Source organism: Callithrix jacchus, chromosome 5, assembly GCF_049354715.1.
Source record: "Callithrix jacchus isolate 240 chromosome 5, calJac240_pri, whole genome shotgun sequence".
Taxonomy (NCBI): Eukaryota; Metazoa; Chordata; class Mammalia; order Primates; family Cebidae; genus Callithrix; species Callithrix jacchus.
In genome coordinates, this window is record NC_133506.1 from 7,599,360 (window position 1) to 7,728,089 (window position 128,730).

At 48.7% G+C, this 128,730-nt stretch overlaps 4 protein-coding genes, 1 long non-coding RNA gene and 2 other non-coding genes across 20 annotated transcripts; 1 reads left to right on the plus strand and 6 right to left on the minus strand.

Moving 5' to 3' along the window:
- Positions 1-18,142: 18,142 nt before the first annotated feature.
- LOC144582439 (uncharacterized) lies at positions 18,143-19,122 on the minus strand. Its single transcript, XR_013535063.1, has 2 exons — positions 18,991-19,122; positions 18,143-18,528 (listed from the first exon to the last, which is right to left on the minus strand). It is a non-coding gene; the product is annotated as an uncharacterized LOC144582439 (long non-coding RNA).
- On the minus strand, positions 18,153-18,256 carry LOC118154299 (U6 spliceosomal RNA). Its single transcript, XR_004744174.1, has one exon. It is a non-coding gene; the product is annotated as a U6 spliceosomal RNA (small nuclear RNA).
- Positions 19,123-27,677: 8,555 nt separating the features above from the next.
- Positions 27,678-81,699, minus strand: HM13 (histocompatibility minor 13). Of its 14 annotated transcripts, none has more exons than XR_013535060.1 (14): positions 81,417-81,699; positions 67,627-67,725; positions 67,162-67,290; positions 58,944-59,026; positions 51,356-51,444; positions 47,564-47,649; positions 47,346-47,471; positions 46,522-46,579; positions 41,964-42,047; positions 37,813-37,849; positions 35,732-35,834; positions 31,201-31,286; positions 28,935-29,137; positions 27,678-28,112 (listed from the first exon to the last, which is right to left on the minus strand). XR_013535060.1 is itself a non-coding variant. In XM_017971863.4 (14 exons), exons 1-14 carry the CDS (start codon positions 81,597-81,599, stop codon positions 28,013-28,015), a joined length of 1,410 nt encoding a protein of 469 aa, XP_017827352.1. In that variant the 5' UTR covers positions 81,600-81,699; the 3' UTR covers positions 27,678-28,012. The 14 variants fall into 14 exon arrangements, 11 of the variants coding, with proteins under 11 accessions (XP_017827352.1, XP_002747414.1, XP_017827353.1 ...); XM_017971863.4 differs by having other exon boundaries at positions 28,991-29,137; XR_013535062.1 differs by lacking the exon at positions 67,162-67,290.
- On the minus strand, positions 47,666-49,275 carry MCTS2 (MCTS family member 2). Its single transcript, XM_008995583.5, has one exon. It carries the CDS (start codon positions 49,163-49,165, stop codon positions 48,620-48,622), a length of 546 nt encoding a protein of 181 aa, XP_008993831.1. The 5' UTR covers positions 49,166-49,275; the 3' UTR covers positions 47,666-48,619.
- Positions 74,617-74,755, minus strand: LOC118154138 (U4 spliceosomal RNA). The gene has a single exon (XR_004744036.1). It is a non-coding gene; the product is annotated as a U4 spliceosomal RNA (small nuclear RNA).
- A 25,063-nt stretch (positions 81,700-106,762) lies between the features above and the next one.
- Positions 106,763-119,297, minus strand: REM1 (RRAD and GEM like GTPase 1). The gene is made up of 5 exons (XM_003732798.6): positions 119,205-119,297; positions 117,809-118,367; positions 116,332-116,414; positions 111,009-111,210; positions 106,763-109,371 (listed from the first exon to the last, which is right to left on the minus strand). Exons 2-5 carry the CDS (start codon positions 118,146-118,148, stop codon positions 109,100-109,102), a joined length of 897 nt encoding a protein of 298 aa, XP_003732846.4. The 5' UTR covers positions 118,149-118,367; positions 119,205-119,297; the 3' UTR covers positions 106,763-109,099.
- Positions 119,298-121,996: 2,699 nt separating this feature from the next.
- DEFB124 (defensin beta 124) lies at positions 121,997-125,041 on the plus strand. The gene is made up of 2 exons (XM_017971866.4): positions 121,997-122,114; positions 124,849-125,041. Exons 1-2 carry the CDS (start codon positions 122,057-122,059, stop codon positions 125,004-125,006), a joined length of 216 nt encoding a protein of 71 aa, XP_017827355.4. The 5' UTR covers positions 121,997-122,056; the 3' UTR covers positions 125,007-125,041.
- The last annotated feature ends 3,689 nt before the right edge of the window (positions 125,042-128,730 follow it).

Genomic DNA, 128,730 nt, shown 5'->3' on the forward strand with positions numbered 1-128,730 from the left:
TGAGTAGCTGGGATTACAGGTGCACGCCCCCATGCCTGGCTAATTTTTGTGTTTTTAGTAGGATGGGGTTTTACCTTATTGGCCAGGCCGGTCTCAAACTCCTGAACTGTTGTCTGCCTTCCTCAGCCTCCCAAAGTGCTGGGATTACAGGTGTGAGTCAGCACGCCCGGCCCAACATAGCCTTTCTAGAGTACACAGTCTCCTTACTCTCCAGACATACACAATTCAGAATCCTGCATAAAGGCCTGGCGTAATGGCTCACACCTGTAATCCCGGCACTTTCGGAGGCCAAGGCAGGCAGATCACATGAGGGTGGAAGTTTTAGAGCAGCCTGGCTCACGTGGGTGAAGCACCCTCTCTACTAAAAATACGAAAATTAGCCGGGCGTGGTGGTGCATGCCTGTAATTCCAGCTACTTGGGAGGCTGAGGCAGGAGAATTGCTTGAACCCAGGAGATGAAGTTTGTAGTGAACCGAGATAGCGCCACTGCACCTTAGCCTGGGCGACAGAGCCAGATTCTGTCTCAAAAAAAAAAGGCCGGGCAAGGTGGCTTTTGCTTGTAATCCCAGCACTTTGGAAGGTCGAGTTGGGCAGATCACCTAAGATCAGGAGTTCCAGACCAGCCTGACCAACATGGAGACACCCCATCTCTAGTAAAAATACAAAAATTAGCCGGGCGCGGTGGCTCAAGCCTGTGATCCCAGCACTTTGGGAGGCCGAGGCGAGTGAATCACGAGGTAAAGAGATCGAGACCATCCTGGTCAACATGGTGAAACCCCGTTTCTACTAAAAATACAAAAAAAAAATTATCTGGGCATGGTGGCTTGTACCTGTAATCCCAGCTACTCAGGAGGCTGAGGAAGGAGAATTGCCTGAACCCAGGAGGCGGAGGTGGTGGTGAGCTGAGATTGCGCCATTGCACTCCAGCCTGGGTAACAAGAGCAAAACTCCTTCTAAAAAAAAAAAAATTAGCTGGGCATGGTGGTGCATGCCTGTACCTTGGGAGGACAAGGCAGCTCAGGAGTTCAAGACCAGCCTGGCCAACATAGTGTAATTCCATCTCTACTAAAAATACAAAAAAGGCCAGGTGTGATGGTTCATGCCTGTAATCCCAGCACTTTGGGAGGCTGAGGCGGGCGGATCATGAGGTCAAGAGATCGAGACCATCCTGGTCAACATGGTGAAACCCCATCTCTACTAAAAATACAAAAAATTAGCTGGGCATGGTGGCGCATGCCTATAATCCCAGCTATTCAGGAGGCTGAGGCAGGAGAATTGCCTGAACCCAGGAGGCAGAGGTTGCAGTGAGCCGAGATAGCGCCATTGCACTCCAGCCTGGGTAACAAGAGTGAAACTCCATCTCAAAAAAGAAATAAATAAATAAAACAAAAATTAGCCGGGCTTGGTGGTGAGCACCTATAGTCCCAGCTACTTGGGAGGCTGAGGCAGGAGAATTGCTTGAACCCAGGAGGCGAAGGTTGCAGTGAGCCAACATTGCACCACTGCACTGCAGCCTGGCACCTGGTGACAGAGCAAGACTCTACCTCCAAAAAAAAAAAAAAAAAAGAAAAGAAAATATTAGCTGGGCATGGTGGTGTGTGCCTGTAGTTCCAGCTGCTCAAGAGGGTGAGGCAGGAGAATTGCTTGAAACCTGGGAGGCGGAGGTTGCAGTGAGCCAAGGTCAAGCCATTGCACTCCAGTCTGTGCAACAAGAGCAAAACTCCATCACAAAAAAAAAAAAAAATCTCTATAAGCCCTAAGGACACACAACTGACCCACCTAGGCTCCAGGCCTCTTGCACCCATGCATGCAGGTCTGAGCCCTGCCCAGGGTGGAGGAGAGGGAGCTGACCTGATCCTGGCAGTGGCATCCTGGGAGTGCCCTAAGGCCAACTGGGGCAAAGCTCAGCAGAGACCACTGCCCTAGCTGCAAGGACCTCTGAAGTGAGAGTAGGGAGACTGGGCAAGAGGCCTCTGGGCCTTGGTGATGTCCCCATATGCCCAATGGGTGATGGACAGAAGGCCCTAGAGGGCCCCTCCCAGAAGCAGTGCCCCTCCTCTCTGGCACCCAGCCTGACACTCCTTTGACTCACCTGCCTCCCATATAACTGGCTTCCCTTACTGCTCCAGGGCCGGGAACCCAGGAACCAGCAGAGGTGGAGCGTCTCAGGACCCCGCCCAGTTCCCTGCCCCCTTCATAGACCCTGGGGCAACCACCACCCTCCTGGCTCAACCCAGTCCCAAGTACCCAGTCACCAGTGGGTGGTGCCTCCAGCTGCACCCTCACCTCAGGCCACTTCAGAGCTGTACTCCTCACATACTATGACTCATGATAATCTAAGTTTTCTTTTATTTTTTTCGGCTGAGGAAAAATCAGCAATGTGCTTTTTTTTTTTGAGACGGAGTTTCGCTCTTGTTACCCAGGCTGGAGTGCAATGGCGCGATCTCGGCTCACCGCAACCTCTGCCTCCTGGGTTCAGGCAATTCTCCTGCCTCAGCCTCCTGAGTAGCTGGGATTACAGGCACACGCCACCATGCCCAGCTAATTTTTTGTATTTTTAGTAGAGACGGGGTTTCACCATGTTGACCAGGATGGTCTCGATCTCTTGACCTCGTGATCCACCCGCCTTGGCCTCCCAAAGTGCTGGGATTACAGGCTTGCGCCACTGCGCCCGGCAGCAATGTGCTCTTTAAAAGAAAGCTAGGCTGTGCACGGTGGCTCACACCTGTAATCCCAGCACTTTGGGAGGCCGAGGCGGGTGGATCAGGAGGTCAAGAGATTGAGACCATCCTGGTCAACATGGTGAAACCTCGTCTCTACTAAAAATACAAAAAATTAGCTGGGCATGGTGGTGCGTGCCTGTAGTCCCAGCTCCTCGGGAGTCTGAGGCAGAATTGCTTGAACCCAGGAGGCGGAGGTTGTGGTGAGCTGAGATCGTGCCATTGCGCTCCAGCCTAGACAACAAGAGCAAAACTCTGTCTCAAAAAAAAAAAAGGAAGCTAAAGGCCGGGCACAGTGTCTCACGCTTGTAATCCCAGCACTTTGGGAGGCTGTGGCAGGATTTGAAGTTAGGAGTTCAAAGTTCGAGACCAGCTTGGGCAACATGGTATAACTCCATCTCTACTAAAAACACACACGCACACACAAAGACACACACACACAAGGCCGGGCTAGGTGGCTTATGCCTGTGATCCCAGCACTTTGGGAGGCTGAGTTGAGTGGATCACCTCAGGTCGGCAGTTCAAGACCAGCCTGACCAATATGAAGAAACCCCATCTCTACTAAAAATACAAAAAATTAGCCTGATATGGTAGCGCAAACAACAAGCGTAAAACTCCATCTCAAAAAAAAAAAAAAAAATTAGCTGGGTATGGTGGTGCGAGCCTGTATTTCCAGCTACTGGGGAGGCTGAAGCAGGAGAATTGCTTGAACCAGGAAGGTGGAGGTTGCGGTGAGCCAAGATTGCACCACTGCACTCCTGCCTGGGCGACAGAGTAAGACTCAGTCTCAAAAAAGAGTTTATGTGATTTAAGTCTAAGTGAAATGGCTGATGCCTGTAATATCAACACTTGAATAGGCTGAGGTGGGAGGATGATTTGAAGCTAGGAATTCAAGACCAGCCTGGGCAACATAGCAAGACCTCTTCATAAATAAATAAATAAGTAAAAATTTTAAAAATATTATCTGAGCCTGGCATGTGCCTGTAGTGCTAGCTATTGGAGAGGTTGAGATGGGAGGGTCCCTTAAGCCCAGAAATTTGACACTGCAGTGAACCTCCATCCTTCCATTGTACTCCTGCCTGGGCAACAGAGGGAGACCCTATCTCTAAAAAAATAAATAAATAAAGGAGCTGGGTGAGGTGACTCACACCTGTAATTTCAGCTCTTTGGGAAGCCAAGGCAGGAGAATCACTTGAGGCCAGGAGTTCAAGACCAGCCTGGGCAACACAGTAAGACCCTATTTCCTTATTTCCTTTTCTTTTTTTCCTTGAGACAGAGTTTTGCTCTTGTTGCCCAGGCTGAAGTGCAGCGGCGTGATCTTGGCTCACTGCAACCTCTGCCTCCCGGGTTCCAGTGATTCTCCTGCCTCAGTCTCCTGTGTAGCTGGGATTACAGGCATGTGCCACCATGCCCAGCTAATTTTGTATTTTTAGTAGAGACGGGGTTTCTCCATGTTGGTCATCCTGGTCTCGAACTCCTGACCTCAGGTGATCTGCCCACCTTGGCCTCCCAAAGTGCTAGAATTACAGGTGTGAGCCACTGTGCCTAGTGGGACCCTACCTCTACAAAAATTTTTAAAAATAGCTGGGGCTGGGGGCAGTAGCTTCCGCCTCTAATCCCAACACTTTGGTAGGCTGATTTTTATATTTTTAGTAGAGACAGGGTTCCTCCATGTTGGTCAGGCTTGAACTCCCAACCTCAGGTGATCTGCCTGCCTCGACCTCCCAAAGTGCTGACATTACAGGCGTGAGCCACCGCTCCCTGCCAGACACTAATTATTATTACAGTGACTATAATACCTCTCCCAGGCCGGGCGCGGTGGCTCACGCCTATAATCCCAGCACTTTGGGAGGCCAAGGCGGGTGGATCGTGAGGTCAAGAGATCGAGACCATCCTGGTCAACAAGGTGAAACCCCGTCTCTACTAAAAATACAAAAATTAGCTGGGCATGGTGGTGAGCCCTGTAGTCCCAGTTACTCGGGAGGCTGAGGCGGGAGAATTGCCTGAACCCAGGAGGCGGAGGTTGCGGTGAGCCGAGATCGCGCCATTGCACCCCAGTCTGGGTAACAACAGCGAAACTCCGTCTCAAAAAAAAAAAAATCTCCTAGAGCCAAACCCTGTGTTAAACAATTAAGTATGTGCTCCACCACTGAATTTCAGCGCTTTAGAATAATGAAATAATAAATGATTAGTGTGCACTTGCTTTGTGCTAGGCAAAGCCTGGGAAGAACATGACCCAGGCTCATGTCTTCAGAGCTATATTTAGTTGAAGGTACTGAAATGGGAATAAACACCACCAGTTATGTGACTGGTTCCTTGCTGCTGTATTCATGTGTTGAGGACACAGAGGTGCGGTGGGTGGGGGAGCTACTGCCATCCCAAGGGAGTACTTTGTAGGAATTAGAAAATGGAGCCCTTACTACAAGTAGATGGAGCCTTCCACAGAAGCAGTATTTGTAGCACCTTTGTGCCCCTTTCAGCCTGTTCAGTGGCCCTGCAAATGTGACCTCTTCCTGTGGAGCTCACAGTCTGGTGGGGAAGACAGACCATAATGAGGCAGTCACCCCTCCAGTTCCCAGTACTGTGATGGGAAAGCACAAGAGGGTACAGGAAGCTGCCAGTCAGCTAAGGGAGATCTTCCTGCAGGAGGAAGTGATATTCTAGCTGAGATAGAACATCTCAAAGTGAGGAAGAGTTAGGCAGATGCTCCTGAACCCCAGCATTTGCACATCTGGGATGTCAGCAGGAAACAATTGCCATGTCACTGCAAAAAAAATTCAAGTCTGACCTGGCACAGTCAGGTGGCTTGCACCTCTAATTGCAGAACTTGGCCGGGCGTGGTGGCTCACGCCTATAATGCCACTGCTTTGGGAGGCTGAGATGGGTAGATCACCTGAGGTCAGGAGTTCGAGGCCAGGCTGGCCAACATGGTGACACCACATCTCTATTTAAAAAAAAAGGAAAGAAAAGAAAAATAATTGCAGAACTTTGGGAGGCCAAGGTAGAAGGATGGCTTGAACTCAGGATTTTGAGACCAGCCTGGGCAATATAGCAAGATCCCATCTCCAGAAAAAAAAAATTTTTTTTTGAGACAGAGTCTCACTTTGTTGCCCAGGCTGGAGTACAGTGGCGCAGCTCACCGCAACTTCTGCTTCCCAGGTTCAAGCGATTCTCATGCCTCAGCGTCCCCTAGTAGCTGGGACTACAGGCTCGTGCTACCATGCCCAGCTAATTTTTGTATTTTTAGTAGAGACGGGGTTTCACCATTTTGGCAAGGATGGTCTCCATCTTCTGACCTGGTGATCCACCTGCCTTGGCCTCCCAAAGTGCTGGGATTACAGGCATAAGCCACCACGCCTGGCTTCTAGAAAAAAAAAAAAAATTTTTTTTTTTTTTTTTTTTTGAGATGGAATCTCACTCTGTAGCCCAGGCTGGAGTGCAGTGGTATGATCTAGGCTCACTACAACCTCTGCCTCCTGGGTCCCAGTTCAAGCAATTTTCCTACCTCAGCCTCCCAAGTAGCTGGGATTACAGGCATGAGTCACCATGCCCAGCTAATTTTTGTATTTTTAGTAGAGACTGAGTTATACCATGTTGGCCAGTCTGGTCTTGAACTCCTGACCTCATGAACTGCCCACCTCCGCCTCTCAAAGTGCTAGGATTACAGGCCTGAACCACCACACCTGGCCTGAACAAATTTTAAAGAAATAATTAGCCAGGCCTGGAGTGGTGGCTCACGCCCGTAATCCAAGCACTTTGGAGGCCAAGGCAGGCGGATCACCTGAGGTTGGGAGTTCAAGACCAGCTTGACCAACATGGTGAAACCCTGTCTTTAAAAAAAAAAAAAAAGAAAAGAAAAGAAATAATTAGCCAGGCATGATGGCACATGTCTGTAGTCCCAGTTACTGGGGAGGCTGAGGCAGGAGAATGACTTGAGCCTGCGAGGTTAAGGCTGCAGTGAGCGGAGATGCTAACCACTGCACTTTAGCCTGGTGACAACGCAACATCCTGTCTCAAAAAATAAAATAGCCTGTAATCCTAGCACTTTGGGAGGCTGAGGTGGGTGGATCACCTGAGGTCAGGAGTTCAAGACCAGCCTGGCCATCAGGTGAAACCCCATCTTTATAAACATAAAAAAAAAAAAAATAAATAAAATGAAGGCCTGTCTTCAAAAAGAAAAAAATTAATAAAATAAACTGTTAAAGTCTGATAACAGAAAATGTTGGCCGGGGACCGGGCGCGGTGGCTCATGCCTGTAATCCCAGCACTTTGGGAGGCCAAGGCGGGTGGATCACGAGTTCAAGAGATCAAGACCATCCTGGTCAACATGGTGAAACCCTGTCTCTACTAAAAATACAAAAAATTAGCTGGGCATGGTGGTGCGCGCCTGTAGTCCCAGCTACTCGGGAGGCTGAGGCAGGAGAATTGCTTGAACCCAGGAGGCGGAGGTTGCGGTGAGCAGAGATCGTGCCATTGCACTTCAGTCTGGGTAACAAGAGCGAAACGCCGTCTCAAAGAAAAAAAAGAAAATGTTGGTGAGCATGTGGGAAAATAACTTAGCTCATCCAGTGCTGGCGGGTGTGTAAACTGGTATGACCACTTGGGAACTCAATTTAGCAATATCCACTAAAAGCGAACATTTGAAAACACCCTGTGAGCCAGGGATTCATTCCCATGGACATACCCTGGGAGTCCTGCACACAAGAAAGCAGATGTGGGCAAGAATGTGACAGCCACTTCTACAATAACAACAAATTGAAAACTAGGCTGGGTGCAAGTGGCTCATGCCTGTAAAACCAGCATTTTGGCCGGGCACGGTGGCTCAAGCCTGTAATCCCAGCACTTTGGGAGGCCGAGGCGGGTGGATCACGAGGTCAACAGATCGAGACCATCCTGGTCAGCATGGTGAAACCCCGTCTCTACTAAAAATGCAAAAAAAATTAGCTGGGCATGGTGGCGCGTGCCTATAATCCCAGCTGCTCAGGAGGCTGAGGCAGGAGAATTGCCTGAACCCAGGAGGCGGAGGTTGCAGTGAACCGAGATCGTGCCATTGCACTCCAGCCTGGGTAACAAGAGCGAAACTCCGTCTCAAAAAAAAAAAAAAAAAAAAAAAAAACCAGCATTTTGGGAGGCCCAGATGGGAGGATCACTTGAGGCCAGGAGTTCAAGACCAGCCAGGTTAACACAGTGAGACCCTATGCCTTATTTTTTTTTTTTTTTTTTGAGATGGAGTTTCGCTCTTGTTACCCAGGCTGGAGTGCAATGGCACGATCTCGGCTCACTGCAACCTCCGCCTCCTGGGTTCAGGCAATTCTCCTGCCTCCGCCTCCTGAGTAGCTGGGATTACAGGCACGCGCCACCGTGCCCAGCTAATTTTTTGTATTTTTAGTAGAGACGGGGTTTCACCATGTTGACCAGGATGGTCTCAATCTCTTAACCTGGTGATCCGCCCGCCTCGGCCTCCCAAAGGGCTAGGATTACAGGCGTGAGCCACCGCGCCTGGCCCCGCCTATTTTAATAAAAAAAAAAAATTGGGCGGGTCACGGTGGCTCACGCTTGTAATCCTAGCCCTTTGGGAGGCCGAGGTGGGTGGATCACCTGAGGTCAGGAGTTCAAGACCAGCCTGGCCATCAGGGTGAAACCCCATCTCTTTTTAAAAAAAAGAAAAATTGAAAACTGCTTACTTGTCCAATGACAAGAAAACAGGAAAATCAGATGGCAATGAAATCATACCCGGTGTTGAACAAGAATGAGCTACCTCTGTGTGTAGTCTGCTAGATACCTACGTAATAAAATGTTGGTTAGGGAAAATGGAGAATGATTTTTTTAGAAGTATACATTTTTTAAATAACACAATGTTAATATATTTATGTGTAGTAAAAGTATAAAGAAACAACCTGGAAGAAAACATATCCGCTGGGCGCGGTGGCTCACTCCTGTAATCCCAGCACTTTGGGAGGCTGAGGGGGGTGGATCAGCTGAGGTCAGGAGTTCTGGACCAGCCTGGCCAACCTGGTGTAATCCCATTACAAAAATTAGCCGGGCGTGGTTATTCCAGGCTTGGTGGGTGCCTGTAGTCCCAGCTACTTGGAAGGCTAAGCCAAGAGAATTGCTTGAACCTGGGAGGCAGAGGTTGCAGTGAGCCAAGATAGCACCATTGCACTCCAACTTGGGTGACAAGAGTAAAACTCTGTCTCAAAAAAAAAAACAAAAAAAAAAGAAAAGAAAACATACCGAAGTTATTATATTAGTATTAATTGGGGGATGGGTGGGTGGGGTGGCAAATAGTCTTAGAAAAAAGGGAAGAGAGCTCTGGTTAAAAGAAGGCTAGTGGCTCGGTTTGGTGGCTCACGCCTGTAATCCCAGCACTTTGAGAGGCCAAGGTGGGAGGATCACTTGAGCCCCACAGTTCCAGACCAGCCTGGGCAACATAGTGAGAACTGTCTCTCCAAAAAAAAAAAAAAGAGCCGATCCTGGTGGTGGGTACCTCTAGTCCCAGCTACTAAGGAGGCTGCAGTGGGCAGATCCCTTGAGCCCTGGAGTTCAAGGCTGCAGTGAGCTGTGACCACGCCACTGTATCTATCACTCCAGCCTGGGTGACAGAGGCTCTGTCTCAAACAAACAAAAAGTACAAAAAGATGGGAGCACTATCTGTAAAGTTTTGTTCTTTGGAGAAGGACAAACCGGCGCAAGTACAGCTGGCAGTTGTCAGTCCTTGGGGGGGAAGTGGTATCAGTAACACAAATCGCTATAATACTCGGTAAATTTTGCATTTAACAAAATCAACAGTTAAGCAGGCCATGAGAACAAGAAGTTTCCAGGCTGAGGGGCAGCGCGGTTTGGAGTTTTTATTTTCTCACGTCCTCACCAGCATTTTGTATTATCAGACTTTAGCGTTTTTTGCGGGATGAGTGGCAGTTGTCTACTGTACTTTGGAGGTTTGGGGCTCAGGATGGAGAGGACGCGTCAGGGAGACCCAAGTGTTTTGTGCGGGAGGAAGAGGGTGTGAGGGGCGGTGGGCACGCGGGCCCTTCCAGGGAGAGGCGGGAGGGGCGGCGGCCGCCCTTGGCCCCAGCAGCCCCGGGCAGCGACTTTGGGTCCAGCGCATGGGGAGAGGCCGTGCACCCCAGCTTTGCTCAGGGTGCACGCTCCAGAAAGGCATTCCTGGGCGCCGTGTCCCGCCCCTTGGGGACGCCTGGGGGCTGGACCCGCCGCTCAGCGCAGCAGCCCGCGGCAGATGGGCCGCCCCGGCTTCCCGCACTCAGACCGTGGGAACCAGCCCGGCGGGCGGGGGCGAGGGCGCCGGGAACCGCCCCGGGGGAGCCGCGCGCAGATGGGGCAGGGGCCGGGGCGGCGGCAGATGGGTGCGAGGCCGGCCTGGGGCTGCGCGACAAAGGCGAAGGGCAGATGTTCGCGGCCAGATGTTCCGGGAGCGGGGGGAGCCTGGGAAAAACCAGCTTGCCTTCCCTCCGTCCTTCCCAGCAGCTGCTGTGGGCGGGCGGGGGGAAGGTGCGGCTGGCGTGGCCACCGCCCTGGGCCACTAGGAAGGTGTAAGCCGAAGTTAGGGTCTAAGGACTTCTCAGGTGGAAGCTTGTACCTCCAGCCTCCTCCGCCACTCCAGTTGTCCCACCTTCTTGCTAGAGAGTACTAAAAACGACATCTCAGGAATCTGGTCTGAACGCCCCTTCCCTATGTGACCGCCTTACCCCCACCCCTCTTCTGCCAAACCACGGTCAGCATAGAAGCAGCAGTGCTAGCTGATATGATAAAGCTCTTATCAGAGCTTTAAAGCATTGTGGTTTTTTTTTTTTTTAAGAGACCGGGTTTCACTGTGTTTGTCAGGCTGGTCTTGAACTCCTGACCTCGTGATCCACCTGCTTCAGTTCCCAAGTGCCGGGATTACAGGCATCAACCACCGCACCCAGCCCTAAAGCGTTATCTTATTTAATTCTTACAGCCACTCTGTGTAGAAGGTCCCCTCCATTCTGATTCAAGCAGCCAAGACAGAATGAAAAAGTTAAAAAAAAAAAAATTCCTTTCAGGTGAGGGACCATGAGCAGAGAACTCCTGAGTGATGAGTAACTTGTCCACGACGGCCGGGCGCGGTGGCTCACACCTGTAATCCCAGCACTTTGGGAGGCCGAGGCGGTGGATCACGAGGTCAGGAGATGGAGACCACCATCCTGGTCAACATGGTGAAACCCCGTCTCTACTAAAAATACAAAAAATTAGCTGGGCATGGTGGTGCGTGCCTGTAGTCCCAGCTACCCAGGAGGCTGAGGCAGGAGAATTGCCTGAACCCAGGAGGCAGAGGTTGTGGTGAGCCGAGATTGCGCCATTGCACTCCAGCCTGGGGTAACAAGAGCAAAACTCCATCTCAAAAAAAAAGTAAATAAATAAATAAAACTTGTCCACGATGGCAGTGAGTGCCAGGCAGAGCTGGGGTTGGAGTCCAGGATTCTCAAAGCTGTGGAACACCTCCTGCTTGCCAGGCTGTGGGCCAGCTCTGGCATACTACAAATCTTGTTGCACTAATCCAGTATGACTACTGGATTAGTGTGAACCCAAAAGCATCTGAGACAGGTCCCAATCAATTTAGAAAGTTTATTTTGGCCCAGCATGATGGCTCACACCTGTAATAGTAGAATTTGAGGAGGTCATGGCAGACGGATTGCTTGAGCCCAGGAGTTTGAGACCAGCCTGGGCAACACAGTGAGACCCTGTATTGACATTAAAAAAAAAGGGGGGATTCTGTCCCTGGGCTTTGGAGCCCCCACTCCCTCTGTCTCTGTACTCTGTACAGGGGAGCTTATTATTTTTCCCCACCCCCACCCCTCCTTTTTTTTTTTTTTTTTTTGAGACAAAGTCTCAATCCGTCATCAGGCTGGAGTGCAGTGGAGCAATCTCAGCTCACTGCAACCTCCGGCTACTGGGTTCAAGCGATTCTCCTGCCTCAGCCTCCCAAGTAGTTGGGATTACAGGTATGCGCCACCACACCCAGCTAATTTTGTATCTTTAGTAGAGATAGGGTTTCACCATGTTGGTCAGGCTGGTCTTGAACTCCTGACCTCAGGCGATCCACCCATCTCGGCCTCCTCAAGTGCTGGGATTACAGGTGTGAGCCTCTGAGACCTGCCTCTTTCCCTTTCTTTCTTGCTTATTAAACTTTCTGCTCCTTGAAAAAAAAAAGACAACCAGGCGCTGTGGCTCACGCCTATAATCCCAGCACTTCGGAAGATCGAGGTGGGTGGATCACGTGGAATCAGGAGTTTGAGACCAGCCTGGCCAACATGGTGAAACCCCATCTCTACTAAAAATACAAAAATGAGCCAGGCATGGTGGCTCGAGCCTCTCATCTCAGCTACTAAGGAGGCTGAGGCAGGAGAACCCAGGAGGCGGAGGTTGCAGTGAGCCGAGATTTCACCATTGCACTGCAGCCTGGGCGACAAAGGGAGATTCCGTCTCAAAAAAGAAAAAGGACGTTTATTTTGTCAAGGTTAATTATGTGGCCAAGACATAGCGACAGGAGTGTGCCCAAGGTTGTAGAAGGGAGTGTCTGGGTTACAATAAGGGGTTGTGACAACCAAGGTTTTATCATGCAGATGGAACCCCTGATAGCAGGTTTAAGTGAGAACAGATCTTAAATGTTTCCTGTCAGACTTAAGGTGTGTGTTGATGTTAATGCTGGTCAGCTTTTCCTGAATTCCAGAAAGGAGGAGGGTCCCAAATCCAAGGCTTCCCCAACACCCCCCCCCCCATCCCCGCTCCCCCTGCTTCCATCATGGCCTGAACTCATTTCTCAGATTCACTTTGGAATGCTCTTGGCAGAGAGGAGGGGTCCATTCAGATGGTTGGGGACCCTTAGTATTTTATTTTTGGCTTATTTATTTACTTATTTTTTGAGACAGAGTCTTGCTTTGTTGTCCAGGCTGGTGTGCAGTGGTATGATCTCGGCTCACTGCAGCCTCCACCTCCCAGGTTCAAGTGATTCTCCTGCCTCAGCCCCCCGAGTAGCTGGGATGAGTGAGCCACCACGCCTGGCTAATTTTTGAATTTTTAGTAGAGAGAGGTTCTCACCATATTGGCCAGGCTCATCTTGAACTCCCAATTTCGTGATCCACCCGCCTTGATCTCCCAAAGTGCTGGGATTACAGGCGTAAGCCACCTCGCCGGCCTTTATTTTCGGTTTTATATTTGTATATAGTGAACAGAATCGATGGAAGTCTCAGTCTTGTGCAGTTTTCATTCTAGGGGTGGGGAGGACAACAAGGTAAGCACAATATCAATGATCTCATCTGGTGATAAAAACCTAGAGAGGGCCGGTAGAGGTGGCTAGAGCCTGTAATCCCAACACTTTGGGAAACCAAGGCAGGTGGATCACCTGAGGTCAGGAGTTCAAGACCAGCCTGACCAACATGGAAAAACTCCGTCTCTACTAAAAATACAAAATTAGCCAGGCATGGTGGCATATGCCTGTAATCTCAGCTACCTGGAATGTTAAGGCAGGAGAATAGCTTGAACTCAGGAGAGGGAGGTTGCTGTGAGCTGAGATGGCGCCACTGAACTCCAGCCTAGGCAAGAAGAGACGCTGTCTCCAAAAAAAGAAAGAAAAGAAAAAGGCCGGGCGCAGTGGCTCACGCCTGTAATCCCAGCACTTTGGGAGGCCGAGGCGGGTGGATCATGAGTTCAAGAGATCGAGACCATCCTGATCAACGTGGCGAAACCCCGTCTCTACTAAAAATACAAAAAATTAGCTGGGCACGGTGGCGCGTGCCTGTAGTCCCAGCTACTCAGGAGGCTGAGGCAGGAGAATTGCCTGATCCCAGGAGGCGGAGGTTGTGGTGAGCTGAGATTGCGCCATTGCACTCCAGCCTGGGTAACAAAAGCGAAACTCTGTCTCAAAAAAAAAAAAAAAAAGCAATGAGCCAGGCATGGTGGCACGTGCCTTTAGTCCTAGCTACTCAGGAGGCTAAAGCAGGAGAATCGCTTGAATCTGGGAGGCAGAGGTTACAGTGAGCTGAGATCGCACCACTTCACTCCAGCCTGGGTAGCAGAGTAGGACTCTGTCTCGGAAAAAAAAAAAAAAAAAAAAGAAATTAAATTAAAATACAAAGGGGAGAGGTCTGGATCAAGAATGGGTTAAGGAAAAGCCCTATGGCCCTGGGCTGAGATTGTGTGATTTGGAGACATCTGTGAACCACGAGTGTGAGAAACTCACCTGGACCCATGATTGATAAGGTCTAATTGTTCAGTCATAGCCAGCTGGAAGTGGAATGGGAGTGCAGTGGGGAAGGGGTGTGGAAAATGGGAACCTTGGAGACAGTGAATGCCCTGTCGTTGTGCTGGGTGCTCAGAAACAGGAGCATTTCTAGAATTTACCTTTATTTTTCTTCTTGATGGGGTAATTTATTCCCTGCCCCCACCCCCCGGCCTTTTTTGAGATAGAGTCTCACTCTGTCACCCAGGCTGGAGGCATGATCTTGGCTCACTGTAAGCTCTGCCTCCTGGGCTCAAGTGATCCTCCTGCCTCAGCCCCCAAGTAGCATGCCACCATGTCCGGTTAATTTTTGTATAATTTGTATAGATGGGTTTCACCATGTTGCCCAGGCTAGTCTGGAACTCCTGAGGTCAAGGGCTCTACCCCCTCAGCCTCCCAAAATGCTAGGATTACAGGTGTGAGCCACCACATTTGTCCCTTTTCTTTTACTTATCAGTTTTATTGAGAGACGTTTCACATAACATACAATTCATTCATTTAAAGTCTACAACTTGGCCAGGTGCGGTGACTCATGCCTGTAATCCCAGCACTTTGGGAGGCCAAGGTGGGCGGATCACTTGAGGTTAGGAGTTTGAGACCAGCCTGGCCAACTTGGCGAAACCTTGTCTCTACTGAAAATACAAAAATTAGCCAGGAGTTGGGGTGCACGCCTGTAATCCCAGCTACTCAGGAGGCTGATGCAAGAGAATCGCTTCAACCCGGGAGGCAGAGGTTGCAGTGAGCTGAGATCTTGCTACTGCACTCCAACCTGGGAGACAGAGCAAGACCCTGTCTGAAAAAGAAAAAGAAGAGGCAGCCGGGTGCGGTGGCTCACGCCTGTAATCCCAGCACTTTGGGAGGCCGAGGTGGGTGGATCACGAGGTCAAGAGATCAAGACCATCCTGGTCAACATGGTGAAACCCCGTCTCTACTAAAAATACAAAAAATTAGCTGGGCATGGTGGTACATGCCTGTAATCCCAGCTACTCAGGAGGCTGAGGCAGGAGAATTGCCTGAACCCAGGAGGCGAAGGTTGCGGTGAGCTGAGATCACGCCATTGCATTCCAGCCTCGGTAACAAGAGCAAAACTCCATCTCAAACAAAAAAAAAGGAAAAAAAAAAAAGAAAAAAAAAGGGGCAATGATTTTGATTTTCTGATACTTGCTATAATTATCCCAGCCTCCCAGAGGCTTGCTGTGAATGCTCCCACCCACTCCAGCCTCTGTCACTTCTCACAAGGTGGAATAATGTATTTATTTGTAGAGTCATTTATTTCATAAATATTTGGGTTCCTGGTGGATACAAATCAAATATAAATAATAATTCCAGCTGGGCACGGTGGCTCACACCTGTAAACCTCCGTCTCCTGGGTTTTAGCGATTCTCCTGCCAGTCTCCTGAGGAACTGAAATTACAGGTGCCCACCATCAAAATCAGGTAATTTTTTGTATTTTCAGTAGAGAGGGAGTTTTATCATATTGCCCAGGCTGGTCTCGAACCCCTGACCTCAAGTGATCCGCCCGCCTTGGCCTCCCAAAGTGCTGGGATTACAGGCATGAGCCACCGTGACTGGCCTATTATTATTATTATTGAGACAGGGTCTTGTTCTGTCACCCAGCCTGGAGTGCAGTGGGGTGATCATAGCTCACTGTAGCCTAGATCTTCGTGGCTCAGGCAATCCTGCCACCTCAGCCTCTCCAGTAGCTGGTATATTTTTTTTTTTTTGAGACAGAGTTTCCCTCTTGTTACCCAGGCTGGAGTGCAATGGCGTGATCTCGGCTCACCACAACCTCCGCCTCCTGGGTTCAGGCAATTCTCTTGCCTCAGTCTCCTGGGTAGCTGGGATTACAGGCACACACCACCATACCTAGCTAATTTTTTGTATTTTTAGTAGAGACGGGGTTTCACCGTGTTGACCAGGATGGTCTCGATCTCTTGACCTCGTGATCCACCCGCCTTGGCCTCCCAAAGTGCTGGGATTACAGGCTTGAGCCACTGCCCCCGGAGGTAGCTGGGATTTTAAATGTGCACCACCACATCTGACTTAAATTTTTTTTTTTTTAGATGGAGTTTCGCTCGTTACCCAGGCTGGAGTGCAATGGCTCGATCTTGGCTCACCGCAACCTCCACCTCCTGAGTTCAAGCAATTCTCCTGCCTTAGCCTCCCGAGTAGGTGGGACTACAGGCGCCCGCCACCACATCCAGCTAATTTTTGTATTTTTAGTAGAGATGGGGTTTTACCATGTTGACCAGGATGGTCTCGATCTCTTGACCTTGTGATCCACCCTCCTCAGCCTCCCAAAGTGCTGGGATTATAGGTGTAAGCCACCGTGTCTGGCCTTAATTTTTTTTTTTTTTTTAGAGATGGAGTTTTGCTCTTGTTACCCCAGGCTGGAGTGCAATGGCGCAATCTCGGCTCATCGCAACCTCCGCCTCCTGGGTTCAAGCAATTCTCCTGCCTCAGCCTCCTGAGTAGCTGGGACTACAGGCATATGCCACCATGCCCAGCTAATTTTTGTATTTTTAGTAGAGATGGGGTTTCACCTTGTTGACCAGAAGGATCTCTTGACCTCGTGATCCACCCGTCTTGGCCTCCCAAAGTGCTGGGATTATAGGTGTGAGCCACCACACCCGGCCTTAAATTTTATATATTTATTTTTTTGAGATAGGGTCCCACTCTGTCGCCCAGGCTAGGGTGCAGTAGTGCTATCTCTGCTCACTGCAACCTCTGCCTTCCGGTGCAAGTGATTCTCCTGGCTCAGCCTCCTGAATAACTGGGATTAATGGCATCTGCCACTGCACCCAGTTAATTTTTGTATTTTTAGTAGAGAAGGGGTTTCACTATGTTGGCCAGGCTGGTCTTGAGCTACCAACCTCAGGTTATCTGCCTACTGCAGCCTCCCAAAGTGCTGGGATTACAGTCGTGAGCCCCCTCGCCCAGCCAATTTTTAAATTTTTTTAGAGAAAGGTGTCGCCCAGGCTGGTTCCAAGCTACTGAGCTCAAGAAATCCACTTGCTTCCACCTCCCAAAGTTCTGGGTATATAAGTGGCGTAATTGCCCAGCCTTATTATTATTTATAATTATTATTTTTTTACTTCTTGTAGAGAGAGGGATCTAGCTATGTTGTCTAGGTTTGTCTCAGACTCCTGAGTTCAAGCGATTCTCCTGCCTTGGCCTCTCAAAATGTCAGAATTACAGGCATGAGCCTGTTCGTTATTCATTATCAAGTTCATTATTATTGATTGCTCTTTTTTGTTTTTGTTTCTGTTTTCGAGACGGAGTCTTGCTCTGTTGCCAGGCTGGAGTGCAATGGCGTCATCTCGGCTCACTGCACCCTCCGACTCCCGGGTTCAAGCAATTCTCCTGCCTCAACTTCCTGAGTAGCTGGGATTACAGGTGTGTGCCGCCACGCCTGGCTAATTTTTGTATCTTTAGTAGAGACGAGGTTTCTCCACGTTAGTCAGGCTCATCTCGAACTCCTGACTTCATGATCCGTCAGTGTCGGCCTCTGAAAGTGCTGGGATTACAGTCGTGAGCCACCTCGCCTGGTTGATCACTCTCTATTTGTTCGGCATTCCACAGTTACCGAGCGTTTCCTCACCACCATTCCCATCAGAATCCTCCCAACCACACTGCAGTTTGGGGATGAGGAAACAGGGTGTTGAGGATGGACTGGGAGTCCAAGGACATGGGTGCCCTGGCTGACTGACTCTTGCGACCAGGGTGCAAATGGGGCTGGGGGCTGGGAGGAGGCTGGCGGCTCTGGCTCTTCTCCTCCACCCCCTTTCTCCCTTCCCTGGGAAAATCCAACAGGTGGTGGGGCCGTGGCACTGGGGGCCATTGTGTGGGCCCTGGGAGGGTCGGAGGGTCCAGTGTGTGTCTGGGAGAAGATGGATGCCTTCATTACCATGTGAATCCTGGGAAACCACCGCCGAGGCTGGGTGGTGGGTGGGCATGGGCCTAGGGTCGGGGGGCTTGGTGTTCTCAGGCCGGGACCACACAGCGGCTGGGAAGGGGGTCCAGGAGAATCCCGACCGACCCATTAAGAAACAACAACAACAACACCCAAAAAACCAGAACAGATAATGGGACTTCCCCTCTAACTGAATTTCTTATTTGAGGACATTTCTATCCCGTGGGGTTTTAAGAGACACAGATCGGGAAATCTTATTTTATTTTTTATTGAAGGCATCACGAATTTGCCCGTCATTCTTGCTGAGGGGCCTTGCCAATCTCTGTCTAGTTCCAATTTGAGTACATGTGCTGCCCAAGTGAGCACCAAAATCAATTTTATTAAGAAAGTAAAAAGTCTTTTTTTTGTTTTGTTTTTTGCTTTCTCTGCCGCAACTTTCCCACCGATTGTGCTGCACATTTGGGCCTGAGCAGAAAAATCTGAGGCTTTCACGGCATGAGCACAATCAGCATCTCTGCGGAGGCATCTCCCAGCAGCACCCTCCCCAGCGGCTCTTCCGCTCATGTAAATTTGTCCTAGGTCACTCTGGACGGTCAGCAAATAGCTGCGGAGTACATTGGAAGAAGCAGGTTTTAGGCCTGAAAAACAAAGCTGTCATCAGTTTGGCCAGAGCAGAGAGGACAGGCTGGTGTCTGGGAGGGGGGCAGATAGCAGAGAGATAAGAATAATAATCAGAATAATAACAGGAATCACTGAGTGTAATATCCCCATTTTACAGATGAGGAAACAGGCTTTGAATCAGTTGGCTAAATCCACACAGGGAGAGAATGGCACACAATAACAAACCCTGTTTCTCTAATCCCAGAGTCTGTGCTTTTTCTGGGGTTTCTCCATGAGGCCAGAAGAGAGGAAGATGCAGAAAGGCCCATGTAGAAACAGACTGGAGGGGGAGGTCATGCCTGTAATCCCAGCACTTTGGGAGGCAGAGGAAGAAGGATTGCTTGAGGCTAGGAGTTTGAGACCAGCCTGGGCAACACAGTGAGACCCTGTCTCTACAAAAATATTAAAAAATTAGCCTGGCCAGACACAGTGGCTCATACCTTAATCTCAGAACGTTGGGAGGCTGAGGCAGGAGAATCACTTGAACCCAGGAGGCGGAGGTTGCGGTGAGCCGAGATCGTGCACAAGCCTGGGCGACAGAGCGAGACACTATCTCAGAAAAAAGAAGGAAAGAAAAAAAATAAAAACAAAAAACAAAAGAAAGAAAGAAAAAGCCAGGTGTATTCGTGTAGTTCTAGTTACTTGGGAGGCTGAGGTGGGAGGTGTTTGAGCCCAGGAGTCTGAGGCTGCAGTGAGCTGTGATCGCACCACTGGGGGATGACCCCAAAGTGCTGGGATTACAGGCCTAAGCCACCTAGCCCAGCCCATTAGCATTGATTCTCACAAGAGTAGGCGCTCTCAGCCAAAACACCTACCGGCACCCCCCACATTCATAATTGCACAGAGAACCTGTCAAGCAGAAAGGACCCCGGTCAGGCAGAAATAGGCTCAGCTTCTTCCCCAAACTCCACACCCAGGAGTCCTGCCTTCTAGACTCAGCTCCCAGCATTTCCCCTTACCTTTTCTCCATCTGAGTGTTACCAGAGCCTCAACCTCCCCTCCCCACTTCAGAGCCCACCTGGGCTCTGGGGTAGCGAGAGACGGGGTGGGTGCCCAGCTTCTGGCAGCAAAGGAAAGCACCTGCCTGAAGTGAACAGGCCCATGGGGGCCTTGAAGCAGCATCTTTGCTGGGTACCACTCTGGGCTGAATTCGGGGGACCCAGGGCTGGGGCCCTCCATGGCTTTTGGAAGGCAGTTGGGAGGGCCCCTCGAAGACCCCACCAGGCATCCTCTGCAGGGGTCTGCCTTCACATAAAGATAGCCTTGTTTGTCACACCTGTCTGCCTTAAAATGACAAAGGTTGGATGTGTCTGGGTATTAGATGGGATGACAACTGATTGAAATAGGAAGAAGGTTGTTAACTATGGGAAAAAGCCCTCATTTAGATCTGATGTGGGTTAAAAAAATAAGCATAGAAAAAAAATCTGAAAGTAATGTATGAGTGGCTGAATGTGCTGTTTTATTTTCAATTTTTTTTTTTTATAGCTATACTTTTTTTTTTTTTCTGAGACAGGGTCTCACTCTGTCACCCAAGCTGGAGGCAGTGGTGCGATCACAGCTCACCTGCAGCTCAGGTGATCTTCCCATCTCAGCCTCCCAAGTAGCTGGGACTACAGGTGCATGCCACCAAGCCCGGCTAATTTTTTATATTTTAGTAGAGACTGGGTTCGTCATGTTGGCCAGGATGGTCTCAATCTCCTGATCTCCTGATTTCCTGATCTGCCTGTCTCAGCCTCCCAAAGTGTTGGAATTACAGGCATGAGCCACTGCGCCCGGCCAATTTTTGTATTTTTTGTAGTTACAGTTTCGCCATGTTGTCCATGTTAGTCTGTAACTCCTGTGCTCAAGTGATCCATCCACTTGCCATGGCCTCCCAAAGTGCTGAGATTACAGGTATAAGCCATGGTGCCTGGCCTTTTCTTTTTGAGATGGTGTCTTGCTCTGTTGGCCAGGCTGAAGTGCCGTGGCACTATCATGGCTTACGACAGCCTTGACTTCCTAAACTCAAGCAATCCTCCTTGGCTCAAGCAATCCTCCTTGGCTCAAACGATCCTCCTGTCTCTGCCTTGTGAGTAGCTGAGACTACAGGTGTGTGCCATCATTTCTGGCTAATACTTTCATTTTGTAAAGAAGGAGTCTTGTTATGTTGCCCAGGATGATTTCAAGCTCCTGGCCTCAAGCAATCCACACACATTGGCATCCCAAAAAGCTGGGATTAAGTTAAGAGCCACCATGTTCAGCCTAATTAATATATATATATATATTTTTTTAGACGGAGTTTCACTCCGTTGTCCGGGCTGGAGTGCAGTGGCACATTCTAGGCTCACTGAAACCTCTGACTCCCTGGTTCAAGTGATTCTCCTGCCTCAGCCTCCCGAGTAGCTGGGATTACAGGCACGCGCTGCCATGCCCAACTAATTTTTTGTATATTTAGTAGAGACGGGGTTTCACCATATTGACCAGGATGGTCTCAATCTCCTGACCTTGTGACCCACCCGCCTCGGCCTCCCAAAGTGCTGGGATTACAGGAATGAACCACTGTGCCCGGCCAAAGATTTTTAAATTTTTTATTTTTTTATTTTTTTTGGGACAGAGCCTTGCTCTGTTGTCCAGGCTGGAATGCAATGGGGGGATCTTGGTTCACTGCAATCTTTGCCTCCAGGGTTCAAGCGATTCTCCTGCCTCGGTCTCCTGAGTAGCTATTACAGGCATCTGCCAGGCTGGTCTCGAACTCCTGACCTCGTGATCCACCTTCCTCAGCCTCCCAAAGTGCTGGGATTATAGGCATGAGCCACCTCGCCTGGTCCAAAGTTTTAAAAATACAAAATGAGGCCTGGCGCAGTGGCTCAAGCCTGTAATCCAGCACTTTGGGAGGCCGAGGTGGGTGGATCACGAGGTCAAGAGATCGAGATCATCCTGGTCAACATGGTGAAACCTTGTCTCTACTAAAAATACAAAAAAAAAAAATTAGCTGGGCATGGTGACGTGTGCCTGTAATCCCAGCTACTCAGAAGGCTGAGGTAGGAGAATTGCCGGAACCCAGGAGGCGGAGGTTGCGGTGAGCCCAGATCGCGCCATTGCACTCCAGCCTGGGTAATAAGAGGGAAAATATGTCTCAAAAAAAAAAAAGCCAAAAAAACAAAATGAACAGGGTGTGGTAGCAATCGCCTGAGGTCCTAGCTACTCAGGAGGCTGACCTGGGAGGATGGCTGAGCCCAGGAGTTCAAGGTTACATTGAGCTATGATTGTCCCACTGCACTCAAGCCTGGACCACCATGAGACCCTGTCTCAAAAACAAACCAGTGAGCCAGATGTGGTGGCTCATGCCTGTAATCCTAGCACTTTGGAAGGTTGAGGTGGGCAGATCACAAAGTCAGGGGTTCGAGACCAGCCTGATCAACATGGTGAAACCCCCAACTCTAAAAAATAAAAATAAAAAAACAAACAATAAGCAGAATACACACCCACCTACACACCCACACACACCTTAGTTTAAGTATATAGCAGAAATCTTCCAAGCCACCTAACTCCTTTGTATATTCCTTGCCCTCAAATTTACCCAAATAGTATCTCGCCCCGCCTTTTTTTAAACTTCCCCATCTTGGAGATTCTTCCATAAATATCATCTATTGAGGGCACACTATGTGTGATTTCCATGCATTATTTATTTCACTTAATCCTCACAGCCATGAAGCAGATGGGGAAAGTGAAGCTCAGAGATGAAGTCACGTGCCGGAAGCTACAAGTTGGTAAGCATTAGACTCAGGGTAATTTAATAATTTGTGTACCATAGCCAGGCCCTCAGGATTGTCCTAAACCTTTATATTCACTCATACAACAAATAGTGAGTGCCTTCATGTTTCAGGCAATGGGCCAAGTGCTGGGGGTCTGGTGGGGAGGAAAAAAGGCTTAGCCCATGGTTGAGGGGGGTTCAGTTGTTCACCCCATTTTTCAGTTAAGAAAACCAAGGAAGACAAGGGAAAGAAATTGTCCTGGGGTCATACGGGATAAGAAAATAGCTGAGGCGGCCGGGCGCGGTGGCTCAAGCCTGTAACCAGCACTTTGGGAGGCCGAGGCGGGTGAATCACGAGGTCAAGAGATCGAGACCATCCTGGTCAACATGGTGAAACCTTGTCTCTACTAAAAATACAAAAAATTAGCTGGGCGTGGTGGCGCGTGCCTGTAATCCCAGCTACTCAGGAGGCTGAGGCAGGAGAACTGCCTGAACCCAGGAGGTGGAGGTTGCAGTGAGCCGAGATTGCGCCATTGCACTCCAGCCTGGGTAACAAGAGCGAAACTCCGTCTCAAAAAAAAAAAAAGAAAGAAAGGAAAGAAAGAAAAAGAAAGAAAGAAAGAGAAAGAAAGAAAGAAAAAGAAAGAAAGAAAGAGAAAGAAAGAAAGAGAAAGAGAGAAAGAAAGAAAGAAAATAGCTGAGGCTAGGCGCGGTGGCTCACGCGTCAATCCCAGCACTTTGGGGCCGACGTTTGAAGATCGCTTGAGCCGGAGTTGGAGACCAGCCTGAGGAACAGTGAGAACGTAGCCGTCTCTACTAAGAAAAAAAAAAAAAAAAAAAAAAATCAGCCAGGCGTGGTGGGACACAGCTATAGTCCCAGCTGAGGCTAGAGGATCGCCTGAACCTAGAAGGTCGAGGTTGCAGTGAGCCGTGATCGCGGCACTGCACTTCAGCCTGCTGCACAAATCAAAAAGGAAAAAGAGAAAAGAGCGGAGACAGGCAGCCCCACTTTACAAGTAGGGAAACTGAGGCACAGAGAATTAAAGCGACCTGCCCAACGAAACCCAGCTAGGAATTGGCAGGGACGGGGATCGCAGCCTCTTGGAGCGGCGCTCGGCCTCTCCCTCCCCCGGCGGGCGTGGCCAGGCCGGGCCTGCCTCCTCCCTCGCGCGCGTTCCTGGCAGCCCGGCCGGCCGTTTCCTGCCTGCGTAGCTAGGCGGGCGGGCGGCCCATCTGGCGGCCCCCGCGGGGCGGCACGGGGAGGCGGCCCAGACTTGCTGGAGCCAGGCGCCGGCCCGGGCCACCCCCCCCGCCCGCCTGGAGAACCCAGGTGTGGCCGCGGCGGGGGTGGGGGTGGTGCTTTCCTTCCCGCTCGCTCGGCCCTTCCTGACGCACCACAGCAGGATGCAGCCTCCCGCCGCCCCCTCCGCGGCCTCCGCCTCCCGCGCCCTGGGCCGGAATCCTGGAGGGAATCCAAACGCGGGGCGGGGCGGGGCGGTAGGACGGGCCCCTGCGGCCTCGCTCCTGATAGCCACTTGCGACCACCGCCAAGTCTTGCCCGTGTTTTGGGGTGACTCAGCTTCCCTGGTTGTGCAAGAACAGACGAACTCTGATCTCCTGCATGGCAGACTCTTGCTTTGCTCCTCAGGGACCCCAGACACGATCGTCGGAACCGGAGGCACTACTGCCCTAAGCCATAGCGCCTGACAGTACCCATTTATGCAGCCGTTGCAAGTCGCGGCAAGCGGCGTTTTAACCCTTCTGTTCCCTGCCTAGTACTTAACTGGTACCTGGTGCCGGGCTTGATGGAGGCTCTGAAGGCTTTCCTTCAGAAAGCTGGACCCGCCCTAGGAAGCGGCTTGTTCCCCCCCTTCACAGCCGAGCACAGGACAGCGTGAGCAAGACCGTTCCATTCACTGCAGGAGCCCGCCCTGCTGCGAGACTGAGGTTGCCGACCCCCACTCTCTAACGCTGCCCCCGAAAAGGGAACTCCAGTATCCTGATCATGTTCAAACAGCACCACGGTGAATACGAGTCTTGGAAGCCAGGCACTCTGGGTTCATGTGCCCCAGGGCCCTTACGATCTCTGCCTCAGTTTCCCTATTGTAAGAATGATGTAGGTACCTTTTGGGGTTGTTAAAACGATTAAATCCAAGATAAAATTTGAACAACACGAGTTTGCACTGTGCGGGTGCACTTAAACATGGACTTTTTTTTTTTTTAATACCTCTGCCACCGCTGAGGCAGCAAGACCAACCACACCTCTTCCTCAACAAAGACCAGGATGAAAATCTTACGATGATCCACTTTCACTTAATGAATTTTTTTATTTTTTGAGATGGAGTCTCACTCTGTAGCCCAGGCTGGAGTGCAGTGGTGTGATCTTAGCTCACTGCAACCCCCACCCCCCCGGCCCGGGTTCAAGTGATTCTCCTGCCTCAGCCTCACCAGTAGCTGGGACTGCAGGTGCCCGCCACCAGGCCCAGCTAATTTTTGTATTTTTAGTAGAGACAGGGTTTCACCATATTGGCCAGGCTGGTCTTGAACTCCTGACCTTGTGATATGCCTACCTTGGCCTCCCAAAGGGCTGGGATTACAGGCATGAGCCATGGCTCCCAGCCCACTTAATGAATATATTTTTAAAATTTATTTTTGCATTCCCTCTACTACTATGTTTCTCTAATGATTTTTTTTTTAACATTTTCTCTAGCCCACCCTACGGTACAAATACAGTATAGTACATATACAAAATGTTGTATGTAACGTAAGTGTTACATATGTTTATGTTATTAGGTAAGGCTTCTTGTCAACAGTAGGCTATTGCTTTTGGGGACTCAAAAGTTACACAGGCTGATTGCAGTGGCTCACTCTTGTAATCCCAGCACTTTGGGAGGCTGAGGGTGAGTGGCTCACTTGAGGTGGGGAGTTCAAGACCAGTCTGATCAACATGGAGAAACCCCCTCTCTACTAAAAATACAAAATCAGCCAGGCATGGTGGCGCATTCCTGTAATCCCAGCTACTCAGGAGGCCGAGGCGGGAGAATTGCTAGAACCTGGGAGGCGGAGGTTGCAGTGAGCTGAGATCACACCATTGCACTCCAACCTGGGCAACAAGAGGGAAAACTCCATCTCAAAACAAAAAGTTACATAGATTTTCGACTATGACGGGTTGGTGCCCCTAATTCCTGTGTTGTTCAAGGGTCAATTACACCAGCGTGATGCTAGTCACATGTGAAGTACAACTAAAGCGCACAGTGGAGTCTCAGCAGGGCTGGTTTTGTTCTTGCAGCCCTCTCTCCTATCGCAGTCAGGGGAGACTGAGGCACAGAAACAGAACCTAATAAATCAGGGTAGAACTTGGGGAGGGTTCTAGAGCAGTTTCCTAAGAATCCACCCCACCCCGTGGAGGCTGGCATCAAGCCCACTCAGTGTCTTCCCCAACTACCCACACCCCCTCCCCAGCATGCAGGCCCAATCCATGCCCGGACTGGTGCCATTTTTCCATGGGACTCTGGTGGTGGTGGTTCACATCTGGAGTCTAGACTCGCAGGCTCTGCGGGCCGGGCCTACCGCCCGGGCTGGGCCACCACTGCCCGCTGTTTGCTCAGCTGAAGCTGGTTAATTGGAATTAGAGTGGCCTCTGCGGTGCTGGCTGGCCGGGCGGGCCCTGGTCCGCCGCTCCGGAGGTCTGTGGAACATGTGGCTGGGCCAGGACAGTCATTAGGTGGCAGGCGCTTGGCGCCACTGCCACCTCAGCCTCTGCCGGGGGCTGCTGGTGACTCAATAAGGCCTTTGTGGGACCTGGGCTGCAGAGCCAACCATGCTGTATGCCTGGGCCGCCCGCCCCATCTGCCGCCCTCAGAGGGGCCTTGTTCCAGGACCACATGGGCCCAGCTGGAGTGGGTAGAGATTCCAGAAGCCCCTGAAAGGGAACCCCCCTCCCTGAAAGGAAGAAGCCTTTTGAGATTTTCTATCTCTTTTTCTTTCCATAGAATCCTGGACCCAGTAAAGTTGGGTGGCTGGGGCTCAGGGATGCCCAGCACACCAGCCACAGTGACTTGGTCCCAGGGGTCTGGGGAGGAGCTGTTGTCCTTAGGAATTTGGAATTCAGTTTGCCTTGCCTAAGGTCAAATTGGTGTCCATGGGCAAGCTGCCTCAATTCCCTCATCTGCATAATGGAGCTAATAATAGCACCTACAGCCCAAGACTCAGAAGTGAAATCCTCTCTAAAGATGCCTGGTACATGCTAATACCTCATGAGGGTATTACAGTCACACTCCTGAGTCTCTGGTCATGATTGTCTTTTTGCCACTTCCAAAGGAAGCCACTGTTACTTGCTTTTTTTGAGATGGAGTCTTGCTTTGTCACCTAGGCTGGAGTGCAGTGGTGTAATCTTGGCTCACCGCAATCTCTATCTCCCAGGTTCAAGTGATTCTCCTGCCTTGCTTCCTGAGTTGCTGGGATTAAAGGCAACTGCCACCATGCCCGGCTAATTTTTCTATTTTTAGTAGAGATGGGGGTTCACGGCCAGGTTGGTACTGAACTCCTGACCTTGTGATCTGCCCTCCTTGGCCTCCCAAAGTGTTAGCATTACAGGTGTGAACCGCTGCGCTTGGCCACCAGTTATTTTCAGCCTTTGAACCTGAGAGCCCTGGGTCTGTCAGTCCAAGCGAGCAGGTGGGTACCGGCTCCTGTTTCCCCACTCAGTGGCCTCAAGCCAGGTAAGTGGATGAGGGTTATGGCCACTGTTTGCCCGGTTTGGGGTGGGGTCAGTCATCTGCTGGCCAGGGCTTGCTTCAGCAAGCAAACTTCAGGGAAATCAGCCCTGAGATTTCAGCTCCTAGGCCCCAGAAGGCCTCTAAGAATCACTAAGCTCAATCCTTCCTCATCGCAGTCTCTGCAGAGGGCCTAATCCTTGCGCCATGACTGGTCCCACAGTAGTTATTTTGAGAAGAAACCCAGGAATGGGCACAATGGGAGACAAAGCCGTGATCTCCACGGCAACCTTGAGTCCAAGTCTTGCCAGCTGAAGCCATATGGGAACAGGGACCAGGGAAGCTGGCAGGCTCTACAGTTACTGGTTCCCTTGAGTCCGGTTAGCCTTAGTATTCCCCACAGGTCTCACCGCGGTGAGTGGGGGACTCTCATCTGTCCAAAACCCTTGCTGCCCCCAAGTGTTTCCAGGAAGGTGGTGAGAAAAATCTGATCCTTGACGAGGGGAGGGCTCATGGGCCCCCTCTACTGGCTAGGTGTTTTTTGGGGCTGGGCTGGCCAGGTGCTCAGGTGGGCACCCTCAAGGGGCTTGCAGAAAAGATTCTGGGTGGGCAGGTGAGACCTAGAAAATCCAGTGCAAGACACTGGGTGCTTACGCAGAGAACCCTTCCAGGAGCACAGTGGCCTGCCCCCGCCATGGGATGAGTTTTTAATGTGACGCAAAATCAGTCCACAATACAAAATCTAAAAATCACACCCACTTTTCCCACCGGGCTCCCAGGGATGGGGGAAGCTGGGGGGTTTCTTTTGCCTGCAGGGTGTGGGGAGAAGCAGAGGAGGGCCAGGAGAGGGAGAGGGAAACAGAGGCCACAGAGGCCTGGCTGGAGGTATCCTGCTGTCCCCTGGCCTGTTTTGGAGCTGCCCTCGGCTTCCTGTGCCCTCTGCCCGTGCACGCCTGTATGGGCCTGGCCCCCATCTGTCTGGTCTGGCCCTGAGAGGCTCGGGCACCAGTCGCATCATTTCTCTTTCTTCTCCAGCCCCTTCGACGCTGATGCCTCTGTTCCCTCTTTGGATTCTGTCACTGCTGCTGGATCCTTTGGATTTGACTCCTCATAACTGACCAAAAAACAAAACAATAAAAATTCGTTTAGAGGAGAGCGTCAGCAGAACCTTGGTGGTTCCCTTCCCCCACTCCCATCCTAGGAAAGTGCCTGGTATCATGTGGAGTGCCAGCCCTGTGTCCACTGCCCAGCACCTAACAGCACCTGGCCCCAGCCCCACTGCATGCCCTCCTCAGACAGGCTGCTCTGCTTTCTCTGTGCCCGGGGGTGCCAGGACGCAGCAAGGGCAGCAGCCAATGGAAGAGAGGCTGGGCCTGGGCTTGTGTGGGCCGACTTCAAGCTTCCTGAACCTTCTGCTGTAGCGTGGAAAAAGGCGTGGCCATGACCAGGCCACAAGAGATGGAGATCGTCTGCCTCCCAGGGCACAAGGCAGCAATCAAATAGCTCAGCCCCAGAGGTGAGGGTACTGCTGTATTGGTAAGTGGCAAGATGCTGCTTTGAAGACAGACACCCGGCTTAGCGCCTTCTATGGGCTTCACTTATGAAGCAACTGAGTTCATGCCAAGGACAATACACACATTTCCTCACCAGATCAACCCCGGGAGGCAGGAATGTGCCCACTTACAGATGAAGAAAGAGAGACTTGCCTAAGGTCACATATATACCTTGAATAGTAACATTATCTGCGACTATATGACATGGGCCATTTCTATCCACTCTGATATGGGCCCCGTGTTACTGGTGAGGACATGAAGCATCGGGGTTGTCTATGGCTGGGTGCAGCCACTGCCTGGTGGCTGTGGAGGAGCTGCCTCTTGCGGCCTACCCCTGGCAATGGTCCCTGCCCTGTACACTGGAGCTGCAGTGTCTGCCCTACCTTGGGCCCTGGGGCAGTAGGGGGAAGCGGGCGGGTGAGCACCCGCTGGGCATTACATGGCGCTGGGATTCTGCGGGCGCCGGCGGCGAGGGCCAGCTAGCTTCTGCTGCATGGAGTCGGCCAGGCTGGCTGGGGAGCCCGAGACTGTGGGGAAGTGGGTGAGCCTCGGGGTATGAGGCAGGATTTCCGCCGAGGACTCGTAGCTGTGTGAGAGACAGAGAAGAGACAGAAAAAAAGAGATGGATAGGGAAGACTAAGGGAGGAGAGAGACTTCCTTCCACGGAGCAGACAGCAGAACCGTCTTGTTTTTACCTATACTTCCAGATTTTAAGGAAAGAAGCTGGTATTATTTGGAGAGTGAAAAAAGATGCACCTAGACAAAGGCACATCAGGCCGCTGTGTTGAAAGAACAAGTGCGCTCGAAGTTAGATGTGTATGTGCTGCTGTGGAAATACTCTAAGAAATATTGTGCAAAACCAAGGTGCAGAATGCTTCAAGAATGCTACTGTCTGTACAAGAGTACGTATACACATGTCTGGTTTCAGCGCACAGGTGTCTCTGAATGTCTGTGTAACACAGCTGGCCTCTGTGCGGTGGCTGGAGCATGAGGGTGCTCTGTTACAGCTCTGGAATTCTATGTAAATGTGGTACTAATATAAAAATAAGTAAATCAGGAAAAAAGGGGGCAATCAAAGGGAAAAGTAAAACAAAAGATAGGGTGGGAATCAAGGGACAGAAATGGGCAGAAAGGAGAGAGAGAGATCACTTGCTTTTTACCCCAATCTAAGAACCTTCAGAGTAGGGGTGGAGGGCAAAAAGCCGGGGCAGGGCACTGTTAGGGCAGAACATTTAGCACCAAGCAGGTAAAGTCAGGGGCACTCTCTGCCTTGGTTGAGGTATTCAGAACTTTACCTGATGAGGGCACAACAGCATTGGGGGATTACCCCAAGGGGCAGGGAAACCTGGGCTGGATGGGAGGCAGAGGGTGAGGGGTGCATGCTAAGCTCAGGGATCAGGTGCCATGCCTGCTCCCAAAGCTCCCTGAGACCTGTCCCCAAGTTCACCCCCAGCCCCTACTTGCCTCAGACCACAGAGCATTGCTGGGAGAGGAAATACCGGCAGGCAGGCTGGGAGCTGGGGATTCTAGGCAGGACAGGGAGGGCAGAGGCAGGTTGGGGGAGGGGTGAGTCACAGGTTCCCCTGAGGGCAGCCAGGTGCACAGGAGGCCCTGGCGGGGGCTCTAGGGAGAGCTTAGAGGCTAGGCAGGTGGAACTCTGCGGAAGGCCCTGAAGTAGGCAGCTTTAATCGCAACTGGCAGCTATTTCTAGGTCCCTGGCAGGCAGGGTTGGTGGTGCGGGGGACAGACACTTGTTGGAATCATGCAGGCCTTGGGGTATGGGTGGGGTTGTGTGCAGGGTGTGACAGGTGTGGCTATGGCCCTGGGGAAGGGGTATCTGTTGAGTAAGATACAAACAGATGAAGAGAAAGCAGTGAGCTGTGGTTACAGCCACAGAGGTGAATGAACAGGGGCTGACACATGCCTTCTACTCGGGGCACTTTCTACCACACTAGGGTATCCGACACACCCCCCGCTCTATTACTCACATGTGAAAACTGAGGCCATGGGAGGGACAGACATGCTTGCAGTCACCTTCACCTAGGACTTCTGACAGTAGGCAGAGAAAAATCCATACTTTTTTTTTTTTGTGAGGGAGTCTCACTTGGTTGTCCAGGCTAGAGTGCAGTGGCGTGATCTCGGCTCACTGCAAGCTCCGCCTCCTGGGTTCAAGCAATTCTCCTACCTCAGTCTCCCGAGTAGCTGGGACTACAGGCATGTGCCACCACACCGGGCTAATTTTTTTTGTATTTTTAGTAGAGACAGGGTTTCACCATGTTAGCTGCTACTCTCGATCGCCTGACCTCGTGATCCCCCTGCCTCAGCCTCCCGAAGTGCTGGGATTATAGGCGTGAGCCACTTGCACCCGGCCCATACCAGCTATTCTTAAGCTCCACCTAGCATTTGTATGGGGGGATACCTACAGGGCCCTGATGCCTTGCTCTCCCTTGGCTCCTGGCCCAGGGGAAGGTTCCCACTGGTGCCCACAGGCCAGGTACCCGTGTACTGGTAGAAAGAGCGAGGAGTGGGGCTGGTGGTGGGAACAGTGTTCTCCTGGAGAGGTATACAGACACCCCCAGCAGGTTCTACTGGCTGTGAGCAGGTGCATCAGTGCCCATGAGGACATCTGCCCCCCCAGCTCTGCCTTACCTGAACATCTCTGTCACTTCTCCCTTGGCCAGTGCCACCAGGACAGGAAAACCGATGCAGGCGGGGACCAGGTACAGGAGGGCGGGCTATGAGAGGACACAGGTTGGTGAGGGCATGTTGGGCAGGGCACTGCCTCAGGGCCATGCCCAGCACCCCAACCCCCTCCTAGGCTGGACTGAAGGACAGTGACTGGCCCAGGTCCATAGCAAGTCAGTGGCTGGGGCTGAATCCAGGGCTCCAAACTCCAAGACAAGGGCTGTTCCTCCCAAGAGGGAATGCAAGAAAAGTAAGAAACTTAAGCAGGCAGGGCTTCAAGGGTTCCCAGGGTTTGGTTGGCAGCATCTGAATCACCTGGGTTACCAGGTGCAAAATGCAACTTCCTGGTTTGGTCCTATGCCCAGAGACTGCTTCCTGAGGTCGGGGGCTGACACCTGCATTTTAGCAAATGCTCCAGGAGATGCTATCATGATGACACAGCTATGTAACAAGTACTTGTTGCAGCCTGTATTAAGGTGACCTAGCTGGTCACCAGCTCCACCAGGATTCACATCCAAGCAGTTTGGCATGTCTGTGTTGAGACTCCTGGTAAAGCTGGGTTTGGAGAAAAGGACAATTATACTAAGACCCCTGATCATGGACATCTACTGTGCAGGGACTGACCTTAGCCTTCCCAGGAGTAAGCCCAGTGCCACATTCCATGACGGTTACTCTTTGTAGAGGCAGAAGACAGATGCTTCACAAGGAGAGGGAATAGTCCAGGCCTCAGAGATCTAAATCTTTTTTTTTTTTAAAGATGGGGTTTCACCATGTTGGTCAGGCTGGCGCACTTGTGCTCTTTGACATGGAGTCAGGTCCCTTGCTACATGCTCTGCAGGTCCCTCTAATTTTCCTCACAGCATTCCCCAGCAATTTTTTTTTTTTTTTGAGACAGGTTCTTACTTTGTCTCCCAGACTGAAGAGCAGTGACATGAACACGGCTCAGTGTAGCCCACAAGTTGCTGGTTCTACAGGTATGCGCTCCATGTCTGGCTAATTTTTGTATTTTTTTGGTAGAGACTGGATTTCACCATTTCCCCCAGCCTGGTCTCGAACTCCACAGCTCAAGAGATCCACTTGCTTTTGCCTCCCAAAGTGCTGGGATTACAGCTGAGCCATCGTGCCCAGCCTCCTCAGCAGTTTGTAATGGAACATCCCCGTAGGTGGTGAGCTCGTTGAGGGCAGGTCCATAGCTGTCTTGCTTACCACAATGTGTCTTGCATGCTGAAGAGGCCTGGTAAATACTTAGTGAATGGCTCCTTCCTGGGTGCTTATGAAGCGAAGAGTGTCCTGGAGAGGGTGAGGAGACTTCATTCTTTTTTTTTTTTTTTTTAAGACAAGTTTCACTCTTGTTGCCCAGGTTGGAGTGCAGTGGTGCAATTTTGGGTCACCCCAACCTTTACCTCCTGGGTTCAAGTGATTCTCCTGCCTCAGTCTCCCAAGTAGCTGGGATTACAGGCGTCCACTACCATACCCAGCTAATTCTTTTTATTTTTAGTAGAGACAGGGTTTTACCATGTAGGCCAGGCTAGTCTTGAACTCCTGATTTCATGTGATCTGCCCGCTATGGTCTCCCAAAGTGCTGGAGTTACAGGCATGAGCCACTGCACCTGGCCAAGTCTTTTTTTTTTTTTTTTTTTTGTGCCAATGGTGTGATCTTGGCTCACTGCAACCTCTGCCTCCTGGGTTCAAGGGATTTTCCCGCCTCAGCCTCCTGAGCAGCTGGGATTACAGGTGCACACCATCATGCCAGGGTAATTTTTTTTTGTATTTTTAGTAGAGATGGGGTTTGACTCTGTTGGTCAGGCTGGTCTCTAACTCCTGACCTCATGATCAACCCGCCTCAGCCTCCTAAAGTGCTGGGATTACAGGCGAGAGCCACCTGTCGTCCAGCTGAGACCTAATTTTTTTTTTTGAGACGGAGTCTCGCTTTGTCACCCAGGCTGCAGTGCAGTGGCATGATTTCAGCCCACTGCAATCTCTGCCTCCCAGGTTCAAGCAAGTCTCCTGCCTCAGCCTCCCGAGTAGCTGGGATTACAGGCACGCGCCACCACACCTGGCCAATTTTTTGTATTTTTAGTAGCGATGGGGTTTCCCCATATTGGCCAGATTGGACTTGAGCTCCTGACCTTGTGATCCGCCGGCCTTGGCCTTCCAAAGTGCTGAGATTACAGGTCTAAGCCACCAGGCCCGGCCTCAGACTTCATTCTTTTTTTTTTTCTTGGTTCTTTACTTGGAAGAGACTTCATTCTTAATGTAAAGCCAGCCCTTGACCAGATAACAAATCTTTCCCGCATGCCCTTGATCCTAACGTAGACTATTTCACAGGTGGGCTGTGATCAATACTGCTTTACATATATTAAATCATTGAATCTAATAATCCCTAAGTAGGCCAGGCATGGTGGCTCACTCCCATAATCCCAGCACTTAGGGAGGCTGAGGTGGGCAGATCACCTGAGGTCAGGAGTTTGAGACCAGCCTGGCCAACATGGTGAAACCTCATCTCTACTAAAAATATAAAAATTAGCTGGGTGTGGTGGTGCATGTGTATAGTCCCAGCTACTCAGGAGGGTGATACAGGAGAATCACTTGAGCCCAGGAGGCCGAGGCTGCAGTGAGCTGAGATCATACCACTGCACAAAGTGAGAGGTGATCCTTACCTAGAGCAATGCTAGCACTGGGACTACCTGTGTGTTGGAGAGGGCAGGGGACCCTGTGGAACAGCGTCCTCTCACGTCCTGGATCCCCTTTCCAAGAAGGATTTTCAGAGAGGTGCCCACTTGGATGACTGGGGAGAAGGGCTGGGCTGCTGCTGGAGAGTAGCACAGGCCTTGAGCCACGGTTCAGTTCATTAGCGCAGAGTCCGGAGGCTGGCCAGGACCCAGTGTGATGCAGTGTGTGGCCTGGGGAGTCCGAGTTCTCTCAATGCTGCAATTTCCCCATAGAGGAGAGGTGTCCTGTGTGCCAGGGCTCTGAATGGGAGCCTGTTTTGAGTCCAGCTAGGCAGAAGGTGAGCCTGTCACCTTGTGGCCACTGGGGGAATTGGCTCTGGGCTTGTACTCCAGTAAGTGGCTGAGAGCTGCCGACTCCAAGAGACCTCTCCATTTGTTCATTCATTCAAAGACAGGTTTTACCATGTTGGTCATGCTGGTCTTGAACTCCCGACCTCAGGTGATCTGCTCACCTCGGCCTCCCAGAGTGCCAGGATTACAGGCATGAGCCACCGTGCCCGGCCATGGCCTCTTAACTAGTCCTCCAATCCAGGTCCTGTCACTCTCTGGGACTCCCTGCCATATGCATGTTACTCTCAGCTTACACTCCCCTGAAGCCCTTGAGCAGATGTGAGACGCAGTTCCACATTGGTTCTTGCTTTTTCCACTTATGGACGAGGGGCCTTTTGACCTTCTATAAAGTAATACTGTACTAGGACCTCCCTCCCTGGAGTACTATAAGGACTAAATGAGTTACTAGCAAAAGAGTTTAGCACAGTGCCTGGCACAGAGTGATCAGAAACCAGCTTAAAAAACAAACACACAAACAAACAAAAAACCAAAAAAGACCCTAGCCTTTGTGATTAATTCAAAGATAGCTTGTCTGTGTTTGGGCCCTGGGGAAGGGGAAAGGGGACAGGGGACAGAAGCAGCGAGCCCATAGCCCCACGGTTACCAGCTGGAGCCGGGATTCACAGCAGGGCTCCCTTAGCCCCAGTTCCATGCCCCTTTCTCATGGCCAGGCTTGAGAGCCAGGGTGTGGTTTCCATGCTGACCCAGCTTTGAATCCTGGCTTCAACACATACTTGCTGGGCGGCACTTAAACGCCAGTTTCCCCACCTGTTCACAAGGACCCTCATGAGTGCAGAGCCTGGCACATGGAAGTGCTTAACCAACAGGAGCTCTTACTATTTCCACTAGAGCGCAGGGCAATCCTGTCTGCTCACTTTCCTGTCTCCCGGCCACACTGAGGGCTCCCACTCCTCGTGCTATGTTGTTTCATCTGGTGCTGGCTCAGTACTCTGTTCTCATCTTGGTGGGAGAAGGAGGCAGAGCCTGGGCTATTTGGGGGTAGGGGAAAGGAGGCCCCAATACCCAACACCCACTCCAATCCTGTTCTTCTCTGTCTGCTTCCCACTACTAAGGCGGAGAAGCCAAATCCTCTTTCCTGGACTCTCCTGTAGCTAGGGTGGCTTTAGGACCCCAATCTGGCTGATGAGATACTGAGAGGGTTCTGGGAAAGAAAGTTCCTTTCTTCCTGATGAACGCAGCAGGCATGGCTGTTACGCTTTTCCCTCCTCCTTGCCTCTAATGTGCCCATGCTGCTTGGAGCAGTGGCAGCCATCTTACAACTACAAATGAAAAGCCAAGAGAATCAGACATGACTGCTCTAACATCAGTGGGGAGTGCCTATCTCTGGACTGCTTGCATTTACAAATAAATCCTCTGTAAGTCCCTCTATTTGCAGTGAGGCGTTCCTGACACTCTGATACCATCCTGCTCACCTGGGCATGCTTGAAGATGTGCATGATGAAGATGGTAAGGCCCAGGCCAAAGATGTAGGCCGCAAAGCTGGTGTAGAAGTAGGTGTGGGTATTCTTCTTCAAGCTTCAGGGAAGGTGTGAAGAAAGAGGAGCAGGGTTAGATACAGGGACTGGAGCAGTGACAACCCTTCTGAGGGAGCTGGGGAAGACCCCAGAGGCTGTAGGGGGTGACTGAGCTCTGGGCTGGGAGTCTGGAGGTAGGTGTGCACACTGGTACTGCCCCCAGCTATGTGTCTCTGGACAAGCTGCTTTCCTTCTCTTAGACTCAGTTTACTCATCTGCAAAATGAGAAGGTGAGGAGCTCATCCCCCTGGTGGTTATGAATATCAAGTGCTATAACCTAGAACAGTGGCTTTAAGACTTTAGTCAGCATAAAAATCATCTGGAAAGCCGTGAAAAAACGCAGGATTCTAGGCCCCACCCCAGGGAGTCTGATCTAATAGGTCTAGGGCAAGGCCCAACAATTTGCATTTTGAAAAAACATCTGAGATGAATCTCATACCCTTGGATCATGTCTTGAGAAACACAGATACAGAAACTACAAAGGTAAGTTACTACTTTTAAGTGCAGTGGATGTGATCAGTAGCCTATTTGTGGGCACTAACTAGATGCTGGCTGCATGAATAAAATGCCAGTGGCTTCCTGGAGGTGATTCATCCAAGATCAGCTTCAGAACAGACGAATCCTATGTAGCTCAGCATTGCCATCACGTGACCTCTCTCCAATGCCAGCTCCATAACCTGTGCATGTCCCCAGTGCCTGGGATGTGCCCAGCCAGTACTATGGACTCAATTAACATTTGTGGAATGAATGAGTACTTCTGACCCCTTTCTCTCCTTGCCCTGGGTGCTTTCTAAGCCTTCAGCTACAAGTACATTGAGAACTTACCTACTCTGAGAACTGGGGTAAAAGTGACACCCCTTGGGAATGTTGCACTGATTCTGAAATCAGCTGAGGAGCTGCTTATGCTGTGAGCCCAGGCTAGAAATGAGACTCTGCTTCTGAGAGTGCTGGCAGCTGAAGCTGCCTCTTTAGCAAATAGCCTGTGGGGTTCTTGTGGGTTTCACTTTGTATTACCTCTGAACAGCCAGGAGTAGAGACGGCTGGCACAGACATCCCTCTACTTATAAACCAGCCAGGTCTCTTCCAAAGGCGACCGTGAGCCCACATACTCATAAGGTTCGAAGTGGCACTATACAAGTAACCCAGGTGCATGTGAGTGGGAAAAACCTGTTTCACATGGAAACTGGATTTCAATGGTGCTGGTAGTTTCTCATTACCACTCTCAGTTATTACTGCTTTTGCAACTATCAGGCATGAAGAGATAAAGAGAAGCTCACAAACCACTTCAAAGTTAAGTGCGCCCACCGCCAGCTCTCACTGGGATGACGGAGCATAAAATGATAGAGCAGTTGCTGGCGCCCCCTGCTGACAGCAAGCCCCATTGCACAGGTGCATTAACTTGAATAAGACCTGCTCCATGTTTTAAATGCTGACCCTAAATTGGCCCCCTTCTCTCCCTCGTGCTCACTGTCTACAACAGACTGAAAAATATCTGAGTAAAGAGAGGGCAGGAACAGCTAGAGCAGCTGAGACATGGTGACCTGACCCTAGGCTGATAAAAGATGCTGATGATGATGACTGCAACTGGATTCGCCCAAGAGCTACCGAGGTCAGTGTGTGCTCAGCACCCTCTCCTGATTTTCATGGTAGGAACTCTTGTTATTAACTCAAGATGAGAAACTGGAGGCTCAGAAAGGTCAGGCCACGTGTTAAGGTCTCACAGTGAGAAAGCACTGTGAGTACCACCAGGCCCTTGTGGCTTTCAATCTCTTGGCCTGTGATTCTTAAAACATTTTTTTGACCACAAACTCTTCAAACACATAGAACTTCAAAATGCAAACTGCAGATTAAAATCAGAATTGCTCTGATTGCTGTTGGGGTGGAGGGCCTGGTCCCCTGACGTACCTTCTCAGGGCTCCTGAAAGCCACTGGAGAACCCCTGGAGAACCCCACGTTGGGGTAGGTCCTCACTCACTTACCTGATGTCAAAACGCAGCAGCAAGGCAATGAAGATCCCTGTGGGAGAAAGCCGGGGTTAGAGGGGCAGGGAAGCAGCAGGGCAGTGAATAAGAGACTGGGTCCTGGTCCCCAACCTGGTGTTCTGTCATGAAGCAATCACTGGAGACCAAGGGTGTGGCCAATAGTCTCAAGTGCCAACAGAAAGTCCCATTTCTCTGCCTCGAACAGTGAGAAGGCCCCCGGATTTTGCTTTGGCCTGGAACTACAATGACCTGGCACCTCATAGCACCACACTATGTCATACTGTCTGCCCAAATGCTTATCAAGTGCCTAAGTACCAGGCACCATGGGCAAGCAGGAGTAGACAAAATCACTGCTCTCACAGAGCTCAGTCATGGGTACAGGGCAGTCACACTGTGACATACCTCAAATAGTTACGGAAATCACTGTGAGGATGTAACTCTGAAAGAATGCTTCCACTTTGGGAGGGTGGATTACCTGAGGTCAGGAGTTCGAGACTAGCCTGGACAACATGGTGAAACCCTGTGTCTACTAAGGGAGGCCAAGGCGGGTAGATCACGAGGTCAAGAGATGGAGACCATCCTGGTCAACATGGTGAAACCCCGTGTCTACTAAAAACACAAAAATCAGGTGGGCGTGGTGGCTCGTGCCTGTAATCCCAGCTACTCAGGAGGCTGAGGCAGGAGAATTGCCTGAACCCAGGAGGCAGAGGTTGCGGTTAGCCGAGATCGCGCCATTGCACTCCAGCCTGGGTAGTAAGAGTGAAACTCCGTCTCAAAAAAAAAAAAAACAATTAGCCAATGTGGTGGCACTTGGCTGTAATTCTAGCTACTCAGGAGGCTGAGGCAGGAGAATTATGCTTCCTATGTTGTGAGAAGGTGTAACAGGATGAGACCTAGGCTGGACAGGGATGAAGGAGGGGAAAGAAGGCAGGCTTCTTGGAAATGACACATGCCAGGAGGAGAGAACAGCATGTACAAAGGTCTTGGAGAAGGCTCAGGAGGTAGGGGCCAGTAAGGCAGCCTGCTCACTGCAGGAGATGAGGAGATGGACCAGCCCTGCAAAGCCCTAAGGCCCATGAGGAGGAGGCGGGTCTTTATCGTGAGTGAAGAGATGCAATGGAAGAGTTCTGAGCAAGTGAACAACCCGAGCAGATTTCTGAAAAAGGCCCCAGTGGCAGTGTGTGGCTGGAGGGGGAAGGAGGAGGGGCTCGCCGCGGGCTATTTGGAGGCTCCACAGGAGCACAGGAGACGGTTACCTCGGTTCACCCACCGTACTCCGAAACTTCAAAACCAAGCCAATTGTAAGCAATGGTTCTGCTAAAAAGGAAAAAAGAAAAAGAGACATCCCAGAAGCCTCAGCATCCCCAAACACAGCAAAGCAGTCCTGCCTCTGTGTGCTGTACACACATCTTGTGTGTCTGCCTCCCTCGTTGGTCTTGGGGCTCTGCATCTCATTTAGTTGAAGGCAGGCACTGATAAGCAGCACTGACTGTCAACATATAATTAATTTTAAAAAGGAAATGAATGAGTTCTCGATGAATACTCTGTGGGAGTAGAGAGTTGGTGGGGGAGAAAGCAGACACTGCAGTCATTCTGGAAACAAGCTGGGAACTCAGCGCCCCCTCGAGGCTGTTTTCTACAAGTGTTCTCCAACTAATCCAGGGGCTAAAGCTCTGCCAGGGCCTTTCACTCCTAAAGCCCATCTGGGCTTCCAAACAACACTCCACTGAGACTGTGAGGACGTGATTAACTTACATTTATTGTGATTGTGGAATGACTGGGGATATATAGAGAGCGTAGGGGAGGGACAGATATGCTGAGATGTCCTGTGCATGTCTCAAGCCCAGAACTTATGACAAGGACATGGGGGAAGTTTGTGTGAATGCCTGACAGACCATGCCCTGGAGAGTGAGCCAGATGCTTTATAGGACTCCATTCTTCTGTCTAATGGAGCTACCTTCCACTGAAGAAGCAAGTCTCCCTGCCTCACAGCACTGCAAATTATGAAGACACACGGGTTATAGGGATGAAGACACATCCCCACTGCCTTAGGCAAGTCACACCATCTCTTTGAACCTCATCTGTAAAATGGAAATGTCCATTATCTCACTGGATTGCTGGGAGAAATAAAGATAACACAGAAAAAGTACCTACCACCCTGGCTGGGCATGGTGGTTCATGCATATAATCCCAGCACTTTGGTAGGCTGAGGCAGGTGGATCACCTGAGGTCAGGAGTTTGAGACCAGCCTGGCCAACATGGTAACACCCTGTCTCTACTAAAAATACAAAATTAGCCAGGCATGGGGGTGCATGCCTGTAGTCCCAGCTACTTGGGAGGCTGAGGCAGGATAATTGTTTGAACCTTGGAGGCAGAGGTTGTGGTGAGCCAAGATGGCATCACTGCACTCCAGCCTGGGTGACAGAGACTCTGACTTAAAAAAAAAAATCTCTATCTAGATCTGTATCTAGAGAGATAGACACAGTATGGGGCTGGCACCTCATAGTACCATACGTCACACTGTGTGTCTGCCCAAATGCTTATCAAGTGCCTACATACCAGGCACCATGGGCAATGCAGGAGTAGGCAAAATCACTGCTGCAGTGAGATGGGGTCTATGTTGCCCAGACCAAACTTAACTTTAAGAGACAGGGTTGCAGTTGGGCACAGCAGCTCATGCCTGTAATCCCAGCACTTTGGGAGGCTGAGGTGGGTGGATCACGAGGTCAGGAGTTCGAGACCAGCCTGGCCAACATGGTGAAACCCTGTCTCTACTAAAAATACAAAAATTAGCTGGGCATGGTGTGTGCACCTGTAATCCTAGCTACCGGGGAGGCTGAGGCAGAACGGCTTGAACCCAGGAGGTGGAGGTTGCAGTGGGCTGAGATCATGCCACTGTACTCTAGCCTGGGTGATGGAGCAAGACTCCATCTCAAAAAAAAAAAAAAAAAGAAGAAAAGAAAAGAGACAGGGTCTCACTCTGTTACCCAGGCGGAAGTGCAGTGACACAATCATAGCTCACTGCAGCCTTGAACTGCTGGGCTCAAGCAATCCTCCTACCTCAGCCTCCAGAGTAGCTGGGACTACAGGCATTAGCCATCACAACTGGCTTTTTTTTGTAGAGATGAGTTCTTGTTATGTTGTCCAGACTGGTGCTGAACTGGCCTCAAGCAATACCCCTGAGTCAGCCTCCCAAAGTGTTGGGATTACAGGTGTGAGCCACTGTGCCCAGCCAAAACCTTCTTTTTTTCTACACTGGCTCCATCTGCAAAAACCTTCTTCTTTTAAGCAAGCTTCTAACCCTCTGACTCTGAGACTAGGAAGACAAATATGTTCCTAAGGTTCACTGCCCCCACTACTGGGCCCAGATGAGCAGACATAGATCACCTGAGCCTCAGCCACTTTAGCTGCCTTCAGAGTGGCTGCTCAGCTTTACCCTTAGTCTCTTTCTTGACTGGTAGTTTGAGCTGCTCCTGCCCCAAGATGAGGCCAGGCGGTGGGTACACAGGACATGCTTTCCTGCTTGGACTGTGGATGGGGCCCCTTGTGTCTATATCCACAGACACACTGGCTAGAACCCACCTGTAGATCCAGGGGCTCAAAGGCCAGCTTCTGCAGACAAGCAGGTGTGCATGCACATGCTCCTCTGCCCACAGTGCAGACACAGGAGCCCATGTGTGTGTTCTCCCTGGAGACGTCTTAGCACTGGGAGGAGGAGCCACGTGGCTATGGCAATTCTGGCACAGCTGTGATGCCTGCAGATGCTGGGGAATGCGTATGTGTATGTGTATGGGTCGGTATGTGTGAGAGGGGTCCAGGCCATTAAGACTGTCATGAAACGTGCTTTTTCGGAGTGTACCTCTGTTATTAGACTTTTATTTTTGTAGTTCCTGAGTAACATCTGCTCACCTAGACCAGAGGCTCTGCAAGGACAGTCTTGTTCACTGATGCCTGACCAGGGCCTAGCCTGGGGCAAGGCACTTGACTGGCACTCCATAAATGCACGTTAAGGTGGAACCCTTCACCAAAATCTGGCCTGATCCAGCCTCATTTCTCAGCTGGTAAGCCTGTCTGTTTAGCGGTAACCCCCTGCTCCAGGGAATACCCTCCCCACCCCTTGCACATGGCCCCCACCCCAACAGGCTCACCTGGAATCACAATATCTCCAAGGCCCAGCATGGCAAAGTTGTCCGCTTCGAGGCCTTTCTCCAGCAGATCCTGAGGAAACACCACTGTAGGGGAGGCAGGGATGTGAGGAACCAGCTGGAGCCCAGCTTACTTTATTTATTTTTGAGACAGGGTCTTGCTCTATTGCCCAGTGCAATGAGGACTGTAATCGGGAGTGCAATGGCCTCATCTTGGCTCACTGCAACCTCTGCCTCCCAGGCTCAAGCGATTCTCCTGCCTCCTGAGTAGCTGAGACTACAGGCACCCACCCCATTTTTGTATTCCCAGCTTACTTTGACTTCTAACTCCCCAATCTTGTTGTATGAAACTCACATTTGTGGTTTTCCTGGGTGGGAGGTGGGGGATGAGGAGGTAAGAGGATGCAGGGCAATGCCTCCATCTGGAGTCACAGCTGGTTAGAGTAGGAAGGAATCTGGGGTCATCTAGGGTGAAAGTTTAATGCCTTTACTGAGCTATAACCCAAATAACCGTATAATTTCAATGCCTTTTTATAGCTACAGAAGCCCTTGGTTAAATGGGATTTACCCTAAAGCCCAGTGTATAAAAGAAAAGAGCCACACAGTGCCGATATCTAAAAGGTTTCCCATCTCACTCTAACAGAGGTATGGACAGATGGTGGCCGTTGTTCTGAGGCAGGGTGAGCCTGGGCTATAAGCACCTTCTGTATTTGCTGAGGGAGAAAAGGCCACATACCTGCAGATTCCTTCCTTAAAATTCCTGACTCTGCTGGGCGTGGTGGCTCATGCCTATAATCCCAGCACTTTGGGAGGCTGAGGTGGGTGGATCACGAGGTCAGGAGTTTGAGACCAGCCTGACCAACGTGGTGAAACCCCATTTCTACTAAAAAATACAAAAATTAGCTGGGCATGGTGGTGCGCACCTGTAATCCCAACTGAGGCTGAGGCAGGAGAATTGCTTGAACATGGGGAGGTGGAGATTGCAGTGAGCCGATATCACACCACTGCACTCCAGCCTGGGGGACAGAGTGAGATTCCATCTCAAAAAGGAAAAAAAAAACCCTCACTAAGAAATCTTGCTGGACAGCTTGTTTGGATAAATACAGCAGATTAGAGAGAAACGCCTCCCTGTGTCTAGTTATAGCAAAACGACTGGACTTCCTCAGAAGGGCAGTCACAAGTGGGCTGTGGCATCGGACTTGTGGGTGGAGGCCTAGCTCTGTGCTCTGCACAGCTTACTTACCTGCTGAAGTTTTCTCACCTGTGAAATGTGGGGACAACGGGACCGACCCCTCAGGGTGGTAGTGAAATCAGATGATTTGTACACACTGTAAACTGCCACTCCAGGCCTTCTTTACTAACCCAGTCCTCGTTTTGTGTGAGGCAGCCTTTCCAGGTGACAGGTCAAGTGTGGTGCAAGACTAAGCCAATCGGGAAAATCCTGTTCCTTGAATTCCTTACTTCTCTTGCAGGTAGGTAGGGGGTCAGCCCTGGCCAACAATATTTAAAAATTTTTTTTGAGATGGAGTCTTGCTCTGTCACCCAGGCTGGAGTGCAGTAGCGTGATCTCGGCTCACTGCAACCTCCACCTCTCGAGTTCAAGTGATTCTTCTGCCTCAGCCTCCCCAGTAGCTGGGATTACAGATGCCTGCCACCATGCCTGGCTATTTTTTTTTATTTTTAGTAGAGATGGGGTTTCACTGTGTTGCCCAGAATGGTCTCAATCTCCTGATCTCGTGATCTGCCCGCTTCGGCCTCCCAACTGCTACTATTTAACTGTGTGTACAAATCCACGCCTGCTGGGATTACAGGCATGAGCTACCACGCCAGCCAGTAAAAAAAATTTTATCATGATATATAGATATATATTTTTTTAGATGGCGTCTCACTCTGTCACCCAGGCCGCAATGCAGTGGTGTGATCTCGGCTCACTGCAACCTCCATCTGGCTAACAATATGTACACAGAGGTGCACAGGGGTTCTGGGTAAAGCTTGTGCTTCTCTAATACATGGATAGGTACTCTTGCCCTGCCTGCCTCTTCCTGCCTTGAATGCACAATGCACAGTGATTTATAGATTTCTCTCTCAATCCTGGTACCATTCAATTATATGTGGCAGAGACTACTGTCTCCATTTTACAGTTCTAGAAACCAGGGTTCAGAGAGGACAAGTCTCCTCCCCAAGGCCATGTAGTCAGCAAATGGCAGAGCTGAGATTCAAGTCCAGGCAGCCTGACTTCAGCATATGTACACTTCACTGTTCTGCCTTTTTGCCACTGAGCTCTATCCTAGCAGGAGAAGGCAGTGGGTCTTCTCTCTAGCCCAGAAAACCAGACCCTACATATCAGAAACCAAATAGGACAGTACCACTTCCCTGCTCGGAGCCTTCCAATGGCCTGTGGGGCACTGTCCAAGCTCCCTGAAGTGGAATCCTTGGCTTCCCAAATCTGGCCTCTGCCCACCTCTTTCCACTGCACTCAGCTACACCCACTCCCTGATTCTCTGCTCCCAGGACCCTCCATGCACCTTCCTGCCTCCAGTCCTTTGCTGAAGCTTTACACTATCTTTCAAATGCCATATTGCCCCCGCATGCTTGGGAAATGTGTATTCATCCTTCATGACTCAGAAAAGATTTTCCTAACACGCTGGCTGGGTTGTCTGGGCTTCCGCACCCCTGGGCTCATCCATCAAGGCATGTGGGGAATAGCTGTTGCTCCAGCTGGCCCAGCATCTGTTCTCTGGCTCTGGAGAACTGCCCTCCCCTTGCACACTTCGTTCTGGGGGGGCTGCCAATTCTAATACTCTGCCCCCAGGCACTGGAGTGGGCAGTGTCCCTGGCCTGTCCATCACGATCCTCCATCTCTCCAGTGGGAGTGTCTGGCTTATGGGCCAGGCCAGGACTTGTAGGTTTATTCAGGCCAAAGGTGGGAGAAACCGGTTTTCCTCTGGGGTCACTAACCTGGGACCACAGAATTTAGGAGTTGTTTGTGGCCATGAAGCTCTCCCCAATGCAGGGAGAAAGCCTGTCTGCAGTGACAGAGTGAATCACAAGAAAGACAGCTGTTTCCTGATTCCCTGGGTGGAATCTCCCCAAATCTCCCCCCACGATTGCCTGTCGCCACGGGCCAGTACGTCCATGGCATGCACTTGCTGCTGCCTGTCCCCCACAGCGTCTTCCTCGCTTCCTTGCTAGCATGTCTGATGGATTCTGTTCCCCTCTTTGAGCCTTGTAATCCCAGGAGGTGATTCTCCGATAGTCTAAAGCTTAAACTCCAAGCCAGTCATGCTTTCCTATCCCGTCACTGAAGAACGGTTTAGACTTGGGCCTGTGACCCAGTTTTGGCTAACCAAGTATGAGGGAGGCTGCACGGGAGATTTGGGCAATACCATCCCTCCCTGAGACATCATTTCCCTTTTATTTTTCTGGACATGGCTATGTGAGGAGTCAGTGCTAGGAACTGTGGCAGCCGTCTTGGGCCATGAAGGGATGACCTAAGGGGGGCGGTGGACACGCTGAGAATGCTGGGGTGGGAGCACTGACATAACCTTGGCTCTTGGTGAAGAGAGGGCCCCGGGCTTGCTGTAGTGTAAGATGGCAAGATTTCCCCCTTGTTTAAAGAGTTACACAGGTTGAGTAACGCATATATGAAATGGTTCAACCAGAAATCTTTCAGACCTTTTTTGAATTCTGAAATATTTGCATAAACATAATGAAGTATTTTGGGGACAGAACCTAAGTTTAAATGGACATGATCATAGCTCACTTTGGCCTGAAACTCCCAGGCTCAAGGGATCCTCTTGCCTCAGCCTCCCAAGTAGCTAGGACTACAGGTGTGTGTCATCATGCCTAGCTAATATTTTAATTTTTTTGTAGGGACAGGGTCTTGCTGTTACCCAGGCTGGTCCTGAACTGTTGGCGTCAAGCGATCCTCCCGCCTCAGCCTCCTAAAGAGTTTTACAATACTTAAAAATAATTTTCTGCATGAAACACAGTTCATGTTAAGTCCTTATGTGTGGAATTTCCACTTGTGGGGTCATGTCAGTGCTCAAAAAGTGTTGGGTCCTGGAGCATTTTCGATTTCAGATTTTCATATTAGAGATGCTCAATCTGCCGGTGGATTTTCTATGACTTATAAACAATGGATACACTGAAGAACAAAACCAAGGCAGTTTGAGAGGCACGGGATAGACAGCACAGACACTCTGAGGGGATCCCAGTGAGGGGTGCTATAGGTCTTAGGTTAGAGGTTTCCTCTCCTGGAAAGCCTCTGCATGCACCTCCCAACCCCCGGGCTGGGTTAAACACTTCCCCTCCATGCCTGCTCCCATTTTGGCTCATTTCACATCATGTGTACCATGACCAAGTGGCCAGAGGCCAGGCCTGAGAAGGATGAACGCAGCCAGATGAATCAATGAGGAAAGGGAAACCAGGCTGGAAGAGCCACAGGAGGAAGAGGTACATGGGGAAGAGATAGGGAGATGCACTGACTGAAACAGGAACTGTGAGGGCAAGGCCTGGTGGGGTTGGGGAAGGGGTTCCCTATGGTGAGGTGGTCACTTACATTTTATTGGTGCCTCAAAGGACTTGGCCACTGTCACCATCACATTGGTGCCAAATACCTAGGAGAGAAGAGCAGTGTGAAGGGAAGTGAGGGGCTGGGGGGAAAGAATGGCTGTCCCTGGGCTTCTAGATGTGCTGCTGCCTGAGACCTAGTGGGAGTGGGGCAGGGAGCTGGGAGGGGCTCCAGTGCAGATCTGAAGTTGGGGTGAGTTAGCCACTGATACTGGTTCTGGGCAACAAAGAGGGGAATTTCAAGGGAGTATAGAAAGAACCTCTGATAGCCCAAGCCAGGCAGCCTATGTTTGGTTCATGGTTCTGTTCCTCTCAAGTGATGAAGTCCCCCAGGGCCACCCACTCAAGAGGGCAAGAGGCTGCCTGGGGTCAGGGAAACAGTGCCTGAGTTAGGCTGACCTCAGTCTCTCCATGATGCCTCTCAGAGTGAATGTGAGAGGCATTACAGGCCAGGGCTGGTATGCAGCTGAGCACAGCTGGCCTCTGTCTTCCCAGGTCAATGCCCTTTCTGGGCCCATTCATCAACATTCTTCCACCCCTACCTGAACTTCTCTGAGTCTCAACTCCCTTGCTAAGGGAGCTGCTGGCAAGGAAGACACACAGGTGCATGGAGCGTGCTCCCAGAAAGAGGTGGACTCTGTTCTCTCTGGCTCCATCTCACAGATGGGCCCAGAGAGGACTCTGGGGTCTGGACCTTCAGCCCCAAACAACTGCTCTCCATCAGATGACCGGCACTTGGGCCAGAGAGGCAGGGTAGTAGGAGGGTGAGATGGCCCTGGAGCCAGACATCCTTGGCATCCCTGCCTGACTCACCCAGAAGACATCATAGATGAAGAGTCCGCCCAGCAGGATGCAGCCAGTGCTGACATTGTTGAGGTGCAGGAGCTCTACTCCATTAAGGGAGAAGGCCAGGCCAAAAAGGTTGTTGGCAATCCAGTGCTGAGGAAAATGGGGAATGAGACTCGCTTGCTGTGCCCCACCCTGCCCTGTCAACCCTATCCTCCCCTTCTGCCCAGGCCCTGGCTACTCACCTTCCTCAGCAGGTACCAGACACCAACGATGCTGCTCAGGCCCAGGCACACCAGGTCCTTGGTGTCAAATTCATAATTGACGATTTCTGAGCAGAGAGGCCGGGTAAGTCCACTCCCCGGGGCGGGGCTGCCCCTCCCACCTGTCAGCCCCTGGACGGAGGAGGGCATGGCTGTGGGCACTGTCAGAGGTTTATAGTTTGGGGGGCTAAGCCTTGGCTGCCCCACGTTGGTAGGAATTTCAGGAAGGGGAGAGCTCACTGGAGCCACCCCAAGCCCTCCAATTTCCTAGAGGAGGGAATGGAGACCCAGAGAGAATACAAGCCTGGCACAGGGTCAGTGGGAAGTGGTCTTTGGTGTTAGAAGCACAGGCTTAGTTACTCGTAGCTGGGTGACCCTGAGGGAAGCAGTTCCCTCTCTGAGCTTCAGTTTATCTGTAAAAAGGGGATAATTGCACCCCCTCTTAAGGCTGCTGTGGGGAATAAGTAAGAAAGTCCTTACAATGCATTCAGCACAGTGCCTGGCACAAAGCGGGTGCTCAGTCAGTGTCAGCTGCCACTGAGCCCAGGTCTAAAAGGAAGTCCGAGTTAATTCTGGAATCTTTCTACTTTGCCACCAAAGGGATGAAGAAGGTGAGCGGCAGCCTTAGTTCACTAGCAGACGATGAAGAAGCTAAGAGGTGCAGGTCTTAAGGAAAGGCGGGAGTCCCCAAGGCTGCTTTTGTGGGGGCCTTGTGGTAAACATCCTGATGTTAGAACATTCTTGATCGCTTCCAAGCTTCCTAAGAAGAGGACAAGAGAGGCTGTGGAGCTTGAGAGTCACAGGGTCCAGCCACTGCTTTCAGAGTCCAGAGTGTAGCCGACTGCTTGCTGCTTGTCCCCTAATTTGTTTTTTTCTCTGTGGTAACAGTACCCCGATTTGTTTTCTTTAAAGTAGCTGTTAAACTTATTTCGTATAACCACAGAGGCAGTATCTTCACGCTGTTACACACAGACACAAACACACATACAGCACAGTCAATATGCACATCCAGTCCCCCAAACGCATTCCTTCTGAGGTTCATTTATATGTCTTCATGTGCCACAGCCCATCATTTAAATAATGGATGTTTTCAATGCCAATTCCTTTGTTGACTTTCTCAATGTCTTCTGCAGACATCTTCATGACCCCAACACACAGAGCATGCTGTTTTCCTTCCGCTGTGACTGCAACAATCGTATCTACTGCAGCAGGGAACAGCTTAGCTCCAGGAGAAGTTAAACCTGGACACATAATATTTGCTCCGCTGAGTACAAATTTGATAGCGCCTTTATCAACCTGCTGGTGTGGCAGGATAAAAGGGTATTTGTGAAGCAACCTTAAAGTTGGACAAAAAGGCCCCTTTCTTTGTCTAAAAAACAGTAATTCCCCACTTACGGTAAGGATTTCTGTATGTTCGTGGCATCGGACTATTTTGACAGGATCTTTCTTAGGCATGATTTGATTAAGCCATGGTTCAATACCTGGAAACTGCTCTATCAGTTGGCTCTTAATGCCCTTAATAACTGACGTTTTCAGCTGGATGCAGTTGGACACACTTTCCTTTTCATCAAACTTCTTGAACATGATCCAGGGTGAAGCGGGCGAGAACAGGGAAACAAACGGAATCTGGAAGGCTCCGGCACAGTCCGCCTCAGGAAGGCCGGCGCGGGCGCCACGCGGACTGTCGGACGGTCAGAGCCGTTGTCGCTAACCGGAAGATGACACAGCCAGTGCGCTTTACGGCTCGGTGAAATCTGACAACTTCCGCTCTCTGAAAGCTACGTCACGACAGTGCTTGGCTTGCTCTTCTTTCGATTGCTGATTCCTCTCCAATGAGGACCGCTGAAGCCGTAGGGCTTGAGAAGCAAGAAGTGATAGGAATGCTTTCTCCTGGCCGGAAGAGGAGACTGGAGGTGCGCAACCTAATGAGTTAGTTCTAACCGGACAACAGGCCGACTCACAGCCATTTTCCAGCTTCTCATGGCTAAATGGACCCGGGATATGGATGTTTTGCCTTCCCTCTGGGTGGACAGTGGAGTGATGACACCATCCTGATCCGAGGGCCAGCACTGGATATGGCGGAGCATGCAATAGATAGGGCCTGGGACCTTGAAGACTCTGTGGTACAAGCTTAGCTTTTTTACTATTTTATTTATTTATTTATTTAGACAGGGTCTTGCTCTGTTGCCTACGCTGGAGTGCAGTGTTGTGACCGTGTCTTACTGCAGCCTCGAACTCCAGGGCTGAAGTGACCCTTCTGCGCCAGCCTCCCAAAGTGTTGGGATTACAGGAGTGAACCACCGTGCCTGGCCAACCTTAGTATTTTTTGTTTTGTTTTGTTTTTGAGACAGGGTCTAACTCTGTTGCCCAGGTTGGAGTGCAGTGGCGCCATCTCGGCTTACTGCAACCTCTGCCTTCCCAGGTTCAAGCGATTCTCCTGCCTCAGCCTCCTGAGTAGCTGGGATTGTAGGTACGTGCCACCCTGGCTAATTTGTATTTTTAGTAGAGACCGGGTTTCCCTACAATGGCCGGGCTGGTCTCGAACCCCTAACCTCAAGTCATCTGCCTGCTTCAACCTCCCAAAGTGCTGAGATTACAGGTGTGAGCCACCTCACCCAGCCCAAGCTTATCCTTAAAAAAAAAAAAAAAAAAAAAGTTTAATTGACAGAGGTTCCTTAGAGATGCACAAAGCAATCATGTAAAATTGCTGCTGGTTAGGGACAAGGCAGAAGGTGCATCAGTAAGCGAGAGTGCTATATTCCACAGGCTTAGTATTTTACACAAGAGAAATACCTGCTGGGCGGGGTGGCTCACACCTGTAATCCCAGTGCTTTTGGGAGGCTGAGGTGGGTGGATCACTTGAGGTCAGGAGTTTGAGACCAGCCTGGCTAACATAGCGAAACCCTATCTCTACTAAAAATATAAAAAAAGTAGCTGGGTGTGGTGGCACACCCCTGTAATCCCAACTACTTAGTTGGCTGTGAGCTAAGATCATGTCACTGTACTCCACCCTGGGTGACAGAGCGAGACTCAGACTCAAAAAAAAAAAAAAAAAAAAAAAAAAAGAAATACTGCTATTTGGTCAAACTATTGATAATCTTGTTATAGCATTTGAATCCATACCCTAATTAATCTGCAATTAGGGTATGGATCTCCACAATTCCCCACAGTTTGCATTTTTTTTTAATTAATTTTTTTGTAGAGATAAGGTCTCACAATGTTGCCCAGGCTGGTCTCAAATTCCTGGTCTCAAGTGATCATCCTGTCATGGCCTCCCAAAGTCCTGTGATTATAGGCATGAGACACTGTGCCTGGCCAGTTTTTATTTTTGAAAAAGAGCTGTGGAACCCCCTTTTCAAACCTTAGGTGAGGCAGTGATCACACTAAAAATATACACAAATAAAATAGTCACAAAGGCCAAGTTTTACTGAGTGCTTACTATGAGCCAAGCAGCGTGCTGAATGCTTTCCACTTATCATTGACTCGCCATCTTAACAAGGTGACCGTAAAGGAGGTACTAGATTAACACTTTCATTTTACAGATGGGAAAAAAAAAAACAACAAAAACACTCAGTGCTCAGAGAGGTAAGGCATTCACCCAGGGTCCCACGTCTAGGCAGCAGCAGAGTTGGGATGTGAATCCAGGCCATGAGATTTCAGAGCCCACTTCTTCCATCACTTGCTCTATTGGAGATCCCCAGTAATGGAGAGACAAAGGGAATGGCAGAGGAAGACACTCAAGGCACGCTACAGGGAAAGGTGGGCAGCACTGACCTTCCTTGTTTTCCCCAGAACCCTGTGTGAAGAGTAGCTGGTACTGTCGATTTGGAAAGCTGGCTGGAAAAAACTTATTCATGAAGGGGCTGGAAGGAAAGACAAAGCAAGTTGGCAAACAGAGCCCCCATGGGCAGTCAACCTTAACACTCCCCTACCCATTTTATAGCTGGCACCCTTGAAGCTGTCCTGATAGGCAGATGTTATTGTTTCCACTCTACAGATGTGGAAACCCAGGTCCTCAAAAGGTAAGTGACTTGCTCAGAGTCACACAGGGGGCCTATAACAGCTGAGACTCAAACCTAGGTCTTTGCACTCCTAGTGATTTCTGTACCGCCTTTTTGTTAACACTAAAGAAATGCAAAGCAGAAGTAGTTAGACTTTCAGGCAAAATACCATTTCTGGGAGAGCAGAGGAGTCTGGCCCACATGCCACCTATGAGTCCCCTGTCAAGAAGCATATTTGTGGACTCCCTTCCAGACCTATCAAGTTAGATGACCTGACAGTCACCCCCACCCTACTTCATGACTTGACATTCTGTTCTCCAACAGGCCTGAGATTTTTACAGACTCAGCTGGAATCAATCAGCCAGATGAATCATAGCCCCTGGGCAGGATCGCCATCACAGTCACTTCTTCCACAAGTCCTCTCTGTTGTTTAAGACTAGCTTGGCCTCCATTCTCTCTGATTACCCAGCATGCCCCACCGCCTAGCCAGGCAGGAAGCGGAGACCTTTTCTGGACCTTCAGAGCAAGATGAGTCAACCAGGGCCTCTTGCCCCAGCCTGGTGGTAGTACTATGGAGTGGCTACAAGCCTGGGTGGCCCAGCCCTGAGGCCTGCTCTGCCATGTGGCTGTGGGAGAGCCATTTCAGTGGCTCTGTCTCCCTGGACCTCAATCTTCTCACCTGTAAATAGGGCTAACATTACCACCCGTCTCAGAGCATTGCTATGAAGATATGAAAGAAGGCAGGACGAATGCTTTGCCTGGCACGGGGTCTTTAGCAGGGATGAGGTAGGCCAGGAGGTACTCAGGTCACAGTGATAAAGGGAGGGAAAAGAAACTCTCTTCTAAAGATGCTGGTGGCATGGAGCAAGGTATAGATTCAAGAGTCATCTCTGGCCAGGCTTGGTGGCTCATGCCTGTAATCCCAACATCTGGGAGGCTGAGGTGGGCAGATCACTTAAGGTCAGGAGTTGGAGACCAGCCTGACCAACATTGTGAAACCTCATCTCTACTGAAAAAATACAAAAATTAGCCAGGCAGCCAGGTGCGGTGGCTCATGCCTGTAGTCCCAGCACTTTGGGAGGCTCATGTGGGCGGATCACAAGGTCCGAGATTGAGACCATCCTGGCCAACATGGTGAAACCCTGTCTCTACTAAAAATATAGAAAAAATAGCTGGGCATGATAATACATGTTTGTAATCCCAGCTACTTGGGAGGCTGACACAGGAGAATCGCTTGAACCCAGGAAGGGGAGGTTGCAGTGAGCCAAGATTGTGCCATTGCACTCCAGCCTAGGCAACACAGTGAGACTCCATCTCAAAAAAAAAAAAAAAAAAACAACCATCTTTGGGCCTCCATTTCTCCACTTGTCAAAGAGCTGATCGCTCCCATTCAAAGGGCATGAATGATGGGAGGGCTTTGTGAACAGAGGTGCAGCAGGTGCAAAGGCAGAATCAGAAATGGGTTCCCACAGCAGGGCTCTAAGGCAGTGGGAGGCAGAAGCTGGGTGGCTGACTGGAAGAACTCTCAGATTAGTTTGCTGAATCAGTTCTGAGGGAGTCTGAAGCCAGGGTGTGAGTGCAAGTATAGATGGAGGCAGAGGGGCAGCCTGAGGAGCTAAGCCCTTTGCCCAGCGTAGTTGGTCTCTTCCTTAGGAGCTTGGTGCTCAGCTTCTCAACCAGCAGTGTGACAATTAAGGACATGGACTCTGGAGCCAGACTTCCTGGGCTCAAATCCTAACTCTGCCCTTATTAGTGGTCTGCTACGGAGAGAATTAAATGAGCACCTATAAATGTAACTGCAGCTTCAACTCCAAGTAGCAAGTCTCTAGATTGATATCTTTGTTATTCTGAGAAAAGAGGGGCTGCTCAGCACTAAGAGTCAGGCGACCTGGCTAGCGCAAGTCTGTGGACATGACAGCAGATGTCTCGTCGTCACCCCACCTTGAGGTGAAGATGCCTGGTGCCTGCTAGACATTTGCTAAATGCTTGCTGAATGACTCTGAATGCAGACTTATAGCAGGCAGATTCTTCCTGGCCCTCAGTGGCTCATGTCAAACGTAAAGGTCATTGTTTCCCACTGACAAGCCACATCCTGGTGCCCTTCTCCCCTGGGTGTGGAAGGCAGGGTGAGTGAAACTGGTGATATTGCTTCCTCCTCTGGGGTGGCAGATCTGGCCCTTTTTTCCCTCTAAGGTCAGCTGGGTGGGGCATGAGCTCAGACACAGATGATGAAGTAAGCCAAGGTTCCCTTTGCAGGAAGAATGTCTTGGGTTTGAATCTTGGTCACTTTACAAGGTAAGGCAGGCTATGGCCCCTGCCTTCCTCCAATATCCCAGGCTGGGGTTTGTTCCCAAAGAGGCTTCAAGTGGGCTAGGAGGTGGCAGTGGAGGTGGAAGGGATCCTAAGAGAACCTCAGCCTGTGCTGACGCAGCTCAGGTGCAGCTCTCTGCACCCTTTCAGCAGGCCTCTCTGCTGCCAATCCCCGGGAGACCACAGGTTCAATGACAGGAGGTGGCCAGCCCACCCTCTTTAAGCTCCCCCGTCTTCACTTTTGCCAAAACTGTAAAGAATAGTGGTTTTGGAGTCAGACATAACCTGAGCTCAAAACCTCACTTTGCCATTACCAGCTGTGAATCCTGGTGGTCACATAACCCTCTGAGCCTCAATTTCCCTGTCTTAAACCTTTGGATCTGTTGTTTGGATCCTGAGGAAGGTCTGAGTTTGTGGATACAGACAGCTGATCAAAATTCTAACAACACTGTAGACTTTCCTTGAGAAAATATGTAAGAAAACTCAATTTAATTGAAGAAGAAACATAAATTTAATTAGAGGACCAACTTTCTAAAAAGCACAATCAAATTATTCCCTACCTTATACAATTCTTTTCATTGGATTCAGTTTTTTTCCATGTAAATTTTACAGTAACAATTTCCTTCATCTGGCAGTTTTTAGTCCCCATCAAATTTTTTAGTAGACCAGCTTTAACCCCATATGGTGAGCATCCCTTCTGCCTATGGCCAGCCATTATTTTTATTTTTTTATTTTTGAGATGGGGTCTCACTCTGTTACCTAGGCTAGAGTGGCATGATCACAGCTCACTGCAACCTCTGCCTCCAGGCTCAAGCAATCATCCCACCTCAACCTCCTGAGTAGCTGGGACCACAGGCATGCATCACCATATCTGGCTAATTTTTGCATTTTTTGTGGAGACAGGGTCTCAACATGTTGCCCAGGCTGGTTTCAAACTCCTGGGCTCAGGTGATCCACTCGCCTCAGCCTCCCAAAGTATTGGGATGCAGGTGTCAGCCACCATGCCCGGCAGATCCGTTATTTTTAAAAGGCATGGTTTTCCTAGGTCAAATTTTGTTGCTCTAAATTTCTTTTTTTTTTTTCTTTGAGACGGAGTCTCGCTGTTGTTACCCAGACTGGAGTACAATGGCATGATCTCAGCTCACTGCAACCTCTGCCTCCTGGGTTCAAGCAATTCTCCTGCCTCAGCTTCCCAAGTAGCTGGGACTACAGGCGCGCACCACCACGCCCAGCTAATTTTTGTATTTTTAGTAGAGACGGGGTTTCACCTTGTTGACCAGGATGCTCTCAATCTCTTGACCTCGTGATCCACCCGCCTCGGTCTCTCAAAGTGCTGGGATTATAGGCATGAACCACCATGCCCGGCCTGTTGCTCTAAATTTCATTAAGAAAATGATTCTTCTGTTGGTTTCTAGTCAACCATACATTTTACCATGTGCAGTTTTAGCTGTTGTTGGTTTTATTTTCTGTTAATAATATCTATCTCTAAAAATTATGAAGTAGCTAAAAGACATAGGCAATCAGTTATTTCTTTTCTTTTGTAGATGGAGTCTCCCTCTGTCATCCAGGCTGGAATGCAGTGGTGCTATCTCAACTCACTGCGACCTTCACCTCCCGGGTTCAAGCGATTCTCCTGCCTCAGCCTCCTGAGTAGCCAGGATTACAGGGGCGTGGCATCACACCCAGCTACTTTTTTTATTTTTATTTTTTTGAGATGGAGTTTCGCTCTTGTTGCCCAGGCTGGAGTGTAATGTCGTGATGTTGGTTCACTGCAACCTCTGCCTCCCAAGTTCAAGTGATTCACCTGCCTCAGCCTCCTGAGTAGCTGGGATTATAGGCATGCGCCACCATGCCAGGCTAATTTTGTATTTTTAGCAGAGATGGGCTTTCTCCATGTTGGCGAGGCTGGTCTGACTCCCAGCCTCAGGTGATCTGCCCAGCTTAGCCTCCCAAAGTGCTAGGATTACAGGCATGAGCCACCGTGACCAGCCTACATTTTTGTATTTTTATTAGAGATGGGTTTTCACCGTGTTGCCAGGATGGTCTTGAACTCCTGACCTCAGATGATCCACTTGCCTTGGCCTCCCAAAGTGCTGGGATTACAGGTGTGAGTCACCATGTCCAACCTCAATTATATCTTTTTCTTTTTTTTTTTGAGATGGAGTCTTGCTCTGTCACCCAGGCTGGAGTGCAATGGCGCGATCTTGGCTCACTACAACCTTTGCCTCCAGGTTCAAGCGATTCTCCTGCCTCAGTCTCCGGAGTGGGGCTATAGGCATGTGCCACCATGCCTGGCTAATTTTCTTTTTTTCAGATGGAGTCTCGCTCTGTTGCCCAGGCTTGAGTGCAATGGCAAGATTTCGGCTCACTGCAACTGCTGCTTCCCATGTTCAGGCGATTCTCTTGTCTCAGCTTCCTGAGTAGCTGGGCATGTGCCACCATGCCCAACTAATTTTTGTATTTTTAGAAGAAATAAGGTTTCACCATGTTAGCCAGCCTGGTCTTGAACTCCTGACCTCGTGATCTGCCTGCCCTGGCCTCCCAAAGTGCTGGGATTACAGGCATGAGCCAGCGTGCCCAGTTATTATTTCTTGATTAGTCTACAAGAAATTTGGGACGATGTCCCTCAGTTATTGTTCTAAAAGGAAAAAAAAGTCTTTGGTGTCAAGATGATGGAATTTCAAAATACCCTGCTTGGGCAGCTGGGTAGAGATAAGATCTTCATGAAGGGTTGCTGCAAGAACGTTAAATAATCAGTTCCTCAGCACGCAGCCTAACAGTGGCTTTCAAAACACACTGGGTTCTCTCTGAGGTGGAGGCTGGGCTGTGTGGAGACTTGGGGGTCTCAAGTCTGTCACAGATGCTGGGGTAGGATTGGCTAGAGATGGGGCAGATCCTAATTAGCATGGGAAAGGAGGACACCCAGTGCTTGGGAGGACACCCAGCCGACTGCCCCATCCCACCCCAGGTCCACTCTAATGAACTTGTCCTGTAAGCAAGGGCGACTGGGCCTGCCATTATCTTGGTTAGGTCCCAGTCACTCAGGTTCTGTGGGCCTCCATTTTTCAGCATGGAGGGCTGGACTAGAATCCTCCCAAGCTAGCTAGAATAAAATTTTGTGGGTGAAGAGTCAGCGCAGGTGAGGACAACAGTGACCTCAGTTGGAATACCAGATGTGAAGTCCAGCTGTGTAACCCTGGGCCAGCCATCAGGCTCACTGTGTGCTTGGCACTGTGCTCTAAGGATGTTACAGCCTGGGGCTCACTAGATACTCCCCACATCTCTGAGGAGGTACCTGCAGTCTCTCCATTTTCTAGGTAGAAGAACTGATGCTCAGAGCTTGGGTAACTTACACAAATTAGAGCTGGCAGCGCCAGGTGTTGGTCCCAGGGTTGCCTGCCTCTTGACCCTATGCTCCTGACTACCACACTGTCCCGCCATTGTGCCTAGAAGAATGAGGGAATGATGTCACACTCATGTTGGCTTTCTTTCTTTTTTTTTTGAGATAGAGTCTCATTCTGTTGCTAGGCTGACGTACAGTGGCGTGATCTCAGCTCACTGCAACCTCTGCCTCCCAGGTTCAAGTGATTCTCCTGCCTCAGCCTCCTGAGTAGCTGGGATTACAGGTGCAGGCCACAACACCTGGCTGATTTTTCTGTATTTTTAGTAGAGATGGGGTTTCACCATGTTGGCCAGGATGGTCTCTATCTCCTGATCTCATGATCTACCTGCCTTGGCCTCCTAAAGTGCTGGGATTATAGGTGTGAGCCACCACGCCCGGCCACATATTGGCTTTCAGTGCTTTGGGGAGCAGATTCTGCCTATGCCCTCAGTGTGGACAAACTTTCTAGGACCTGGGCTCTCCTGCTTTTGTATGTCTTCGAGGTTTCCTACCCTTCAAAGAAAGCTAAGTTCAAGTCGAGTTCCTTCCTTCTGGGAACTTTCCCTGACCACGTCTTGGTCTATCAGTGGTTCTCAGCCTGAGGCTGCACCACTTCAACGGGTAGACAGAACATACCGGGACATCTTTATATATAGTCACAAGCTGGAGAAGACTTGTGTGCAACTCCCATTTGGTAAACAGAGCAGGAGGCCAACTGTTTCTAATGTGTGGGATAGTCCCGCAGAGTGGAGAACTGGACCGTCTGAAATAAAAATAGCAGACCCCTCTAATGAACTGGCCTAACCACTGAAAAGACATAAGCGTGTGGCAATTTGAGTTAGGACAGCAGTGGGAAGAGGATGGGCTCTAGAGCCACACACCGGGGTTTGAATCCTGGCTCTGTTGCTTAACAGCGATGTGATCCTAGCAAATTCCTTAACTTCTCTGGGCTTCAGTTTCCCTGACTATTACAGGTGTGAAAGAAAGCCAAAGCCACCCATTTACAGATGTCTGGCAAGTTAACACACATAACAGTAATAGCTAATGGTTAACAGCTAGTAGTTATTGAACACTTTAAATCACAAGGTACTGTGCTAAAAGCTTTCCACATGACCCCACGGGAAGGGTACTATTATTTTTCTCCACATTCATGAGGAAATTGAGGCCAGAGAGATTAAGTAATGTGCCCAAGATCACAGAGCTATTAAGTGGCAGTGTCTGGACTCAAAGTCAGGTAGTCAAATTCCAGAGCCTGCATTCCTCACTTCTCATTGTGCTGCTTCTGGCTCCTTATGAAGCAGCATCAGGTGTGAGGAGCCCTGATGGTGCTTCGTACACAGCTAGGCCACAGCGTCGGCAGGTGGTAATGGTGTTACTCACCTGAGTACTGTCCCAACTAACATGACATTGCTGCTCACAAATCACTTTCCCAAAGCTGTGGTGGTGGAAACAGCCACCAGATTCTCATTATTCCTATAAGGAAACTGTGGCCCAGAGAGGTTATTCTTGTCCTAGTCATCTACAGTGTGTAGGGGAAAGAGTCCCTTGAGTTTTACAGCCAGGATTCAAACCTGGCTCTGAATGATGCCAAAAGTCATGTTCTCATCCAAGACCCTGTACTGGCTCCCGATAAAGCTCCTTCAAATGTTGCAGAGAGATGCCTTCTGACCTGATGGTGTGGGACAGGGCCAGGATTCCCAGCACGAAGAAATACATGGACAGCAAGAGGTTGATGTATTCCTGGGAGAATATCTGAGGCAGAAATACAAAGAGAAACAGGAAGTTAGGGTTGTCAGTGGCTGTGAGGAAACCAGAATCCCTGCTTCTCTTCTGGAGGTTTGTTACACACTTCTTGAGTTGGGGAGCAGTCAAGAAGAGTCTCAGACAATACTAGTGGTGTTCTAATTTCTGCAGCTGTGGGGGAGAAGGGAGAAACCTCAAGCCCCCCGACATACCTTGCAAAGGGGTCTGTAGGTTTATGTTTAGTGGCTCCATTATCTGGAGAGAGGCAATTATGTTTGTGCTAAGAATGCTGCACAGGGGTTCTGAAGGGATAGGGGTCTTTAGTATAGAGCCTCATGAGAACTGTTGGAACCTCGGAACTTACTCTTCCACATTTCCTTCTCCCTGTTTAATGATCCAGGAAGCCCCTACAGAGTGGCCACCCACGCCCCAAGCATGCTGTTTACAAGACATCTGTCCCACTCCATTTTCCACAGCCTGCTTTCTGATGACTCCTCCTGCAGTGGTGGCTAAAGCTATGACAGCATTCCTGGAAGCTGCTTCTTGGTCTTTTTATTGTTAGGTGAAACTGAGAAATATTCTGTCACAATGCTCCAGTCAATGGTCATGTGTTAATTCCAGACTTCGGAAATGCTATATCATGTGCACCATGTTTGCTGCATTGCTGCTGAGTATGTTACTGTGATGGTCTCTAACTGGGAGGGAAAAATATGCTCCTGTGTGGGGTGTAGGAAAACTGGCCTCTCTCAAGCAGGGCTGTTTTTCAATCTGCTGAACACCAGTCAGATCATGTCACTCCTTTCCTGGAAGCTGCTCTGCAGCTACCCTCTGCTCTCATAAACTGGAAGCTCACATCCACCTGTTGGCCTCTTGCCCTTGTGGTGGCCACTACAGGTCTCCAGAGCCTGGGCTCACACATGTTCTCACTCTGCACACTACAGCCACACTGGCCTTTCTGCAGTGCAATGTGTGTGCTACATGTCCACCCACAGGCAGCCGTGTTCAAGCTCTCCTGCTGCCTGAGATTTTCTCCTCTCTTCTCTCTTCACCAAGGCCTTCTTTAGCTCCCAGATCAGAGAGGCTTTGCTCACATAATTTCTATGACACAATCAACCCCTCAGTAATTCAGCCCATAGTGACTGATTGCCTACTATGTGCAGGGCACTGGTGACTCAGCAAGGAATCGGGCAAAGTTGCTGCTCCCCTAGAGCTCACAGGACAGTGAAGTAGAAAGAATCTTGAAAGAAACAGTTACAAATAATATACCGTCAGGTGGTAATGGGCACTAAGAAAAGCAAACCAGGGCAGGGAGACAGAGAATGAAGGGGTAGAGCTGCTATTTTAGACAGGTGGTCAGGGAAGGCTCTGGAGAGGACAAAGGAGCAGAGTCATAAATGAAGGGAGCAGCTGCAAAGGTCCTGAGGTGGGTGCATGTTAATGTGTGCAGGGACTACAGACGGCCTGAGAACCCAGAGCTAAGGGAGCATGGGGACAGTGTCAGGAGAGAGGATGGGAGGGAAGAGGGAGCCAGACCCTGAAGTGCCATGGGGAATTCTTTAGATCTGCCTTGGAGAGACAGGCTGGTACTGGAATGGTGAGGGCAGAGTTTGACATGATCAGACAGTGTGAGAGGGCTCCTCTGGACCCTATAGGGCAAGAGTAGAAGCAGGGAACAGGAAAGGGGGATGGTGCCCTGGTCTGGGGTGATGGAGGGGAAGTTGAGCAGTAGAAGGATTCCAGATCTGTTCTGCTTTTTTCCATCCATCCAAGATGATGGAGTTTAACTCTTACTTTCCAGGCTGGAGTACAATGGTGCAATCTTGGCTCACTGTAACCTCTACCTCCTGGGTTCAAGGATTCTTCTGCCTCACCCTCCCAAGTAGCTTGGATTACAGGCATGCATTACCATGTCCAGCTAATTTTATATTTTTAGTAGAGAAAGGGGTTCATTGTGTTGGTCAGGCTGGTCTCGAACTCCTGACTTCAGGTGATCCACCCACCTCGGCCTCCCAAAGTGCTGGGATTACAGGCATGCATTACCATGTCCAGCTACTTTTATATTTTTAGTAGAGAAAGGGGTTCATTGTGTTGGTCAGGCTGGTCTCGAACTCCTGACTTCAGGTGATCCACCCACCGTGGCCTCCCAAAGTGCTGGGATTACAGGCATGACCCACCACATCTGGCCTCCAGATCTGTTCTGGAATTAGAGCTGCAAGATGTGTGAAGGGGCTGGAAATGAGGGCTTGAGGGGGCAGGGACAAGGATGACTCCTGGGGTTTCGGCTGAGCTAGGTCGATGCAGGTGCTATTGTCATGGATAAGGGGCTTGGGCAGAAGCTTCACCCTGGGTGGAGGTTCACACTGAGCTGGTGCTTCCATGCTTTCCTGGAAGCACTTCATGGAGCTGTAACTTCACATCTATCTAGTGACTGATGTCTGTACCGCTTAACAAGATGCTTCTTGAGGACAGCGATGGTCAGCTGTTTTCTTCACTTCAGTATCCCCAGTACCCAGCACAGGGCCCGTTGTAGCAGGCTCTCAATAAATACAGAATGACTGAATGGAAGGGCACATTGGTGGTTCATAATGTCAGTGCTACAAGAAGACCTGTGAGCAGATTCTGTAGGCATATGGATTGTGCTGTATTTTGAAGATGTGGCATACTTCTTGCATTGCATTCTTTCAGTGTGAGCCCTTGGGGCAAACTGCTCTCAGGCCACACCCTGAGCTTCTGGTTGGTTTCACTGTAACCCATGTGGACTGAGCACCAGGTCTCATTTTCCTTTGTGTTTTGGCTGCTAAAGAGTCAGAGCCACAACTAAGCCCATTTCTAGCAAGAGTACAAGGCTTTAGAGCATGAGGTATGGGTGTGGTCCTCACCCAAGGCTTGTTTTATCCTAATTTTCTCCTTTAACTCTATTTCTTATGCTGTTGGATTTAATTTTTTGAGTTGCCTCAAAGGAATCAATTTTAAATATGGTTGGGTAAAGTAAATGCTATGATTTTGTGAAATGTTACTGTATTATAAAAATTTAAAACTTATTTAAAAAACATTTTACAGATGCCTCAACATCCCCACAAATAGGCTACGAACACTCTGCCCAGGTTCTCCTTCTGGCCCTCTTCTTCTTCGTTTTAATTTTTGAAACAGGGTCTTACTTTATTGCCCTGGCTGGTGTATAGTGGTCTGATCTTGGCTCAGTACAGCCTCGACCTCCAGGGTTCAAGCGATTCTCCTGCCTCAGCCCCCAAGTAGTTGGGACTACAGGTGTGTGCCACCACGCCTGGCTAATTTTTGTATTTTTTGTAGAGACAGGGTTTCACCATGTGGGCCAGGCTGATCTTGAACTCCTGGGCTCAAACAATCTGCCTGCCTGGCCTCCCAAAGTACTGGGATTGCTGGCATAAGCCATGACACCCAGCCTCTGGTCCTCTTCTTTCTTTCTTTTTTTTTGGTCCTCTTCTTTTATGACCTAATGCCATTCAAACACACCAGTAAATCCCCTCATGCCCTTTGCTTATACCACCTGGAGCCCCAACAAAGGCACTTGCCCAGGGGTCTTCCCTTCCCCTTTCCTCCCTCTGTCCTGCCCCCTCTCCCTACCTGTTTGGTTGAGTGGCTTCCTGGGAGCACCTCCCATATGGCCCCCATGTGTGGCATGCATGCCTGCTTCTCTAAACATGTGAATATAGTAAATCCTGTAATTTCTGAGCATAGTTTCTGTGGCTGTGTTGGAGTGATCCTTAAAGACTTCATAAAGGGGGCTGGATGCAGTGGCTCATGCCTGTAATCCCAGCACTTTAGGAGGCCAAGGTGGAGGATTGCTTGAGGCCAGGAGTTAAGACCAGCATGGGCAACAAAGTAAGATCCCATCACTACAAAAAATAAAAGAAAATTAGGCTGGTGTGGTGGTGCATGCCTGCAGTCCCAGGGGGCTGAAGTGGGAGGATTACCTGTGCCTGGGAGTTTAAAGTTACCATGAGCCATGATCACATCACTGGACTCCAGTCTGGGTGAAAGGGTAAGACCCTGTCTCTAAAAACAAAAAAAAATTCACAAAGGGGACTTCCTTTTTACAACACAATTGGTGATGAGGATGGGATCATTCTAAACTCAGAGTGAACGTCCTTGAGAGAGAGGCATATGAAATAAAAGGATTTATTATACTCACAAGTCCTACAGAAGGAAAGCCATGGGTCAGTGCCTTCTTTGGGGCTCAGGGTGGAAGACACAGCAAAAGGGAATCTCACTCATGTGTCTGAATGTCACTAGGTCACAGTAGAGGAGGGCGAGAAGGGGAACTTGTGGCAGGGACCAGCCTTATCACAGGAGCACCTCTTCACCTGGGCAAAGTGTTCATAGCCTGTTTGTGGGATGTTGAGGCATCAGGAAAATATGAAGTTTTTTTTGTCATTGTCTTTTTTTTTTGAGATGGAGTCACACTCTGTCACCCAGGCTGGAGTGCAGTGGTACATTCTCGGCTCACCACAACCTCCGCCTCCCGGGTTCAAGTGATTTTTCTGCCTCAGCCTCCCAAGTAGGTGGGACTACAGGCATGTGCCACCATGCCCAGCTAATTTTTGTATTTTTAGTAGAGACACATTTCACCATGTTGGCCATGCTGGTCTCAACTCCTGACTTCAGGTGATCTGTCCACCTCAGCCTCCGAAAGTGCTGGGATTATAGGCGTGAGCCACCATGCCCAGCCCTGAAGTTTTAAAAATGTACAATGTAGTTATAAACTCCAGTGCCCCAACCAGGAGGAAGGGAGGAAAAGGGCTGAGGGAGAGCCGCTGTGGTGGGCTATTTTTCTGTTAAGCAAACCAACCAGCCAGATATTGGTGAGGAGTCTAGGAGGAGCCCAGTGGCTGTGTTGTCTAGGCAGCTGCCTTTCAGAAATCTTATTGGGGACACTCTGGTGGCAGGAGAAGAGGTATACTCTGTGCTTCTGGCACGAGACAGACTGAGGCTTACCTGCCCAGAGAGGAGGAAAGGCTGAGCAACAGGAAGCCAGTGCCTTAAATAAGAATGCTCACACCCACTGCTGCCAGAAATTCCTTTTGGGAGCATCTGGTCTAAGGAAAGAATCCTAAATACTAAAAATGTTAGAAGGTCTCTCAGGACTTCAGAACTATCTGCCAAAAACAAAGGAAGAAGCAATGGGCTGGATGTATCAGGGCCACAGAGAGATCTTAAAGTAGAGGGAGCAGAAAAGCAAACAGAGGGAGATGCAATGCACAGTCTATTTATGGAAATGCGACTGTCACTCATACACACAGACACACCAACACTACACATTTTATAAGAAACATACACATCTAAGGACAGAAGTCAAATGCATTCAAGCAGTTGGCTCTGGTAGGGAGAGAAATGAAGGTGGATATTGGAGAGAAGTGGGAGAAAAAAAAAAAAAAAAAACAAAGTAGGGGGGGCCTGACATGGACTGAGGATGGAATGCTATGAACCAAGGCATTTGATAAATTCAGCTCTTCACCCAAAGTCCAGGAAAAAAGAAAAAAAAATCTGTGAATAGTCAATGTTATTTAATGCACTCTTATTTCTTAGAGTAAAAATCAGAATGACATTTTCTGTTTAAAGTGCAGGGGATGCTGTAAGTCAACTATGCTGTATCTGCCTGTAGGGATATTCTTCCTCTTTTATTGTCAGGGTCACATGCGTGTCAAGGCTGGAGTGCAGTGGTGTGATCATAGCTCACCATAGCCTTGAACCCCTGGGCTCAAGTCATCCTTCAGCCTCAACCTCCTGAGTAGCTGGGAGTATAAGCCTGTACCACCACGTCTGGCTAATTTAAAAAATTTTTTTTTTTTTTTTGAGATGGAGTTTTGCTCTTGTTACCCTGGCTGGAGTGCAGTGGCGGGATCTCGGCTCACCGCAACCTCCGCCTCAGACAATTCTGCTGTCTCAGCCTCCTGAGTAGCTGGGATTACAGGCACGCGCCACTGTGCACAGATAACTTTTTGAATTTTTAGTAGAGACGGGGTTTCACCATGTTGACCAGGATGGTCTTGATCTCTTGACCTCGTGATCCACCCCCCTCGGCCTCCCAAAGTGCTGGGATTACAGGTGTGAGCCACCGTGCCCGGCCAATTTTTAAATTTTTTGTGGAGATGGGGTCTTGCTATGTTGCCCAGGCTGGTTGCTTGTAGGAATACCCTGTAACCATTAAAAAGAGCATTTCTCAGGAGTCTGAGGGAGGAGAAATCAAAGGATTTATTATACTCAGGTCCTACAGAAGAAAAGGGGACCTTGCTATGTTGCCCAGGCTGGCTGAGAATTGCTTGAACTTTGGGAGAATTGCTTGAACCTTGGGAGGCAGAAATTGCAGTGAGCTGAGATCGTGCCACTGTACTCCAGCCTGGGTGACAGAGAGACTCTGTCTCAAAAAACAAAACAACAAAAAAGAACAAAAAAGAGGATTTCTGGCTGGATGTGATGATGTACATCTATAGTCCCAGCTACTTGGGAAGTTGAGGCAGGAAAATCGCTTGAATCTGGGAGGCGGAGGTTGCAGTGAGCCGAGATCACGCCACCACATTCCAATCTGGGTGACAGTGATTCAAGAGATTCTCCTGCCCCTGCCTCCTGAGTGGCTGGGATTACAGGTGCATACCACCGTGCTTGGCTAATTTTTGTATTTTTAGTAGAGACAGGGATGAGAGGCTGGGATGAGAGGCATGAGATACCACACCCGGCCAGTTTATTTATTTACTTATGAATGAGATGGGGTCTCACTATGTTGCCCACACTGGTCTCTAACTCCTGAGCTCAAGTGATCCTCCCACTTTAGCCACCCAAAGTGCTAGGATAACAGGTGAGCCACTGCGACAGGCCTACATGTATACAAATTATATATATATATAAAAATATATATAATTTTTTTTATTGAGACAAAGTCTCGCTTTGTTGCTCAGGCTGGAGTGCAGTGGTGTGATCTTGGGTCACTGCAGCCTCTGCCTCCTGGGTTCAAGTGATTTTCCTGCCTCAGCCTCTTGAGTAGCTGGGACCACAGGTTCGTGCCACCATGCTGGACTAATTTTTTGTAGTTTTTTTTTTTTTTGAGACAGTCTTGCTCTGTCGCCAGGCTGGAGTGCAGATCACGAGGTCAGGAGTTCAAGACCAGCCTAACCAACATGGTGAAACCCTGTCTCTACTAAAAATACAAAAATTAGTCAGGCATGGTGGGATGTGCCTGTAATCCCAGCTACTCAGGAGGCTGAGGCAGGAAAATCACTTGAACTTGGGAGGCAGAGGTGGCAATGAGCTGAGATCGCGCCATTGCAACCCAGCCTGGGCGACAGGGCAAGACTCTGTCTCAAAAAAAAAAAAAAAAAAAAAATCAGCCAGTCTTCTACTTGAGTCCAAGAGTTGAGGTTGCAGTGAACCATGATTGCACCGGTGCACTCCAGGCTGGGTAAGAGCGAGACCCTGTCTCTAAACAAACCAATAAACAAAGAAAAACCTAACAAAAACAAGAAAAGTTTTAACACTACAGTTAAAATATGATTATAATAATGCTAAATATATGCTTATTAAAAGCCGGGAAAGGATGGATGCAGTGGCTTATGCCTGTAATCCTAGCAGGATTAAACTCTTGGAGGCAGAGGTGAAAGGGTCACTTGAGCCCAGGAGTTTGAGACCAGCCTGGGTAACAAAGCGAGATCTTGATTCTACTAAAAGAAAAAATTAGCTGGGTGTAGTGGTGACACGCGGCCATAGTCTCAACTACTTGGGAGGCTGAGGTGAGAGGATCTCTTGAGCCCAAGAGGTTTGAGGCTGCAGTGAGCTGTGATGGTGCCATTGTGCTCCAGCCTGGATGACAGAGTGAGATCCTGTCCTAAAATAAATAAATAAAAAGCCCGAAAGGAGATAGGCCAAAATGTTGATGACTACCCTCTGTCTTGTGGAATTTGTTTTTCCTTCTCTTGATATACTTTCTTTAGATTTTCTGAATTTATTACTTTTATAATCCAGAAAATAGTACAGCTAAGGAGAGTCTGCAGGAACATGAGAAAATGCTTTGATGTTATTAATGTGAAGTGAGAGAAGCAGCTACAAACTGAATACACCATGTGGCCACAGCCACAGAGAGACCACGCACAGGGAGAAACAGTGGCAGGACACACCTCCGAAGGGAAACTGTGGCTGTCTCTGGTAGTGGGGTTTTGGATGGCTGCTGTTTTCCCCTTTTTACTTTTCTGTGTTTTCCAGGTTTTCAACACTGAGCCTGTGTAACTTTTATTGGGAAAATAAACCTCGATAAATTAAAAAAAAAAAAGGCGATTAGTATGGTAGAGGTATGTCTGAGCACAAGCTATACCCCATCCCAACATAAACGGTACAATGAAACCAAACTGGTATCACAAAAACAAAACAAAAAGCTACATGGAGAAAAGAAATACGGACTAGTGAGAAAGCGTCCCAAACACTAACAGTTGCTCTCTTTGGGTAGATCTATGGGTGAATTATTACTTTTTCTCTGCTCTTTATTTTCTATAAATGAACATGCATGGCTCTTGTGATGGTAAAAATAAATTAAATAAAATAAAGTCATTTAAATCAAAGGACACAATAGGTGGCAAAAGACTTACTTTGAAAAAGAGGTAGAGCCCCAGGAGTGTGCAGCTGGCAATGATGGGGAAGCGGGCGGCGTCCCGGCTGGTGATCGTTTCAGGCATGTCCGAAGCATTCTAGAGGAGAGAAGAATGGCAAAGACTCAGCGTGGCTGGCATTCTGGCCTCCAGGGCTGGATACTGGTGGGAATCTGATGCCCCACTACCTCATTCATTTCCTTCTCACCTCTGTTTTGGTTCAGTTAGGTGCTTTAGGGGTTCCCAGATGTTCCTGCAAGGCTCTGCTAATGCCGTTCCCTTGGCCAGGGATGCTGCCTGCCTCACCCTGGGGCAAGATGGTCTGATCCTGCCATTTTGTTTTGAGACCAAGTCTTGCTCTGTCACCCAGGTTGGAGTGAAGTAGTGTGATCTCGGCTCACTGCAGCCTCTGCCTCCTGGGTTCAAACGATTCTCCTGCCTCAGCCTCCCGAATAGCTGGGACTATAGGCACACACCACCATGCATGACTACTTTTTGTATTTTTAGTAGAGATGGAGTTTCGCCATGTTGGCTAGGCTGGTCTGAAATTGACTTCAAGTGATCCACTCACCTGGGCCTCCCAAAGTGCTGGGATTACAGGTGTGAAGCACCATGCCCAGCCGATCCTGCCATTTTGCCATGAGGGGATCTGGACCCTGATCAAGAGACCAAGGAGAACCCAGGGCATGTGTGACACTTCTGGGGAGAAGGGCATGTCAGAGGCCATTCCAGTATGGAACAACTGAGAGAAGAAATTCTGGACACCAGTGATGCCACAGCAGTTTCAGACCTCTCGAAGATAATTGTTTTCAATTTTCTACAGATCAGCTAAGAGGGAAATATGGCTATTCTCTCATCCAGTAGGTAATGAATATTTTAAGTTGAAATTAACAAGACAGATAATGGCTAAAACTGCACATAGGGAGACACCAACTGTGAAGAGAAGCAAATCTTGATAAAACTTAAATTTAAGATATTTGACTGGCAGCCTTGAAAATGATAAAAATAAAAGCCACAATTAAATTTATAATGGCAGATGCTATAGTTGGCAAGAATGTGATGTGGGTAAAGAACTGATGAAGGATAAATATTTACATGAAAAAGAACTGAATGTAATCAAAATAATTTCAGTGTTATAAAAATGAAAAAGAATTGATAATGGAGTAGCAGACCAACATAGGAATAAATTAGCTTCATAGAATTTATGCCACAGAACTTTCTTCTTTTTTTTTTTTTTTTTGAGACAGAGTTTCACTGTTGTTACCCAGACTGGAGTGTGCAATGGTGCGATCTCGGCTCACCGCAACCTCCACCTCCTGGGAACAAGCAATTCTCCTGCCTCAGCCTCCTGAGTAGTGCGCACCACCATGCCCAGCTAATTTTTGTATTTTTAGTAGAGACGGGGTTTCACCTTGTTGACCAGTATGATCTCGATCTCTTGACCTCATGATCCACCCGCCTCGGCCTCCCAAAGTGCTGGGATTATAGGTGTGAGCCACCGCGCCCGGCAGAACTTTCTTTCTTTCTTTTTTTTTTTTTTGAGACGGAGTCTTACTCTGTTGCCCAGGTTGGAGTGCAATGGCACAATCTTGGCTCACTGCAACCTCTGCCACCTGGTTCAATTTTCCTGCCCCAGGCTCTCGAGTAGCTGGGACCATAGGCACATGTCACCATACCTGGCTAATTTTTCTATTTTTTGTAGAGACAGGATTTCACCATGTTGGCCAGGCTAGTCTCGCACTCCTGGCTGCAGGTGACCTGCTCGCCTCATTGTCACAAAGTACTGGGCTTACAGGCATGAGCCACTGTACTGGGCCAGAATTTTCTTTTCTTTTTTTTTTGAGATGAAGTCTTGCTCTGTTGCCCAGGCTGGAATGCAATGGCGCAGTCTTACCTCACTGCAACCTCCACCTCCTGAGTTCAAGCAATTCACCTTCCTCAGCCTCCGGAGTAGCTGGGATTACAGGTGTGCACCACCACATCTGGCTAATTTTGGTATTTTTAGTAGAGATGGGGTTTTACCATGTTGGTCAGGCTCGTCTTGAACTCCCCAGCCAGAACTTTCTGATGAAAATTTATTAATGATAATATAGTACTGGTATAATTTCTTTTCTTTTTTTTTTGGTATATAAATTTGCAAATGTAAATTTGCATTCCAGGCTGGATGTAGTGGCTCATGCCTGTAATCCCAGCACTTTGGGAGGCTGAGGCAGGCGGATCATGAGGTCAAGAGATCAGGACCATCCTGGCCAACATGGTGAAGCCCTGTCTCTACTAAAAATAAAAAAATTAGCTGGGCATGGTGGTACATGCCTGTAGTCCCAGCTGCTCAGGAGGCTGAGGCAGGAGAATCGCTTGAACCCAGGAGACAGTGGCTGCAGTGAGCCAAGATCGTGCCACTGCACTCCAGCCTGGTGACAGAGTGAGACTCCATCTCAAAAAAAAAAAAAAAATTTCCGAACAGGATCAAAAGCTTCCAGGATCACAGTGCTCTTTACCTCCCCTCTTTCTGCTAGGCAAAATCCTCATAGTCCTCAATAGCCTAGCAAATGTCACTAACATGAAGCCCTTCCGTATTTCCCCACTGAGACAACCCACTCCTCAACTGTTTTATATTAGGGCTACCAAAAGTCCTAGCACCTCCTGCTCATGCTAAAGTGAAGTTCTTTCCGCAGTAGCCACAGGCTTATCACAGTGTCCAAGATTCTATCATCACCACGTCCATCCTGAGAGTAAAGCACCAGCATCCCTAGAAGAAGGGATCACATTCAGTCGTGGAGATGCACAAATTTTTTGGCTCAGAAAACCAACAATAAAAAACCTGCTGAGAGAGACAGTGTCTGGAGAAGGTAAGACTGGCTCAGAGAGGCCTTACTGTCCCAGGTGGAAGGTTGCAAAGGGGAAAGAGATGGGGCAGAGGGCAGTAAGCCCATGAGATGACTACTAGGAAAGGGAGGTGAGGGCTAGATTTGAAATCCTGGGCTTAAGTAATCCTCCTGCCTCAGCTTCCCAAGTAGCTGGGATTACAGGCACACACCACTGTGCCCAGCTAAAGGAAATACATACATAGCACTGGCCTAGAGTACAAACGTGTTCAGACTTTAGGGGAGGGCAGTTTGGCAGGATGCATTAAACTAAAATTTCCACATGCCCAAAGATACAAAAAGAAGAGCCACAGAACAAGAACCACAAATAGCTCCATTTTTTTTTTTTTTTTTTTTTTTTGAGATGGAGTATCGCTCTGTCACCCAGGCTGGAGTACAGTGGCGCGATCTTGGCTCACTGCAACCTCTGCCTCCTAGGTTCAAGCAATTCTCCTACCTCAGCCTCTTGAATATCTGGGACTATAGGCCCGTGCAACCATGCCCAGCTAATTTTTGTATTTTTAGTAGAGATGGGGTTTCACCATGTTGGCCAGGATGGTCTTGATCTCTTGACCTCGTAATCCGCCTGCCTCAGCCTCCCCAAGTGCTGCGATTACATGCATCAGCCATCACGCCTGGCCCAAATGGCTCTTAATAATAAAAAAAAAAAGTGTTTATTCTCACTAAGAGCTCAAACTAAAGCACACTGAGACTCTGTTTTTCATCTATCGGAAAGGTAAGAACCCACACATTGGGTAACATACTGAGTTGGTGGGGCTGTGTGGAAAGAGGCAGTCTCCCACACTGCCTATGGGAGTCAGTTGGTCTTCCTGTAGAAAGCAAGTAGGCAAGATATAAAAAAATCACAAATGCACATACCCTGTGACCAAGCAATTCCATGTGTGGGAATTCTTCCTATAGATACAGTTCATATATAAGTAAAATGCTACACATAAAATGTATCCAAGGTATTCCTTGCTCTGTTAATGGCTTGCTGAGTGACTGGGTTTACTTCTCTGTCAAACAGGAGGACTGTTTCTAGCCTCACTTATTTTAAGAAAGTGACAGCAGCCTTTTTTTTTTAAAGAAAAAAACAGAGACAGGGTCTCTATCTGTTGCCCAAGCTAGAGTGCAGTGGCAAGATCATAGTTCACTGCAGCCCTGAACTCCTGGAACCAACTGATCCTCCTGCCTTGGCCTCCCAAAATGCTGGGATGATAGAAATGAGCCACCACACCCAGCCCCATGAGTCTTAAACCAAATGAGCTATGGGATATGAAACAGCCTGGCAAACTGTAAAGTACTGTGCCCATACAGGGGGTTGTGACTATCAGGGAGAGGTGAGTGAGGAGGCCCTTAACCACACCCCTGCCCATGCATGGCTGAGGCAGCCCAGGCCCTGGGCAGGAAAGTAGACCTCCCCCCTGGAGCCACTGGAGTGTGAGTCACTTGGGCAGCTTTGCCAGGGGGTGGGGGTGGGGTGGGTGAGCAATACCCACATGGGAGGTCCGGTTTCCTTCCTTCCTTATTCTCTCCCAACCCTTGGCTTCTGCTTTTGCCAGCAGTGTGCTGTGGGGCTTGGGCAAGTTCCTTATCCCCTCTGAGCACCTCCAAAAATTCAATACATTTTCTGGGTAGCAGTAGTATGTGTACAAAAATGAGTTCCTGATCTTGAAGCATTCATAGGAGATAGGCTAATACCTTGACATGTAAACAAAACATTATAGGGAACATGTATTCTATTTTATGGAATGCAAACAAAACCGGCTGGGTTTGGTGGCTCTCGCCTGTAATCCCAGCACTTTGGGATACTGGGGTGGGTGAATCACCTGAGGTCAGGAGTTGGAGACCAGCTGCCAACACGGTGAAACCCCGTCTCTACAAAAATACAAAAATTAGCTGGGTGGTGGTGGTGTGCACCTGGGTCCCAGCTACTGAGAAGGCTGAGGCAGGAGAATCGCTTGAACCTGAGAGGCGGGGGTTGCAGTAAGCTGAGACCGAGCACTGCACTCTAGCTCCAAAAAAACAAAACCCCAAACAGGGTATTATAATGCAGCGTGACATGTGACACAACAGATGCGTATATCAGTGTGACCCGCAGAATGAACACCAGCAGGTACAAAGGGATTCTGAGGTCAGGAAGACCATCTGGACTCCCAGTTCTACTTCTTCCCAGCTGTGGGACCTCAGAAAAGCAATTTTTTTTTTCTCCGAGCCTTGATTTCCTCAGCTGTAAAATGAGTTGTGAGGATTCTGATTTCTGCTTTGAAAGTACTCAGCATTGTGCCTCTAGTCAGCATTTAAACTATATACAACATTTGTATCATTATTATGCATAAGGGAATCACGAGGAGGCCAACAAGACAGTATTTCTGCAGAGAAGTAAAGGGGTCAGAGGTCGCGAGAGCAGGTACCACTTAGGCAAGGCCTTGATGGTCAAGCACAGGGTCTGATGGTCTGGTATGCAGCAGGAGCCACATAAATGCTGACTGGGTTGAGGAGTCTGTTTTCTTTTTTTTTGAGTGGAGTTTCACTCTTTTTGCCCAGGCTGGAGGGCAATGGTGTGATCTCGGCTCACTGCAACCTCCACCTCCCGGGTTCAAGTGATTCTCCTGCCTTGGACTCCGGAGTAGCTGGGATTACAGGCATGAGCCACCATGCCTGGTTAATTTTGTATTTTTACTAGAGATGGGGGTTTCACCATGTTGGCCAGGCTGATCTTGAACTCCTGACAACCGGTAATCCACCCGCGTACGCCTCTCAAAGTGTTGGGATTATAGCCCATGAGCTACCATGTCCAGCTTGAGGAGTGTGCTTTGTGTACAAGGAAAGGAAGTATTTATCAGGCAGAAAGATACACACATTCAGAGGCTCAGGGCCGTAAAAGGACACATGGGACTTTGTGGTTTCACCTACAAACCAGTATTATGGTTTGTATATAGGAATACATTTCCATGTATTCCTTTCATTTCAGCCCAGCACCCTGGGTGGGAAGAAGCCTAATCTTATTCAGTCACAAACCAAGGTTGGACATATCCTCTCCACCACACAGAGGAATATGGTCTCCTTTGTCGGTGACTTATAAATGTCCCATGCTGCAATGCTGAGTCAGAACAGCAGACCAGACTGTAATCCCAGCACTTTGGGAGGTCAAGGTGGGCAGACTGCTTGAGCCCAGGAACTTGAGACCAGCATGGGCAACATGGAGAAACTCTACCTCTATTAAAAAAAAACCCTACTAAAATTAACTGGGTATGGTGTAATGAGCTGTGATCGTGCCACCGTACTCCAGCCTGGGCAACAAAGTGAGACTTTCTCTCAAAAAAAAAAAAAAAAAAAAAAAAGAAGAATGGGAGACCTGAAATCTGACAGTAATAGTAATAACGATAACATGATAACATTACTGCACTGTTCTAGGTACTTTAAATGTTTACATCCCGACAAAAACCCCACAAAACCGGGACTTTTTTTTTTTTTTTTTTGAGATGGAGTTTTGCTCTTGTTGCCCAAGCTGGAGTGCCGTGGCGTGATCTTGGCTCACTGTAACCTTCACCTCCCAGGTTCAAGCCATTCTCCTGCCTCAGCCTCCCGAGTAGCTGGGATTACATGCCCATGCCACCATGCTCAGCTAATTTTTTTGTATTTTTAGTAGAAATGGGGTTTCACCATGTTAGCCAGGCTGGTCTTGAACTCCTGACCTCAGGTGACCTGCCTGCCCTGGCCTCCCAAAGTGCTGGGATTACAGGTGTGAGCCACCGTGCCCAGCCAAAGCAGGTACTTTTAATAGCTCTTTTACAAATGAGGAAGTGGAGGCCTAGAGAGGTAAAGTAACTTGCTTAGTGTTACACAGCTGGTGAGGGGCAAAGCCAGGATTCAAACGGAGGCAGTCCAGTTCCAGACCCCAAACTCTTGGCAGCTGTTTCCTAGACGACCTCTATCTTTCCTATCTGGAAATTTCTGTAGGAAAGTTATAACAGGAAGATACTTGGAAAGCCTGCAACTTTTCTGAGGAATAGAATCCTGAAGGTAACTGAACAGTTAATCTTTGTAGTTTCAAAAATATTTAAAAAGTTGTTAGGATTCTTTAACAATCCAATTGGCATTTTTTTTTTTTTTTTTAATTCAGTCTCTGTAGAGACTGTCAAAAATTGCCAATGCTAACTATTTCAAATTGTCATGGCAGGGTATTGGGAAAAGTTTTCAATTAGCAGTAATCGCGCCTCCAATAAACATCATTGGCTACGATACTGCCACTGCGCAAAGCTACCAATTGGCATTTTTTAACCAGATTAGCGTATGTAAATGCAACAGCTCCTGCAACACAAGACACAATTAGAAAGTGGGGGAAAAAACCTGACACAAACAGAAGTAAATGTGGCTTCCAAAGACATTCTGGATGTTGTTAGCAGAGCGGAAACAAAAGCAGGAAGGGAAGACAGATGCCTGCCGGAAGCCACTGGCACGGCTCAGGTTCTTGGAGCACTGCTTGTGGGCCATGTCCTGGAAATGATCTGGCATTCATTGGCCATTCTGTTACTGTTGCCCCAGCTGGACACCCCAGGGTCTCTACTCCTTACCACCACATTCAGTCACTCTGCTCTCCATGGTTACCTTTCCTGACCCAACCTCCCACCCCAATACTTTGGCCTTCACTGCTGTCTTCACAACCCCTGCACCAACCTTACACTTCTCCCTCTGGCCTATCACCCATGCTGCCACAAGCTCTTTCTAAAGCCTACACCTGATTGTGTCACATACCTACTTAAAAACCTCTGGAGAGGCTGCGCGCAGTGGCTTACGCCTATAATCCAGCACTTCGGGAGGCTGAGGTGGGTAGATCACTTGAGGTTAGGAGTTTGAGACCAGCCTGGCCAACATGGTGAAACCGTGTCTCTACTAGAAATACCACAATTAGCTGGGCGTGGTGGCATGTGCCAGTAGTTCCAGCTACTCGGGAGACTGAGGCATGAGAATTGTTTGTACCCGGAAGCTGGAGGTTGCAGTGAGCCAATATCACACCACTGCACTCCAGGCCGGCAGAAGAGAGTGAGACTCTGTCTCAAACTAACAAAAACTAAAAACAAACAATAACACCACCACCTCTGGAGAACAGACTACTCCACAGCAATTAAACAAGAATCGAGGTTACTGCTGGGGAAAAGTAAACTGATACAACCTCTATGGCGGATCATATGGTAAAATCTATCTCAATAAAAAGTGTGGGCTGGGAGCAGTGGCTCAGGCCTGTAATCCCAGCACTTTGCAAGGCTGAGGTGGGCAGATCACCTGAGGTCAAGAGTTTGAGATCAGCCCAGGCAACATGGCAAACCCCATTTTGTATTTTGTACTAAAAATACAAAAATTTGCTGGGTGTGGTGGTGTGTGCCTGTAATCCCAGCTACTCAAGAGGCTGAGGTGGGTAAATTGCTTGAATCCGGGAGGCAGAGGTTACAGTGAGCTGAGATGGTACCACCACACTCCAGCCTGGGTGACAGCAGGAGACTCTATCTTAAAAAAAAAAAAATCCTACAAATACACAGACAAGTGTGAAATAAAAATCTATAAAGATACTAATTTCAGCATGTTTTGTAATAGCAAAAGGCTGAAATAACCTGAATGACCAGTGGACGACCCTAAATTGGTGGTTCTAAATTTGAGCATGCATCGGAATCACCAGATGGGCTTGTTAAAACATACATCGTTGGGGCCACCTTGAACTTCTGATTCAGAATGTGCATTTCTTTCTTTCTTTCTTTTTTTTTTTTTGAGACGGAGTTTCACTCTTGTTACCCAGGCTGCAGTGCAATGGCGTGATCTCGGCTCACCACAACCTCCGCCTCCTGGGTTCAGGCAATTCTCCTGCCTCAGCCTCCTGAGTAGCTGGGATTACAGGCACGCGCCACCATGCCCAGCGAATTTTTTTTTGTATTTTTAGTAGAGACGGGGTTTCACCATGTTGGCCAGGATGGTCTCGATCTGTTGACCTCGTGATCCACCTGCCTTGGCCTCCCAAAGTGCTGGGATTACAGGCTTGAGCCACCGTGCCCAGCCTCTCAGAATGTGCATTTCTAACAAGTTCTGGGGTGATGCTGATGCTGCTGGCCCAGGGACCAGACATTAGAGAACCAGTGTTCTAAGCAAACTGGCATACAGGCGGGGTATCACACAGCTGTTAAAGAACACACCCTATGTACTGACAGGATTGAATCTGCAACAAGTATTAGGTGAAAAAAGCAAGGTGCAAAAAAGAGTGTACTATATGTAGTATTATATATATAGTGTATAATAATACACAATAGTTATGTAACAAAAACAGGGCTGGGTGCTGTGGCTCATGCCTGTAATCCCAGCACTTTGGAAGACTGAGGCGGGTGGATCACCTGAGGTCAGGAGTTCAGGACCAGCCTGGCCAACATGGTAAAACCCCATCTCTAGAAAAATGCAAAAATTAGCCAGGCATGATGGCGGGTGCCTGCAATCCCAGCTACTCGAGAGGCTGAGGTGGAAGAATCCCTTGAACCTGGGAGGTGGAGGGTTCATTAAGCTGACATCGTGCCATTGCATTCCAGCCTAGGCAATGGAGTGAGACTCTGTCTCAAAAAACAAAACAAAAAACAAAACAAAACAAAAACCAGGGAAAGCTTATGCCTATTTATTTGTAAAGACACAGAATCTCTCTGGATGAGAAATTCTTTTCTCTAAGAAAAACACAAACAGGGGCTGCCTCTGAGGAGGGAAATGGGGCAGCTTGAGGTGGCAGGGAGACTATCATTGTACACCCCTTTGTACCTTTTGAATTCTGTACCATGGGCATGATATTACCTATCCTCCCCACCATAAAAGATGAAGTAGAGCTACACATAGACATATATATATGTCTGTATTTTTTGAGATAGTGTCTCACTTTGTTGCCCAGTGGTGCAATCAGGGCTCACTGCAGCCTTGAACTCCTGGGCTCAAGTTATCCTCCCACCTCAACCTCCAGAGTAGCTAGGACTACAGGTGCATGCCACCACATCTGGTTAACTTTAGGTCTCTATATACTGACATAGATAAATAACAAAAACATATTATTATTATTGAGATGGAGTCTCACTCTGTCGCCCAGGCTGGAATGCAGTGGTACGATCTCAGCTCACTGCAACCTCTGCCTCTCGGGTTCAAGTGATTCTCGTGCCTCAGCCTCCCGAATAGCTGGGATTACACTCATGGCCCATCATACAAAGCTAATTTTTGTATTTTTGGTAGAGACAGGGTCTCACCATGTTGGCCAAGATGGTTTTGAACACCTGACCTCAAGTGATCTGCCCACCTCAAGTGTAATCCCTCCCAAAGTGCTGGGATTACAGATATGAGCCACTGTACCTGGCCAACAAATTGTTAAAGAAAAAAAAAAATCAAGTTGAGGAACAATATGTACTATATAATCCAATTTTTATAAAAATAAATTGATGTATGTCTATATGCACAGACACATACACAATGTTTGTATATACACAGAGAAAATTCTCAAAGGTTACACACCCAACAGCTAATTGGGTTACTTCCAAGGAATAGTGCCCAGGAGGCTTTTCCTTTATACTTCTGTACTGTTTGAATTTTTTTTTTTTTTTTTGAGACGGAGTTTCGCTCTTGTTACCCAGGCTGGAGTGCAATGGCGCGATCTCGGCTCACCGCAACCTCCGCCTCCTGGGTTCAGGCAATTCTCCTGCCTCAGCCTCCTGAGTAGCTGGGACTACAGGCACGTGCCACCATGCCCAGCTAATTTTTTGTATTTTTAAATAGAGACGGGGTTTCACCATGTTGACCAGGATGGTCTTGATCTCTTGACCTCGTGATCCACCCGCCTCGGCCTCCCAAAGTGCTGGGATTACAGGCGTGAGCCACCACGCCGGGCCCTTGAATTTTTTTTTTTACAAGTGTATAGTATTTTTGTAACAATAACGATTAACCGCTGCACTGTTTTCAGGATTCTCTTCCTCAGAAAGGCCGCAGGTTCCTGAACATCATGCCACGACATCCAAGTCCCTCTCCTGGGCTCACACCACACGCCTCACTGCCTCTCACATCTTGTGGTCCCTGTTCTGCCTGTTAGACTCCCCTCCATCCATGCTAAGACAACTGCTGCCCCCTCCAGGAGGCCTATCAGAACTCTGTCTTCTTGGCTAGTCACATGTCTATTTCTCCTTGGTGACTGAGCTCAGTGGGGGCAAGGCTTGGCCTTTGTTGTCCTGGAACTCCTGGTACCCAGCCCAGAGCTCAGCCCAGAGGGGGCACGCAGTCCTGCTGGCTGAGGGCCCCTTAAAGCAATCCAATGTGCAGCTACTGCCTGGGCCAGATTTGCTTCTGTCTGGGAGGTAGGCCTCTGACAGGGGTGGGTGCTGCTCTGAGTAGCTGCTCCTCCCAACGCTACTTTTTCACAACATACTCGTGGAGGCTCCACCTTCTCTCAGAGTTTCACAATTTTCCCTGCCTGTTATGGACACCTTGACCCCTGGGGAGAATTCTGTCCTCACATTCCCTCTCTTCCACTGGCTTTGGGGTCCAACACTGGTGGGACATCAAAACTGGGTCCCTACACTAACTCTTCTCTCTCCGCATCATCAGGGAAACCACTCAGGGTAAAAAGGGAGTCATTTGGCCTGTCCTTCCCCTGGGTCAATGCTGCTTGTCTTTAGAGGTACCTGTATCCGGAGAGAGCCCTGGAAAAGTACCAGGCATACCTGGTTCTGCCCCTAAATGGCAGTGATCTTCAGAAGTCATTTCTTTCACTCTCAGTTTCTTTTTCTGTACAATGAGGATAATGAAACTGGCTCTGCCTGCCACCTCAGTTGCTGTGAGCATCAAAGGTTTTGCAAGTTTTACAGCATCTGCGTCACTGCTGGTGGCAGGCTCTTAATGTTCAGGTCCTGTTTGTAATTTCACACAGTCCTCCAAACCCTGCTGCCCTGCAGGAGATGCTTGGGAGAGGTATTCAGAGGCTAAGTCTTTCTCTTACCTTCTGTTTCAGCCACATCAGACCCGTCACTATTTCCTGAACTGCCCTGTAGCCTCCTGCCTCTGTACCTCTCTGTGCTTACCTGGTTACTTCTGCTTAGAATGCCTTCTCCTGGTTGAAATTCTACCTGTACATCAAGGCTCAGGCCTACCCCTAGCACGAAGCCTTCCTGCACTGTCCCAGATGTGCTCAGTCTTTCTCCCGCAACCCTGCAGCACTGCTTGTATTATAATCCCAGATCTAATTATTCTTCTTCCACCCAACTCCTGAACTTGGTGACAGGGCTCTGACCTATTCATCTTTGCAGGAACCCTCCGTTACCCTTGATAGTGGTGGACGTTCAGGAAATACTGTTGTCTGGAAGGTGTTTTCTGCAGAGATTAGTGATCCATGTACGAAAGGTGCCAGGGAGAATTAGTCAGTTTGGAGAGCAGCTCAGATCAAGTGGTCTAGCCTTATAGCAGCTGTCCTTTGCCTCCTCTGTCCTGGTTTACCTTAAACTTCTCCCTGCACTAAGTGTCTACCTGACAGGCATAGTAGAGAAGCTTAAGATCTCCTGAACTCTGCTTAGAAAAAGCCAAATAAAAAGGAACATGGAGTCATGTTTGAGTTTCTCAGCCTAAGCCCTGCCTGACTACTACTTTCCTTTGCATCTGATCGCATACAGAGCCTAAGAGCACACCTTCCCCATGCTCTTAGGGAAGGAAGGTGGCAGGCCTCAGCCACTGCTCAAGTTGCGTAGTATTTTGAGAACCTCAGCTTGAGCAGTTTCAAAAGTGGCAGCTGCTCTGTGGGCCTGCCCTCTTTGGGCAAGACAGCTTCCACTGAGGTTTATCTTCAGGTCTGGGTAGGGGAGGAGCATGGGGAGCTGTGGATTAAGAGAAGCCATTGGTACAACGGGCTAGAGTGGGCTCCGTATAGGGAAGAAGTGGGCCGGCAAAGGGGGAAGAGGAAGCAGAAGGTGAAATGTGCTGGAGTCCTCCTAGGTATCCAATGGGACAGATGTTGAGGAAGGCCAGGGATAGAGTCTAGCCCAGTCTCACAAGAGGGGCCAACAGTGGACCAGTAGGCAGGCCCAGTTTGGTGGTGGCGGGGGGTTGTCTTGGGGGAAGGGGAGAAAGGCCACTTTGAGGTAGGGTGAAAGGCTGGCTGAGAAAAGGGTTACAGGTTAGGAACAAGGTCTGGGTTTCGACTAGGCCATGTCCAAGGTTGGATGGTAGTGAGAGAGAGGAGACCGGCAAAGTAAGACCTCCACGCCTGGTTGGAAAGTAAAGGCACCAAGATGCCAGGTTCTGAGGAGCTAGCCGACTGGGATGGTTCCAGAAAGTGATGTGAGAAACCGGGGGCTGAGAGACCATTGTTTTTGAGGCAGGGGCAAGGGCCAAGGGTGGGGGCTCTAGGTGAGCACATGAGGTGCCATATATTCCAGCGAGACAGGAGTCAGAGTCTAGGAATGGGTCTGGATGGTGGAAAGGGCCCTGGGGTGGGCTGAGGCAGGGTTCCTAACCCGGGATGACATGAGATTGTACCATTCAGGAAGTTCTCGGGACCACTATCCATCAGGTATAGATGGGGCTGGTCTGCTTGGGCCCAACAGGCTCAAAACAGTCAGTGCCCGAGTCAAAGTGGGGGACGGGCTGACAGCGTTCCCAGCTGCGGCATGATGCACAGGGAGGGAAGTGTCAGGGTCCGGGTCGGTAGCAAAAGCAAGTTCCTATTGGGGAAAGTGTCATACCGTGGTCGGGGGTCGGTGCCCAGATCCCGGGGCAGGAAACGCCAGCTCCGTAACGTGTGCCCGGGATGGAGGGAACGGTGGTGATCAGGGTCAGTGTCCGGGGAGAGGAGGTGTCTGTCCTACCTAGGAAGGGTCCATGTCGGCCGTGTTCGGTATGGGGGTGGAAAGTGCCCGGTTTTCCCGGTGACCCTACCTTGCCGCGGGCGCAGCGTACCGAGCGCAGGGCGCCGAAGAAGATGGGCAGCAGCGCCATGAGCAGGAGGCTGCCATAGGCCAGCGCGATGCCCTCGGGCGTGGAAGGCGGCCGCGTCGTGCCGTTGGTGGGGCCGCCTGCCTCGGCGCTGCCGTTATGCGGGTCGCTGATGGCCGAGTCCATGGCGAGGGTGCGTTCGGGATCCGATTCTAGCTCCGGTTGCTGCAACAGGGACGCAGACAGAGACACCGGCTCTGCGGGGAAAGCCACGTTCCCCTAAGGCAACAGGAAGTGACGTGCTCCCTCCCAAGCCCGCGCCGCGCACGCGCGTACACACGCTTGCACGTACGCGCGCGCGCGTGCCCGTCTCCCCGCCCGCTCGCCCTCTAGCGGTGGCCGAGGGCTGGGCGGCGGGTTGCTAAGTAACTTGTTAGTGGTCCGGACAGGGGCTCTGGACCTCCGCAGTGGGCATGCGACCCGAATGCCCATTCCCAGTCCCAGCCGGTCTCCTCAGATCACTCTCCGCAAATCCTCATATTCCGAATAACTAAGAATGTGTTTATTCATACATGCATTTATCGGGTATCCAATTGTTTATTCACTCCTTAAATATTTATTGAGTGTCCCTCAGTATGCCAAGAACTGTCCTAGGCTTTGGGGACACTCCGGTGAACAATACAGGCAAAAGTTCGTCCTTGCATTCACGAAGCTTGCATTTTAGTGCAGTGTGTGTGGAGGGGGGGACGTTGGGAAGACACCGTGCCGGTACTGGCCCGAGTCTTTCACTTTTATTATTAATGAATTCATTTTCATGATATTTATTTATTTATTTATTTTTGAGATGGAGTCTTGCTCTGTCACCCTGGCTGGAGTGCAGTGGCGTGATCTCAGCTCACTACAACTTCCGCCTCCAGGGTTAAGCAATTCTCTGCCTCAGCCTTCCGAGTATCTGGGATTACAGGCGCACGCCGCCATTCCCGGCTAATTTTTTTTCGTATTTTTAGTAGAGACCGGGTTTCACCATCTTGGCTAGGCTAGTCTTGAACTCCTGATCTCGTGATCCACCCACCTTGGCCTCCCAAAGTGCTGGGATTACAGGCGTGAGCCACCGCGCCCGGCGTATTTTATTTTATTTTTTGAGAGGGAGTTTCACTCATGTTTCCCAGGCTGGAGTGCAATGGTGCGATCTTGGCTCACTGCAACCTCCACCTCCTGGGGTCAAGTGATTCTTCTGCCTCAGCCTCCCAAGTAGCTGGGATTATAGGCATGCGCCACCATGCCCGGCTAATTTTTTGTATTTTTAGTAGAAATGGGGTTTCATGCTGTTGGCCAGGCTGGTCTCAAACTTCTGACCTCAGGTTATTCACTTGCCTCAGCCTCCCAGAGTGTTGGGATTACAGGCGTGAGCCACCGTGCCCACCCAGCCTGAGTCTTTTAACAGTAGAGAAGTGGAACAGAGTGAGACTATGAGGAGTGAGGGAGGAGACTGGCTGACTGCAGGACACTGCCAATGCCTCACTGGTGGCATTAGCTAGACTTGGGGGCAGCCAAGTTATTCTGGGAGAAGTTACTTAAAAGTGTTACAACAGTTGTTTGAGCTGTATAAATCTGCATTGGTAGGAGCACTGCCAGAAGCAGTAGCCCCTGCCGGAGCCTGGCCACCATCACTCTGCCCACGCTTGCTCCCACTTTGCCAGGTGCATCTTTCTTGATGCTGATGCTGGGTGTGTAGAGAACTGCTGGCTCAGGGTAGGTGCAGGCAAGGCTGATGCTGCACGACTTCTGAGGCGGGGTCAGAAGAAGCCAAACACTAAGGTAAAATATTGTAGAGGAAATCAGAGAAAAAGGAAATAAGGAAGAAGCCAAACAACTTCCATCTTGTTAAGAAACACTTGAGGAGGGAGCTCTGAGCCACTTTTGACAAGTCTGACTGTCCTGAGACTGCCATATTGTAAGGAAGCCCAAGTCACATGGAGAAGCTGTGTGTAGATGCTTATGTCAGCAATGCCATCTGAACCCAGTCTTTTAGTTATCTCATCCCAGGTGCCAGACAGGTGAGTGAAGAGCCCTCCAGATGATCACAGTCCCCAGCTGCTTGAGTCCCACTGAGCCATCAAGTCTTCCCAGCTGGAGTCCATGAGAGCGTGGAGCAGATTCAAGCCATGCCCACAAAGTCCTGTCAAAACTCCTGATTCCCAGAATCAATGAGTATGACAGGATAGTTCCTTTGGGAGCTCTGTTTATGTAGCAATAGATAACTAGAACAACATATCAGTTATGATTAGGTTTGGCTGATTGCATGCAACAGAAAACCCCCAAATAACACTGACTTAAAACAGATGAACTTAAAGAGGCTGGGCACGGTGGCTCATGGCTATAATTCCAACACTTGAAGAGGCCAAAGAGGGAGGATCACCTGAGGTCAGGAGTTCAAGACCAGCATGGCCAAAATGGTGAAACCCCATCTCTACCAAAATACAAAAATTGGCTGGGTGTGGTGGTGTTCACCTATAGTCCCAGCTATTTGGGAGGCTGAGGCATGGGAATTGCTTGAACCCATGAGGAGGAGGCTGAAGTGAGACAAGATCATGGCACTGCACTTTAGCCTGGGTGACAGAGAGAGACTCTGTCTCAAAAAAAAAAAAAAAATTAAAACAGATGAACTTAAAGGAAGGGCAAAAGAGTTCTCATCCCCTCCCCTTGACAATCACTCCAGGAGTTCTATATAATGCTTCTACTTAAATTTAATTGGCCAGACCATAATTACCTGATCCTGTTTAACCACAAGAGAGGTTATGCACACTCTACTAGTGGGATAGCACTCAGCTAGTTATTGGAAATCTTGCAATTGCCTCAAAGTGGAGTATTCTTTTTTTCTTTTTTTTTTTTTAATATGCCCAGCTGCAGAATGCAGGAGTATTCTTAGAATGAAAGAGGAGAAGAATGGGAGTTAGGAGGCAACAGCAGTCTCTGCCATTGAAGAGCTCCCAGCGGACTGGGCATTTGAGCCAAGTCTTGAAGGATAAAGGAGATTTTACTTTCTATGCTTTATTTATTTATTTATTTATTTATTTATTTATTTTTGAGACGGAGTTTCACTCTTGTTACCCAGGCTGGAGTGCAATGGCGCAATCTCGGCTCACCGCAACCTCCGCCTCCTGGGTTCAGGCAATTCTCCTGCCTCAGCCTCCCGAGTAGCTGGGATTACAGGCACGCACCACCGTGCCCAGCTAATTTTTTGTATTTTTAGTAGAGACGGGGTTTCACCATGTTGACCAGGATGGTCCCGATCTGCTGACCTCGTGATCCACCCGACTCGGCCTCCCAAAGTGCTGGGATTACAGGCTTGAGCCACCGCGCCCGGCCGGTTCTATGCTTTATTTTTTAAATAGCTAATATGTGGCTGGGTGTGGTGGCTCATGCCTGTAATCCCAGCACTTTGGGAGGCTGAGGCAGGCAGATCACAGGTCAGGAGTTTGAGACCATCCTGACCAAGATGGCAAAATCCCATCTCTAATAAAAATTAGCTGGGTGTGGTGGCTCATGCCTGTAAGCCCAGCTACTCTGGAGTTTAAGGCACGAGAATCAGCTGAACCCAGGAGGCAGAGGTTGCAGTGAGCTGAGATTATGCCATTGCACTCCAGCCTGGACAACAGAGTAAGACTCTGTATCCAGAAAAAAAAAAAAAAAAAAAGCAAAGGAATGAAAGAATGGTTACTCCATAGGTAGAACAGTGGCATAGGCTGCTTGACTGAGTACACTTGTAGTTATTTCTGGATTATATGTTAAACAAGGGGTGGATTATCCATGAGTGTTCTAGGAAAGAGGTAGGCAATTCCTGGAGCTGAGGATTCCTCCTCTTTTTAGACCATAAGGGCAACTTCTTTATAAACGATGATGGCATATAAATGGTGAGAGTGTCTTTTAACATGCTAATATATTATAATGAGCAGTGAGGACAACCAGCGGTCAGTTTTGTCTCTATATTATTTGGTGGGTTTTGGCTGGCTTCTTTACTGCATCCTGTTTTATCAGCAAGGTTTTCGTGACCTGAGTCTTGTGCTGATCTCCTCTCTCAGGCTGTGACTAAGAAGGCTTAACTGCCTCGGAATGCAGCCCAGTAGGTCTCAGCCTCACTTTATCCAAACCCTATTCAAGACAGAGTTGGTTGCTCTGGTTCAAGCACCTCTGACAGAGGTATATGGCAGAAGGCCACATAGCAAATCTAACAAGGTCATTACACATTAAAGAATGCACGTCGAGCACATTGGAATGGTTGCCTATAGAGGGATGAGCATGAGAGTGGCAACTGGGATTAAAACAAGCAAAAAATGGGCACAGAAGTAAAATTACACAGGGGCCTTGTGGAAAATAGTGATGACGGGCCGCGAGGAAGGAGTGAGTGTAATGAACTCATCACTCTGCTCCTAACTTTCGAAAAAGGAAACAAAAGGGAAAATATTGAAGACTTTAAGATAAAATTGCCATTTCAGAGTTCCTGTTGTTCTTTGTTGAGTTGGGAATGGAGGCTGGATTTGCCAAGGGAATGGGAAGTACCAGAGAGAGAACCTCTGAGAGAATCGGGGTTCTTTAGTTTGCAAGGGCTGGACGCACAGTTTGAAGCACTTTAGGCAAAGGCTGGAATGCCCTGGCCTCTTGAACTCCAGGGAAGAGGTGAATAACCAAACCAAAGCCCTGTGAGGACAGGCAGGGAAGGAATTGGGCCTCACTAACTCCCATGCTGCCAGGGTCCTCTTTCTGCATCTCCTCTGCTTTTATCGGCTTAGTCTTCATTCTCTTTCACAGAAAACCAGGCTTGCTACAAAGAGCAAAGGCAAGGCAAAGTTCCTTGCCCAGGTACTGAGTTAACATGTTAAGATCTGCTGCAGGAACCTAGAAGCTCCCAGATCTGTGAGCTTCCTTGGCTCAAGTTGGTCAGGGGAGTCTCGAAGGGTGTGCAGCTCTGCTCTCAAAGCCCTCTGGGGTGGGTAGTGAGGCTTCTGTTAAACAGGCTGAGTCCGAGGTAAGAGGACTTCCAGAATCTCAGCCCAAAGCCATAAGACGTTGAATGTCAGGCTGGGTGTCATGGCTCACGCCTGTAATCCCAGCACTCTGGGAGGCCAAGGCAGATGGATCACCTGAGGTCAGGAGTTTGAGACCAGCCTGGCTAACCTGGTGAAACACCATCTCTACTAAAAATACAAAAAATGAGCTGGGCGTGGTGGCGGGCACCTTTAATCCCAGCTACTCGGGAGGCTGAGGCAGGAGAATCACTTGAATCCCGGGAGGCGAAGGTTGCAGTGAGCTGAGATCATGCCATCGCACTCCAGTCTGGTCAACAAGAGGGGAACTCTGTCTCAAAAAAGGAAAGAAAAAGATGTCGAATGTCATGCGATGAACGTCCGGGTCATAGAATGATGCTAGCCTCACAATGTATCTGCATGAAAATGCTTATTGTCCCGATACTGGTATTTTTCCTAGAGAGGGGCTGTGCATATGTCTACAGTAAAGGAAGACACCATGGCAACCTGCTTGAGGGAAATGTGAGCCCTAAGCACCCTGGCCGGCAGGGCTGAAATGGCAAATCTGCTTTGAACAGGAATTTGTGGGAGGGAGAGAAGGAGCAGATAGAAATATAAGGGCATTTGAGGGCTAGGTGCAGTGGCTCATGCCTGTAATCTCAGCACTCTGGGAAGCTGAGGAGAGAGGATCACTTGAGACCAGGACTCCACCAGCCTGGGCAACACAGACCATCTACACCAAAAAACCAAAAGTCAAAAAACCCCAAACCCAAAAATTAACCCAGCGTGGTGGCACACGTCTGTAGTCCCAGCTACTCAGGAGGCTGAGGTGGGAGGATCATTGAGCTCAGGAGGTTGAGGCTGCAGTGAGCTGTGATTGTCCCACTGCACTTCCAGTCTGGGTGACAGAGTGAGACCCTGTCTCAAAATAAATAAATAAATGAAAAAAAAAAAAGACATGGAGGGCAGGATGTGGAAGGAGGAGAGCCAGTGAGATGGAGGGCATGAGGCTGGGACACCAGTAGAGATGGGGGAAGCATTCCCAGTAGGAGGGTGGCTCTGCTGTGAGCACCTTCGTTTACTTGCATCTTCGGGACAGTTTTCTACACGGACAGGCTGCCCTGGTGGGTGGGGCTGTGTGTTTATCAGGGATTTCTCCATCTAACTCAAACACGGAGGAGAAAGGATCTTGGAATCAGAGGACACCATGAGGACTCTGGCTGCCGAGTGGGAAACAGATTGGCCAGGACAAGAGAAAAAGTGAATAAATAGACTAAACAAGTGATGTTGGTGGCTTTGGCTGGGGGTGGGGGCCAGTGGAGACAAGGAGAGGTGCACAGGGTTAGGATAGATCTGGGATATTTCCAATTTAGGATCATGTTTAGGAAATAGGATGAAAAGGACTCCCTGATAGGATGTGAGGGAGGAGGATGTGTGAAACTGTGTCCTGGGTTTCTGAGCTGACGACTACATGACGGACATGCATTACCGGAGATGGGGAAGATGGGTGGGGCTGAGGCACCTGTCCCTGTCTCCACCTGGAGTTGCTTCTTTTCTTCTTCTTCTTGTGTTTTAAGACGGTGTCTCGCTCTGTCACCCGGGCTGGAGTGCAGTGGTGTGATCTTGGCTTACTGCAACCTCCGCCTCCGGGGATCAGGTGATTCTCCTGCCTCAGCCTCCCAAGTAGCTGGGATTATAGGCATGCGCCACCACACCCGGCTAATTGTGTGTGTGTTTTTAGTGGAGACGGGGTTTCATCACGTTGGCCAGGCTGGTCTCAAACTCCTGACCTCAGGTGGTCCACCCGCCTCAGCCTCCCAAAGCGCTGGGATTACAGGCGTGAGCCACCGCCCCCGGACTGGAGTTGTTTCTTTGGGAGGTTGTAGCTCCTCTTGCTCAAGTGCCCTCTTTTGCCAGCAGAGGGCAGCCTAAGCCAGTTAACAGACAGCTGCGTTCTGGAGGGGCCAGGACCCTGGGATGGAAGGCCACCACCTGGTTTATGGGTGGCAGCAGGCCTGCCCTGAGGCTCAAATGCAGTCTTTGACTTTGAGGCCAATTCCAGCCACAGAAATCTGGGTCTGTTCATGTTTAAGGCTGCTGGCCAACCCAAGCAAGCCCATCTCTCCTGGACTCTTCGGCAGCTTCCTAATTTGTCTCCTCGAGTCCCCTGCACATAGAATCTCTTTGCTTGAAACCCTTCAATGACTCCCCCATGCCCCCGCCCTCAAGATAACTTCACGCTCCTCACCATGGCCTAGTTGTCCTGCTCATTCATTGCACATCTCCTCTTTCCATCCAAGCTCTTTTCTGCCTCAGTCCCTGTGTATAGGCGTCCCCTGCCTGGTCTTCTCTCTCCCTGCTTTTTTTTTTTCGTTTTTTTTTTTTTTTTTTAAATCAAGGTAGCTCCTTCTCATGGGTCCTAGCTTCAACCTCACCTTCCACCCAGGCTGGAGTGCAGTGGCACAATCTTGCTCACTGCAACCTCCACCTCCCAGGTTCAAGCGATTCTCCAGCCTCAGCCTCCTGAGTAGCTGAGATTACAGGTGCCCGCCATCTCACCCAGCTAATTTTTGTATTTTTATTAGAGACGGGGTCTCACTGTGTTGCCCAGGCTGGTCTCAAACTTCTGGGCTCCAGCAATCCTCCCTCTTCAGCCTCCCAACGTGCTGGGATTACAGGTGTGAGCCACCACACCCAGCCCCTGACCACTTTTCTATCTTTGTCTGAGTTACTTAAAAGACAAACAAACCCTCACAACACATAGCATTTACGTACCAGGGTGATTTGCTGTATTATTAATACTTTTCATCTTTCTCTATTTGCCCTTCCCCTTTCTGTGCTCTCTTGCCTAGGGGAGGTTTGGTTCTAGGGCCCAAAACAAAATCTGCTTCCAAGACTCTTTCTTTTCTGGACTCTATTTTCTATAAGCTTAAACATCATAGAGCAGATGTCGCAAATCGTCAGTTTTATAGGCCCAATCCTGCTCCCTGATGTGTTTTGTACGACCTTTGCCAAGATTTAAAAGCTGACTTTAGGCTGGGCACAGTGGCTCATGGCTGTAATCCTAGCACTTTGAGAGACTGTGGCGGGCAGATCACGAGGTCAGAAGATAGAGACCATCCTGGCCAACATGGTGAAACTCCATCTCTACTAAAAATACAAAAATTAGCTGGGTGTGGTGGCGTGCGCCTGTAGTCCCAGCTACTCGGGAGGATGAGGCAGGAGAATTGCTTGAACTCGGGAGTCGGAGGTTGCAGTGAGCCAGGGTTGTGCCACTGCGCTCCAGCCTGGGAGACAGAGTGAGACTCCATCTCAAAAAACAAAACAAAACAAAAACAAAAACAAAAAACTGGCTTTAGTTGGGCACAGTGGTGTGTGCCTATAGTTCCAGCTACTTGGGAGGCTGAGGCAAGAGGGCTGCTTAAGCTCAGGAGTTTGGGACCAGCCTGGGCAATGTAGCAAGACCTCGTTTCTCTACAAAACATTAGAAAAAACAGCAGGCTTGGTGGCGTGTACCTGTAGTTTCAGCTACTCAGGAGACTGAGGCTGGAGCATCGCTTGAGCCTGGGGGTTTGAGACTGTGGTGGACTATGATTGTGCCACTGAATTCCAGCCTGTGCAACAGAATGGGACGTTGTCTCTAAAAAACAAAACAAAAACCAAAACCTGGCCTTACTTAGTTGCCAAGGTTAAATCATGGAGCAGTTTCAGAAAAAAAAATTGGCTCTTTGGCTTCTTTTGAACATTCAGTAGGTCCGGCAGTGTTGGCCCTGTATTCTCCTGTGATGGGGGCTAATAGTTACAGAGTAGCCACTAATGCCGGGCACCGTCCTAAGTGCTGTCTCATGTGAAGCTGTCGTTCCTACTGGTACAGTTTTTTCTTTTCTTCTGAGACAGAATCTCACACTATCACCCAGGCGGGAGTGCAGTGGCATGATCTCGGCTCACTGCAACCTCTGCCTCCTGGGTTCAAGTGATTTTCTTGCCTCAGTCTCCCAAATAGCTGAATTACAGGCATGTATCACCATGCCTGGCTAATTTTTGTATCTTTAGTAGAGATGGAGTTTCACCATGTTGGCCAGGCTGGTCTCGAACCCCTGACCTCACATGATCCGTTACTTGTGTCCGGCCACAAGTATTATTCTTTTTCATAGTTTGGGAGACAGGTTAAGTGACTTGCCTAAGGACTCACAAAAGCAAAGAGTGTCACCAGAATTTGAACTAGGGAGCAGCATAGCTCTAGAATGTAGCTCCCTAACCATTAGGTACACTACCTGATAAATTTGGTAAGCTAAGTTTTTCTGATCTTTTTTTATTAAAAAAAAAAAGACAAAAACTTTTTTGGGGGTAGAGATAGTGTCTAACTATGTTGCCCAGGCTGGTCTTGAACTCCTGGCCTCAAGCCATCTTTCTGCCCCAAAGTCCTGTGATTATAGACGTGAGCTACTGCACCTGGCCTGTGCTGATCTTTTTAGGCAAAGCCTGTGCTCTCAGGTCACCAAGTCTCATTCTTGTTTTTGTTGGTAACTGCTTGGTCCTTGGAGACTTGGAGTTTGCAAACGCTTGGTGCTCACTGCTTTTGAGGGCAGGAAGAGGAGGACAGAAAGGAGGTGTCAGAGGTCATGAAGGTTGGTGGAGTCCAGGATTGGGGAGCTCTCCTACCCCAAGAAGAGGCTAGACCATGGGGATGTCCAGGTAGTGTGCTTGGGGAGGCTGAATTCAGGCCTGGTGATTCCAGCCTCCAGCAGGACTCCCAGGCCCCTCACTTGGCTTGGCTTGCAGGGGATGCAGAACTTTAGGGGCTATTGAGGGCTTGGGCACCGTGGTCAGAGGCTTCACGTGGTCCAGTGCCAGGGAGAGTCCCTGTCTTCCCTCCTTGTTTCTTGTCAGGGAGTGGTCTTAGCAGGGATGGAGACTGAATTTCCCTGCAGCCTAGAAGGATGAGGGTAGAGGATAGGAGTAGAATTTGCTTTTTGAGAAAATAAATATTTCTTGCACACTTGAGTTTGGAGGTTAAGATTTAGATCTGATGCAATAATAATAATAATAATAATAATTATTATTATTATTATTTTGAGATGGAGTCTTGCTCTGTTGCCCAGGCTGGAGTGCAGTGATGTGATCTTGGCTCACTGCAACCTCCGCCTTCCAGGTTCAAGTGATTCTCCTGCCTCAGCTTCCCGAGTAGCTGGGACTATGGGCATGTGCCACCACACTCAGCTATTTTTTGTATTTTTAGTAGAGATGGAGTTTCACCATGTTGGCCAGGATGGTCTGGATCTCTTGACCTTGTGATCCACCCGCCTCAGCCTCCCAAAGTGCTGGGATTACAGGCGTGAGCCACCGCGCTCGGCCTTTCTCTTTATCCTTACACTTCAACACACCAAGTACTCACAGGCTCCCTAGATTCTTTCCAGCCTTTCTAGTTTGTTCAAGATCTTCCCTGTGCTTGGGACATCCTTTCAATCCTGAAATTCCATTTTTCTAAAAGGAGATAACTGGAAGGTAGGCCAGTTCTTTAAACCATGGCCATTCCTTATTTGGTAATATTGAAACACTAGATTGTGTCCGGTCGCCAGCAGTCCTATGAAGCTGCTGGTGGTGATTGTAGAGCAATATCCTGATCCCCTTGTCTTTGGTGGGGATACTGACTCCCAGAGAGAAGAAGGGACTTGATAAAAACAAAACAGAGGATCAGACTCAGAGTGGTTCTAGACTCAGAGCGGGGCAGCAACTTCTGCCTTACACAGTGGATGGGACCGACCACCCAAAAAGAGCTACTCAGTTCTGAGCATAAAGCCTGAAATTCCACCATTGGAGATTATTTCCTCTGGAGGGCAAAGGATGTCGAAGGCTTTTTGGTCTTCAGGGAGCCTCCGCCAATGTCGCAAACCCCTGTGATGAGTCCTACACAAAGCTCATGTCAGCCTGTTCCCAGGAGGATGGGCTGGCTGACAGGCAGCCAAGGGTGAGATGCCGTGGGAAGGAGATCCTGACTGAGGGCTGGAGGAATGTGGGAAGCACCAAAGCCGGCAGAAAAATGGATGGGTGGGGGAGGGGGTGGTGTCAGCCGTAGAGAGAGTGGGGCTGCTATGAAAGCCTTGGGTGGGGAACTCAGGGAGCTTGGCTTCACTGTCAGCTTGCTGTGTGATGTTGGGTAAGTCTCTTTCCTACTCAGAGCTCTGATCCAGGTCAGTGCTATGGAACAGACTTGCTTCTGGGTTTCTCTTAAGGCTCTTGGGTGTCAGAAAGTTGGTGCCCCCGGATGGTGGTTACCATGGCAACTATTTCTGCGGAGATAGTGACCAAGGAAATGGTTGCCATGACTATGGTGACCAGGTACGAGAGCCAGATGATTGGCTCTCAGTTCTTCCTTGAGACAGGTTCCTCCCCATCACTTCCTTCCATCACCTGCTCAAGTTCGTATTTTTGTGTGTGTGTGTGGGGGCAGATACATTGACATCTACAGGAAGTGTCAGGAGTGAGGGACCTGCTTTCTAATGCCTTGTTTTACACTGCCAGGCTGTGTGACCTTAGGCAAGTCTCTGCTTCTCCCTGGGCCTTAGTTTCCTCATCTCAAAGATGAAGAGATTGCACAGGGCCTCTTCACTTCTAAATTTCTTCTGTTTACTTTTAAACAGGAGACAAAGTTGTGATCCAAAGGGTTGTTTCCAGGAGTGATACAAAAACTATTAATAATGGTTGTGACTGTCACTTACTGATGATCCACACAGCCCTGGGTGGCCCTGCTATGGCAGGGGTACTACCCCTTTAATGGCCAGTAAGAGGGTTCTAGAGGAAGGCCTGGAGGATCTGTTATGCCTGGTTCTTGGAGGGCACTCAGGGCAGGGGTTATTCCCAACTAGTAGGAATGCATTTAAATATTTTGACCATTAGTATGGCCATACCTTTGCATATTGAACAAAAGCCTTGGTTGTATCCATAATGGTGGAATTGTGGGCCCTGTGAGTAGCAAGGGGAGATTTACTAGGCAGAGGGACCACACTGATGTCATAGAGATCAGGATGCATTTGGTGTGGCCTATGACTCTTAAGTCCAGCCCTGGTCAAGATCTCTGAGAATAGGATCAGTCCTTCTTCCTGGCCACTGCACCCTCCCTGAGTCAGCTGTGCACATCCCCAGAGAGTCGAGTCTGCCAGCATCTCCATTCCAGGAGTGGCTGATGCCCAGACACATGGTCAGGGCACAGCAGGAGCTGGCAGAGCTGAGGAGCTCAAGGAGGAAGCAGGGAGATTGGGGAATGCCTGCCGCTCCTCTCCCAGGAGACCTGGCCCTGGACAGATGTCAGATCCTCATCCTCCCGGATCTGCCCCTCCTGCTCCTTCACCCACTGAGGTCCCAGCAGCTCCCTCCCGCTGGCCTCTCCAGGCAGGACATTGCATACGGTTTCTCCGGATGGACGCGGCTGTGCCTCCTCCCTGCACACTTTCCATTCCCAGCCCTGAGCCTCGGCCAGGGTTCCTCAGGAAAATTGGCTGAAAGGGACATTTTCCATGCTCTTGCCTCCTCTGCTGGGTGGCTGTCCCTGCCTCCACTCTCTCCAGTCTCTTCCCCAGCTGGTCACCCAGACCCAGAAAGAAGGGGACTGTTTCTTCAAATGGCTACTGCTCACTCACTGCGTCATTCCATGTGTCATTTCATCTGCCTGGGCCTCAGTTTCCTGATCTGTGAAATGAGCCAGCTACCCTGGGAAGCAGGCTTAGTTAGGAGTTGGACATTTTTGATTTAATCCTTAGCTCTGTTCTTTACTAATGTTGTGATTTTGGACAAACTACTTAACATCTTAAAGTCTCAGTTAACTTTATAGAATAGTGTTATTTCTCTGTCTCTATTTTTTTTTTTTTTTGAGATGGAGTCCTGCTCTCTTGCCCAGGTTGGAGTGCAATGGCACTATCTTGGCTCACTGCAACTTCCGACTCCTGGGTTTAAGCCATTCTCTTGCCTCAGCCTCCTGAGTAGCTGGGATTACAGGCGACTGCTACAATGCCTGGCTAATTTTTTTTTGTATTTTTAGTAGAGATGGGGTTTCTCCGTGTTGTCCAGATCTCAGGTCATCCACCCGCCCTGGCCTCCCAAAGCGCTGGGATTACAGGCATGAGCCACCATGCCCGGCCATAGTGTCATCTCTTACTGTTGTGAGGATTAATGAAATAGCCTGGAAAAAGGGCTTAATTCAGTGCTCTGCACATGTCAAGTACTCAATGAATGGCTATTAAAAATTCAATTATCATTAGTGCCTGCTAGGTGCTAGGTGTTAGGTGTTGTGAGAGGTGCTTTACACACCCAATTTCTAATTTATATAACACGTGTGCAAAGTGCTTGCCATCCTCCTTTGTAAAATTGACTGTCCAAAGGTTCAGAGATGCCAAGTTACTTGCCCAAGGTTACACAGCTGGCAAATGGCTGAGCCAGAGGGATTCAAAGTCAGACCTGGCTGATGCCAGATTTCCTGTTCTAGAATCAGGACTCTGGGTTGATACCAAGAATATCCGTAACTGGATACCAAGTCGCTGGTAACTGGAATAAAACACATTCCTCTATTGCAGGCAGAAAAGAAAGAATGAGATAGTCTAGGCTAAGAATTTAATGCAGCCCTTAAATGCAGCTGGAATTTCAAAGCTTCACTGTGGTTTTGGGCAGTTAAAGGGCATAGTCATTGAGCAGAATATGGCTCAACTTTGTTGTGATTAGGGAAATGCAAAATAAGCAATGAAACACCTTCCTTCCTACATTCTCTCATTCTGTCCCCAACAGAGGGTCAAATGAGAAGAGACTGGTAATACCTGATGTGGGCCACAAAGAAGGAAATTCGGCATGATTCATCTGATTATAAACAAAACAGGCCCTCTGGAGGGCAATTCGTCAGTGTCTGTCAAAATGTAAAATGTACGTGCCCTTTGACTAGTAAATTTGAACTTGGTAATCTCTTCCGTACATATAAAAATACTCACTGTCACACTGTTATGAAAAGCAAAACATTTGCACTAACCTAAATGTCCTTCAATGGGTGAAATATGGTACATCCATACTGTAGAAAAGTATTACAGCTGTGAAAAGGAAAAAGGTAAAAGAAAAGTTGACAGACTGGAAGGAGAAACAGACACATACAACACTCCTTTCTCAGTAATTGATGAAACAAGTAGGCATAAAATCACTAAGTATATAAAAGACTTGGACAGCATTGTCAATCCCTTTGGCCTAATTGGCATTTAGAACATTATGCTCAACAATGGCAGAATACATAGTATTTTCAGGTATCCATGAAACATGCATCGAGATGGACCATATGTTGAATTATTAAACGAGTCTTAAATTTGCTGTGGAAAGAAACAAAAAATATAGAAAACCCCCAAATATTTTGAAATTAACATACTTCTGAATAACCTATGGGAATAAAGAAAAATATCACAGGGGAGATTAGAAAATATTTTGAAATGAATGATAACGATAAACACAACATACCAGAATTTGTGGGATGCATCTAGAACAGCACTTGGAAGGCAATTTATAGCTTTCAGTGTTTAATTGGAAAAGAAGAAAGACCTCAAATAAATGACTGAAGTTTCTATCTGAAGAAGATAGAAAAATAAGAACAATATAACCCCCAAATTAACAAGGGAAATGCGTGATAATAAGGCAAGGATAGAAAGCCAGTATACACTGAGTGAAAAAAGCCTATTAACCAATATGTGTGGTATTGTAGCAGAGATTGCTGGTTGTCTCTCAAGGTCTTTCCTTTTTTTTTCCTGCCTTGTCCCTCGATGTCTATTTTCTCCTTCCTGAAACAGAATCCCTGATTTTGAGCTGGTATGTAGCTATTTAGAATACAATACATTTCCTGGCTGGGCGCAGTGGCTCACACCTATGATCCCAGCACTTTGGGAAGCTGAGGCAGGTGGATCATTGAGACTATATGAGTTTGAGACCGGACGGATGGGGTGAAATCCCATCTCTACTAAAAATACAATTAGCCGGGCGTGGTGGTGCGTGCCTGTAATTCCAGCCACTTAGGAGGCTGAGGCAGGAGAATCACTTGAACCTGAGAGGTGGAGGTTGCAGTGAGCAAAGATTGTGCCACTGGACTCCAGCCTGGGTGACAGTGAAACCATATCTCAAAAAAACAACACAAACAAACAGAAAAAAAAAAACCCCACGAAAACATTTCCTAAACTCCCGTGAAATTAAGTGAGGCCATGTGACTATGTTCTGGCCAATGAGATGTAAGCAGAGGTGTGCGACTTCAGAAAGGCTGTGTCTTTTTTTTTTTTCTTTTTTTTTTTGAGACGGAGTTTTGCTTTTTCGTTACCCAGGCTGCAGTGCAATGGCACGATCTCGGCTCACTGCAACCTCCACCTCCTGGGTTCAGGCAATTCTGCCTCAGCCTCCTGAGTAGCTGGGATTACAAGCACGCGCCACCATGCCCAGCTAATTTTTTGTATTTTTAGTAGAGACGGGGTTTCACCATGTTGATGAGGATGGTCTTGATCTGTTGACCTCGTGATCCACCCGCCTTTTTTTTTTTTTTTTTTTTGACTCCTTACCGCTTCCTGCTGGCTGGAATGTGAATATGATGGCTGCTGCTTGAGCAGCATATTGTATAGAAGCAGCCACAGTTCCTTGTGGAATGCTATGCCAGCCTTTCTGGACTTCACTTATATGAGAGAGAAATGCCCTTCTATCTGTTTCTATCACTGTTGATTTGGATTTGCAATAGAATTCAGTCTTAATGTGTATGGCTGTAATTACACTTATGTGAAAAAAGGAAACAAACCTATACATGTATATCAGATGGATGATTTAGACTTTGGCACAGAAATCTCCACGAAAAAAATTTTTTTTTGAGATGGAGTTTTGCTCTTGTTGCCCAGGCTGGAGTGCAATGGCGCGATCTCAGCTCACCGCAACCTCCGCCTCCCGGGTTCAAGCGATTCTCCGGCCTCAGCCTCCCAAGTAGCTGGGATTACAGGCATGCGCCACCATGCCCAGCTAATTTTTTGTATTTTTACTGGGGACGGGGTTTCACCATGTTGACTAGGATGGTCTCAATCTCTTGACCTCGTGATCCACCCGCCTCGGCCACCCAGAGTGCTGGGATTACAGCGCGAGCCACCGCACCCGGCTGATAATTTTTTTTTTTTTTTTTTTTGAGACAGAGTCTCGGCTCTGTTGCCCAGGCTGGAGTGCAGTGACACAATCTTGGCTCACTGCAACCTCCCACTCCTGGATTCAAGCAATTCTCCTGTCTCAGCCTCCCAAGTAGCTGGGACTATAGGTGCATGCCAAGATGCCTGGCTAATTTTTGTGTTTTTAGTTGAAATGGGGTTTCGCCATGTTGGTCAGGCTTTCTGGAACTCCTGATCTCAGGTGATCCACCCTCCTCAGCCTCCCAAAGTGCTGGGATTGCAGGGGTGAGCCACTGCACCTGGCCCAGAAATCCCTCAAGGTAATTTGCATAACAGTAAGTCTAGAAATGGGGAAGCATCAAGGCTGATGTTCAGAGGCTTGACTTCATCAGCAAGGGTTCAGGTGCTCCCCATCTTTCTGTCTTGCCATCCTCTGACTAGATTCCATCATAATTGCAGGATGGTGGCTGCAGTTCCGGGTATTACGTTCATACACTCCAGGGATCAAAGAAAAGGGCTTGGTCTCTTTCAATGCAGCTCTTTACTTATTTATTAAGCTCTTTTCTAAGAGTAAAGAAGCTTTGCTTAGAAACCTCTGACTAACTTTTTGTTATAGTTCATTAGCCATAGCTAGACTGTAGGTCCCTCTTTAATCTCTGGCTTAAAGCAATCAGGATTTATCCTTGATTCCATAGATAAGGGGAGAACAGAGAAAAATTGCAATTCTGATAGTGTGGAAGAAAGAAAGGTGGCCAAATGTTTTCTACACCATGTATGTAAGTGGAATGAAAAATATCCAGAAGGATATATCCCAAACTGTTAATGGTGAGTACCTCCAGGGAGCACAGTGGGACTGGGAGGAGGATGGAAGGAGTTTTGTGGCAAATACCGAAGTTGCGCCTCTGACATCCTTCACCCACTTCTCTCTCATTCATAGAAGCCATTTTTTTTGAGGGTAGCAAGAGGCAAAGGAAAATTTCTGGTAGAACAATTTCCTCCTTGATAAAAATAAAACCTATTTCTGAACTTTTGCCTTTTTTTGAAACAGGGTGTTCCTCTGCAGCCCAGCTGGGGTGCAGTGGTACAATCACAGCTCCCTGCAGACTTGATCTCATGGGCTCAGGGAATCCTATCGCTTTAGCCTCCCAAGTAGCTGAGACTACAGGTATGTCCACCACACCTGGCTAAATCTTGTAATTTTTGTAGAGATGGGGTTTCACCATGCTGCCGAGGCTGGTCTTGAACTCCTGGGCTCAAGAGATCCACTGGTCTTGGCCTCCCAAAGTGAATCACAGACAAGAGCCACTGTGCCTGGCCCAAGCTGTTTTTTGTTTGTTTGTTTGTTTTAGAAAAAAGAAAGGAAGGAAGAAAAAGAAAGAAAAGAAGAAAGTAAAAGAGAGAGAGAGAAAGAAAGAAAGAAAGAAAGAAGGAAAGAAAGAAAAAGAATAAAAGAGAGAAAGAGTGAGAGAGAACGGGAATCTTGCTCTATTGCCCAGGCTAGAATGCAGTCTAAAAATGGGTACTAAAAACCTCTTTTATGCCAATAAATGTGCTTAACAATGGAGACAGGGAGGAATAAGGGAGGTAAAAAACAAGCAGCCAACTAGTATTTCATTTAAACCTGTGAAATGCTATGCAATTGCTGAGGAGTGATTTATTTCCAATTTTGCGGTCACTATTAGAATAGGTGTGATGCGATACTGAGAAAATGTATGTTTTGTGAATTTGAGGTGGAGAGTTCTGTAAATGTTTATTAAGTTTACTTATTTCAGGTCTGAGTTCAAGTCCTGGTTATCCTTGTTAATTTTCTATCTCATTGATCTGTCTAATATTGACAATGTGATGTTAAAGTCTCCCACTATTATTATGTGGGAGTCTAAGTCTCTTTATAAGTCATTAAGAACTTGCCTATGTATCTGGATGCTCCTGTATTGGGTGCATATATATTTAGGAACATTAGCTCTTCTTGTTGCGTTGATCCTTTTACCATTATGTAATGTCCTTCTTTGTCTCTTTTGGTCTTTGTTGCTTTAAAGTCTATTTTATCAGAGATGAGAATTGCAACTCCTGCTTTTTTTTTTTTGTTCTCCATTTGGTTGGTAAATCTTCCTCCTGTCCTTTGTTTTGAGTCTTTGTGTATTCTTGCATGTGAGATAGGTCTGGATGCAGCATACCGATAGGTTTTGGCTTTTTATCCAATTTGCCTGTCTGTGTCTTTTGATTGGGGCATTTAGTCCATTTAAATTTGGCATAGATATTGATATATATGAGTTTAATACTGCCATTTAATGCTGGCTGGCTGTTTTGCCCATTAGTTGATGTAAATTCTTCATTTTGATGATGCCCTTTACCTTTTGGTACGTTTTTGGAATGGCTGATACTAGTTGTTCTTTTCTATGTGTAATGCTTTCTTTCAGAAGCTCTTATAAAGCAGGCCTGGTGGTGATGAAATCTCTGAGTACTTGCTTGTTCGCAAAAATAATTTATTTTTCCTTCACTTATTAAGCTTAGTTTGGCTGGATATGAAATTCTGGGTTGAAAGTTCTTTTCTTTAAGGATGTTGAATATTGGCCCCCACTATCTTCTGGCTTGTAGGGTTTCTGCTGACAGATCTGCTGTGAGTCTGATAGGCTTCTCTTTGTGGGTAACCTGACCTTTTTCTCTGGCTGCCCTTAGTATTTTCTCCTTCATTTCAACCCTGGTGAATCTAATGATTATGTGCCTTTGGGTTGCTCTTCTTGAGGAATATCTTTGTGGTGTTCTCTGTATTACCTGGAGTTGAGTATTGTCCTGCCTTGCTAGGTTGGGAAAGTTTTCCTGGATAATATCCTGAAGGATACTTTCCAGCTTGGATTCATTCTCTTCATCACATTCAGGTACACCTATCAAACATAGATTATGTCTTTTCACATAGTCCTATATTTCTTGGAGACTTTGCTCATTCTTTTTAGCCTTTTTTCTCTGACCTTGTCTTCTCGTTTTATTTCATTAAGTTGGTCTTCGACCTCTGATATCCTTTCTTCTGCTTCAACAATTCGACTGTTAAAACTTGTGCATACTTTGCAAAGTTCTCGTATTGTGTTTTTCAGCTCTATTAATTCACTTATATTCCCCTCTAAATGATCTATTCTCGTTAGCATTTTGTCAAACCTTTTTTCAAGGTTCTTACTTTCCTTGCATTGGGTTAGAACATGATCTTTTAGCTCACAGAAGTTTCTTATTATCCACCTTCTGAAGCCTGATTCTGTCAATTCATCACACTCATTCTCCATCAGGCCTTGTTTCGTTGCTGATGAGGAGCTGCGATCCCCTGTAGGAGGAGAGACATTCTGATTTTGGGTATTTTCAGCCTTTTTGCACTGGTTTCTTCCCATCTTTGTAGATTTACCCACCTGTCGTCTTTGTAATTGCTGACTTTCAGATTGGGTCTCTGAGTGGACGTCCAGCTTGTTGGTGATGAAGTTTTTTCTGTTCTTAGTTTTCCTTTGGCGGACGCCCCTCCCCCACAGAGCTGGACCTTCCTGGGTTCAGCTGTGCTTGCTGTGAAACCCTCAATCTTTGGTGCCTCCAATTGCTGTTTTTTTGTGGGGACACTGCGCCAGCTGAAACAGCAGCATTGAGATTCGTGGTGCTTTTCTGCCTGGGAACCTCCCAGTCTGGCTCCCTGCATCAGTCCCCCCTTCAATCAGCTGAATGTGCGACTCTGCCTTCCCGGAGCTCCAAACGCCAACTAAAAGGGCACCCAGTCCCATATACTCCATACTGAGAACTGCCACACTGGGGCACCAGCAAAACAGCTGCGCCAGCCAAAAGAGTCATGCTGGTGACTCGAGGGGCTCCTCTGCTGGGAATCTCCTGGTCCATGGGCAACAAAAATTCATCTGGAAGTGTGGCGTCTGCTCACTCTCTGCACTTTCACTGGGAGCTACAATCCTGAGTTGCTGCTAATCGGCCATCTTGGATCTCTCTGTTTTTTTTTTTTTTTTTTTTTAGACAGAGTCTCATCTGTCGCCCAGGCTGGAGTGCAGAGGTGCAATCTGGGCTCATTGCAACGTCTGCCTCCCTATTTCAAACAATTCTGCTTCAGCCTCCTGAGTAGCTGGGATTACAGGCATGTGCCACCATGCCTGGCTAACTTTTTGTATTTTTAGTAAAGATGTGGTTTCACCATGCTGGCCAGGCTGGTCTCAAATTCCCAACTTAAGGTGATCTGCTCGCTTTGGCCTCCCAAAGTTTCTTTCCAGACAATTCTGTGAAAAGGTATCTATCCTCATTCACAGAGTTGGGCAAACCCTGAAGTAGACTGGATTTGGAATGGTCACACTCACTATGGACTGTTCTTAAGACTGGAAAAGCTAAGAGTGTGCACCCTTGACCACCCTACTAGTGCAGGTGGGGTGTAAATCCAGCTCCAGCTTTTCTTCTTGGTGTAGCCATGTTGTACTTTATGCAAACCCTGATTAACCCAAGCCACTGATTAGTTTGAAGGTGGCCGTGTAACCTGATTCTGGCCAGAGAGAAATGAAGGACATTAGCTGGAGGGCTCTGGAAGAGTTTCCTTGCTGATGAAAGGGACACACTGAGGAAGAAACAAACTTCTTGCTTCACCTGGACCTTGTCATGTCTACGTTTGATGGCTGAAACTGCAGTGGCCATATCGGGACCCAAAGGGTAGCTACCCCAGGGCAAGCTGAGACACAGAAGATGGCAGAGTGGAAAGATGGAGAGAGAAACTCTCATATATGTGCTCAAAGACGCACATGCAATGTTTATAGTGCATCATTTATACCAAAAAAAAAAAAAAAAGCCCATCACCAGGTGCAGTGGCTCACGTCTTTGGGAGGCCGAGGAGGGAGGATCATGAGGTCAAAAGATCAAGACCATACTGGCCAACATAGTGAAACCTTGTTTCTACTAAAAATACAAAAATTAGCTGGGCATGGTGGTGCATGCCTGTAGTCCCAGCTACTTGGGAGGCTGAGGCAGGAGAATCGCTTGAATCTGAGAGGTGGAGATTGCAGTGAGCTGAGGTTGCACCACTGCACTCCAGCCTGGTAACAGTGAGACTCTGTCTCAAAAGAAAAAAAAAAAAAAAGAAAAGAAAAGAAAAGCCCATCAACAGGAATGGAAGATAAATAAATCTCATATGATCATACAATGGAATACTATGCAATGATGAAAAAGAATAGTTACAGTTACAGATTTCAATACGATGAATCTCATAAACATAACGTTGAATGTGAAAAATAAAGCTGAAGGATATGCATAGTATGATGTTTGAGTGAAGTTTAAAAGCATCCAATACTATGTCTTAGCAAAATATATATATAGGCAAAAGTATAAAATAATGCATGGAAAAGCATTACAATGTATTGGGTGCTTACAATGTGCAAAGCATCATGCTAACAAATAGCCAACCTGATCGAGTTCTCACATTGACCCTTAGTGAAAAATACTATTTTTTTTTTTTTTTTGAGACAGAATCTTGGTCTGTCACACAGGCTAGAGTGCAGTGGCATAATCTTGGCTCACTGCAACCTCCACCTCTGGGATTCAAGTGATTCTCCTGTCTCAGCCCCCTGAGCAGCTGGGACCACAGGTGTGTGCTACCATGCCCAGATAATTTATTTTGTTTTGTTTTGTTTTTTTGAGATGGAGTCTCACTCTGTTGCCCAGGCTGGGTGCAGTGGTGTGATCTCAGCTCACTGCAACCTCCACCTCCCAGGTTCAAGCAATTCTCTTGCCTGAGCCACCCGAGTAGCTGGGATTACAGGCGCAAACCACCATGCTCTGCTAATTTTTTGTATTTTTAGTAGAGATAGGGTTTTTCACCCTGCTGGCCAGGCTGGTCTTGAACTCCTTACCTTATGATTTGCCCACCTAGGCCTCCCAAAGTGCTGGGATTATAGGTGTGAGCCACAGCACTGACCATTTTTTGTATTTTTTTTTCTTCCCGAGATGGAGTCTTGCTCTGTCGTCCAGAGCTGGAGTGCAATGGCTTGATCTCTGCTCACTGCAACCTCTGCCTCCTGGGTTCAAGCAATTCTCCTGCCTCAGCCTCCCAAGTAGCTGGGATTACAGGCACGCCCCACCATGCCTAGCTAATTTTTTTTTTTTTTTAGTAGAGATGGGGTTTTATGCTGTTGGCCGGCTGGTCTTGAATTCTTGGCCTCCCAAAGTGCTGGAATTACAGGTGTGAGCCACTGCATCCAGCTCATTTTTGTATTTTTAACAGAGATTGAGTTCAACATGTTGGCCAGGCTGGTCTTGAACTCCTGACCTCAGGTGATCTGCCCACCTCGGCCTCCCAAAGTGCTGGGATTACAGGCATGAGCCACTGTGCCAGGCCAATAAATACTATTAATATCCCCACTTTCCAGATGAGAAAACTGAGGCCTAGAGAGGGGAAGTAAATTACCAATGGCATATAGTGGTTCTTTCTTAAGTACTAAAACCCTCATTTAATCCTATAAGATAATAATTAACTGGCCGGGCACGGTGGCTCCCGCCTATAATCCCGGCACTTTGGGAGGCCAAGGCAGGTGGATCATGAGGTCAAGAGATCGAGACCATCCTGGTCAACAAGGTGAAACCCCGTTTCTACTAAAAATACAAAAATTAGCTGGGCATGGTGATGCACGCCTGTAGCCCCAGATACTCGGGAGGCTGAGGCAGGAGAATTGCTTGAACCCAGAAGACAAAGATTGAGGTAAGCCGAGATCGTGCCATTGCACTCCAGTCTCGGTAACAACAACGAAACTCCGTCTCAAAAAAAAAAAAAAAGATAATAATTATCATGTCTCATTTCAAAATGAAGGAAAGGAGAACCCAGCTCACACAGAGATCAAGTGCTTGAGGTAGAATTAAACACAGGTTTCTTCTAGATCTGAAGCCTGTGCTTTCCCACCATTAAATTGTCACAGCCACAAAGCATGGGAATGTAACACACACATACACGAACACCCAGGCCTTGAACTTGAACCATATGGAACTGGGTAAAACATCACACATTGCTGCACCCAGAGCTCCCATCCCATCATTCGTATTATTTTTAACTGAACCCTGAACTGAACAGAAGGGAACAGTGCTCAAATTGAAACTGAACTTGTATATTTTTTCAAGCTGTTGAACTACAATATTTAAATATCCTGGCGACAGAGACAATTACATAGAGAACTCCATGTTAACCCCTTTGCTCTGTATATTTTGATTCGCCTAAGATCACATGATCATGACAGACCCGAGGGAGTCTTCATCATTACCAAGCAGTTGTGGGTGAAGTTTTCACTACTTCTACCCCTCGTTTACCCTTCCCTTCCCTTTGTGGCCAGGGCAGGGACTTGGGTGTCCCTGTACCCACCAGCTATGATCCTCTCTACATTCTCTATCTTCCCTCAGAGCTCACATCCTTGTCAATGTTTGCTGAATGAAGAAAGGAGGGCCCTATGAGATGTGTACTTCCCATCTCCAAGGACAGGGAGCTCCAGCCTAAACCTGATTTCTTGGGGGTCCCTGAGCAGAAACTTCATGCCTGGTCTATGAAACTGGAACTTGCCACCAAGGCCAATGATCCTCAGTATACGAGTAGACTGGCTGGGGTGTCTTGGGATCCAGGTGGCCTTTGTCTCATCTGGGCCAGGCCAGCACTGTTTGTGGCCCTCCCCCACAGCAAGAGGAGGGGCTCTGAGGAGGCTTGGGGGCCCCTGGGGAGACATCCATTTTCCAAGAGCTCTATCATTTTTTCCATAACAGTATCCTCCCTTCAAGGTGGAAAGTCCCAGCTGGCAACTGAGGATGCTTTCAACGTGCTTTTGTTCTCTGCCTTGACCCTAGCCCAGGCAGCAGGGCTGGAGACAAAGACACCTTCCTTTTTATACCAGCCTGTTCCAAGCTTGCTGTGCCAACACATGGTGCAACACAGACCACCCTTAGTGCTGTGAGCTAGACCTCTCTGGTGTGAATTCTGCTTCTGCTACTTGCTAACTGTGCAATCTTAGCAGGTTACTGAACTTCCCTGTGCTACAAGTTTCTCCATCTGAAAACTGGTGTGGTGATAATATCAGTTTTCAGTATTTAATGAATTAATGTATGAAGAACGCTTAGCACAGCACCTGGTATATAGTAAGAGTGATGTAACTGTTTGCTGTTTATTACATGACTTTGGGCTTGGACAACGCATCTCCTCTTTCTGAGTCTCAGTTTCCCTGATTGTACAACTAAGACGGCAGTTCCTGCCTTCCTTTTGACCCCTGACCTGGCCCTTTCTTGCTGTACAGCCTTGGAGAGATTTTTGGGTTCTCTTAGCCTCCGTGTCCTCATCTATTAAACGGTCTCTATTAAGTAGAGGGTTGGGGTGATGAGAATGTGAGAAAATCTGTACCCAGCACGTAGCACAGGGCCCAACACTAACAGAGAAAGAGTTAGAACAAAGTTAGCTATTTTTTTGGTTTTGTTTTTATGGATGAGAAAGTACTTTCTAAATTATAATAAGGCTGTGTCTCTGGAAGGGAGAGTGTGGTTTTCTCACAGGCTTTCCCAGCCACTCCCTATTCACAGATACCTAGAATCAGAGAGGACAAGATTGGAAGGGCCACTTGACAGGTAATGGATAATGAATTAATGGATATCCATTAATAGATAATGAATTAATCAATTCAACAAATATTTACTGAGCCAGGCACTGGTTGTAGGTGCTGGGGTCAGGGCAGCACTGAGGGCCCTTCCCTCAAGGAGCTTTCATTGCTGTGGGGAAGACAGACAAAAACATGTGAATACATATGCTAGGCAAAGACTCAAGCAGGTCTTCACAGTCTCAGCATATCTTACCCTTAACAAATCCTGGTTTCTGCAAGGCCTTAAGATATGATAGCAGGGCCGGGCCCAGTGGCTCATGCCTGTCATCTCAGCACCTGGGGAAGCTGAGGTGGGAGGATCTTGGATTCAGGAATTTGAGACCATCATGGGCAACAGAGCAAAACTTTGTCTCCACTAAAAATTAAAACAAAAAATTAAGCTGGGAATAATGGCACATGCCTGTAGTCCCAGCTACTTGAGGGGCTGAGGTGGGAGGATGGCTTGAGCCTGAGAGGTGGAGGCTGCAGCAAGCTGTGATCGCACCACTGCACTCCAGCCTGGGCAACAGACAGAGTGAGATCCTGTTTCAAAAAAAAAAGATATGGTAGCAGGAGCCCACATTTATTGAATCTTCCTAGACACAGTAACTGTCTGAAGCATTTTATACATCTTAAATCATTTAACCCTCACATCGACTCTAAAGGAAGTAATTGTTATGAATCCCATTTTATAGACGGAGAAACTAAGCCACAGAGAGATGGAGAGGAGCAGGGTTTGAACACACACCCTGCTGGTTCAGGGCTGTGCCCTCAATCACCCTGCCCTCTTGCTCTGCTTGCTGGCTGCATAACTCTCCTTCCCCTGACACCACCCCCATACCCTGCCATCTTGCTCTGCACCAGTTCTTTTTTCCTTCCCCCTTTCCTCCCCTATCACTGTCAAGTATTTCTTCCACATTCTGAGTGGCCTTGGGGTAAGCGCTCTTTCTCTCTCTCTCTCTCTCTGTGTCCCTCAGTTTCCCCATCTGAGGATGGGGATTGCACTGGATTATCTTCAGGGCTTTCCCTGACCACTCTATTTATCAGCTCCTTATCAGTTTGTCATATTTTTATTTGCTGATTAGTTTTCTAGTCTGCCTACCCCACCTTGCTGTGAGCTACGGAGCAGTGAGAACCCTCTTTCTGTTCACCATGTCTCCCCGGAGGCTGGCACTGTGACCTGCACTTAGTAGGCCCTCAATAAATATTTGTAGATGGAGAAAGCAGGGAATGAGGGCGATTGTACTCAGTTTTCTAAAGCCAGCTCCTGCACTCTCTCCCTGGCCCCTCTTCCTTTCTCAGCCCTTCCCCCTACCCGCTTCCCTCCTGTCCTCTCACCTCCCGGGGCCCACTCCGGCCCTCCATCCGGCCTGCATTTTTCCGGGTTTGATATCATTTTTTCCACTCTCCCGGCTGTTGCCGGCTGCCTCTGCCAACTTTCCACAGCTAGAGCCCCTCCCCCTGACCGCAGGCCAGAGACAGCTTGGGGTGGGGGGAAGACCTTCCTTCTCTTCCCTTCCCCAGGCTGGGGTTGGGGTGTGGGAGTGATTACCATCAGTCCCCGCTGGAAGGCTGGGGAGCCGGGAGTCGTGGCTGGAGGACATGGGGCTGGCTGGCCGGCGCTGCTGTCTTTCTCTGCACTGTGACCCCCAGGGCTGGGGCGTCTGGGCCAGTTGGAGGGAGGGATGTAAGGCGTCAGGGACACGGTGGTCCAAACGGTCGGCGTCTTGTTTCCCTCTCAAAGTAGTGACACTTCCCTTTGGGCTGGAAACTCCTGATCTGATCCCCAATACCCAGCCCTGACCCCAGCCAGGCTGGACGCCTCACCACCTCCTTCCTCCCACACAGCCAAAGGGAGACCCAGGAGGAGGCTGGGCCCTGGGGTGTGGTCCTCCCTGGCCAGGTGACTCTGGCTTGCTCACCTCCTCTCCAGGCTTGTTTCTGCCTTAGGGAAATGAGTGAATTGGATTAAATTGGGGTCCATCCCTGGGATTAATGGATTGAGTTTCATAGAGTATTCCTGCCCCAACCTCCTTTAAATTGGATGTGAAATTATGCCTTTAAATTCGTTTTTCTAAGATTCTACAGGGTTTTATAACATCTTTAAAGAGGACAGTGGATAAGTTGGTCACTAGAGTCTGACAAGCCTAACTGGAATCCCGGCAGCTTCGCGAATAGCAGCTGTATGACCTTGGTGGGCCTTCACTGTCCCGTGCCTCAGTTTACTAATGAGCAAAATGGGGCTAATTGTAACACCCTTCTCCCAGGCATTGGGAGGATTAACTAATTGTGGCGACAGCTTAGCACCCAGCTCCCAACAAACACCAGCAAATCTATTGCCAGGATGAGGTCCTTCCAGACATGAGAATCTAGAACGTAAAAAATGGGTTAATGAGAAAGTAGCTGGTCCCGGCACTGTGGTTGCGATCCACTGCCTGGAGAAAGGCCTGAGCACAAAATTGGTCCAAGGACTTTCTTGACTGGCCTTGACACCCGGGCCAGCAGACTAAACCAGTGTGTAGTCAAGTGTAGATGGGAGGGCAGTAGGTGGAGACCACCCAAAGAGCCGACATGGAGAGGTCTGGGCATTCAGATGGGCCATCCTTCTGGTCTGGTTTATTGTGAGGGTTTCTAAGGGTTGGCCAGAGCCCAGGGACAAGGAAGACTTTTTTACAAAAAGACACCCACCAGGTAAAAAGTACGTTGTGCCCAGCATGGGGCTTCGGTCCATCGCTTCCTTGGGGTCCCCCAAGCTTGGATCTGGGGGATGCTCAGGCCATCAGAGCAGCTGGTAAGCAAGACCCACTATGCAGACTCCAGGTAGTGCTGCTTTTGCCCCGCAGTGGCGTCCGTGGGGCCCAGAATGCACCTCAGTGACCCGCCAACCCTCAGAAGGGCGGGCGGCTTCAGAGCACGGCCAGATTGTGGCAGGACTTGGAGCGGGCCTTGAGTGCCCGGCGGCGTGCGCTGCGGGCTGTCAGGCGTGTCAGGAAGCGACGAGCGCGCTGGGCTAGGCTGGCTCGCCGTCGGGGTGCTGGGGACTCCTCGACCGCACAGTCCTGGCGGCGCAGCCGCAGTTGGCGCACTACGCCCTCGAAGAGCTCCGCCACGTTGTGCTGCAGCGTGGCTGACGTCTCGATGAATTTACAGTCGAACACCACAGCGCAGGCGCGGCCCTCTGAGGGGGCGGGGCCCGGCGAGCAGGGGTGGAGCCATAGCCGGAAGGTGGAGAAAAAGGTAAAGAAGGTGTGTTCAGTCTGGATTGGAAGCAATTTTTCCTGTGCCCAGACCTGGTGCTGCTCTCTGGGAACTCAGATAAATCAGACTGGTCTTTGAGGGAAGACAGAAAGGTTGGGGTCAGGTAGGGGCCAGGTTGAATGCCAGGTAAAGGGTATAATTCACCGGGATTACCTGAGGGAGCTTGTTAAAATGCACCCACCCTCAGAGTTTCTGATTCTGTAGGTTTGGGTTGAGGTCTGGAAATCTGTGCTTTAACAAAATCTCCTGGGGCTTATGTTGCAGGTTTTTTTTTTTTTTTTTGGATGTCTGTCCACAAAACATACGGTTTTCCACCTCCAGGATGCTACTGGGCCCGAGTTCTAGTCCTCAAGGGCTGGTGACTGTGAAATTGGCTTTTCTTTTCTGGGTCTCAGTTTACACATTTTTAAGATTTTACTCTCTGAGTAAACCATTTAAAAATTTTATGGGCCCCATCTGATATGTCAAACTTATTAAAATATTCCCCATCCTATTGTAAATACAATCCATATATGACATTTAAAGTTTTGGTTTGTAGTTGCTGGCTGACAGATATGTTTTGTAGACTATTAAAGCTTTGAGAAATTTGCATTTCTAATTTTTTCACTGTATTTTGGAGCTAATAATGGTTCTTTTCAGTTCTCGAATGTAAGCCCTTGAAAAGCCTGTAGGCACTGGGCCTGTTATGTTGGTGAATAAAGTGCCTCTGATTAAGGGGTTAGGGGAGCCATAGAGGAATTTTTTTTTCTTAGAGACAGAGTCTCATTCTGTTGCCCAGGCTGGAGTGCAGTGGTGTGGTCCTGACTCACTGCAACCTCTGCCTCCTGGGTTCAGGTGATTCTCATGCATCAGCTGCCCAAGTAGCTGGGATAACTGGTGTGCACCACCACACCTGGCTAATTGTTGTATTTTTAGTAGAGATGGGGTTTTACCATGTTGGTCAGGCTGATCTTGAACTCCTGACCTCAAGTGATCCACCTGCCTTGGTCTCCCAAAGTGCTGAGATTACAGACATGAGCCACTGCGCCTGGCCGGAATTTTTTAAAAAAAGATTTAAAATTATTTTTTATTTTTTTGTAGTGAGAGGGTCTTGCTGTGTTGCCAAAGCTAGTCCTGAACTCCTGGGCTCAAGCAAGTCCTACTGCCTTGGTCTCCCAAAGTGCTAGGATTATAGTTGTGAGCCACTGTGGCCTGTGACATACAGGCATTTTTAAGAAGTGCAAATTTAGCTCTGGTTTTGGAAAATTCTGGCAGCTGGCAAGGAAGAATGATTGAGAAGTAGGGGGACTGGTGGAAGTGGAGATGCCAGGATAGCACAGAGGCTGTAGGCACAGAGGGAAGGGGATGTGGGATTAATGGAGGTGGCCTGACAGGACTTCAGGACTGGTTTGGGGGTTGTGAGAGGGGGAGGCAGGAACGGTTCCTGGCTTTCAGGCTTAGGCAAGTGGCTGCAGGGTAGGGGCAGCTTGGCAGTGCTCATCTGAGATGAAGAGCACTGGAGGAGCAGCCATGACAGTGGGGCCCAGAGGAAGAGGAAGGGTGGGATGGAGGGCTCACCTTCCACGGAGACTTCTCGGCAGCGCGCCAAGTCCGCTTTGTTGCCCACGAGGATGATGGGCACATGGTCAGCCTGATACGTGCGCCGCAGCTGGATGCGGAGCTCAGAGGCACTCTCAAAGCTGCCTCGGTCTGCGATGGAGTATACGATGATGTAGGCACAGCCCCCTTGCAGGCATGACTCCTGGCTCCAGCTTTTATCCTGTGGGAGAGGGACCCAAGGCCCATCCTCAGAGAGTATCTAGGACCTGGGTGAGAAAGGTGGAGCTGGGATGGTCTAATGGGTGGGATGGAGCTGAGGTTTATAGTTTGGACAGATGTGGGGGACAAATTCTGCCATAATTCCCTGTGTCACCTTGGGAAAACCAGTGACTCTTTCTGAGCCTCAGTTTCTCTGCTTGAAAATTTAGGCTAATAACACTACCTCACAGAATTCTCTCATTCACTGATAGTTTTGCAGGCTGGGTATTGGAGGCAACGTTTACTTGGTTCCTGTTCCTGTAAAAGGGGTTCTGCCTTGGCCTGTTTAGCACTTTGCCTTGTTTAGGAGGGTTTAGCCTTGCCATATGGTTCTTTATGGCTGCTGTAATCCAGAACGAAGAGAAAAAAGGAAAAGAGAAGTGAGGACAGGAGGCTGACGTCAGAGGGAAGGCATTTTTCAGGACGGTTTTGAAGACGGAAGGGAAGGAGCAACTTCAAAGTATAATTTCACAAGGGGATGAGAGAGGCAAGGAGCACTTTAAGAAGTGGAGTCCTTTCAAGTTGTTTGACCAAGAAAAAGAAAGAACTGGACTGCTGTTGATATTTTGGATGGTGATCTTTTGTTAGGGACAGCCCTCCAAGACTGGACTACTTGGGTAATAACTTTGTAAGTGTTGAGTGACACAGTTTCTGCCCTCCAAAACCTCATGGTCTGGAAGGGAGGCTGTGGAAATGGGGAGTTACAGTGCAGTGTGAAAGTACCAGTAAGAGGCATGTGCAAGTGGCTGGAGGAGTGGGGTTGGGAGGCCAGAAGAACCCCACCTTGCAGAGTGTGGGAGGGCTTCACGGGGGACTGGTGAATGGAGTTAGGAAGGAAGGTCAGGACAAGCAGCAGAGAAGAGATTCCAGGCAAAGGGAACAGTCAGTGCTAAAGGGACAAAGACTGAGTGTGTTTGTGAGGTGGGGAAGAAACCAGACATTTTCTTTCTTTTTTCTTTTTTGAGATGTATCCCAGGCTGGAGTGCAGTGGTGTGATCTTGGCTCACTGCAACCTCCACCTCCCAGGTTTAAGTGATTCTTCAGCCTCAGCCTCCTGAGTAGCTGGGATGACAGGCACCTGCCACCATTCCCAGCTAATTTTTGTATTTTTAGTAGAGATGGGGTTTCACCATGTTGGCCAGGCTGGTCTCAAATTCCTGACCTCAAGTGATCTACCTGTGTTGGCCTCCTGAAGTGCTGGGATTACAGGCATGAGCCACTACACTCAACCAGAAGCCAGAAATTTTCTGATAACCAAATGGGAATTTGGTGATGAATAGGAAACCATCAGATCCATGGTCAACGTTATTGTCAAAGTGGGGTAAGTTCTCAACAGCCATATTGATCGTTTCCCAGGCCAAATAATCTTAGGGTGAGTCAGACTGATGTGGGTTCTCAACCTTGACTATGGACAGGTTTCTTCCTCTGGGTCTTCGTTTTTCCCATCTCTAGGATGAGAAAGTGAGTCTTGACCATTCATTCATTCATTCATTGCACAAATATTTATGGAGGATTTGCTGGGTGTCAAGATCACAAAAGCCAGTTGGTGCATGGATTTGTGTGTAATAATTCATTGGCAGTGTGATTAAAAATATAGGTTCTTGGCTGGGTGCAATGGCTCATGCCTGTAATCCCAGTACTTTGGGAGGCTGAGGCGGGTGGATCACCTGAGGTCAGGAGTTCAAGACCAGTCTGGCTAACATGGTGAAACCCCGTCTCTACTAAAAACACAAAAATTAACCAGGTGTGGTGGCAGGCACCTATAATCCCAGCTACTTGGTAGGCTGAGGCAGGATAATTGCTTGAACCCGGGAGGTGGAGGTGGCAGTAAGCCAGAGCCAAGATCATGTCACTACACTGCAGCCTGGGTGACAGAGCAAGCCTCTGTCTCAAACCCTAAATGGCGAGTCTTCTGATTCCCATTCTATTGATGAGGAAACTGAAGACCAGAGAGGTTAAATAATGATGATAATAATGTGTCCAGAGCTCTCAAATAGCAAGTGAGATTCAAACCCAGATCTACAAAATCCCAGAGGCTGTATTGTTTTTATTTTTATTTATTTATTTTTTTTGAGACGGAGTTTCACTCTTGTTGCCCAGGCTGGAGTGCAATGGCATGACCTTGGCTCACTGCAACCTCTGCCTCCTAGGTTCAAGCAATTCTCCTGCCTGAGCCTCCCAAGTAGCTGGGATTACAGGCACCTGTTACCACACCCAGCTAATTTTTGAGCAACCGCACCTGGCTGAGTTGGAGACCGGCCTTACCAACATGGAGAAACCTTGTCCCTACTAAAAATACAAAATTAGCCAGGTATGGTGGTACATGCTTGTAATCCCAGGTACTCGGGAAGCTGAGGCAGGAGAATTGCTTGAACATGGGAGGCAGAGGTTACAGTGAGCCGAGATTGCGCCATTGCACTCCAGCCTGGGCAACAAGAACGAAACTTCATTTAAAAAAATAATTAATTAATTAAAATAAATAAAAATCAAATTTATCAGGCCTCACCCTTGACCCAGAGAATAAGAAGCTCTGGTCAGGTGCAGTGGCTCACACCTGTAATCCCAGCACTTTCGGATGCCAAGGCAGGTAGATCACCTGAAGTCAGGAGTTCAAGACCAGCCTGACCAACAAGGTGAAACCCCATCTCTACTAAAAATACAAAAAATTAGCCAGGCATGGTGGTGCATACCTGTAATCCCAGCTACTTAGGAGGCTGAGGCAGAATTGCTTGAACCTGCCTCAGAAGAATTGCTTGAAATTGGGAGGCGGAGGTTACAGTGAGCAAAGATCATACTGCTGCACTCCAGCCTAGGTGACAGAGCTAGACTCCATTTCAAAAAATAAATAAATAAATAAATAAGTAAGTAAGAAACTCTAAAAGTGGGGTTCTTGAATCTATCTATATAGATATATATATATAGGTTTTTTTTTTGAGGTGGAGTCTCTCTCTGTTGCTCAGGCTGGAGAGAAGTGGCCCAATCTTGGTTCAGGCTCACTGCAACCTCTGCCTCCCAGGTCCAAGCAATTTTCCTGCCTCAGCCTCCCGAGTAGCTGGGACTAAAGGTGCCTGCCGCCACCCCTGGCTATTTTTGTATGTAACATGGTTTCACCATGTTAGCTAGGCTGGTCTCGAACTCCTGACCTTAGGTGATCTGCCCACCCTGGCCTCCCAAAGTGCTGGGATTACAGGCGTGAGCCACTACACCTAGCCAAGAATCTATATTTTTAATCACGCTGCCAATGAGTTCTTATGCACAAATCCATGCACCAACTGGCTTTTGTGATCTTGACACAGAAAACACACAGTTTCACAAGAGTGAAACTCTGTCTCAAAAAAAAAAATAAATAAAATAAAAAGAAACAGACTCTGGGATTTTGTAGATCTGGGTTCGAATCTCACTTGCTATTTGAGAGTTTTGGACACATTATTATTTAACCTCTCTGGTCTTCAGTTTTTTCATCAGTAGAATGGGAATCAGAAGACTCACCATTTAGTTTTTGAGACAGAGCCTTGCTCTGTTGCCCAGGTTGGAGTGCAGTGGCGTGATCTTGGCTCACTGCAACCTCCACCTCCCGGGTTCAAGTGATTCTCCTGCCTCAACCTCCCAAGTAGCTGGGATTACATGCCCATGCCACCACACCTGGCTAATTTTTGTATTTTCATTTTCTTGGCCAGACTGGTTCAAATTCTTGACCTCAGGTGAACCACCTGCCTTGCCCTCCCAAAGTTCTGCGATTACAGGCCTGAGTCACTGTACCAGGCCCAGTTTTTGTTTTGATTGAATTAATAAAATACGTCTAGTGCTTAGCACAGGGGCCGACACTTAGGAAGTGGGCACTCTATAAATGTCAGGTGCTGTTATAAGAATCATCGTCATTATTATGCTCATTTGGGCTGGGGTTTCCTTTTATGGTTGTTGAAAGGAGAGCTGTCAACCATTCTTGTCAATCACGCATCAATGTCCTCCTAAGCTCCACCCCATGGGCAGGGCCTCCCTCAATTTTAGGGGAGCGGCCTATTCCTTAGAGAGATGGGATCCCAGGTGATTTTTAGATCCTTCTCTTTGCTTAGGTGTTTTTCCTCAAAGTTCTACAATGAGCATATATTAACTGTGCAGCAAAAGAAAAGAAAACACAGCCGGGCACGGTGGCTCAAGCCTGTAATCCCAGCACTTTGGGAGGCCAAGGCGGGTGGATCACGAGGTCAAGAGACTGAGACCATCCTGGTCAACATGGTGAAACCCTGTCTCTACTAAAAATACAAAAAATTAGCTGGGCATGGTGGCATGTGCCTGTAATCCCAGCTACTCAGGAGGCTGAGGCAGGAGAATTGCCTGAACCCAGGAGGCGGAGGTTGCGGTGAGCTGAGATCGTGCCATTGCACTCCAGCCTGGGTAACGAGAGCGAAACTCTGTCTCAAAAAAAAAAAGAAAAGAAAACACAAACAAAATGAAATCATAATAGGACGTGTTCCTGCCTACTGCTCTCTTCCTGCTCTGGTTTCCTTTTTCTCTAGCTACCAAGTCATAATCACTAAGAGTTATCATTTATGGTTCTTCACCCCCTTCAGCATTTTTTCATGCTTTAAACTGGGCTTACCTCTGAGATTGCATAAGAACTTTAAAAAACTAGCTGAGGAGGAAGGCAGGAATGGTTAACCCATTTATCAGATGAGAAAACTGGCACTCAGAGTGGTTAAGTCAATTGCACAAAACTACACAACTAGTAAGAAAAAGAAGGGGGGTTCAGCCTTAGGCATTTTGGTGCCAACTCCAACATTCCTTCTGCACAATGTGGGTGGGTGGGATGAAGGTGGAAATAATGATGGGGAGATCTGTGGGGGGAGAAGCACATTCTGGGATGCCCGCTGGGAGGGGATTACGGAGTGAGAAAAGGGGCCAGGGTCAAAAAGGTCTTCTGTTTGGGGTTGGAAAGACTGTTTGCGGCTGTGGGTTGTGGGGGAGGGTGCTGCATCCTCAGCTTTTGCTCACGCCTGAACTGTAGTGTCCCAGGAGGGGACAAGAAGGAGTCTGGTATTAGGCTCAGCACCCGTGTCCCCAAATCCTGCTTGTAGTACCATACCAGTTTCTCGGCCTCCCAGGTGTCCACAACCCGCAATGTGGTGTCTTCTCCATCCACCGTGAGGGTCCTCTCATAGACACCTTCTGCAACCGAGGGAAGAGCTGGATCTCAGGGAGGAGGGGCAAGCCTGAGAGAGTGTGGGGTTCCCTATGCCCCTTTCTGGTCACATCGCCCCCTCCACTTCTCAGAAACACTCGTCACACTTGTTTGAAGCCTGTCTCTCCTGGTAGGAGCACATGTCTTTCTGGCTGCCATAGTACCTGGCGCATCGTAGGTGCCAAAAAGACTTGATTGACTGAGTGAAGGTGGGATGGTGGGGTTAAAGTTGGGCTAGGAATTCTCCCAGGCCTGCTCTGGCTCTGACTTAGTGTGTGCTTCAAGCAGGTCATGTTATCCTCTCTTGGCCTCAGTCTCCCTGTCTGTAACACATGGGTTCTCACTTTTGAGGCTGGCGGAGGGAAGTCAAGACTAGAGAAGAGTCTGGCTAGATGTCCCCACCTTTTCTCTGCATTTAATCAACCCCCTTCCCCACTCACCCTATGTCCTCTCACCCAGTCCTTCAGGGCCTACCTTCGTCTCTTCTGTCTTCCCTGTACTTCATCATCCTGGGGCCCCCAGCACTCTCAGGTCACTGCATTTCTTGGGAATAAAGCAACCCAGGGCCCAGAACCTGGGGTCTGAGAGTCTCCCTTCTGCAAAGGATCTTAGTTTTGCTGTAGGTCATGGTGACCATAGATGGGTGTCTACAGGACTAGGAGAATCAGAGTCAGAGGCATTGGGGCGGGGAGTTTCCGAGCTGGGTGAAAGCCCACCATTTCTTGACATGGAACTCAGAATTGCTATATTTATGACATGGAAATGAATCATACACTTCTCATTCATGGGAAATTGGCAAAATTCTTGTTCTATTCAAGAATTTCCCTCACCTTGACCATTCATTGTGCAGGCTGTGCCCTGTACAACTTTGGAATGGGGAACGTTGAGAAACATTGTTTACCCTGCCCCCATGGCTCCTCTGTGGAGGGTACCTTTTAGTTTGTAATTAGTGGTAGGCAGGTAAAAGCTGCCTACTTGGTATATTCTTGAGTTATAAGCAAATATAGAGCATTTGTGTATTAATAAAAATCACCTGTCTAAGAGCAAATAAATATGTGGATGGGAATCTGCTCAGGGCCTTCAGCCTGGAAAGCTGTCAGCCTCTCAGCTCTCAGACTGTTGGTCCCCTGGATAGATGCACTCTGTTGTTCTATCTGGGTGTTCTTCCTCTCAATACCTTCAGTGCTACCTGGGTGGGGGTCTCCCAACCGAGTTTGTTCTCAGCACGGGAGGACACAGTTCATGTCATTGTCTGAGTGAATGATGCCTCTTAGAGTTGAACAGTGCATGACTTGTGCAACTGTTCTTGGGAGCCCAGTGCCCTGGTGACAGGGCTTTCACTCCTTTGGCCACAGCCCAGCCCAGCCCATATGGCCCCTACCTCCCAGCTGTTCATGGAGGTCCTTCTCTTGCTTCCCTGCGAAGAGGCTGGCCAGGCTGGTCTTCCCCACTCCAGGATCTCCAAGTAGCACCACATGGTAGAGGGCCTCCCGGGAGCCTTCAGAGTCACTGGATTCAGAAGACCAATCATCGGGGGCAGGGGAAGGCTTCTGGGTTGGAGGATTGAGGGAGGCGGATTGGCCCAACCGAGGATGCTGGGATTGAGTGGAAGGCGCTGTGCTCAGGAGGCCAGGCTGGCGGCCCCGTGGGGACAGGGGTAGTGGGGTGCTGGCTCGCCGGCACAGAGGGGTCTTTGCTTCCTGCCCGGTGTTGAGTGTCATCTTTGGTAGAGGGGTTTGGCTTCTTCCTTCCTTCTGAAAGAAGGGGGAATTGGCTGTCAGCCAGTGGCTTTGAGCTGCTGCTGCTTTCTATAGCATCCCGATGAGCTGCTGAGATGGCTTTTTCCAGATCCCCCTCTTGTTCAGATGGGAGGAGGAGGTGCCTCAGCTTCTTGGGGTGGGGGCCTTCTGGCTTCAGGCTCAGCGTACACCTGGATCTGGCTGGAAGGAGTGAGCACACAGGCTGTTAACACACAGACATGCACACCCAGGGGCCATTAAGGACCACCTACTCCTGATGATAGGCAGGCGGAGGGGCAGCAGTGAGGTGGGGTGTCCTCACATGCACACTCCCCACTCTGTGTACACCGGCTTGCCCTTCCCATACAACAAGAGGCCCTGGCTATGAAAGGTATCTGAATTGTTCCCCTCCTCCCCTTCCCCACCGCTTTCTTTCACAGGTTCTGGGTTGGGAGTGCAGTCTGAGGTCCCCCATCAAGGATAGGGGTTACTTAACTTCGATGCCCAATTTCAGGGAGTCTGAGGAGGAAGAGGCAGGAGGGTGGGTTGATACTCCAGAAGGGTGAGGGGGGCATGGGGGTAACCCGACTGTAACCCGAGTGTCCTGGTTCCATGGGAACCGCGTGTCTGACCCGCCCACTAAGTGAAAAATTCAGGAGCGGCTGGCGCTACGGCCTCCAACTGCTTTTAATGACCGGAGCTGCGGCCGGCCCGGCCTCAGGTTAGGTGACAGGACAGGGTCCTGGCAAGGGACGGGGAGGATAGACCACAGGGCCCAGGAACGCTGTGCCGTTCCTGGAGTCTGGATCCGAGCTTTCCCAGCCGGCATCCGGGGTGTGAATCCCCCATCCTGGGGTGTGGGGGGGTCTTTGTCCAGGGCTACCCAGCCCTCCGGGTCCCCGGGTCTGAAGACCCTCACCCTAGGGACGCAGTTTCGAAGTCCCCCTACCCTGCCAACGCTGCAGAAACCCCCTGCAATCGCCTGGCGAACTCTGCTCCAACTTGAGCAAGTTGGCGGCGCGGAGCGAAGGGCTTTACCTCGGCGTGGGAGGGGTCCAGGGTCCCCCGCAGCTCCAGCGGCAGGATGCTCCAGGCTGCACCACCCGCCTCCGCACGCAGCCCCTCAGGCCTGTTCCCTCCCCTCGTCGCCTGGGTCGGGGGAGGAGCTGCGACCCCGCCCCATCCAGCCCCGCCCCATTAGGGCAGCCCCGGGGTCTCCGCCCCAAGGCCCTGGCCGCTCAGTGACTTTTCTGAAAGCGCAGAGCTCAGCTGACCCGCTTCTGCCAGTCCTACGAACCGAACCGGGTGGAGGGTGGTGGATGAGAGAGGATGGGGGCTCTGGATTCCTGGGTCTGGAGCGTCCCATCTGCGTCCACATCTGTCCACTCCATCAAGGGGATGAATCAACCCATTAGCCCCCAGCAAAACCACTTGGGGAACTTGCTAAATGTTCAGGTCCCACCTTCCAAGACAGGCAGATTCCGCAGTGCTGGGAGAGGGGTCTGGGAATCCACGTTTTAAACAAGTGCCCCAAGGGATCCTGGTGCAGATGGCTCATTGACCTCACTTTGAGAAACTCTGCTCTGGATGAAGAATTAATTTTGGGAGGTGACCTGGAGGAAGAGAGAGCTCAGAAAGTCTGCACTGAAGAATTCTGAAAATAGTATTTTTGGCATAATTGCATCATTCATTCATTCACCAACTGAGGCTTAGCTGGTTCTGGGCCTCAAGTCTCTGCCGTTCAGCCTATTTCTCTCTCTCTTTCTTTCTTTTTTTTGTTCTTTTGAGACGGAATCTTGCTCTGTCGGGGAGTGTGAAGGCACAATTTCAGCTCACTGCAACCTCCGCCTCCCAGGTTCAAGTGATTCTCCTGCCTCAGCCTCCCCAGTAACTGGGATTACAGGCACTAGCCACCATGTCTGGCTAATTTTGTAATTTTAGTAAAGACAGGGATTCTCCTTGTTGGTCAGGCTGGTCTTGAACTCCTGACCTCAGGTGATCCGCTCACCTCAGCTTCCCAAAGTACTGGGATTACAGGCGTGAGCCACTGCGCCCAGCTTCAGCCTACTGTTTCTATCACTCATGGTAAAAAAAAAAAAAAAAAAAAAAAAAAAAAAAAAAAAAAAAAAAAAATCCCAGGTATGGAGGAGCAGAGACTGCTGGTGATGTTGGTCATCCAAGGGGCCACGTTCCAAACTCTCTGACAGGGGTGCCTCCCTTTAGGTCTTGAGAAATTGGGGTGTGTACGTGTGTGGAGCCCATGGAGACCAGGCTGCACCTGTAGGTGGTTCAGCCTACAGGTCATGGCTGAGGGGGTTCAGGTGTCCAGCTTGGAATAACTCCCACAGCAGCTGGACAGACTGGCTCAGCCCCAACAGGTCCTGCAGCTGATCCAGAACCCCCTCATGGCTGGCTTCCTTCCGTGGCTTGGCCCTCTAAACTTACCTTTTTAGCTTGCAAGGTGGGCCGTGGGTGTTGCAGCACTCTTCATTGTCTGGGAGTGAGGGAGCTTGGCTTCTAGCTACATCTCTACAGCCCAATTGCTGTGTGACCTTAGGCAAGTCAACTCCCCTCTTTGGTTTGCAGTTTCTTTATTTAAAACCATAATTCGAACAGCTTACACTCTTGCTAAAAAACTTTTGGTTGTCTACAACACAGAAGTCTGAACTTGGAGTTCAAGCCCCATTATGTTCTCTGGAGAATCCAGAGTTGAACTTTTCCTCCCAGGAGAGCCCTTGCTTGGCTCATGTCCCACTTTCAGGCACATTCTGTTCCTTCTGCCTGGGGCACCTTTTACCCTATTCATCTTTCATGATACAACTTAGATCCCGTGTACCAGACGTTGTTCTAAGCTCTAGATGAATATTATCATCTCAGGGGTTCTCAAACTTTGGCGGTGTGTTAGAATCACCTGGAGGGCTTGCTGGGACCCACCCTTCAGGGCTTTGGATTCAGTAGGTTCTGGGTAGGGCTAGAGAACTGGCATTTCTAACAAGTATGGCTACTGCTTGCTGGTCTGGGAACCACACTTTAAGAGCCACTGTATTATTTCATTTAATCCCCTAAGTGAGACAGGTAGCTGTTACTCTCTATGACATGGGTACTATTACTCTTCCCCCCCACTTTCTTTTTTTGAGACGCAGTCTCGCTCTGTTGCCCAGGCTGGAGGGCAGTAGTGCAATCTCACCTCACTGCAACCCCTGCCTCCTGGGTTCAAGCAGTTCTCCTGCCTTGGCTTCCTGAGCAGTTGGGACTACAGGTGCATGCCACCATGCCCAGCAAATTTTTTGTATTTTTACTAGAGAGGGGGTTTCACCATGTTGGCCAGGCTGGTTTCGAATTCCTGATCCGCCCACCTCAGCCTCCCAAAGTGCTGGAATTACAGGCGTGAGCCACCGCGCCCGGCCTATTCTTCTCATTTTGGAGTAGGCCTGAATACATGCTGGTCACTTGGCCTTGCAAAGGCTTGTCATCATTTCATAGACAACAGCCTGAGGCTCAGAGAGGTTAAGTGACTTGTCTGATGTCTCACAGCAGTTAGGAGGAGATGCTGGGATTGAATTAGGTCTCTCTTAAGTCAAGGTTTTTTCCACTCTCTTAGGTGGGGAACATGTCTAGTTTCTGACCTTAGACATTGTCTCAGAAAATTCTGCCCCAGCTTCAGAGCTCAGCAGGCTCCCGAGGGTGTGGCTGACCAGTTCCCACGTAGCTGGCTGAGGTCCCAAGCAGCCTGGGGACCACATGGCCTCATACTCCCACTTAGGTCTGCTGCCCGAAGCACTGCCGTCATCTGTAGCGCAATAAAGGCTGGGCTGGAAGCAGCGAGACTCAGCATCTCGGCTCGCTCCTCTTGCGTTCTCTCCAGCAGCCTCCCCAGGAGCTCCGAGGCCATGACACAGCTGCTTCTGCTCCTTGTGGCTCTCCTGGTCCTGGGTCATGCACCACCAGGTACCCACTTAGTGTGCGTGTGTGTGCATGTGCACGTGTGTGTGTGTGCAAGAGGACCGGACTCTCAGGCCCTGGAGGACAGAGGGGCCTGGGCCTGCATTTAAGTTCTGGCCTCACCACCGACCTGCTGGGCGACTTAGAGCAAGTTGCTTAATCAGCCTGCACCTCAGTTACCTAATCTACAAAATGGGATTCTCTCAATAAATGTGCATTTGTGTTACGATTGTTGTGAAATCAGAACAGTGACAGACGTCTAGCAGTGAAAGAAAACAAGGTCCTTGCTTTCATGTAGCTGGCATTTCAGTTGGTTGGGGTAGAAAATAAACAGATAAACATATGTCAGGTGGTGATAAGTGCTAAGAAGAGGAAAGACAAGGGTGAGTGTTTGGATGGGGCAGTGGTGGGAAGGCTGATGAGGATGGACAGGGAAGGCCTCTGATAAAATTTTTTCCTTTTTTTTTTTTGAGACGGAGTTTCATTCTTGTTGCCCAGACTGGAGTGCAATGGCATGATTTTGGCTCTCTGCAACCTCCGCCTTTTGGGTTCAGGTGATACTCCTGCGTCAGCCTCCCAGGTAGCTGGTTTTACAGGCATGTGCCACCATGCCTGGCTAATTTTTGTATTTTTAGTAGAGACAGGGTTTCGCCATGTTGTTGAGGCTGGTCTCGAACTCCTGGCCTTGGCTGATTCACCTGCCTTGGCTTCCCAAAGTGCCAGGATTACAGATGTGAGCCACCACAGCCAGCCTAGATTTTTTCTTTTTAAAAACTTTTTATTTAGGAAAATTTCACATATGCATAAAAGCAGGGAGAATAACATAAATAAACAAGGTGAGTTTTAAACATTTTTATTATGGGAAAATTTAAACTTATGCAGAAATAGAGACTAATGTAACAGCATGAGTTTTTAAAAGGACTTCTTTATTTGACTTTTACATTTTTTGTAGAGATGGGGGGGGGTCTCACTATGTTGCCCAGGCTGGTCTCAAACTCTTGACCTCAAGCAATCCTCCAGCTTTGGCTTCCTAAAGTTCTGGGATTACGGGCATGAGCCCAGCCAGAAATTTCGGTATTTAGGAAAATTTCATCCAGAAAGAATAAATAAATAGTATAAAGAACCTCTATTACCCATCACCCAACCTCAACAATTACCAGCGTGAAGGAACCCTGCTTTGTTATTTACCTCCCCCTCCTCCCCTGTGAATTGTTTTGAAGTAAATTCCCGCGATCTTATTTGATATAAAGTAGGTTTGAACAGAGGTCTGAATAAGGTGAAAATATGAGAGAAGATTGTTCCAGACAGAAGGAGCAGCAAGGGCCGAGGCCTCGAGGCAGGGTGATGGATGTGTTTGAACAGCAGCAAGGAGGGTGGTGTGGCTGGGGGGAGGGAGCGCAAAGGAAATCGGTGGGAGACAGAATCAAGATATGAGGAAGAGAGTGCAGCTCATGCAGGAGAAACAAACTGCTCCTGGGTCTTGGGGTGATTGGGAAGTTCAAATATGATGGTGTGTTAAGAGTATTTCTTGGCTGGGTGTGGTGGTTCATACCTGTAATCCTAGCACCTTGGGAGGCCAAGGTGGGAGGATTGCTTGAGCCCAGGACTTCGAGACTAACCTGGGCAACTTAGGGAGACCTCATCTCTTAAGAAAAAATCAAAACATTAGCTGGGTGTGGTGGCAGGCACCTGTGGTCCCAGCCACTTGGGGGGCTGAAGCAGGAGAATTGCTTGAACCTGGGAAGCGGAGGCTGCAGTGAGCTGAGATTGGGTCACTGCACTGGAAGTTACCATGAGCAATATGGTCACGGTCCATGCCCTCAAGCAGCTTCCAGCGTCAAGAAAGACAGTTAAAAAACAAGCAAATAGACATAGATTCTGTGGTAACTATTGTGTTGGGAATGATGAGGGTACGGTGATGGCCAATTAGAGCAGATGTGGGAAGTGAGGGGACCATGTAGACAAGCTTGACTGTTAAATGACATTTCTAGACATACAGACCCAGATAAGCAGAGAGCAAGCAGCTCAGAAGAACTAGCCCTAAATGGGTGGTGAGAGCCACTGTGCCCAGCTGGATAAGGTCATTAACCTCGCTGAGCCTCAGTTTCCTTACCCGTATAGCAGGGGTTGCAATAAGACTAACTATAATCATACAGGGTTGTTATGAAAAGTGCTAATGTGTACCTGGTGTGTGGTTTTACCTGGACAAGAAATTCATCTCTATTTTTTTTTTTTTTTGAGATGGAGTCCCACTTTGTCGCCCAGGCTGGAGTGCAGTGGTGCAATCTCAGCTCACTGCAACCTCCACCTCTTGGGTTCAAGGAATTCTCCTGCCTCAGCCTCCCAAGTAGGTGGGTCTCAGGGCACATGCCACCATGCCCAGCTAATTTTTGTATTGTTAGTAGGGACAGGATTTCACCGTGTTGGTCAGGCTGATCTCAAAACTCCTGGCTTCAGGCGATCTGCCTGCCTCGGCCTCCCAAAGTGCTGGGATTACAGGCGTGAGCCACCATGCCCAGCCTTAGTCTCTAATTTGTAACTAATGGTCTAACCTGTGACCTAATTTAATTAGGTCTAATTTAAATTGTAATCAGTACTCTCATCTATGACTAGTGATCTAACAAATGACCAGAGAGCTAACTTTCGACCAGTGTTAGTGCCTCTGTGGCATAACTTGTGACCAGTGGTCTAACCTGTGACCCATAGGCTGCTCTGTGACCTGTGGTCTTCCTCTTCTTAGGGAGAAGTGAATTCAAACGGTGCTGGAAGGGCCAAGGGGCCTGCCGGACTTACTGCACAAGGCAAGAAACTTACATGCACCTGTGCCCGGATGCTTCCCTGTGCTGTCTCTCCTATGCATTGAAACCTCCACTGGTCCCCAGGCCTGAATATGAGTAGCTGGTTCTTGCTGTCCAATAAAACACAGGCTGCCAGTTGTCTCTTCTTTCTGTTGCTTGCCTGTGCTCCTCTCCCCCCAGGGGTGGGGGACAGGTGTAGGATGTGGGAGAAATGGTCCAGGGAGGGAGGTGAGGGACCTGAGGAGAGTGGGCGCTAATGACCATTGTTAATGGTTCCGGTCCTGGCCACATCACTTTCTCTCTGTCCAACTCCGGAAAAATTACTCAACCTCTGAAAGTCTCCTCAACCATAAAATGGGGATAATTATACTATCAGGAGATGAGCACTTTGTAGAAGCAATGCCAAAAGAAAGGTAGAGTTAATGATGACAAGAGTTAATAATGTGAGTTGATAGTAACAGTGAATAATAGTAGTCAATTATAAGGTCCTGTAATTCGGAATGAGATGGTGCGTCTGGCTTGAGAGGCAGGCTCTACTGAGAGCGAAAGGGTTCTCCTGTGTTCCTTGATGGTATCCTAATGACTTAGGGCTGAAGCCAAGACCAACAGACTAGATCGTTTTCTGAAAATTAAGCCTCACACACGAACTGCCCTTTTCCTCCCAGTGTTCAAACAGACCCTCACCTAAGCTTACATCCAACTTCCTAAGTCATTAGGATACTCCCAGCAAGCCGAAGAGACCAGCCAATTCTAGGGTGGAAGATTCCCCAAAATACCTCACATGTGAGGCCCACAAGCTGAGAGGGAAAGTGACTTGACCAAGGCCAGAGAGTTCCCAAGTGACATGTCAAGGAGTGGAGCCACACACTGGTAGGACAGGACAGTGTGATGGGGCGGTATTGGGAGGAAGGGAGCCCCCTGATGCTGGAGCTCGGTGAGCTCGGTGGCTCTGGGATGGTAGAGAAGGAAACTACCTGGATAGGTGCTCAGAAGTGCTTTTTTGGAGAACAGACTCTACTCAAGGAAGCATTGAAAGGTTGAGATGATGATATATAAGTACCCCATAGAAAGTACCAATTGCTTGGCGGGGCACGGTGGCTCACACCTGTAATCCCAGCACTTTGGGAGGCTGAGGTGGGTGGATCACGAGGTCAGGAGTTCAAGACCAGCCTGGCCAAGATGGTGAAACTCCGGCTCTACTAAAAATACAAAAAAAAAAAAATTAGCCGGGTGTGGTGGTGGGTGACTCTATTCTCAGCTACTCAGGAGGCTGAGGCAGAGAATTGTTTGAACCTGGGGGGAGGAGGTTGCAGTTAGCAGAGATAGCACCACTGCACTCCAGCCTGGGCAACCGAGGAGACTCTGTCTCAAAAAAAAAAAGGAAAGTACCAATTGCTTTATCTGTATCACCTCACTGAATTCCCACAGTTGTATGTATGTGTGTGTATATATGTATGTATGTGTATATATATACACACACATATATACACATATACACACATACACATATACACACATATATACATATATACACACATATATACATATATACACACACATACATACATATATACACATATATACATATACACACACATATATACATATACACATTCATACATATATGCACACACACATATATATACACACATACATACATACACACACATATATACACATACATACACATATACACACATATATACATATATACACATACATACATATACACACATATATACATATATACACATGCATACATATATACACACATATACATATATATACATACATACATATATACACATACATACATATATACACACATAAATACATATATACACACATACATATATACATATATACACATACATATACACACATATATACACATACACGCATATATACATATTACACACACATGTACATATATACACATACATATATACATATATACACACATACATATACACACATATACATATATACACATACATATATACATATATACACACATACATATACACACATATATACATATATACACACACACATATATATATATTTGAGATGGAGTCTCACTCTGTTGCCCAGGCTGGAGTGCAATGGCGCTATCTCGGCTCACTGCAAACTCTGCCTCCGGGGTTCAAGTGATTCTCCTGCCTCAGCCTCCTGAGTAGCTGGGATTATAGGCATGCACCACCATGCCCAGCTAATTTTTGTATTTTTAGTAGAGATGGGGTTTCACCATGTTGGTCAGGCTGGTCTCAAACTCCTGACCTTGTGATCCATCCAGCTTGGCCTCCCAAAGTGCTGGGATTACAGGCGTGAGCCACCGTGCCCAGCCAGTTGTTGTTTCTCCTCCTCCTCCTTCTTCTTCACTCTCTCTCTCTCTCTCCTTTCTTTTTTAACACAGGGCCTCACACTGCTGGGCTCAAGTGATCCACTTCAGCCTCTGAGGAGCTAGGACTACAGGTGTGTGCCACCATACCTGCCATATATATATTGTAGAGATGGGGTCTTGCAAAAAAAAAAAAAAAAATGGGGTCTTGCTATGTTTCCCAGGCTGGTCTTGAACTTGTTTACTGAAGTGATCCTCCTGCCTTGGCCTCCCAAGGTGCTGGGATCACGGGTGTGAGCTGTTGCAGCTGGCCTATCTCCGCCTTTTCTATAAGGTAACTTTTCTATAAGGCTCTATCAGGCAACTAAGAAAGTTGTCCACCTCATACACCTAGGAAGTGGTGAAGATGGAACTCTATCCTGATCCTCTGCCTGATTTTGTCTCCCAGAGTCAGTCTTTTTTTGGAGACAGTTTTGCTCTGTTGCCCAGGCTGGAATGCAGTGGTGCGATCACGGACTGCAGCTTTGAACTCCTGGACTCAAGCAGTCCTCCCACCTCAGCCTTCCCAGTAGCTGGGACTGCAGGCATGAACCACCATGCCTGGCTAATTTTTGTATTTTTTGTAGACACGAGGTCTTGCTATGTTGCACAGGCTGGTCTTGAACTCCTGACCTCAAGCAATCCTCCTGCCTTGTTTGCCCTCCCAAAGTGTTGGGATTACAGCCATGAGCCACTGTGCCAGGCTCCAGAGTCATTCTTATTTGTATATTTAAAATAATATTTTTTTCTAATTGTAAAAGTAAAACATGTTCATTGGAAAACATGTTAACAGAGAAGCACAAATTAAGAAAACTAAATTCATTAGTGTTTTCACTGTACAGAAATACCCAGAATAGGCATGGTGGCTCACTTCTGTAATCCCTGCACTTTGGGAGGCCGAGGCAGGTGGATCTCTTGAGGTCTGGAGTTCAAGACCAGCCTGGGCAACATAGCGAAAACCTGCCTCTACTAAAAATACAAAAATTAGCCGGCGTGGTGCGCATGCCTGTAATCCTAGCTACTCGGGAGGCTGAGGCAGGAGAATCACTTGAACCTGGGAGGCAGAGGTTGCAGTCAGCCGAGATGGCGCCACTGTACTCCATCTTGGATGACAGAATGAGACTCCTTCTCAAACAAACAAACAAATAGAAACATTAAATATACATGTCATTTAATTTGTTAACGGACACTTCTCTATCCTTGTTTGTAGCAGCTTTGCTTGTAATAACTCATAAATGGAAACAGTCCAAATCTTCAACGGATAAATGGATAAATTGAGTTATATCCATACAATATGCTACTCAATAAATAGCAATAATTTACCAATACACACACTATGAATTAATCTCAAAAATGTTATATGAAGTGCAACAAGAGAGACACAAAGACATAGACGCTAATTCCATTTACATGATGTTTTAGAAAGGCAAAACAAAGTTGATTT

Bases quoted from the DNA above. Each gene is read 5' to 3' on its own strand.
- MCTS2 (XM_008995583.5), bottom strand. From the start codon at position 49,165: ATGTTCAAGAAGTTTGATGAAAAGGAAAGTGTGTCCAACTGCATCCAG.
- HM13 (XM_017971863.4), bottom strand. From the start codon at position 81,599: ATGGACTCGGCCATCAGCGACCCGCATAACGGCAGCGCCGAGGCAGGC. The intron at 46,580-47,345 runs GTGAGTCAGGCA...CTTCTCTCCTAG, and splicing joins TCATCTATGATGTCTTCTGG to GTATTTGGCACCAATGTGAT. The intron at 28,113-28,990 runs GTAATGCCCAGC...TTTTTTGGTCAG, and splicing joins CCGCAGAATCCCAGCGCCAT to TTATGAGGAGTCAAATCCAA.
- REM1 (XM_003732798.6), bottom strand. From the start codon at position 118,148: ATGACACTCAACACCGGGCAGGAAGCAAAGACCCCTCTGTGCCGGCGA. The intron at 116,415-117,808 runs GTAGGGGCCATA...CCTCGGTTGCAG, and splicing joins CCTCCATGAACAGCTGGGAG to AAGGTGTCTATGAGAGGACC. The intron at 109,372-111,008 runs GTGAGCCCTCCA...CCGCCCCCTCAG, and splicing joins CCGAGAAGTCTCCGTGGAAG to AGGGCCGCGCCTGCGCTGTG.
- DEFB124 (XM_017971866.4), top strand. From the start codon at position 122,057: ATGACACAGCTGCTTCTGCTCCTTGTGGCTCTCCTGGTCCTGGGTCAT. The intron at 122,115-124,848 runs GTACCCACTTAG...TCCTCTTCTTAG, and splicing joins CCTGGGTCATGCACCACCAG to GGAGAAGTGAATTCAAACGG.